At 40.1% G+C, this 144,179-nt stretch overlaps 5 protein-coding genes and 9 non-coding genes across 17 annotated transcripts; 6 read left to right on the forward strand and 8 right to left on the reverse strand.

The window, feature by feature from the left end:
• Positions 1-17,931: 17,931 nt before the first annotated feature.
• On the forward strand, positions 17,932-18,003 carry Trnaq-uug. Its single transcript has one exon. It is a non-coding gene; the product is annotated as a tRNA-Gln (tRNA).
• A 9,619-nt stretch (positions 18,004-27,622) lies between these two features.
• Positions 27,623-27,715, forward strand: Trnay-gua. The gene is made up of 2 exons: positions 27,623-27,659; positions 27,680-27,715. It is a non-coding gene; the product is annotated as a tRNA-Tyr (tRNA).
• Positions 27,716-28,255: 540 nt separating this feature from the next.
• Trnaq-cug lies at positions 28,256-28,327 on the reverse strand. The gene has a single exon. It is a non-coding gene; the product is annotated as a tRNA-Gln (tRNA).
• Positions 28,328-28,419: 92 nt separating this feature from the next.
• On the reverse strand, positions 28,420-28,491 carry Trnaq-uug. Its single transcript has one exon. It is a non-coding gene; the product is annotated as a tRNA-Gln (tRNA).
• An 89-nt stretch (positions 28,492-28,580) lies between these two features.
• Positions 28,581-28,652, reverse strand: Trnaq-uug. Its single transcript has one exon. It is a non-coding gene; the product is annotated as a tRNA-Gln (tRNA).
• Positions 28,653-29,020: 368 nt separating this feature from the next.
• On the reverse strand, positions 29,021-29,092 carry Trnaq-cug. Its single transcript has one exon. It is a non-coding gene; the product is annotated as a tRNA-Gln (tRNA).
• A 78-nt stretch (positions 29,093-29,170) lies between these two features.
• Trnaq-uug lies at positions 29,171-29,242 on the reverse strand. Its single transcript has one exon. It is a non-coding gene; the product is annotated as a tRNA-Gln (tRNA).
• An 83-nt stretch (positions 29,243-29,325) lies between these two features.
• Trnaq-uug lies at positions 29,326-29,397 on the reverse strand. The gene has a single exon. It is a non-coding gene; the product is annotated as a tRNA-Gln (tRNA).
• A 92-nt stretch (positions 29,398-29,489) lies between these two features.
• Trnaq-uug lies at positions 29,490-29,561 on the reverse strand. The gene has a single exon. It is a non-coding gene; the product is annotated as a tRNA-Gln (tRNA).
• Positions 29,562-41,333: 11,772 nt separating this feature from the next.
• Positions 41,334-45,824, forward strand: LOC117234819. Of its 2 annotated transcripts, XM_033496382.1 has the most exons (9): positions 41,334-41,538; positions 41,607-41,696; positions 42,132-42,194; positions 42,263-42,328; positions 42,410-42,451; positions 42,897-42,968; positions 43,054-43,181; positions 44,368-44,558; positions 45,546-45,824. In XM_033496382.1, the coding sequence occupies exons 1-9, from the start codon at positions 41,455-41,457 to the stop codon at positions 45,743-45,745; spliced, it is 936 nt and encodes a 311-aa protein (XP_033352273.1). In that variant the 5' UTR covers positions 41,334-41,454; the 3' UTR covers positions 45,746-45,824. The 2 variants fall into 2 exon arrangements, with proteins under 2 accessions (XP_033352273.1, XP_033352272.1); XM_033496381.1 differs by having other exon boundaries at positions 41,339-41,696; positions 42,897-42,964; positions 43,065-43,181.
• Positions 45,825-47,312: 1,488 nt separating this feature from the next.
• Positions 47,313-60,861, forward strand: LOC117234807. 3 transcript variants are annotated; one of them, XM_033496356.1, is made up of 5 exons: positions 47,313-47,920; positions 49,009-49,220; positions 50,423-50,785; positions 52,102-52,234; positions 60,142-60,313. In XM_033496356.1, exons 3-5 carry the CDS (start codon positions 50,569-50,571, stop codon positions 60,311-60,313), a joined length of 522 nt encoding a protein of 173 aa, XP_033352247.1. In that variant the 5' UTR covers positions 47,313-47,920; positions 49,009-49,220; positions 50,423-50,568. The 3 variants fall into 3 exon arrangements, with proteins under 3 accessions (XP_033352247.1, XP_033352245.1, XP_033352248.1); XM_033496354.1 differs by lacking the exon at positions 49,009-49,220 and having other exon boundaries at positions 47,317-47,920; XM_033496357.1 differs by lacking the exons at positions 47,313-47,920; positions 49,009-49,220 and having other exon boundaries at positions 50,479-50,785; positions 60,142-60,861.
• A 4,863-nt stretch (positions 60,862-65,724) lies between these two features.
• LOC117234808 lies at positions 65,725-74,919 on the forward strand. Its single transcript, XM_033496358.1, has 3 exons — positions 65,725-65,918; positions 68,865-69,066; positions 74,434-74,919. Exons 1-3 carry the CDS (start codon positions 65,732-65,734, stop codon positions 74,573-74,575), a joined length of 531 nt encoding a protein of 176 aa, XP_033352249.1. The 5' UTR covers positions 65,725-65,731; the 3' UTR covers positions 74,576-74,919.
• A 1,076-nt stretch (positions 74,920-75,995) lies between these two features.
• LOC117234790 lies at positions 75,996-81,793 on the forward strand. The gene is made up of 6 exons (XM_033496326.1): positions 75,996-76,162; positions 76,255-76,402; positions 77,371-77,627; positions 77,735-77,976; positions 78,064-78,353; positions 81,629-81,793. Exons 1-6 carry the CDS (start codon positions 75,996-75,998, stop codon positions 81,791-81,793), a joined length of 1,269 nt encoding a protein of 422 aa, XP_033352217.1.
• A 26,903-nt stretch (positions 81,794-108,696) lies between these two features.
• Positions 108,697-136,323, reverse strand: LOC117234805. Its single transcript, XM_033496351.1, has 5 exons — positions 136,247-136,323; positions 136,054-136,161; positions 132,292-132,501; positions 117,976-118,397; positions 108,697-110,681 (listed from the first exon to the last, which is right to left on the reverse strand). Exons 3-5 carry the CDS (start codon positions 132,428-132,430, stop codon positions 110,502-110,504), a joined length of 741 nt encoding a protein of 246 aa, XP_033352242.1. The 5' UTR covers positions 132,431-132,501; positions 136,054-136,161; positions 136,247-136,323; the 3' UTR covers positions 108,697-110,501.
• Positions 136,324-144,179: the final 7,856 nt, after the last annotated feature.

A 144,179-nucleotide genomic window follows, 5' to 3' on the forward strand; every position in this document is an offset into this window, starting at 1 on the left:
ACCGTTAGGTCACGGGTATTGCAAGGAGTAATGAACTCCGAGCAAAACAATGTCGCCGCTACTTTCAACCGTCCAACGCAGTCGAGTTCAAACTTTCCGACTGTCCCCCGACCAGTATAAATAAACAAACGAAATGACGAGCGAGAGAGTTGAGCGATCGCAGCATAAGCATACCGACGCATCATACGTGTATACGGAGTCTCTTGACACGCGCGTATTTATTTCGTAAAACTTATTATACCTGGACTTGTGCTTTCTGTCGAATTAATAACTGTAATAAATTGCTCACAAACATATAGACTGTTATTCGTGATATTCGGTAAGATTAATCCTCTACATTGGTGACCCCGACGTGATCCTCTACAATATTATCATAAATATTAGTTACTTAGATATAGTTTATCTTGTAGATATCTTAGCGATATCTTGAATACGATGGAAAAATATTTCCTATATTCTGAAAGTTGAGATTCGATTACTAATATTCATATCGTGATTTATTTTTACATCGGATCACAAGTATGAATTCTTGTACACGATGCATCGCAGTCTGACGTGATAAAATTCAAGAGTTACTCGTCTGTTTTAGCTATGCAAATGAAAAGTCCTTCTTCCCTTACAACTTGTCACCCTCGCTTCTTGATCGTCTTGAACCTCTCCTTCAGAATAAATTCATTCTCACGTATCTTTGTTTCTACACCATATCCACTTGCAATAAACGATTAACTCCATCGAAAACATTCAGTTATTATATTATAAGAACCAACCTGCGTATCCACTTAAAACTTAACTTCCCTTGTGCTCTGCGCGTGTCTTGCAAACGAACCAAAAGAATAAGAGGACGAGAAGGGTTGAAGACGAAGGTAGGGTGTCACTTTGCAAGAATTATTACTTTCTGCTGTAACGAATGCTCAGAATATACGTGTAAAGGCAGCAGAACGCGACTCGTGGATGGTGAAGCGTCGGGACGCCGATTTCACTACGACGAACGCATCGAGTCGCACACTCGAACGAGCATTAACGCGAGCACGAATAGAGGAAGCGCGAGCGCGAGTGGAGAATCCTCTCTTGTCTTAGTGACGTCGTGGCGTCATTACGTGGCGTTCTCTCCCTTTCTCTCTCTCATCCCGCTCGAAGGACGATGCCGTGGTTTTAATTACGCGGATGAAAGTGCACAAGCTGACGCGCGTCCTTCCTCTGCTTCGCTCGTTCGACTCGCCTTTTAAATGGAGCAACGTGTGACACACGTGTGCTGGAGATGTTTCTTCTTGGCGTGAAAAAAACAGGTTGGAAATGCGTTTATCGAGGCCTGTCTTTCAGTGGAATTAAATGAGACTTTTTATGGAATTTGTGTATTACTGTGCTATGAGTGTTCAGGCACTTATTCTAAGTGGAAATGTGTAAAAATGAACAAGTTAGGGGATAAAGGTTTGTTTTAGTTTTACCTTTTTATCAGAAAAGATATAACGCAATTAACAGTACGATAATTAACTCGGTGGAAAGTCATACTAATCAACTTCATAAATTGAAAAAGAAGAAAGAGTGATGATGTTGCAAGAAATATTATTTTAAAAATTGTATCTTGTACTTTACATCTTGCACTAAAAAAATGATCTTATCTGTAAGAAAAGAAATCTTCATGAATATCCAGTAGTCGTTATTTTTGTAAATTACCTTACTACAATTCAGTTAAAATTTTCGTTTTTATGATATTGAATTAAGCAAAATCAATGAACGTATTTACTCACCTGACAGGCTCCACTTTTCAAATAATCGAATTCAGCTCGTAATAAATTCATTGCCGGTAAATAAAATCCATTGCTATTACGTGTAATTCGACGATGAATAAAACGTGGCTCCATAATTCAAGATTGTTTAATTCGAGACGGGATGCAATGGAATATTAATCCCATCAAATGGAATACTAATGGAATATTAATTAACCGAATTGACTATTCAACCGATTCTCCCGCTCCACGTTCCTCCCCCACAGCAAGGAGGAACATACTCATATACATATATCATACAAGAAACGTGACTTTTCCCAACGATACTTATTCCAACCGAACGCGCCATTATCACAAGTTAGATTGTAAAATCGGAGAACGTTACTCCAAACTGCACCATTCACTCACAAAAACCAGACTGTTCGCTATTAACCTATTAACCCTGTGCACGCTTCTTGCGCAACTGAGCATTCTTCCAACTACGTTTCTTTCCTTCATAACACCATTTCCCTATTACCTCGATAACCATCGTTAAGACCAAACGTGCACTTCGACTAGCCAAGCAACTTGCCATTCCACCCTCCTTCCAACCCTTAAGAACAAGAAAGAACCATGGAATTTCTTTCGACCCAGTTCGATCTAGTCTTCGTCAACAGTCAGCCTTTCGCTCCCTCTCACGAACCACCCTTCTAACCACCCTTCTAACCACCCTTGTGTAAAAGCATCCCAACAAACAGATCCTCCGCTATTTACCGAAGAAGCTTCCAGGCCGAGACTTGGCGCGAAAGTTTCGCGAAACTTTCCGATCCCTCGTCTTTAAAGATAGGACGTTGCCCTGGGTGCTCGCGAAGGGGGGTTTGGTACCACTGGCATAGATGCATAAACGAGCAGCAGGCACGCACACAGGCTCGTACGACGGGCCGCGGGACACACGCGTGCTGTGCGTGTCGACGAACGAGACGAGCGTACCTACATTACATGCAAATAAATATGCCATGCGAGGTGGCGAGGGGTGTATGGCCGCGCGGGATCCGACAGGGTGCAACAATAGGCCCTCACCGGTTGCCATAGTAACACCATCAATCCCTTAGCAACAGCTTGAGATCTTAAAGCCGAGGATTCGCTGCGACTCGCGTGGATCATTTAATGACACGGAGCTCGCTGATGGGATAGGGTTATCGCGGCTGATAGGTTTAGGGCTCGGGTCGTTCGGATGATGGAGGTTTCGGGGATTTTGAGATGAAGATGCTTGGATGAGGTTTGAGAAAGTTTAATGGAGGGACTAGGCAACTTGCGCAGGTCATCTGTTTTAGGTTCCGTGTTTTTGTAATTGGTGAAAGTATGTAGGTGATTTTGGGAAGCTAAATGACTACTTTTATTCAGCTGGAAATATGATTATGTATATTTATTACGTTGATTCGAACCATTTCTGTATGGGATAGTATACAATTGTAGGATCTTAGGAATTGGTAGCCTAAAAAGATTGCAAAATCGGAAATGACGGCGAACTTCTTGTCCTGTCTTATCTCTTTGTCATTTGATTGCACGCGATTAATTTTCCTTTATTGATTTTTTAGTGACAACATTTTCAGAAACTCTTTCCCTTCATTGCAGCTTCTTGTCTCCTTTTTTTAGTTACACATGCGAGGTAATTAATTTTCTAGTGAATTTTTTGTTGATCTTCTAGCGATCGGATTTTCAGATACTCTTTCCCTTCGCCAGATACTCTCGGTCGAAATTGATTGATGTCAACCGTGGAAATTCGATGGAGTGCCTCTGTCGAGTCTCTAAACTTTCAGAGTCCATCAGAGAACTGCAGACGAATCTTTATCCGTTGAAATCTAGGAATGTGATTCGAGTGTTCTGTATAAACCGAGACGCAGAATTAAATCACGTTGGGTCGCGTTATCAAATTTCCATGCTTCCGTTCCCGCCCTCTACGATTCACCGTTTGTTCTTTTTCCGCGGTTATCGCGTCGAGACGTGACGAAATACGTTTCCCACTGCTTTCCAGCTTGCTCGTACGTGACGAAGATAACGATTTATCCCAATCGTCAAAAGAGGAAAAAATATAAAAAATTGGAAAAACTAACATCTCCCGACCCAAGTAACCGCCATGCAATTATCATTCAACGATCTTATGGAATTTTACTGTACGTATTTCCATACAAAGAAAAATCTGTTTCCTTCATCCACGTTCGATATTTTTGTTTGCGAATTAACATTTAACAAAATCTAATCTTTTATTTTCTGTGATTTTAATTGACAGAAACAGTATCTCCACGACTCATTAAAGGATTAACACGATACTGTTGTACTTTTAACAAATTCGTCTCTGCCTTTTCTACTGGTCCGTCCAATTTTACTTCCTCCATCAACCAAACAATAAAATCACCACGATTAGAGTTGAACCTCTCGACCCGTACTTCTTTCTTCAAGAAAAAGAAGGAAGTCTCCGTTCCTCTGACTCCTCCACTTCGTTCTTTTCTCGATTCAAAGCATGCAGGTAGTTCTCTTGAAACGACGTGACTCATTTGTCGGGGTAATTACGTATTTATCGCGCGAAATTTCGGACAACTTCCTCTCGCGACGGATCTGGCGCGCGAAAAGGAGCCAGAGCCTCGCTGCCGACGGCCGACAGCCGGATGCGCTGCTTTTATCAGATTTCAGGTTGGCGGCAGACTCGCCTTCTTCGAGGCCACGAAACCCTCCGGTTAATTAACCGTGTCCGAGGAGAAAGGGAAACGGAACTGGGTTCGCGAACCTGTCCGTCAAACCTCTAACTTTTTTCCTTCTTTTTTTCCTCCTGGCTTTATGTTAATTTAATTAACGTAGCTCCTTAAGTTCCGCGGGTAAAACAGAGGCGCAGGTCGCTTCTAACGTGATTAATTGCAAGCAGAAAGCGCGGATTGTGGGCGAATATTTTGAATAACTGGCACGGAAGATTCGTCCCGGAAAATCTTTCGGTTATTCCGTGTTTGTTGCATGGTTTTAGCAGTTCATTTGATAAAATCAGTATACCGGTCGGTTATTAGAGTATTCCCGTGTCAGAGTTTGCTGTTAGACAGCCGTGACGGGCAGATAGGGAGCCGTAACCAGAAACCCGTAGCCTCTTAGTCAATGGGTCGATACCCTGAATACGACAGTGCATTCGGCGCCTGGCTATGCAACGACGATAGTTGGGAATTCAATTCAGCTAATACCGTCTTACGGTCCTCTACAAATCGACAGACCACCGATGCATTCAATGAATTCGGATCAACGTCACCCTACCTTTACTCGCCAGTCACGGAGAGCAGTCACGCTTTTGTTTCTGCTCAGCGTTTTCGAACATTCATCGCGAAACTCGGTTATAATCGTCATTCCAGTTTGTAGTTCCGAATAGTTCTGTGATCTTCGTCAATGACGCGTTAAGGAACATTTGTGTTATAGTGGAAATTATTAATGTATATTTCTTATTTCAAGAGGATCTACCTATGTGTACAATCTAATTATTTATTTATGCGTACAAAGAATATAATTGAATATAATAACATAGTTTAATACAATATATATAATTTGTTAGAAAGCTTGACTGAAATTGTTATTTTATTTTAGAAGCTTATATTTTTACCACGAAGTTCGTACCACGAAAAACGGCGACAAAAATGAATCACAAAGCCTCGCAAGGTTTCTACCTGCTCATAAATAATAGATACGAATCCTCAAACTTTTCCATACGCTACTCCACTAAATAACACAGTGAAAATGAAACTTAACGTTTAGAATTTTTCACAGAGATTAAGGTAGTTAACGAAATACAACAGGAACTGATGAAAAGACCTTTGCTTCATAAACTGATATCGCTCGACTTTCGCCATCAAGCCCGCTTCCAACAGTGTGAAAACTACCCTCCCAAAACCACCCTAACGATTGCCAAACACCTATGCCTCTCTCTTTCCACTCGCTTCATCCGCACAAAAAAGCTCGTCAGAGTTGAACTTAACCCATCCTCGTGCTGTGGCATGTCTCCTGGACGTCCGGTTTTGTCTCGCGGCGGGTCTACTTGGAAATTGGCAGAACGTTTCGCGGCCCCGTGGATCGGGCATTGATTAATGGCGCGCCTGTTGCAGCCCCGGTTACAATGCAATTTGCTTTGCATCGGGACGCGTACGTGTATATACCGCCGGTATATCCCGCGAGCGTGTGTTTGCATTCTGAGGGAGGCGAGACGGAGGGACGGAGGATGGCGAAACGCGTGGGTCAAACGGGCGCGGTGTAGCATTGGGGCCGTTGGTACAGGAGACGATGAAAACGGGAGGGTGCATCGGCGGTCTGGCGGTATTTGCAGCGAAGTGACAAAGCCGTGACAAGAGTGACACGGTGGCATGGAACGGACGACAACTAATTAATCATCCTGCGGAACTGGCATCGCGTTTGGCGCACGTAGGACCTGGTGCAATGAATGCGCCGGCATGCACCTCGCGTCCTTTCCATTCGGACATGTGTCTAACCGACGCACACGAGCGCGTACCGGCCGCAATTGTGTAGATCGCCGGTGTTCTCCGTCTTCCTTTCACCCATCGCTTCTCCCTCGTGTCTCTGTCTTTTCCTCTATCCACCTTTCTCTTTCCGTTCAATTGTTTCTGCCTGCGATTCTCGTCTTTCGCCGATCGACCGGCGAGTCTGTCTTTGTTTACCGGACACCCTCCGGTACAGATCCTCGCCATTGGATTTGCCTATCGGCACTGTTGCAGCTACATTCCCGCCCTTCGCTCCCCTCGGCTACACCCTTGCTGGCTGATTGTGAGTCGCCGTCACGCTTACTGTCGGTCTACGAACGCGGTTCTATCGGCGAGCGAGCCGATTGTTTCGACAGAAGTCGGCCTCGCGCATCCACGCATTAATTACTATGCATAAGCGATGGGAATTAGTGGGTTGGAATGTAATTCCTCTGCGTGGGCTTAGAATTCTGAGCGAACGGTGGAGATTTTGCGATTTGGAAAGTACGTTCTTATACTAAGTTCTTGGCTATGGTGTCTTTAAGATTGAAGACGTTCTTGGTGCAACAGTCGAGGCTGTTTTAATAAAATAATAAGAGAGACACGCGCATGTCTGCAGTTAATGGTAGAACAAATACAAATGGAAGTAAGCGTGATTCTGTGTGAACGTGCATTTCTATCGAATAATCGTTTGAAGTAAACATAGCGCGGAAAAATGTTATTACCATGAGAATACAAAGAGCAGTTTCTTCGCCTCGCATTTTCTTCTGAAAGAAATCGCATCTTCCATCAAATTTCACCGTTTATCGTCCCCCTCCTCGACTCATAACTCGCGTATCATTTTTCCTTAATGATTTTCATCTCCGCTGTCTGGTAGATCAGTTTACTCACAGCCAGTTTCTCTGAATCGACCTAAGAAACGCTAAGAAACACGGTGAGAAGATGCCAGCTTGAAACAGAGAATCCAATTTCTTTTGGAAGAAGAGGCTCCGGTGTTCGATCGACGAGACGGTCCAGGTCGAATAAATATCGTAGCAGTCCCGGGAATCAGATCGACTCGAGAGAAAGAGAGGCATCCATGTGTCTTCGGCAATTTCGTTAAACTATTGAAGTCAAGTGCCCCCCGGAGTGCAAGCCCTCGGTTACGGTTTTCTCCGGGACGTTCCATCGTTTCTGCTTGCTTCGTGTTCCTCCACGAATGTTTCAACGAGACGATAAGCTTTCCTAGCCAACGTACGCAATACACAACCTTTGTCAATTTTAGGGTAGACAAGCTCGTTCGTTCCTTTCTTTCTTTCTTTCTTTCTCTCTCCTTCCTCTCTCGTTCTCCTTTCTCGTTCATTTTCCTGGGCCATTAGCGACGAAGGAAGACATCAGCTTCCACTCAGTGATTACCGGAGAAGAATTTGCATAACACACGAGTCGCGCTCGTACGACGGCATTTACATTTTATTCGAATCGCGGTAATCGATCGGATCGAGTCTCCCCGGCGCGTTCTGGAATGAAATGAACGCGACGATGGAGGGATCCAGTGAGCCAGAGCATCGCCGCAGCAGAGGGTTTGGCTGCTTTAAATAAAAATAAAGTGGCCATGGATGCGGCCCGGATGGACGCATTAGCGATTGGGGAAAAGCTACGAGTTAGTTTTAACGAGCTCGCTTCGAAACTTCTCTATTATGGACTTTCCTCTTCCGTCCGTCGCCGTTTCCTCCCTTACTTCATTCTGTTTTTCTACCTGCACCGCGAGTGTGTCTTTTCCTTTGCTTGTGCGCCAGCTTTGAAGCGGTAGACGGCTAATTAGGAACTGAGAAATGTTTCCTGGTTTACGTAGCATTTTCTAACATATCTCGAGTAGTTGGTTCGATTAGTGTAGTTTTGGTGAAAGTTTCTGTAACTCTGTCACTGATAACGTGTGCATTGTAACATATCCAGCTCAATTTAAACAAAACCATGCAGTAAGTAAATAAAAAAAAAAGAAAAAGGCGATCAATCGAAGTTTCGTCATAACAGAATCTTCTTCGTTTTCCATAGAATCATCGAACATACAGGGTGGTTGGTAACTGGTGGTACAAGCGAAAAGGGGTTGATTCTACGCGAAAAAAGAAGTCGAAAATATAGAATAAAAAAATTTTTCTTTTTACTTTTTTTAAAAATCTACAGTGAAATCCGTTATAACGTGCACGCGTACCGAGCGGAAATTCAAAGTCGATTTTCTCGAAAACAAAGCCTCGAACGAAAAATTTTTATTCCATATTTTCGACTTCTTTTTTCGCGTAGAATCACCCCCTTTCCGCTTGTACCACCAGCTACCAAGCACCCTGTATATTATATATCTGTTCCAAATAATATACATACGTACGTAAATCCTTTCATTTTATTGACAACTTTGTATTCTTATTATCTGCGAAATATTTAATCATCTGCTCTATTTTGGAAAGGGCAAGGGAAAAGAACGCGCCGAAACGACTAGCAATTTCGAAACGATGTTCCGAGCGGAGCTCATGTATTTTCTGGATAATAATTTCGTCCGGAGTTTCTCTCCCCCTTCTATTACCAACCACAAATTACCGCGCCGCGGCGGCAGTAGTTTTGATATACGACCCGTACTCCTCCGCGATCAAGCGCGATTTATACGGTGCAACAATAACGTTTACCCTCGATACCGGTCCCCCGTGTATTTTACCCGGGGACAGTTTTACCGTCGCGCGAGGCGCAACCAGTGCGAATCCATAACCGCGTTTTATACACTTTATCTGCATTAGCAGTCGTGCCACCGTACTCCGATATATTTATTACGCGATACAATTTTTATTTTATTCTGTTTGCGTGACGATTCTTTACGACCGACTAGATTCAAACTTTATATTGACAGTGCACGGCCGTTTAAGGGGCCATTTAATGATAATAAGAAACGAAGAGGCGTACGGGTTTTCGAAAAATTGTTATTTCAAACGTTTCTTCTGTTTATGTTCTATAAAAGAAAGAATAAGAAGGAAACGCGGAGAGTACGCCTTATCACGGTAGCTGCAGTTGCAGGTATCTTTGCTACAATTTTAATGGGCAAGATTTCCCGTGGAGGAGATACGAATGTAATTTCAATGAAACTTTCAGTGCTTTAGGATATCTAAAAGGCTTACGTATTCTTAATGTCGCTCTTAAAATTTGTCCTTTTAGTTAATGCCGTCATATATCCCCTGCACATATCTTCTCGAACATCTATCAGTAACAGTACGTTTAGCTTAAACTCGATATTAGACTAAATACATTCCAATAATTTACAGTACCACACTATTAGCACTGAAACTATCAAACCGAACAAAATGACCGGTATCAGATTTTTTGTTTTTAAAATTATCCTTTAAAAATGAATATCTGTTAATAATATTGTTTAAGAAACAAATGTATGCTACGACTACGTAAATTTACTTATTTCTTGTTACTTTATTTTTGCATATTAAACGTCAGTACACGCACATAGCGTTAAACCAACGAAGCAAAAATATCTCCTTTTCACGGTACTGGAAACAAGGTGGCCTGAAAGCAAAATCCAATGTCGATTATTTCACAAAAGACTATTTCGCTATACCTTAAACCCGGTGCGTGAGGGAACTGAAAGTTGTCCTGCTGCAGCTCTCAAGTATCGCGGTGTGCACGGTCGCGCATAATTCTGCCGCATTTCGATAATAATCGTAATTGAAGCATTTAATGCCCGGTGGCGTCGATATTCCAATAATTCACCGGCTCCCTGTCACGATGCGCAATGGTGTGAGGTGTAAGGATCCCCCCCGGTTCGATTCCCGTGGGATCCGGTCCTTCTCGGTTCCACGGCAATGCATCACTCTGTCCGCAGTCCCGTAACTCACCGCGCCGCTCGCACACGCGTGCCCGCGCGGACAGCACGCACGTAACGCACACGTAAACACATCGTTGGACACGCATGGTCAATAAACGCTCACATACAACCGATCGAGGATAGGTGTGCGCGCATACGATGCGACATAGCGATGGAAAGACGGGGTCGAACAGATATATGGCCCGAAGTGAACGACGTATCTAATCTAACCCTTCTGGACAAGATACTCCGTGATGCGCGACGGGGGTTGCCTCGACCATGCGTTAACCGTGCTACCCCCAGCCAGGCCAAGTGTAATCTAAAATTACAAGAATCCACTGGCCGGACCTGTGCTGACCGGGGCCATTTGTCAATCTGCTTGGACGATTGCTATCGACACTTTTCGAAAGGATCGGCCATGTGACTTTCGTGAAGTTGAACGATGTTTTCGACGACGCGGTTAACCCTCCGTTCTTTGTATCATTTCACGCAACGATATTCTTCCTAGAACGCAGTCAGGCGTCTGTAAGGGGAGGAAATGTGCAATGGATAATTAGATGAATTTAATATGGAGCGTGGTGGAAGCTTTTGATAATTAAAATGATCTCTTGGCTGCATTTTCGCTGTATTACATAATCCGATACATGTCTAATGAAATACATATACATGTTAATTATTAAGTGTATATTTTCAGGAGTTTTGAAAATATTAAGAATTTTTGTGTTTGTTAAGAGGAGAGTAAAATTGAGAGGAACGTTGAAGATTTGGAACGTATTTTAGCGTTAGCGAGTAAAAATATGATGTACATAATTCTTTGTATTATACGAAATATAAATGGTGTAGAATGAATATCGACGATATTGGAACAATAATAAGAAGTCCATTCGTGTGAATATCGGAATTCGATATTTTCCCATTTCAAGCGAGTATCTCTGTAACCAATTTCAACTATCCTTTCGCAATTCATCGATTATCGTTACACGCGTTACTTGCGAACCAAAAACTTCATTCTCTAAAAACTCTCAACAAACGAACAAACAAACTCGCTATAAATCCAATCGTCGATCAGGATTACCATCTACAATAACTCAGCGCCCGTAGACCTCCCTAAAACTTCAAAACGCGCAACAAAACCCTTTCCACCGAAACGTCACGAGCCACTCCATCGCTTCCATTCATCACGCGGCGCAAACTTCGAGCGTCGAAGAAGCTTATCGCAAAAAGCACGAACGCGTTCGCAGTTGCAGAGCTTCGCAGTGACTCATTGCGTCGCGCGATGTTACAAAGTTGCGATCCTCTCGCGGCTCCCGAGATATTCATCTCCATCAAGGCTCGGCTAATAACTCGGGCGCTCGGTTCACCGAACAGAAAGAAGCAAAACAGAGAGCCCTTTCGACTCCTGCCCTTTGAACTTACTTTCTCGCCATCCCTCCCCTCTGTCTCCGCATTTTCTGCAACACCGTGTACTCGCAGATCCAGACCATTAAGGTCGTCTCAATCGCGCCACGGGTGGTCAACTCGAGGAACACCGAAGAAAGAGGCGGAGGGCCGCGTTTGCGAAAGTAGGGACAGACTATTTCGCATCCGTCATCGTTTAGAGCTCGTAAAAGTGAAACGATCACCGGCAACTAAAGTAACGAGGCCTGAACACAGGCGTGACGATCAGATGCCATCGAGCGATAATGCCCGCATCGTGGCATCTGCTAGTCGCGTTCTCGTCACACTGCGATCCTGATTTCGACCTTGATAAAATTGTGTTACGGCCACCAGGGAACGCGTTCACGCGGGGATAGCGCGTGAAAACACGACATAGAATACCGATCCTACACTGTCGGCAGCTACTTTTCTCCATAGGCTCCCCGTTGATTCGACCTATTTTCCAGGGTTGAGTGATTCTGAACGAGAATCGAGAATGTGCGTAGATTTGGAGGAGGGGTTATTGGTGTCGAAGAAAGTCAATTTATCATCGTCGTTATTATCCTCTTTTATTCTGATCTCTGAAGTACCTGTGAGGATTCTTAATCGTTTGTGTAATTCCTTTCAACCGATCAGAACGACGTTGCGCGTTGTGTTACACGTGTGAACTACCGGGGAAAAAGATGACACCTGTCTCTTATAGAGTGCCGTTTGTGAATTCAGTACGTCGATTAACTTACGTTAGATTTGTCAAAGCTGTTACTTCGAATATCTCATAGTCTTTAATATTCTATGGTTTCTAGCGAGCCCTTCTAATTGGTATAATTACACGAACTCATTGCGAATCGTTTCTACCCACAATTCATATTTAACGAAGAAGAATCCTCACGCTAACCACTCGCAACGAGCGACGCGTTTTGCATTCTCGGTTTAATCCATCATCATCGGTGGAAATCGAAGGGATGGCCAGGCCGCTCCGGGCGATAACGGGGCCGGCAACGAGGAGAGCATCACACCGCCGCGAATAGTTCATTAAAATATCCATGAATACGTAATTGTGAATGCGGTCAGAGGCAACGAAATCAGATAAATGAGCGCGTACCAATCGCGCGAAATGGAACAGTAATTCGTACAGGTTTGCACAATTAAGCCAGCCATCGAACAAAAATATTCTATTTCGCTTCCGGTGACCGCGCCATTAAAATCCTCTGTGATTACTTATCCATTTATTTACGGGAAAGCTGGAGTGACTCCCCCGGGCTCTGAATCGTTTCAATTTTCACCGTTACGGGCTGACCTGGCTGCAAATTGTCTTAATATCCTGCCGTTAATAACGTCGACCACGCATGACACGTGAAACGATCGAGCAATATGGTGGACAATTTTCCATGGCGTCGAGTTCGAAACGAAATCGAGTGAAAGAATAGAAGGTGCGTTAGTCACGGGCCATTTTGCCACCAGCCGTGACCTGTACGCGCGTTGCCTTTATTTTCCAAGCGTTAATTCACTCGAACAGTGTTCGTCCTCTCGTGCAGGAGGAAGTCGAACCCCTCGAACGAACCTTTCTTTTCTCTTTTTTGTCTCTCTCTCTCTTTCTCTTTCTCTTTTTCTCTCTCTTTCTCTATGTAAGTCTCTATCTATCTATCTATCTTTCAGTTGTGAGCGTTTTAAAATCCGGCCTGGTTCTCGGCGGTTCGGTCACGTGCCGTCACAGGGGGTGCATCATAATGCGCTCGTCACCGTGCTGTTTCGCCTCCGCTGCTCGGTTCTTCGTGTATCGAGATGCATACGTAATTAACGGGAAGCATTAACGGGAATTAACAGGCAGCTTAACGGCGCGGAAAAGTAACGTGGGAGCTGCGAGCCCGGAACAGCCGCGAGCCAACCTTTTTGTTGTTTGTTTCGCTTTATTCGGGATTGTCTTTGGTAGCTATTTTTTGTCGAGTGATCGACGTTCGTAAGATTAACAGCCTGTCTTGTCTAGTCGCGCATAAATCTTGTGATTTTGTCAGCAGCTACTGGGAACGCTGCTTGTTCATTGCATGTAATATAACGTAAGATGAAATGGTATTTTCTGCGATAAGAAAAGATACTGAAGAATATTCGAGTACTGACATGTACGCACTTTGTATTACCAAACCTCCGATTAAACAATTGACGTCAGAAATTGTAATTTATACCACGTGTATGGCTCGATATTACGAAACAAGGAATTAATTGACGCGTGAATATTTTGACGAGTCTGTGCATTTAATGATTGAATTATTAACGTCTAACTGGAAAAGGAAGTAAATTGTAGATAAAATTATTAATCCTGCCTTCCTTTCCTTTCTGATATTTATTCCAGTTAGAATAGATATAGTATATTCATAAATTTAAAATGCATGAATATAAATCGATTCCCTTTTGTTAATCGTACTCCTATTATTTATCAAAAATGTGTAAATCAATTTGTAGGAGTATTAAAGTCGGCTTGGTTTCCAAACGCGTCAGAAAAAGTATATCGATGATGATGATGATGCATGTGTACCAGTCACGGGATGGTCAATATGCACACAGATCGCTAATGCAAGCTGCCGTCAGGCTGAAATTACCCAGGTAGAAATGATCGATCCAATTAAGCACACGACGTAACGGAAACGTATAATCGTGTCTAGAGACGGTTAAAGACGGTCGTGCGTATAATTGGTAACGTATAGTTTCGTTCCTTGCTTCTGTTAATATCATACAATGATAAAATCTTTAATAAAGTGCCTGTTACACGGCGATGAATCCTCAGGTAAGTGGCATTCAATTTAAGAACGTAATAACGTCTCGTAATACATCGACGATAAATTTCCTTTGCTTGATCTTCGAATAAATCTACTTCGAATAGTATCGAGACGAAAAACATTGCATCGTATTAAAAGTTGATTTAAAAGTTAGCGAGCTACGGTTACGTGGCACACAAACACCTTACGATCGCTCAGAGATCTCAATGAGACGAAATAGTCGTATAACGAAGGCGTTAATTACACCGTTTGAAACTTTCTCGTGGAGCTATGTGTTTTGCAAGAGATAAACCTTACTATACTTATTGCTATATTTTACTATACTAATTTCTATATTTGTATATATACTATGTATATACGTTGTAAGATGGTCGCGTAACTCTGGAAGAGAACGGTGGTATAATTTTTGTATCGTTTCTATTTCATTTATATGAAATCCGCATCGTTGATAAAAAAATGAAGTACAAAAACAAAATCCAAGTTCGATTATTTTTTTGTGGAATATAATAGTTTTAAACGACCCTTGTTTTCTTTACCTAAAGTAGTTAAAAAAATAGAATATTGTTTAGTATATAAAGATGCGTTTCTTATAGACAAAATATTCTAATATTACTTTACTAATTTATTTAGTTATTACTTTATTAATCACGCTACGAAAATAGTCATACAATTAATCGTAAATAAACGAAATGAATAAGGTATAACCATTCTCAGCTATTCTTTTCTTCGCATCTCATGGACCTTCCCTCTTTATCAACCTGTCCGTAGTGCGTTCCATGCTACTTCAAACATTCTCACTGCTCCATTCTTCAGCAACAATAACATCCTCTAAAAAACCCTCTTTGAAAAAAATTCTTGCAATTGCAGACGATCGTCAGAGCGTAAAAAAGGCGTGGAAACAACGGGTCGTCGGTTCGATTCAAAGGCGTGAACTATCGGTGAAATGATCAAAATAATCGAACGTAGACGAAGGAAGCGAATGGTGGAGACGAGCACATCGTAAAGTGAATCTCATTAGCGATACCCTGATGCATAGCACGGCTACGGGGGGCATCGCTTTGATGTCGAATGAACTGCCGCCCCCTGAGGGTCATAGCACGCGGCATTATTGTTATCACGAGACGAGGCTGTTTCTAATTATCGGAAAGGAACCGGAAGTCGCAGCCTGCGACGCCCTCCTCCACTCACAGAAGAACGTTATTTGTCCTACGTTAAAGGCACGTACTCACCGGCAACCAGTTCACGACTAACGTTAGCGAACGATACTCGATAAAATGATCACAAGCATTTTATATCCAACAAATAGTCTGTTGATGTCACAAAAATATTCGGATCCTATGATGTTCTTAACCATCTTGCTCTAAGTTTCAAGTATATAGAAATAATTAAAAAAATAAGAAAAAATAATTAAAAAATATTTTAGGTTACGATAAGCTGTAATCTCCTGTTAAAATAAACACTTTATTTGTTTATTTACCCTCGATAATTTTTTATATTTAAGTACAAATGGAAGATGTCCACTTTTCGCGTTATAGAAATATTAAAATAAATCGTGTTTTAATAAATACCAACAGTACGCAAACAAATTACGGATTGTTGTCCGTGAACTGTTTGCGAACATCAGTGAGAACGCACCTTAAGGGAAACAAAGGGAAAAAGCAAGGCAAAGGGATCGAGGTCCGCTTTTGGTGGAGCCGTGAGGAAAGACAAAGCAAGGGGTCGATGGCCCACCTGTTCTTTCGGAACCCTTTGACGAATGACCCCTGTAGACGAGTTACACGTATTCCTCGGTCCCCTGCCATTAATCATATCGACGCCGTTGGATGATCAGTGTTAAGTGCGTTGCGTGCCACCAGGTCTCCTCGATCGCGGTTTGTTTGCCTTTCATTAATATTCGATTTCGATGCGACGATGGAGAATGAATTTCTCCCGTGGATTAATTCGAGAACGAGGAAAGTGGAGTTTAAGTCGTTGATGTAGTTTTATGTTAATTTTAAAGTTAGGATTTACGAGGTGCGAGGAAAGATTGACATTTTCTCTTTATTTTGTAATGAGTTTTTCAGGATAGAATGTAGAAGATCGGATTAGTGAGATTTTGGTGTTTTTATAGGAAAACAAACTGCGACATCAGGCCGCAACAAAGTACAATATCAGGCTTAAGGATTAAATAACTATTCTCAATCTTTCACACTAACAGTTTATCTTTGTATTTAATCACGTCAAAGAAAAATACTTCTACATAGCCATCAAATGACATCAAACGCAAACGATCAACAAATCTCAACTCCTCTAAACTCGTCAATTTATCTAACGACAAGATGAAAAATTATATTGTATATACGTTTTTTTTAAAGTACCTTATTGGGTACTAAAAAGGAAGAAATACTGAAAAAACCATAAATCCAAGTTCTCGAAGCAACTAGTGGAACGAAGGACTTTCACCTGCGTCCAAACGACATCACCTAATTTCCTCCAGAAAGTAATCAAATAATAGTACCGTCCAACATCGCCAGCGTAGCAGCAATTTCGGTTTAATCGCTCGTTCCGGAATCACCCCCGGTGACGCTTCGGAAAATAAATTTGTGAAAGTCCGCCACGAGCACATGTCACACTGATTGCACATCCGCTTCCGCCGCCGTTAGGTACGAAGACAGCGCGCCATTATAAAACCGGCCCCACGAAAGAAACATAATATTTATTGCCAGCTTCCGTTCAATTAGGGGTTGACACGGCATCGCGACGAAGGGAGAGGGTTTGCTACATCGAACCCGCTTTCATCCCCCCAAAAATTCTGTGTACCCTGCCCGACCCGCCTTTCTCTGTCGCTTGTCGATGCTTTCGAAATCTATGTTCGCTTTCACCCCCCGCTCGATGGGGTGTTCTGAATTTATATATTGTTCACCCTCTTCCGATTCGGGACGACACTCGCGAAATGGCTCAAGAGGCTTTTTTTCCTTTTCGCCCCGCGTCGAAACGGGGTTGGAAACTCGAGTGTCGAGAATGTGGGAAGGGGTTTGTAAATTACCAGTATCTTCTCTCCTCTTTTTTTTTTTATCAGTGTCCCTTGCCTTATGTTGGATAAATTGAATGAGATGATCGGAGATTTGTTTGCGGATGGCGGTGGAAGGGGCGTGTTATTTTTAATTAATTCGACTATTACAAAGTAAGAATATCTATTACCGTAATAATGACGTTTCTCGATTTAATTATATTTTTAGCTAAATCAAATAATTTTCTCTTACTCGATAGAGATAAAAAACACCTGTTATTACGGTACAAAGTTAAGTGTCTATTTCCGATAAAGACTACCACTGCCACTGTACTTCAGACTAATTCTATTTATAATATCGATTGTGTAACATTTTCAGCACACTGAGTGCACATACTCTTCTGTCCTCGTCTGTTCTACAACTATATAGTATATACGTACATACAATACAGTTTATTGCTGTTTTTCATCAAACACTATACAAACAGCGTTGAACAAAGAGGCGTATTTATTTTTAAACTTAGAAGAGCACCTCTATTACATAACCTATATTTATATTGACATTAACTTCATATACTACGCACGCTATTTAATATTTAATAATAACAATCCACAATATGTATATATATATATCAACAAACAATAAACAATTCCATTATCGATTTATTTTTATCGATCCACTAATAAGGTGTAGTGAAGCATACTCTTCCACAGCGGTCCCATGGTGTAATGGTTAGCACTCTGGACTTTGAATCCAGCGATCCGAGTTCAAATCTCGGTGGGACCTGAAATCAATTTTTTTTTCTTTTTCAACTCGTATTACCTGCTCTTCGCACGTCTACACTTTATACCATTTAACAACATCAATCCATTTTCTTTTTATTTTATATTTCCTATTTAAAAAATCCCGCTTACAATCTACAATCACACCAGCGCGCACAATCTACGCTCACCACTTATCTTCCTACTCGATCGTAACAACGCGAAGCGACAGAGAGATACGTATCTACATGGTGCGCAATATTGTAATGCGTTTTCGCTGTTCGATCATTTTTAATGAAACGCCAGAACGCATCTTACGTGTCGACGTGAACGTCGATCGACATATGACGCGTCTCTATATCCGCGAAATCCCCGTGCCTGACGCTTAATCCCTAATTATATAACACGTAGCCGGCGATAATTCATTTATTATACATGTAATTCGATAATCGGACAGAGGCGTAGACCGCGCGTTATCGTTCGTTTCCACGAAGGTAGCGGTGCATTTTCGCCTCGCGATGTCGGGCTTATCTGGAATCACCGCGTTCCGGCTACCTGGCGTAACTCACGGATCAAAAATGTATCCGGCCGCTAATTATCGGCTAAATTAAGCCCTACTCCGGACGTACGAAACGTTGTAAGTAATTCGCTACCGATGACAGATTACGCGTTCACAACGACGCGCCATTAAAGATTGATTAAAATTGTAGAAATTATAGGCACGCGGTCCCTTCCACGATGTTACCCGCAACGATGTACGTAGCACGATTATTTTCAGTTCTTGTTGTTTTATCTTTCAGGCTGCAACGAAGTGAAAATGTAGCGGTAAATTGCCGTAGAAAATGACACGTGTTTATATGTTCGTTTTTATTGCCGTTGTTAGAGATAAGTGCGTGGTTGGAAGTGGTGAATGGCTTAGCGAATGATTATTAGATCCAGTACGGATAAGGTAAGGGACAAGGTAAAGAAGACGTTCAGTGCATTATATAGACTTTCAAACAGCAACTCGATCTTTGATATCGAATCACGGAATATTTGATCAGCTTCATTTTTCGCGGTTTTGATATCCATCGCGTTTATCCTTTGTTAAAAAGATTTCTAATTCGAAAAGGATATAAAGTTGCTTCTAATATATTTTCTGGTTTTCATTTTATGTTAAAAATTCTCTGCTTTTCCAAACTCGGTATTTATTTTTCCAATGAAACGAGAATATGACGGAACGACGAAAAGAAGGCAAATATTATCTGTATCGAGTTTACATATCGCTAAAGCGATCTATAAGAGAAATAAAATACAAAATAAAAATCCGCATTTCTAATATAATTAAAGCTAGATATTAGATTGTCCCAAAAGTTTCTTTGGTTTCATAAGTGAAATGATAGATGCACAACATTTTTTATTTTATATTAATTCATGGATTCGTGTATGATTCATTCTGTAGTAATAGAATAAAATGGATCAAACGTAATTGAATAAAATAATATAAAACAAAAAATATTGTGCATCTACTACTTCCTGATAAAACGAAGAGAACTTTTACAACAACCTAATATAAAAGCATCAGAGCTTAAAATGCAATTTAATAAGTAAAAACTGTAGCATGTTCAAGTAAAACTGAAACTATCCGTAACCGAAGCCAAAGCAAAAGATGAATATTCTCCATCATTGTAATTATCAACTACGCCAAAATTCAACGATGAAAGGTGCGAACGATTCACGCGCAATTATGTTTGCTATCCACGCAACACACGTGACCAATAATCCGACCATTCGTACGACAAACATATGTATAGCCATAACATATTCGCGTCTAACATGGCGGGTGCTCATCAATCACAATTACAAAACGCCAACGCGAATAGTAAAATCACACAAATTACACGTTCGCCGCTCTCATCGGCCGCTCTGTTGCACGCGAGCGCATTATTACCGAGCGTTTCCCGGTATCAACATTAATCAACCAGCTGCCTATTCTATATTTCCGTCGAGGTTGTCGCATTGATTTCGATCCCCTTAAATCAGTCGTGGAAAAACGAATTTCCCGGCGCGACACGGTGTTTCGCGATTCGAACGACGCGTGAAACATTGGATTGCGAGTTCATCGTAATTTATCGACAGCGCGTGTTTTATGGGTTTTCGTTCACGCGGCGCTTGCACAGTGCGTAAACAGCGGTTTCAAGTTTCTACAGAGGCAGCTTCTTGCTAGGAAAGCAGATTTTTTCAATGCTATTCATACGCCTCTGTAAGTAACTGTTTTTGTGGCTTGCGATTCAATTTCGTCTTTTCGTTTCTCGAAATTCTTCGGGCAAAGTTGCACTCGATATCGTTCTACTTTCTTACGATCTCTGAATTTTTATACACAAATTTCACACTCGTTTCAATGTATACAAATTTGTAGAAAGATCGTCGTATAAAATTAGGAAAGGAAAAATTACGTGTATCAAGGGAAATCGTCAAAGAACGTATCAGGGTTAGTGTAATTTTGGACAGAACTGTGCGTGAAGAATTTTGGAAAAGAAGTTTATTACGAAATAAAAGTTGTTTCCATCTCTACATGCTAACAACATATTCGAGGATAAATATTAAATGAAGTTAACAGTCCATGAAAAGCATTTATTCGTTAAATCTAAATAAACGTACATCTTTTTCTATGTACATCGTTGATTCCGAAGCTTTCTTTCTTCTTTGATAGTTGCTCAAAAATTATTTTTTCGTTATTTTTTGAAAACTTTCAAGCTGCTCCCCCATGCAAGAACAAATAGTTTGTCAACTTGTTCTAATTGCACCGATCCAAATCCACAGGTGTCGAACAAATTTTAGATTCCAGTACAAACAGTGAACGACGATCCGTTATGATAATTACAGTCTGCGATGAGCAATCGAGGATAAATGGACCGAATAAGCGATCACCGTTCGTTAATCCCTGGAAAATGGCCGATTTCGCGAATCAGATTTCCTGGGACGACGAAGGATAAGGAAAACGGGGGGCCCAGACTACGACGTTCCCGTACGATCGTTACAGCAAGTTCATCAAGATGTGACAACGCCACCGTGAAACTGTCGCACGCTCGTAAAATACTTTCTCAATTTAAATTTCACCGAGACGATCCCTTGGAAGTTTCCGGTTAACGAGCGGAACCGCCCTAACTCAGTTGGACGATAAAATACCGGCCTCGTAATGACGGAACGTGTAATCGAGAATCACACGAGCCATCGTCCGTAACACTTTGCCCGCGGAATTGCACCTCGTCCGCGGATAGACTATCCAGACAGGGCAGACGGTATCAAGAATCTTGCCACACCGTCGTCAACCGATCCTAGAGATCGTTTTGTACCAAGATCTTTCGAATCTTGTAGTGTAATTTTATTTCTGAACCTGCTGATAGTGATTTCTTGATGGCGATGGTCTTACCTAAGTTTATAAGATTCAACTACTTCTCTGCATTAATGTAATCGTACTTTATTTTCATTGTATTTCGGTTTCATTGAATGCAGATTTGTTTAAGTTTTAATATACTTTTCTATATTTTTCTGAATATATGGGTGAATTTTTCATACGAGATTTGTTAGGAAGATATATAACCCAGTATAAGTCTGCAGCTATAAAATTGTTGATTTATCGTTAGTTAGATTTTGAACAAAATCGTGAAAGATGTTTCATTTTTATTATATTCCACTGCCATTGAATCGCTACATCAAGCTTTAAAATTCTAATAGAATATGGAAAGAATTTGGAACAGGAATTCGTGAAGCTTTCACCAGATTAAAACACCGGCGAACTGCTTCTATTGTCGTCTTTGAAATAAACTGTTCTCATACTGTTATAGAAAATAGAAAAGATTCCACCAACTATTCGAGAAGCCACGTTGATCGATGTGAGCGTAAAAGATGAAATAAAACAGTTATTAATTCCACGCTAGTATTGCTATCGTATTTAGTTACACATTCCGATACGTTATCGTTTATCGCGTGTAAAATTTCGACGTACCAATCCCGCTAAAAAAATAACCAAAACTTATCGATACATCCATCCATTATGAAAGAAATTAAACGATTCCTGTCGCCATACCATTTTCTAATTGAACGTCCAACACGCCCGTGTCGCTTTTATTCCAAAAGTAAGTAAGTACTCGATAAATCCCTCGCATTCAAAATGTTTTCCAGCCAACTGAAAAAGCCCTGTCGTATATAAGCCACGGCGAAGTTACTTTATGCTCCGATTTAAGGAATACGCGGCGTGCTCATAAACCATAAAAGATTCCAGTCATAACTCGAACGGTATCGCATTTTATTTAATTGCCCCGCGGCTCTTACACGGCCCTAAAGGAAAACAGGCAGCGGAGAACTTGCGTGCATAATATTATTTATTACCAAAGAAGCTGTTAAAGTTTAACGCCTGCCGCGCGAAATTAAACGCGATAAAATGTTTGTTATCCAATCGTATCGCGCCTCTAACGTCTCCTCAATGTCACGCTTGTTCCGTCTCGCTATCTCTCGCGGATAAGACGCGACTTTACAACCGCGAAGACGCTTTCGGCGTTCGCCCTACCGAGCGCACGACGATCAGTCGAAGACGCTTCGATCAGTTAAAGCGACTGCTCGTGACTGATAAAGCCGACACGACGAGAGTAGAGCCTTCTTAATGCACGTTCGATTTAGTTTTATTCGTTAAAACGTACTATAGTGTATTTTTGATATAGATACGACTGGTACAGTCTACGAGCGTTTACAATTGAAGACCATAAGAGACGAACATGATATATACTAAGTTTCTATGCATTTATGGGATATTTAAAGATGCAAGAATCTACGTAACATGCGCAAGTGTAAAAAATATTTCAAGCGAGGTAGTCGTTGGAATGGTTAATGGATGGGATAAATTTGTATTTAGAGAATAAAAGAGAAGATGTGATTTATCGCATTCTTTGTCCGTAATCTTCGGTTACGACCCATTCGGCACTTCAACTGCAACAAATTGATACGAAGTGAGAAAAATTGATACATCTCTTAGTTTCCAATTTTCGTGATCTTCATTCGTGTTTCTTATTTAATTAGGAATATATTAAGATACATATACATACGTTTTAATGCATTTTTAAATCCTTTTGATACATATCGGAAGTGAAATTTTGAAGAAATGACTTGGTCAAAACGTCGATTAAATTAAAAGATCAATGCAACGCATTAAGTCGTTCAACGAGATTTATAACTCCAGCTCAACGCTCGAATAAAACCCCTGTCACCGAAAAAAACGCAAGAAGACATCGACGTCTTGGGTTAAGAAAACTTTGCATATTTTTAATAGTCGCAGGCATCTCGAGCCAATTTCCCGTTTCACCATAAAACCCCAAACGCTCGAGATTTATGGCCACCGCGTCAATTATAATCCGTTTCATTCGGAAACCTTCTTCGTTTCGACAAACCTAACCCTTCGCGACTCTGCTGCACACCCTCGAACTTATATCGTAAAAAAAGAACGATATTAGACGTTCTCCCTCGTCTTCCCTCTCTCGAACCTACCCGCTTGCCAAGCTGAGATGGAGCCTGGCTTTGGGGAACGTTTAAATAAGACGCGAAATTTTTTATACGGGTAAAAAGCGCGTGGCACGACGAGGAAGGCACAGCGAGCTGGTTCGTAAAACGTATCCCGCCGAATGGGCCAGAAATGGCCCCTCTACCGTATCGAATGATTACCACCGAGGAACGTACAACGTCGCGATTTAACTGCCCCTTAAAAATTGTTTGTCTACGCGGCGTTTTAACAACGCGATCCCCGTATACGATCTCTCGTTTCGTTCGTCCCTCGTCGATGTTCTCCGTTTCGCGACGTTTAAGGTAGATTTTAATGTATGCGCGGGAAACGACGCCGGTGGATGCCTTTGATGAGCGAGCGTTTAAAACGCGAATATTTGAAAGTAGGGTAAAAAGGGAGGAGAAGATATAGTGTTAGGAAATTGAGTCGTAAATGGTACGGTTTTGCAAATGGTTGCTTGGAAGTGAGAGGGTTCGATGAATGGGGTGGCTTGTTGGTAGTAATTGTTAATAGTTTTGGAAAGAGTGGAGTCTTCTTTTAGAAGAAATTGGATCTAGGGAATGGTGATGTTTTAATTAATATCGGTAAGCAAAGATTATTGTTGGGGATGAAGCGTGATAATCGTATCGCGGGTATTTATACAATTTTCTATTTTTATGAATATAATTGAGGGAGCGTAGTTTAAATAAAGATTCGTTTCGCTTATTTGGTTCGCTCATTAAAAATATCATAACGAGTAGTTTATTCTGGACAATTTACAGATTTATCGCTATTACGTGAATTTTTTGTATTTGTACATCTTTAACTTTCCCAAAGGTGTTTACGGATTATTTATTTAGAAAATGAGATAAAATACAATAGTAGTTTGGTTGTTTCGTCTGTGAAAATTATCACTAGAAATTTTGATTGTATAGGGTAATTTAATAATTATTGATTTACTTTTTTCTATAAGAAATAGTATTTTCCAAGCAATCCCATCGACGGCGTTAGTTTAGGACTTAAAGTGTATGTCAACGAGTTACATTTCATCGTGGGATTAAAATAAAACAAGATTGATAAAGTTTCAGTAATTAATTCTGGAGTGATAGAGAGTCTCCTAATCTGCTTATAACAATATAGTCGTTATCAAACAAGGCATCTGGAAAATATTATTTCCAAAAAACAATCCAACAAGTAATACATTATATCATACATTTTAAATTTAATATAACTATTTTATCTACAAAATAGTTTCTCTAAAATCTTTCGTTCTGTTTCTCAGAGCATATTATTCCTTATTCTCATGTTTCTGTATTCTCGTATGTGCTTCTTTCTATTTATTTAACGAAAGTCTTGGACTTTTCACAAAACCCATCTCAAAACTGGGTTAAGAATCTTTCTCCTTAGTAACAGAGGAGAACACGAAAATAGAGTATGAAATATATGGAAATGCTATCAGTTAGATAAGCGATTTTATTAAAAAAAAAGAAGCATCGCTTACGTTCGTTTCTCGATTGCGTATCGTAAATTCGATAAGCTCGGTCCCAATCTCTTTGGTTTTCGTCACTGCGCATAAAAATTCGCTACGTCAGCAGTACTATCGTCTAAATAGCCGAATTCGTTGCTTCTAGGTCAATGTGGACATTCCTGACCGAAATGCAGAAACAAAAAATCAACGAATCGAATGAAGCGTCGCACGAGAAGCGTCTGATTCTACGTGTCTGACCATGACCTGGAAAAATCTACTTGCTTCAGTTCCGCAAGGAAATGGGATTGCGATGGAATTGGAAGTTTTAGGGGAAATGGGACCTAGATTTTTGATACGTCGGAAAAATTGTACTGGTTCATTTTCTTTCAAATGTTAACCTTAATTCAAAAGCTATTGCTGTTTCTCAAATTACTTTTTGTATTTTTCCTTTTCGCTCTTCTTCGATATCAAGTGACCTAAAATCTAAGTACGAGGTTGTAGATTTTACATTTCATTTTATTTGTATGCTATATTATTTTCTTTTATTACTATTTCATTGTACTACGTCCCAATAATTTATTTATAGCCGCATTTTACCTTAATTAAATATTTTCAGAGTAGGTTGCGCGTTATCTAAACATCTAATTTTTAAATTACTCTGAGTGCATCTAAGTAATTAAATAACTAAAGTTATTACTTGACTCATTTTAGATTAGTTTCTAACTAACAGATAAGTATTCAATTAATTTATATAACATCCTTCAGACTAATTCTTCAATTTTCTATCCAAGTCAAAAATTGTAAATTGTTTCTCTGTCAAACGGTCAGAATTCCGCCGGTAGATTTCGCGATTCATTAAAACATACTTAGAAATAATAAAGAAGAAGAACGAGCCTGGAATTTGTCATATCCAAAAGCCTTCGTTTTCTCTCTAAACTCCCAGCTAATTCAATAAATTGTCGCGAAAGAAAAAAAAAAAAAAAAAGAAAGGAAATACGTTCGCAACGTACAACAAGCTTCTTTACACCGTGAAAACTGTCTCTGCAAATACGTGGCCCACGGGAGGTCCCTCATTAAACATTCGTCTCTCGTTAAAGCAGAACGCGATCTAGCTCCTTAATTCGGCGATGAGGAGTAATTAAGCGACGCGACGAACAGCGCAGCTGTGAACACGAGATGAAGAACACAGAGAGACGTCGAGGTACTTTGTTTCGCAGTAAACCGGGTTTAATGACTTCATGTAAAAATACCCCATCGACTTTACGATATAGCTTCTCCTCTGCGTCTCTTCCCTACCTTTCCATCGTGTTCCTCTTCCGATGCTTTCGTTCCATGTTCCTCGTGATCTTCTATACTTCTCCTCGCAGGGTGAGTTTTCGGCTACGACCATAATTTTATAGTTTTATGTAAACTGTATCGAGCCATGAAACACGCGGCGCTCTACGATGGCTTGATGGTGATTGGCGTGCAGCACGAGATAGAGAGAGGATTTCTACGGGGTATAAAATTTTCACGACGTTCAGTCTCGGCCGCCTTTGACACGCAATTCTTTTTCGTCCGCTGCCTCGAGACGTCGTAAATAAGTGATAACTGGATCGCGGCACGGCGGAACGCGTCGTCAGCGATCGTCGGCCTCAGTTTCGACGTTGTCCTGCTTTGGATATCGGAATTTCGGTGGTGGCTCTTCGACGATATTGTTGATAGACGAAGTTAGTAGTCTATGTTGGCGAATAAAGGCTCGAAAACGAAACTTTCTGCGAGGAATATGAGTACAATCGTTTCTGTCTTGGCCGAATGATCTTCCTAGAAGGCAATTAATTGAATAGATTCATTTGGAAGAAGTATAGGGTAATATCGATTTATATTGGAAGAAGAAGACACAAGAATTAAATTCCTTACGTTCAGAACAGATGAAATTACGTCTATTTCAGTTGAATAAAGTTATTGGGAGATGACTGAGCAATTTATTCAGTTTCACGTTCCCTGATAATTAACAGTTTGAGGGTGGAGCAGGAAAGTGGAAATATAGAGTAACATTGGTTCATATTGGAAAAGAAAGGGTACAAAGTGAAGCTCTTTCTTGGTTGAATAAAGTTATTGGAAGGTAATGGAGCGATTTATGTAGCTTTACACCCCGTAATAGTTGAGAATTTGAGAATGGAGCGCGAAAGTGGATCTATAGAGTAATATTAATTTCTTCTGGCAAAAAGAAAATCCAAGAGAAAGATTCCTGATAGCCAGAATAGTTATAGCGGTGTATTTCATAATCTATGGATATTTAGTCGAATAAAGTTAGTATGGAGTAATTGAACGATTTATCCAATTCCATGTTCCTTAGTAATTGCTAATTAGGAGCAGAATATAAGGGTGAAGTACGCTCTGATGTTCAAATTACGCACGAAGGCTTGGCATGACGCAACACTTCGTTCGTGACGTAGGTCAGGTAGTTCTACATATAGATCTTCCTTTGACCTAATTCTACTTTCGCTTTACGTGATGGATAAAATGTCAGAATTTATGAAAAATATTGATTTCTTATAAGTGAAAATGTATAACTAGGTAAACATTATTGTTATTGTTTAATAAATAATTAATTTATTAAAGATTAATAATTCCAGGATAATATCTTAGGTTATATATGAAAAATTAGAAGTGGACCTCAAGCCTTCGATAGCTCAGTTGGTAGAGCGGTGGACTGTAGTTGGAAAGTAAAAGATGGACATCCATAGGTCGCTGGTTCGAATCCGGCTCGAAGGAATTTTTTTATTTCGTGAATTATAATTTTGCATTAAATATTTGCATACAGATATCCATTTGTTATCTTTTATATACATTTGTTAATATTATTAATAAACTGTTAAAGGTATTATACAATTTTGCGTAAAAACTTATCTGGTCATAAATACAGTTATGAAATAAGAAATCAATAAGAAGAAAAATTTACTGTGAAAACTTAATTGAATAAAATATATAGATTAAATTATAAGTTAATTCGAAACGATTCGCTATATAAACAGAATTGAATCAGATCTAAAGAAATTTGATTTATCGTAAAGCTTCCTATTTTCAACTAGATTATTTTTAGTAATATGTGTTTATATATATAATATGTGTTCCTCTTGCTGAATGTCACTTCTATAAATATTTGAATGAAAAGAAACATTAGTTTGTCACACAATCACATGTTTTGTTGTTAGAATCATTGAAAAAATTATGAGAAATATTTGTGGAACATTGATCAATTAAATAATTATGATTTTTCTATTAATACCAAAAAAAAAGCGATTGCAAAAAAGCAGGTCCCACCGAGATTTGAACTCGGATCGCTGGATTCAGAGTCCAGAGTGATAACCATTACACCATGAGACCGCTTGGAAGGGGTAGTTTTTCTCACCCCTATCGAGGTTTTGAAAAATATTCCGCTATTACAGTAAAAATGATTTAGAAAAAAGATTTTTCTCAGGTTCCACCGAGATTTGAACTCGGATCGCTGGATTCAAAGTCCAGAGTGCTAACCATTACACCATGGAACCGGTTGGTTAACGATTTATATATATATGTATTCTATCTACAGAAACATATCCTATATAAATATATCGGCATAATCAAAAGAAAACAACTTAGGTTCCACCGAGATTTGAACTCGGATCGCTGGATTCAAAGTCCAGAGTGCTAACCATTACACCATGGAACCTTACATGCGATCGATTTTTTAATATTACATCGTATTGAACTTTTATTTATTTCAAATGTTAATATTTTTATAAAATTTAAGTTTACATATTTCGTACTAAAATTTGAAATAATAAGTTAAATGTTGTTTCTATCTCAATATTGTATTGGTTACTTATTTTATAAAGATTTTCTCACCGTTATGTAGTTTGTTAAGAAAATTTAATAACTTATATAAAACTTCATTTTATACGGTCATAGTCTAACAATAGGAGCTTCAAAAACTATAACTTTCCTGTGAAACCTGTTGCACCAGCAAAATATAAAAAATCTTAGACTTTAAAATTAATAACTTATTGTTTAAAATTTTCAAGATGTAAAAAATATTGAAGGTCCCACCGAGATTTGAACTCGGATCGCTGGATTCAGAGTCCAGAGTGCTGACCATTACACCATGGAACCCTCTGTTTAAACAATTTTCAGTCTACTTTCTTATTTTACTAACATTTTTCAAAATTGCAATAAATGATGCAAAAACGTAGGTTCCACCGAGACTTGAACTCGGATCGCTGGATTCAAAGTCCAGAGTGCTTACCATTACACCATGGAACCAGTTGTTGAATCAGTATTTATTTAAATTTTTTAATTAATAAATTATTTATCAATATTTAAATGATTTTTTGAACCAAAAGCAAAGGTTCCACCGAGACTTGAACTCGGATCGCTGGATTCAAAGTCCAGAGTGCTTACCATTACACCATGGAACCTGTTATTTAATTAACTTTTTACGCCTCCTATTGTTGTTGAAACATTTGTTTAACTTTATAATAAATTATTGCAACGGTAAATGCAAAAGTATAGGTTCCACCGAGACTTGAACTCGGATCGCTGGATTCAAAGTCCAGAGTGCTCACCATTACACCATGGAACCTCTTGTTAATAATATTCTTGCCAATACATGACAATTATCAAAATCGCATTCGATATTGCCAGCTGTTACGTAGGTCACGATTACCAAGAAATCCGCGTGTCTTATCGGGGCTTTAATTCTTCTGCTATGCGCATTTTACTTATCTACCATAATCCTCCACTTCCTTTTTCAGTTATTATCAGCATTTTTTCTCAACAAACCAAACTCACACACACGTTCACAATGAAAATCACAGAAATAAAACGCGTCTACCTAAAACATAAAAATCATCAAATTACCAGCCTTTAAATCGTTCTTCAACTTGCTCCAATCCTCCACCCTCACCAATGTACCAATCAATTCCACAATGACATTCAACAATCTCGATCGACGAACAAGCCAGCAATCCTCCCTACTTTTCGAGTCGTTCGTCTCAGTCCGGAAACCACTCGAATTAATTTCCAGTCAAAGCATATTCTCTGTTCGGACGGCGCGACGCGTTCTCCTGCTTGACGTCCAATCAGGTCGAGCAACCCCATAGCCGCGGATACCCAGGCTCTGTTTGACCCTCGATCGGCCCGCGACAGCTCCGATTCCATTTCTCTGTTATACTTTCGTTCACAATGGCTCTTCTTACGGTTCGCTGATCCTTGACTGACAGCATCCCAGGCAGGCGGCACGTTCGTTCTAGGTGCGGTCCTGTCAACCTCGGATGACAGCCGACAGAGCAAGTGTTATTGTTCAGTCGGATTTTCGGGCCACGGGGATGATTCAGCCACCGTTCACGCGGACACGCTCGATGCATTTAATTAATTTGATAATTGGGCGCCGCGCTTAAGCACGCGGCGCCTGGAACAGAGAGGAATGTAAATCTATGGGGCGATTTATCACGCTGCGCTTGCAAAAGATTTTTTTTATTTCATTGCCATAGTTAGACTGCGAATGTTTATGCATTTTCATACTTTTAGGGATGCATCTCGAGAGACGTAGCTTTAAGGGAGATTTGTTCCATCGACTAAATATCGTAGTAAACGCTTTATCTTGTGTATTTCGTATACTTTTGCGTGATAAGATGCATTTTATACTTTACGTTTTTGAAATAATAAGCGGATAAACATTCGCACAGTCTAGCGATGGTATTAGCGGAGAAAGAAAGGAAAGAGAGTTTAAACACGAGGCGCTTGGAACCGGGACGTCTGGCTTATGGGACAATTTATAAGAGAAAGATCGTGCCAGATTTTCGTTACTTCTTTGTGATGGTATTTTTGAAAACAAAGACAAAAGGGAATTTTAAACGTACAATATTATACTACAACTTGCCAGGAGCAAGGCTCACAACATGGTAAAATTGTATTATGAAAAACGATCTATATTCTGATTTATCGTCGAATGGAAATTAAGCAGCTTTACAAAGATAACCCCTGTTGTAGTCCCGCAATTCCATGATCTAGTTAAAAATGCACTTGCAGAATTTTATAATATAACGAATACTTTGTTAAAGACTTAAAAAGTATTGAACAGTAATTAGATTTCGTTAGAGTATTCTCTGGGTTTTCTGAACAGAAGCAAACATAGAGAAGAGTCTCTTTTGGTATGAACCATTCGATAATAAAATAAAACCGCTAGGAAAATTGCAAAGAAGGGAAATTGGGAACTTCATTTTTCTGTCGAAAACGCGGATTTGCAATATCGAAATTTTAGGATGATAATCAAAAGTTGAAAGGATTCGTAGAATTCTCATATTTGCAGCGTAACACGAGTTCTAAATTACGCGTCGCGGAGGGCCCTTTTGCTAGGGGGAATTTCGCAAGAATTTCTTTGCCTCTTATCGAGTAAGCAAGCTGCTTTCCTTCGGAGACCCGATGTTCCACCGAGCATGAAATAAGTGTACACACGCGGAGGAAAGGGACGATAAAGCGAATTTCGAAGGGAACAAGACACGAAGGAAGCGGTCGTTCTCGAAAACGCGGATCCTCCCCGTCCAATCGAATCCGCAGATAAAAAGAATCTGTCCCCGTTGTAAAACCATAAAGGTGTAATCGTGATCGTACAAGGGAAAGGAAGTAAAGAAAACAGCGCGATATATGTTCGCCATTTGTGCAGACAGGATTTACAACTTTGCGCAACAGTGCAAACAGAATGACGTTTAACGCTCGTTATTTAAACAGGATGGATATCTTTGATGTTCGTCGCAGGATATTGACACGAAAATTTACCGAGAAATTACGCTTCGATATCGATTACGAGATTAAGTATCGATTCGTTTTTTTGGTTATTACATTATCAGTATCGTATACTGTCAAGAAAACGTTTTAAAGTTATTACTTATTACTGAAGACTACACGGGGAAAATATGAGTTCATCTTTGATTCTACGACTTTTTATCGGTTGTTGGGAAAAGAAGCATTTCAATATGAAATAATTGAGAAGACCTATAACTTGATAAATTAGAGAATATAAAGCTTGTAAAAGTAGATGACATATCTATGTGTACTGTTTTCTAAGGAACGAATGATATTTGTTTAGTTGCTATGTTAGTGTAATTTAATTAACAATAGTCCATATTAATATTACTAATGTATTTTTTAAGTGTACCGAAAGACAAATATCTACATTTATGCAAACACATATTTAATTCCACAACGAAGTGCAAATATAATTTTGTTATGAAAGTGGTTGACAATAAATCGAATTTTAAAATTATTCTATAGAATACGAAAAATGTGACTTGTCATATTTTTCATCCTTGTGTTCTTCGTTTATTTTGTAAGAATCTAAGTTCCATTTCTCTAATCATATTCATACAAATCTGAATTCCTGGCAATATCAATAATTACCAATACATCCCCCGTTCTATTTCTCTGAATTTAAAAAACTTAAAGTCGTAGTTTTCCTAGACTTCAACAAAATTCACTCACTTTTCCAATTTCACCACGAAATATGTTACTTCTCTTGACTTTCCCAATTTCACGAAGAAGTGAAATTTCCAGCCACTTTCCACCGTATCATCAAAAAAGTGACATTTCTGCTCGCCTTTCCCAATTTCATCACGAGACGTGTATCACTGGGTCATCAGTTTCCGCGGAACCATTCACCAAAAACCTGACGACAAACGTGCACCAAAGTACACTCGCTTTGCGGCTTCTTTTCTAATTAATGCGCGACTAGCGTCAATCATTGACCTCTGTGCCTCGCACCGAATAAAATATTCGACCACGCGTCGTCCCGAGGCACAATGCAGGAAGTGCTCGGTAGCGTGGCGTATCCCGTTGCACAAAAGCCGCGTGCAACCGGTGCAGTTGCTCTCCCTTTTACCCTCTTCTTGTCGTATCCTTGTCCCTCTTCGAAAGCCAAACAGAGAGATGCCCCGGCGGCGCGTTTCTCCCGCTAATGAATTCCTCTTTATGCCAGCGAGTAATTGGTACCTCGCATTATTCTCAATCAGCGAGGCTGTCCTCGCGACGTAGTAAGGATCGCGAGCTAGGGAGCGACTGGATCGAAAGAATCACCGTTTCGTGGCAGAGAATGAGAGAGTCGAAGAGGAGACACCGCGAATGATAGGGACAAAGGAAAGTAGAAATGCAGTGAAAAAAAAGGGAAACGTGGAAAGATGCTGTGAAAGTTAAGGAAAGAGGGAGGAAAGGAGAAAACTCTGCACGGGAGTTAAGGGAAAAGGGAGGAGAGGAAACGATGTGAAGGGGTCGAGAGTGAAAAAGGAAGAGAAAAAATATACGGGGTGATCCATGTAACTGTTTCAAAGCGTAACTTTATTCTTAATGTGGTCTGAGACGTAATACGCTACTCTTGTGCTTATGCTGGTTAACGAAAGTATTCAGAATACTTACAGTGCATAAAAAAGTTTAAAACCGATACTTGCGTGGAATTGTACAAGTGGAATTTGTGTTAGACATTGTTTTCTGTACCAAACCCATACGTCTATTATAGGACATACATAATCATATTATACATTCATTTCTCTCGTCAATTTTAATCCAAGTTTTTTAAAATTATAGCGTCTTTTTTCGTTTTATTCTTTAAATTTCCTTCTGCTGTCACTGTACTGTAGAAAGATTTTATGAAGACATTATGTATGTTATACGAAACCTTTGGAAATTTTATTATCGCTATAATAAGCTAAACATATCATCATTATGTTAGTAAAATTTGAAATCAATCCGTAAATATATATATAAAATAGTATTATTTATTGAATGGCGAGAGGGTTCGATCTACATAAAAAAATATTCATTTTAGCATTTAAGAAGTAATACGATTATTGTTGTAAAGAATCTATAATCCTACAAATGTTGCAGTCTTTCAGACGTTCGTCTTCTTCCTTTGAAATTTTTCTTTAAGTGCGTTAATAACGGAGTTACGTCTGAAACAATTCTGTAGACCGCCCTGTAGAGAGGAGTGAAAGAGGGAGAGCGAATGGAGGAGAAGGAACGCGGGAAAACCACACAGAAAAGTGCATCAGCGGAGGAAGAGATTCGCTGATTTACGAGCGGCAGTTGCTGGGAGGGCATTAATATTCGTGACGGAATATTAAACCGCGAGCGTCAATGGGCAGAGCTTCAAAGAGATTTTCCGGCCGCACAGGGAAAAGTCGAGAGATAGAAGGCGGGTGGCAGATCAACGTTCCTGCAAGATTATGAGATTCTCGTTAAGTGCCACGTGTAAAGAGTTCTTTCATACGCAGCCTCGACCCTGCCTGCATCGTCGTTCTCTCCTCGTCGTTATCCACGATAACGTTCGAGTTCGTAAAAAATAAATCGTCGCATAAAACGACACACAGAGATATATCGATTTATCGTTGGTTTTATTTTTCACGTCGGAATTTTTTGGACGGTCAGAGACACGTGAAGGTATGGGTTTTTCACGCGATGTATTTTATATCTTGCCGGAGATATCGCGGATATTTATTCCATAATTCGGTTGGTCCAACATTTCCCTGGGAATTCGGTTGGATCGGGGGGTCAAAATTAATTCGAGCATTTTTCGACGCTGTCCCTCTTGATAACGTTTTATTACGTGTCACGCGATATTGGCGCTTTTTATTATTGTTTCCTTTCCGCGGGCTGATGAATAGAAAGCACGACGGAAAATAATTTTGCTTGCTGAGTGGAAAATTCGATTCGATGACGAGACTAATTGCGCGTGAAATGGAAAATGAATGCATTACGATCCATTCGATTTGCAATATTATGTGCCGATATCGAACTATAACAGCCAAATCGATCCTCTTTTATCAAATATACTTAATTATAGACGAATGTCCAAGCAGGCCATAGAAAAAGCAACTCGACCATCTATAATCTACAGAGAAATTCTGTAACATATTGATTATACAGTAATGAACTAGTTGCTATCTATACAAAATCTTATAGCGTACAGTTTATACTCATTTCATAATTTTTCTGTCTGATCCTAATTCGGTAACCATTACCTGTATTCATTAATTAACTAGCATTGTTAAATCATGGGGCGATTTCAACAGGAGAAAAACTCTTCGCTAAACATCAATTACTTATCGCAGAAGCAAGAATTCCATCGTGAAACGTCGAAATCTCGCCTGGAGCGTTGCAACGTCCCGGATTCGAACAAGGACATTAATGAGATAAGGCCGTCAGAGAGGGTAGTCCTGGTAATAATGAGGAACATTTTTATAACGAGGATCACCATCGCGAAATCATCTCCTGGGAAAAAAGGGAGAAAACGGAAGGAGGCTGCAGCACGACATTTCTCTATCCAACATCATCCTCCATTCTCCGTCGTCGTCGTCGTCGTCGTCGACGTCGTCGTTGTCGCGGGGAGACTTAATTATCTAATTAATTAACCTCAATCAGAACGATGAGTAATTTCTCGGTTCGCTGGCGCCTTTGCCAACGTCGAGACTTTCTTGTCACGCCGACTGTGGCCCCGAATTACGGATGAGTTCACGGCAAATCGATTATGTCCCGATGCTATTGCCCGCCTCTATTTAGGCGCAGCATCCACAGGATCCACAATCCTCCGGCGTTATCCTGTTTTCCCTGGCCGACCAATTTGCTCCTGCCAAGCCAGCCCTCGTCCCACCGATCCGTTCTCTATATCTGTTCGCCTTTATCTTCGCCTCTTACACGCCGATCGCGCGATAACTCGCTCGTGAAACGACCAGACGACGCGAGTTTGTTTTACCGGGGGTTCTCTCGCCTGAAAATTGCGTTTGCTCCCCGTGCAACGTTCTCGACATGCTCTGTTCCAAAGGAAGGCAACCCGCTGGAACGAATCTTTGCCAGAGTTTGGCAAAGTTAAGGTATTATAAATTTTGAGGGGATTTTTATTCGAGGAAATAATAGATCGTAGTTTGGATGTAAAATTAATATCTATGAATGGAGTCGGGGGAGGAAATTGAAAGTTGCGAAATAGGAAAAGGGAATTTTATAACAGTTCATAAATTAAACTCTATAAATTGAAAAGAAGAGAAGAGTGATTACGTTACCAACGTCATATTTTTTAATGTGTTTTAGAATAAAGCATAAGTCGTATGATATACCGTGAGCATAGATTGCAATAAGTAAAAAGGAGGTCATTTATTTTTTAAGAAATTCAACACTGACTTAGGAGAAAGAAGAAGGATATGATAAATCACTTCAACTTCGAAGATCGAAACAGACAAGTGTTATACGAAACTTGTTCGTTAATATATAGCCTTGTGAACAATAAAAATGCAATCTGTAGTTTAAAGAATCAACTTCCAGGAGGTAGAAAGGCGCCATGAAGATCTCTGAAAATTTTTCCCACAAATATTAATTTCATCAACTGCCTACCATTTTCATAATCGAAAAGCACAGTCGCTAATAAGAGCAGCTAGATGCAATCCCCGATTCCAAATCGTTCAACCCAATCAGCCACCCTCTTGGAAATAACAACACCGCCCCGAAGATGCTCGAATTCCTACTGGCAAGCATAGTCCAGGATCCGGTGCCGACAAAAGCGATCCACCCCCTTGGTATCAGTGTAACTGACGTTTTTGACGCGTCAAGTGGATCCAGCCACGGCTAGAGTTTCGTTTAACACACACAGGCACGCCAAACCGAGATACTCGTCGATCCATATCGGCTACTGTTTTACATAAACATCGACTCGTCAGCGACAGGGGCGGAAATCGCAAGCGGAAGGGTGGCAAAAGGGGAACGGTGATTCGTCTAAGTGATCTCAAGTGTTTTCGCAGTTGACTCGCGGCGTGTTTGCACGGCGAACGAAGCTTTTTAAGGTTGGTTTAACCCTGGCCCCGGGCCCCATTTTCGGAGCTAACTTCGTATTTAGTTAGTCAACCCCGAGGCCGCGAGGCGCGATGGGAAACGACAAGTGGCGTCTTCCCTCTTCGAACGGTGGACGATTGTCGTGCCATCGCCACCGTCTTTCATGTGCTAATTCCTGTTTATTTAATCGAATGCTGACGTCGATCGCCCCGGGATTAATTTCTAATATGCTTTAACGTGACCCGACCAGATTGTTTGGACAAACGCGTTTGTCTAGCGTTTAGGTGGACGAGAGATTTGTTGGCGTTATGGATGATCTCTTTCCAAGGATGGAGAAGCGTGGAGATCGTACGAAAGTGGGAAATACGGGAAAAAGGACAAAGCCATTTTTGTTAATTTGCTGACTTTTATGTCACTCGATGACTAGTTTAAATATTACGGTCGAAGAAGCAAATAGTATGACAGATTCGAAGATATATATGTCGGAGAAGAGTCAGGAATAGGGTTGTGGGCGTTTGATAAATCTTCATTGGAATTGGCCATCGTTGTGGTATAACAAAGGTACAGTCTGCTAACACGAGTATGGATACTACCGACTCGACAATCAACCGCGGCGGTTGAGCACTCGCGACACTAGTGATAATGGTCTTAGGTTCGATAACGAATCCGCGGTCAACGGAATGATAGATATACTTGCTCACAAAATCTAACTCAAACGTGTAATACTCACAGATCGTAAGGTGTTACTCTCTTCGTCGATAAGATCGCAAGAAAGAATGATTTTTCGTCCCAATGATGCCACAGAGGAAAACTATGATGGGGTGTGTCTAAGGTGACAACGAATTCAGGTTCGATAACGAATCCACGATCCACGGGAGGACAAGTATCAACGTAATACTCGATTCGGATAACTTCTCGATAACTCAATCAGCAATTCGTCCAACGACTAACTAACAAACTAACTGACCCGTGATCCAACAGAAACTGCCCTTATATACTGCTGTCCCCACTTCTCTGGTCAATCTTTGTTTTTAAGGAGAGCCATATAATCATTTCATACCTCTGTCAGGTACACGTCCCTCCCGTGACCGTGGCTACGTCTAGTGACCCGCTATGTCACTTCGAGCCCGAACCCATCGTCATAAAGTCAGATTGGAACGTTAAAGCTATTTCTTATTTTTATTACTTAAGTGCAGCTATAGTAAAAGTCTGGACTAGGGTATTAGGGTTTTTCCTAACATTTCCTAACATTTCCTAACAAAGGCAAATCCCGATGTTCTTTCTTCTCCGACATATATAATAATAATAAGTCTCGCAGGGAGAGATGATAAATCCACGATGTTTTGCGTTAGGTATTAATTCTTACGTTAAGTAAATTGATATTAGACTGCATAATTAACGTTATTACTCACAATTTCTTTTATTCTATATTTTTCCTTCGTTTCTTTTAGTACCATTCTAGCGTTTTTTCTTTTTTTTTCGAACACGGATACTGGTGGATTGGTCGACGAAGAATCGATATCGTAGCGACGCTTCTTGTTTGCGAAACGATGCGAGACAAATCGCGCGAGCGAATTGTCGCGGCGTACTGAATTTTTTACCACGCTTTGTTCGATGTCGCGTTCCCTGCTAAATTATAGTTTTGTTTGGGCTGTTTCGTTCGCGCGAAACGGTGATCCTTGACCGAGACGATTCACAGGGCGACGTTTGAATGAGGATTCGCGACACAAATCGAAATTCGTTAGCCACGTTCGCACAACAGGTTCGCACGTCCGTATGCCATGTTCGCACGTTTGCAGGCAACGTTCTCGTGTTCCACAGTGTATTATCTGAATGAGATTTCAGGACAAAGGTAAACAAATTCATACAATGTGGATTTTTCCTGAAACTCGATACCTTCTCGATATCATCTCCGTATGATGTATAATGAACGAGTGAGCTAATTTTGAAGTGATTAGATCGTGATGCAGAAACGATTTCTACTAATCCTCCACCGATTTTTGGGATTAGGTTATTTAAATAATTATAATTACGTATATGAAATTATAATTGACATTTATATTATTTACAGACTGACGATATCATCGAATAATAAGATCAAAATCGAACAATGATTATTCCGATTTTTGTTCACTTCATGTCACGCTGTGCGATTGTGCGATTTAATTGCGCGCGTTAATTCCGTGCACGCTGTCTTTTCAATCCGATTGATGGACCTCGTTTAAATTTCAGTATTTGATTAAAGTTATTCGAAAGCATTAAATAACAAATAAGATTATTTGAAATATTTCGAAACATTCAATTAGCTCAATTCTTATGATTTCTTTGGAAGAATTTTAGCTAAACATTAGGTGATACCGTTACTTTGCAATGTCGTATCATATAATATTGAAATATTATACATAATATTTATTTAAAACTCCTCTACAAATCTACAAAACTGAAATTTAAATTTCACACAACCTTCGTTGGTTTAAATATCGAATCTATGATCGATACCGCGAATACAACTTCTTCGTTGAAAGTCAAGGGATTAAAATGAAATTTCTGCCATATAGCAACATAGATAATCACTCTTCTTCCATTCTTCGCTTTGTACCGTTATAGTATTAATTAGCTTCGAAGCAAGCATTTTAATTGTTTCCGTTTAAACATCTTCATCATAGTGCTTTACATTACAAGCAGATATCGTGTTCTACATTAAACAAACGTTAAACCAATTAAAACGCAAGCCCACACGTTATAAATCAATAAACGTGTTCATAATTTTCATTCACCGTGCTTGCGCTCTTCATTATCGATATTACACTCACACGTTCTTGCAAAACGCGTTTCGATTCTTCTTTCACCCCTCAACCACCCCGTATCACGATACAGACGTTGTAAAATTAGCGATATTAAGCGGATCGTTCGAATAAATTCTCGTTGCTGACGCATTAAAATTATCGTATTTCGGCGATTCTTTCATCGGACGGTGGAAAATTACACGCAAACACGGGAAAAGCATTTGTATTATTAACGCAGAATTCGACGATAATTTCGAGGCCGCGGTTTCGAGATCGAACCTCGTGAAATTGCGAAGGCTGACTCGCTAAAAGCACTTGGACGCCACGAACCAATTAGCATCTTCGTAAATTACTGGCGAATTACTTTACGAGCTGATTGTGATAAAATCGCTGGAATACGTCTCATTTCGAGTCGACTCGCTTAACGAATGATAACAAGGAATTACGCGACCAAGCTTAACTATCTCTATTAAACATGTACATGTACGTTCTCAAATCGAATATCTAATTATTTACTAATTAGGAAATAAGATCATGTACACGCGAAAGTCTTGCACTTCCTTTCCTCTTTCTATTTTTTTTTTTCTATTTCTTTTTATTTCTTCCTGCTCTCTGTTTTCCCCTCATTAATTTCCTTCGACAGCTGCCGCTGTCGCAGCTTATTATCGGCGGCATTGTCAACATGGCTGGTGCATCATTATATCACGAATCGACCAAGCGATAACGCGACGATTGCGAAATTAAGTCAGCCATTGAAGCTGCCGTGAACAGGGTTTAATAATACGCGATTATCGGTGGATCACTCCTTTGGCCAACGGATACAAGTAAATTATGTCCCCTGTTAATTAATGACACCCCCAATAATGTGTTATTAGTTTCTTTATGGAATCTGGTTTAATCGACACCTTAATTGAAATTTAGTCCGTTATGACGTTCGTTGGGTGTAAAATTTCACTTTAATTATACATTTAATGCTTTTGCTCGAGCGTATGTTTGTTGAGATTTTCTTTTCGAATTTAATATTACGTTGTTGTCTGGACGATGGTAATTATCGTAAACGATCGATACCGTTCTCTGTGGCTAAATCTAATTGAATTTGAATCTTGATAGCGATATAAAAATTATAAAAAAATAGCGTGACTCACCGGTGGTTCACGTTATCGCATAAAATGAAGCTGTTGCGAACCACCAGTGAGTCACGCCACACGTTGGTCGCGCTAGTTTATGCTGTGAAATGAGCGTTAAGACAGAATAACTCGTTTTGAAATAACATACGTCGCACGTGCGAATTAATTAACATTATTATTCTAATGCTTTGTTCTTGAATTAATAGGTAAGCTGGTAATCACGAGATTTAGACAGAGCGTAATTCTGTTCCTTTAAAAACAGCAGGTGAATGCCTTTTCGATTTCAAGCAATCTATCAAACGTTATTTTCCAATTTTAATAAAGAGAACGTAATTCTTTGAAAACGAATAAGAATATAAAATACCATACAATATCTTTTCATTCTTTGAACGTTTGCTTTCGAAACTATATCAGAATTTATTTTTAGATGCCATAAATCAAACACTCAAAAGATATAAAGCAACAGGAGAAGATACAACAAGATAGAACACTTACGAATATAAAATACTTTCTTTGCTTTTTAAACTTTGCTTTATTATTTTCAAATGTCATAAATATTCGATTAATCGACAGTCGATTATTCAATCGTTACTCGATTCAGAACGTACGTGATGTAACATCTGGCAGATTTTCGTCTCTCGTTTATCGAAGAGACGCTTCTCGTGTCGAGTATTTCTCTATCGACGATATTTTCCAACCTTCGTGAGGAATTTTCGAAATCCTTGGCAATCCCGTCTAATGGATTACATTCGCGGGGATGTTCTTACAGAAGCAGAGCTACTTCTCCCGGCTGGCAAAGTCCTACCCGATTCTAAAGCTCGTTGATGTATACGATCGTCAAGTAAAGACCGTGAAAATCACGAGACATCGCGTGATTTCTACTGACTTCCGTTTCTTATTGCGCCACAGTCGTTCATACGGGTGTACGTGTTGGACAACGTCTACGTTTGCATTCTGGTGCACATACTTTTTTACGTTGCTCTGTGGTACGCCACTACGGTAAGTACAACTGTAAATTTTGCTCAGAAAATTTGGGACAAATTTTTTCAACATTTCGAGGTAATCCAAAATTACCATACAATAAATTTTCCGCTGTCGCTCTTGTAATTTCTCTTCCATAAAGCTTGAACAATTCTAAAACGAACATTATAATTGTTACAATTTATCACTCGAAACCAATCTTCTTCGAAAACTGTAATAATCTATCGATAATTTTAATCGAATCGCCAATAATCTAAAACAATTTATTACAGTGATTGATGCGACTGCGATGATTTTTTTAACGCTTCTATTATCTTCGAAAAGATTTGTGTCCACGTTCCTAGATTTCTTATTTAGTAATTTAGTATCATGCTAATTATAGAAATCTAAAATTTCAATTACATTATTAATTAATTAATTAATTAGGAGGATTAATTTGTTTCTTAACCGCAGGTGATAAGAAAAATGGAGAAGGCGAATAAGGAGATGCTAAAAATTATGGAGGAGAACAGAACGGTGCGTCGACTGATCGATAATAATAGAAATTCAATCGTATCGATTTCTCGTTTAAACGATTGTTACAGAGACTGGAAGACGTAGTGGCGTTGAAAGATAAGAAAACGGAATACGACGAGGCGGTGGTTAAAGTGGTTAGTGTCTAGAAGAAACTTTCAGTTCTTTCAAAAATCACAATAAACAATGAATAAGCGAATCTCATTAAACACTTTCAGAAAGAAACGCAGAGATTAACATCGCAGGAACTGGAAGACGAGGTAACTGAAAGTTCAACCGTCTCGTTAATCTTATAAATATGGCTAAAGACTACTTTATTTATAATTTCACCTATAACAACTTAATTCTATAATTAGTAAAAACATAGGTGCATGTGAACGAAATATTTTCAGTTACAAAGAAAGGGGTAGCTTCCACTGTGATTTTCAGGAAAAGTGACTTACAACCTTCGAATTTTTATCCTTCGATCTCGTTCTCGTTTCGATACACAAAAATCTGACGATTTTAAAAAGAATTACAACGTAACATAATCTTCCATACTATCTTAAAGCCCAACTCAAACTTTTTAACTACAAAAAAAAAAAAATGAAATTAATTGCAAAATAATCTCAAAGACGAAGCAACGATAAAATTAAGTTTGCAAAACACCTAGCCCCATAAGATTCATTTACTTTATCAAATCTCAACAAAATTATTATAATTCAGATGCAACGTCTAAGCACGGAGCTGATCAACGCAGAGGACAAGCTACTGGAACTAGAGAAAGTGGTGAAGAAAGTATCGAAAAAATATCTCTTCTATACGAAACATAACATTGAAATTGCTTCTATAGCGAAATTCTTCGATTGTCATTAATTCGTAGTTGATTTCCAGTACATATCCAGTGGAGAATCGTGCAAGAGTTCTGCGGGCGACGTCGCTGACCGAGAAAACGAACGCGCGGGACCGTGTTTTGGCGAAGGACGAACGGTCTCGCTCGAGAATCTCAAGGTACGTTTCAATTAAACTGTGTGCACCGATTTTCCCTACGTGACGGTGTTCTGTAATTGTCAAGAAAATGAAGACGGGGAGGGCGGTTTACCTCTTACTACCGGTTGCGTCAGTCGTTGTAACAGCTTGGGCCAGCGTTCCGAAACCGCCAGCAAAACGGAGAGGAACAGATTGTTCAGGAATTCTGTTAGGGAACTCGCGACCACCGGGACGCGACGTGTAAAGTTATTTCGGTGTCTGGCGAACGAAATTGGGGAAAACCATAGGACTCTCGGTTAGTTAAGACGCATTCAACGGAATAGTCGAGGCTTTCGAACCCCGTGTAAGAGTTAATGCTGACGCCGATAGGATTGTCGTCGTATTATTGTTAGGATTATTGTGTGTCTTGATTACGTAATGTATCGATAGATAGCTTGGATAATGGACTGCGGTAATCCTTTATTGATAATAATTAGTCTGTGGATGTTTATACAAATATGCGGTACTAGGGATACGATCGAAGAGATTGAACGTAAATAGATGTTTGCTTCATCCCTTAAATGTTATGAGTATTCTGCTTTGTATGTTTTGCATACCTTTGCTAATTTTCATAATGGAAGCATAGTGTTTACTCTGACATTATCTTGTTATAAAAAGTACTTTTCGTTCCTCTTCCATTATTTTATTATTCTATTTATATTACTTCGATAGATTAGATTAGATATAATAAGAACTAGAGAAATTAGCGTCATCGATTGAAGAAAAGTATTGAGTATAGATTGTTGTTGTACTGTTGTATTGAGTATAGATATTTTACAATTGCAAATAGTTGGAGGCCATTCGAAACCGACAGGCGAGAATTAAATAAATATACACAAAAATACTAATTAGAAATAGTATTTGTTAGAATTTTGAACAACTTGGTAAAATTATTTGCATGTTTTTTACTTTAAAGAAATTTCGTTGTATTCTATGTAAATTAATTTTCTTCTTTAATAATCGTCTCTAAGTTCTATAAAAAGAGTATGCTCTCCAGAGAGAATATCAGAAAAGAAACCTCTATATCTATTTTTACATTTCTCGTAAATGGATGAACACCTGTAATCCATTTGGTAATAATTATAGCATCTAAGACATTCGTTATCGATCGAATATCGAATTAACGTTAATGAAAATTAATAGAAATATGTTTCACATTGTGTTGAAGATACTCGAACCGTCATTTCCACCGCCGCAGCCACCGGAACCTCCACCTAGGAAGTATGGGATCTTTGTCTCTCGACCTCCTGGCCAACGTCGTCCACCTCCCGCGGCTTCAGCTGCGACTGCACCCCCAAAAATCGGACACAAGTAACTACGGATCCGTGGAAGCTTCCGAGGAATCCGGGATTTATCACCGTAAGCGCTATTTTATCCATTCTGTAACCTTTTTTTTTTATATAGAATTTTGTTGAGATATGTATAATTTTCTGTGCTGGACTAGGTTAAATGCGTAGTAGAGATACTTGTATGCGAGTGTCGGTGTGTGGAAGTATATGTGTCCGCAACGTCTCGAAAACAAAGGAATGTAAACTCTTCAGTCGGTCAAGAGTCAGTTAACAGTCGGGTATAGAAGAAAGTGCTGAGACGCGTGCAAGTGTGTATCGATGAATATATAAGGAATCGTTCATGAAATAAATATTTCATTATTTTAATATTAATCCTCGGTATAAATTTAGTGTTCCTATAACATTATTTCGGCTTCAAAGGTCCACAATTCTCAACAAATTTATATTTCTCGTTAAATAGAAACGTTTCTAAATATTGCAATTAACGTTACAAAGGAAACTTAAGAGAACTTAGTCTTAAGTTATGTCCGTGGTAATATTTGATTTTTATATTACGTCCACGAAATATTAGGTTGTCCCAAAAGTTTCTTCCGTTTCATAAGTGGAATAATAGATGCACAACATTTTTTATTTTATGTTATTTTATGGATTTATGTACGATCGATTTTGTAGTAGTAGAATAAAATGGATCAAACGTAATTCGATAAAATAATATAAAACAAAAAATGTTGTGCATCTACCACTTCCTTATAAAACGAAAGGAACTTTTGGGACAACCTAATATTTCGTAATTTGTCGTCAAATTAGATAATTATTGTCATAAACGACAGCTAATTTACCCGAGTTACTAATTTCAATAAAAAGGAGAGAATAAAATATCACCGATTTCTCTTTTCTATTTTATAAGTTACCGACAGAAATTATGAATTTGTGTACACGAACGTGAATCATAGAAATTTGCATACATGCTTAGCAAGTTGCATACGTTGTTTTAGACACGACTTTTCGAACATCTTTTCACGTCGAATGTGATTTTTATGATACTTGATGATTTCAGAGCCTGATAAATTCATGTGGAGTGCTGGAGATCGTCGACGAGACGATAGACGAAGAAAGCGATCAGGAAAATTCGCTAGTAGTGGCATTTCGACGCGTTTTAGTGCGAAAAAATTGCACGACGAGTCTCTGAAGAACGTGACACCTTTTACCAGATCGTTGTTGGGTCTCGTTACGATTTTCACGCAGCAAAAATTTTAAATATACTGCATACAAATAGACTATGTAATATATTTCTCAAATATATCAATTACAAGTGTTTGCAATAAATCGAATAATATATAGGAAATATTACACACTTTCTACTTTATATTTATCTCCTTTATACGTAATTATATTACATGTATAAAATATTGCTTGCCCTTTTCTAGGGAAATTGACTTGTTGGGATTAAGCATCTCTGATATCATGAACATTAACTCCGGATACAGAAAAACTGCGTATCCGAATAACGAGACTTTCTCATTTATGACACTTACCGCTAACAACAAACCGAACGAATATAAATACGTAATATATTCGCGAGCATTAGCTAACATAAACTTCTTACCGCGACAACAGCTCAATGCTTATTCAACGAAATTGCAGATTTCTGCCAAGTCATTCAGCTATTCATCAGCATGCATTGGATATTTACTTCGTGCATATCGTTAATCGTAATTGGCAAAATTAATTAGCACGTTTACGTCGAATACTGGTGTCGAGGAAAGACAATATTCGTATTACACGATCATGCATTTTAGATTATCAGACTTTTTCTCACGCGACTATAGCAATTACGAAATACGCTGACGTCTTTACAGACGTGTGTCAGAGTGCAACGCGTATACGACGACTCTGTGGGAAAGTGAAATTAAAAATAGAATCAAGTTTCAACGCACACAGCGTAGAAAAGTGCGTATTAAAGCAAAATCAATTAACCGAACTTAAACGAATTTATGAAAATTTATTGTCATGGAAATATACGAAGTAAAGCAAACGTATCTATATGGACTTTGAAGATAGTACGTGACTGATCTTTTGTCTGATCTGGACGCGCACGTATCATTGCCCTTGGGCAAACTGGTTTACTCGAAGAAAAATTCTTTTTGTTCTACGTACACAGGATATATCGTGGAACTGGAAAATACATTTATTCAGGATTGTGAGAGCAAACATCGTGTGTAGAGCTGTTGTTGAAAAATAATTTCTCTATATAAATGTTTATTTCGTTGTGTATCGAGATATTGAAGAATGAGAAGAACATTTTGATGCTGTTAATGTTGACAAAACAATAACATGTTTGGTACTTGTATTTAACAAAATGTTATTTGTTACTAACGAAGAAAACTGAAATTATTAAGCGATATAAATAAAACTGTTTCAAAGAAAAGTCCATGTTCTACTTTTCCAGTAGCTTATATCGTAGAAAGAAATTAGAGTGAGTAGTTTTTGATGTAAAAAGAATACTGTTTCTAACAATTTCCATACTTAACGTTTCCATTAAAAATGTAATACTCTATATTTTAACAATTAAAACTGGAGATTACTAGAAATACCGCATCTAGAGGAAAAGAAATAATACGGAATTAATAAATTAATTAATAAATTCATACTAAGTGGAAAGTCGATTAAATACGAATCTGTACTTGTTTTATCCGATAAGATATAGAACTCGTGCGCTATCAGAACAAAGTGAAAAATGGTTGTTAGGTGTTCGCACCGGTTCTCGCCAGACAAACTGGCGAATAAACGAATCACGGCACGAGATCGGCCGATCCGATCGCTGCGAGTTGCGGCCGAGTGTCCAACTTTCACTGACAACTCGTTAGGTCCGTAGGCCGTGGTTTCGAATCATTCACAGTCATTCCGCGACGTCGGTAGACCGCGGCAGCGTCGCTGAATTCCTCCAATCGGAACGCATTCGTCATCGAATACACACATAACTTTTTGTACTTGACCTATCAAATTCTATTATTTAATCAAGACACTATAATTTCCCGTAAGTTTGTGCCCGTGTCGAGTATAGCATTAATTAGAGTTTAGAAAGCTTTGTTACCGCTCGTGTTCGTGCCAGTGATTTCACTTTTAACGGAGCAGTGTTAGAGTGCATTCCGCGGACTACAAACCAGTTTTGCAGCGATTCAATTTTAAACAAAGAAAAAAAAAAAAAGAATTCGGAAGAATCCGATTCGGAGGGATATTGGAAAAATTTGACTTGTGTGGTTCAGTTTTAAGTATAGTGTTCCATCGTTCGGGATTGCGTTGGCATTGCGACACACCGGATCGAAGAAAGTGGAAGTGAACAGAGAGCGAAAGTTCTGCTATAACATCTTCCACGTTGAAAGTTGACGATCCGTGACCACAGGCTTAGCACATCGTCCATGCTTCTCACGAGTATGTATTGTTTCGCTATATGTGTATTTACATGCTCTCAAAAATCGGGTTAAGGCGTTGTAACATGACTATTGCATAACTTGAACGCTCTCCTTTCAAATTCTTACGGAGACCTTAATACGTCTAATTTTGTCGACAAGTAATTATTAAATATTGATCAACATTGTTTAAGATTTTTCTGTTTAATTATTACTAGAGATACAAATTATTTCAGGCAATAATTGTACAAGAATTTCTTTCACCTACTGGAATAACCTTATGTTCATAAGAAAAACACTAAAACGAAGTGGGCTATACTAACAGACTAATACCGATTCCAATCGATATTAAATATTTTCTAACAATGCTGATACTATCCTATTTAATTATTATTAAAGGATATATAAAAATATCCAAAGTAACAACTGTACAGAAATTCCTATTATCAACTCAGAATTGTAACTGATTATAGTGTTCAATTGAACTCGTATGTTCTAAGAATTATCGATCAATAATCGCCAAAAATAAATTCTTAACTACCATTGCATTACTACATTACAGTGCGATAAACACGTTCGTAAAGAAGCTGTAAAAAATTGAAAGCTGCAGATATACGAGCACTATGTAACTTGCACACCAGGCGGCATTACGAAAGATTACGGTAGCTACAAAAAGTATTTGCACATACCCTTATTTCCCAATAAAACGTTTTTCCATAAAGACCCCTAGCCCCTATACACGTTGAAACATGTTGCGATGCATGATACATGTTACAATATATGCGTATCAGAAGCAACTTGTATCGATGTAGGAATCAGAATCACGTTTTAACTGGACCGATCGGGACACAGGTTTTTTCTACCTGTAACGAGTATCATCGGTTAGTTTACAGTAGGCTCCCATCGTTGTATTTTGTTTCCTAGTCCTTGAAGGACCTGTTTTCATGTGGTATCGAAAAACAAAGTTGTCAATAGGCAAATAATTTCTGTAATCGCTCGGTTCGTTAATGTTTACTTCTCTAAATAACGTGAAATTAGAAAACCTGTTTCTCTTCATTAACCATCACTTTGTTCGTTTCTGTTTAATCTTTAATTCTTTATCTTTTGCAGTCAATATTGCCCTCTGTTATTGACAATTAATATTTGGAGAATAATCAGACATTGTAACACGCATATTTCGACATTGGTATCGCACCAGAAACTAAGGAGAATCGGTAATCTGGTAGACTGGAACTGGTGCAGATTTCATGAAAAGCAGCTGTCGACGCATGCATAGCAACGTGTTTCAACGTGTACAGCAGGTTTTACATTTCATTCTCAAGGTATCAAATGTTTATCGCGATATGAAAGTATCGCTAAACGATGCGAAACTTAATATACTTGGACCTAATTAAGTAATTGCTACAATAAATAACGATCGTTTCCAACGATACCAACGATAAATCGTCGAGACAATAATTGTTGCTGCCTTAGCAATCGGAGTGTCTCTGTCTAGCGCCGAGTGTTTGCATCACAACGTTCGAAGCCATTGCGTCTGTTTTTATATTATCCTCGAGCAGTCGACTATTGTTCTTCGAATTTCGAAGATTCTACAATAGCAGCGCTATCTTCGGCAACGTTCGGCGGCTCGACGGCTTAGCAACAGCTCACCGAACTGTCAAGGCTGTCAACGACCACCGATAACTGTTCTCCGTTTCATCGTCGTCGTTGACATATGTCACGTTTCATTGTCGAAAATGCTGTTTGATCGCGGTTTCGGTCGCTGCTTGCACAAAAATCTAAAATTCCCCAATGAAACGAAGAGCACGTATGCGGCATAAATCGGCGAGTTGCGTTCGGTCTACGCACTTACGCGTTCTCGCTTTGTAATTTACAGATCTACCATCACGTGTGATATTCACCGTGCTCGACGTTAATCCGTTCTAATTTCTCTCTAATTGTTCGCGCCCGTACAAAGTTTAGAAGTACAGCCTCGATTTATTTACTCCGTTGCCTACATTAAATATTAAGATTGTTTCGTCAACCTAGTATTGAGTTATAGTAAACTCTTATAACTTGATATAATTTTTCTAGTCGTACGAAAATATTATTAAATCATACGAGCTTTTAGTATATTTAGACCCGATTAATTAGTACTTAAATGCTACGATAAATACGCTTGTTTCCAACCGCTCCAACGTTAAGTTCGAAGCAATAATTGTTTTTGCCCTAATAATCCCCTGATAGTTGTAATGAACTCTTGTTTGGATAATCTGCTCGTTTCGCGTCCGTGATTACTTATTATCGGCTTGATCTTTCGTTCTAATTTATTCCGACGCAGCGTAGACGCTTCCGACGTTACGTTCCAAACAACAATGGTGCGCAATAATATTTTTTGTAGCCACTGTAATTCCAAGACGATGTCAATTTATTGTCGACTCTTGTCCTCGCCATAATTCTAATACGAAGATTAGTATCGGTAATATAACCCTCTTTGCCTTTTAATCCTTCTAAGACCTTGCGTCTTAATCGACGGCTATATTAGGTGTAGCAGAGCGAGGACTAAAGTTCAAACAGCAAATCCAGTGGCGCGGCGTGTTCTTCCGATCCGGTCCTTGAATCGGTAGAGGCCGCAGTGAATCGAGGATCGTCGATCGGTGCGGACGTGACGTTACAAGGACGCCAGTCGGCATGGCTATGGACACCAGCACTGTGCGTCTCGTGATATTCCTCGGGATGTTCCTCATGTTCGCCGGTGACTACAGCTACGTGATCTTCACGATTTTCGGTCGATCGTCTCGGCAAAATATCACTGAACCGGTTAAAAGTCTGGAGGATCCTGCAAGCAAGGTTCCTGCAGACAAGGTAGCCTTGACGACGGTGAAGAAGGATAACGAGAAAGAAAACGGTAAGGAATAATTTACATGCGCACGAGGAACTAAGAAATCTCGACTATCGACGCGCTAACGAACGTTCGTAATGTAATTGTAATTTCCGGAAATGTTATGCTAATGTACTTGTGCATCGTAACGAATCATCGGATTTTTTATCGTAGTACCGTGTGCGGTTTCGTTCCGGGATGTTAAAGGAAATGTTAATTCCGTTTGATTTATTCTTATGGAAGCTATTGATTTAGTTTGAGCTCCATTGAGTTCCATGTGGATGGAGAGCTTCGATTTGTAACGAGTTGAGCTATAGATAATTAGAAGTAAAGTATTATTCTCCCTTCTCAATGAAAGTTAGTATTTGTTTTGTTAGAGGCATTTGCATAGTCTTAGTAATTACAGAAACAATAAATTTGATACAAATTTGATATGATTCGTTATTCAAGGTGGGGACAACAATGACTCACGTTGTACGTTCATTAAATTCGTTGAATAAATTGTGTTCCATAATAGTCATCAAATTGGAGAAATTCTTCCTGTGAGCGAGACAGCATAATGTACAAAATATTGGACTCCTTTATCCATCAAATTGGATTTCAAACAATTTGAGAGAGAAATTCATCGTATTAATGTAAGAGAAAGTCCTTAATCCTCATTCCAGAAATTTAGTACATTTTTTACCTGAAGTTTTACCTCAAGCGATTATCTTTTTATGTTCTGATCGTTAATTGTTTGGCGTTATTTGCGTAGGTTTAATCGATAATATGCAGCATGCAGAATGTATTATATTTTTCGTTAGTCGTGTACAAGTCAACTATCCGAATTTCTTAAAAATCTTTATTGATCGCCACAAATTTACAAAATACAATTTGCAGGCTTTTACGATATTGTTGTCAAGCATTATCCACTTAGTATATTTTCACCAGCTTTCTTACGCAATCTTTGAATAAAATAGGATCAATTGTCGCAACCAATTGACGATCGACCATCGAAACATTCCACGGCCCAGCTGTCCGATTTAATTAATATTTCTCGCTTTAACGACCCGATAGTTCGTATTAATCACAAGACTATACAACTTGAAGCAAGGAAACGATAAACGTCGAAATAAACGTTGAAGATAAACAGGTTGGAGAGCGAAAGAGTAAGAATTGTTTACTTAGATTATCTACCTAAAAGGTAAAAACATTCGTAGCTTGATTTCCAAGCCGAGATACATTCAACATACTATTCTGCAGTATAAACTAATTTGCATAAACATTAAATGTTCATTAGTTCATTAATGGGGGGGGGGATATTTAGAAAAGTTTATGCATCTTATATGTAAATTACTTTACAGCGATCTCGCGACGCGCGAAGATGATGACGACGATCAAGACGGCTTGCTTGCCCAAGCTTATATGCGAACTGACCTCGTCCGTCCATCAGGATCAGCTGAGTGAGATGGAACGGTCACTGCTAAACTTAATCAGGTAAACGACGAGTTGTTTGTTCCTCTTAAGTAGATAAGTCCAGGGACACAAAAAAAATTAATACGTAGCTCGATTTAAATTTCCTTATAAATTAACGATCGAATTATTTAACAATTTTGGTCATTGATTTTACCCAAATATGTGTTCAATGTTAAAAATTCTTTCGTCGAATTTTTAGCACTAGAACTAGCGACGATTAAAATATAAAATTGGGCCAACAGCTTTCTCTATAAATTTCTATATGACGCTATCAATCGGTCATTTTTACTATTTTCATAGTCCTGCTGTTACGACCGTTCGCGGAGAGACGCGGTGGCGAGGAAAACGCGTCAGCGAGAGGCGTAAATTCTTGCTACGATTCGGTTAATCGATGCCCCGAAGTAGTCGTTCCCCTGTTTCGGTTAAGATAACAGAGGTGGTTGAATGAATATGACACAGTATAGTAAGTTATATTTCACCGTTTATTCCAACAACTTATAACGAAGGCAGTTACGCCGGTGCGTATGTACGAGATGAGTGAGTGATTGATCTACGGGTGTGTATACCCGGTCGAAGGATGTAAAATCAGTGAGATTCGGAGACGATGCTGTGGCGGAGGAAAGCTAAGGATGGATGTGTGTAGCGCACGGGACCATCGGATTTGTTGGTGACGATTTTAGTTGAGAGAGTGAGGGAAATAGGCTTCGTTGTTAATTGGTTAAACGAAGGGTCTTAACCTACTGCGCTGAACCGCCTAGAAACATTAAGAAACCGAGCAGTAACTTTTCTTTTCAATTAGAAATTCATCCGCGTTGCGGTTCATCGATATTCCAAGTCCTCCGTGGAATTACATTTTCGATGGCCTCTATGTAAGAAGTAGTCCGAAACGTTCCGCTTTTAGGCGGGTGAAAGAAACGAAATAGATCATGACGAAGAAACAGCGATTACACACTAAGAACGTTTACGAACCGTTCGACAGAGTTGATTGACGTTCGAAACCTCCGGGATGATGGGGCAGTTTCGCGCTGAAACTTTTACGACACCTCATAGGACGCTCGTAGCTCGTCCACTTTCATCATCGACTCGTTCCAGTTCACCACTTTCACTTTCCACTTTCGATCACCATCGACGGTAATGCGAATTCATTCGTTCATGGATCATGAGATTCTCGATAGGTCAGCAACCATAACAAGAGCCACCAATGTCACGTTGTGAAATTTATATTACATCCTGGACTCAGTTGGACTATTGTCCTCGTTCTGTTTACGAGCTATCAATGTCTCGATATCGTTCAATGGTATCTCGTAGCTCGAGCTAATTGCTTCCTAATTTCGTATAGATAAATCGTATTCTATCGTGGATTGCGTGTAGAAACGTTGGTCTTGTTCTTTTTACTGACTGTAAATGTCTCTCGATATTTGTTTTATGGTATGTTCAACATCAAGCTGAGATATTGGATGACGAAGTTTCTCAATTTTTATAGAAAGATCGTATTCTATCGTAACTTGCGTCGAAACATTGTTCTTACGAGTTATCGATATCCCGATAGTATCTTCTAAATCAAGCCACGTATTCGATAACGTCGATTTTTATACAAAAATTCGTAAAACGCTGGATCAAGAAAAACGATTGCTTCGTTACAAAATCGTTAGAACAATTTACGCACGTTACGAATCATTGATTCAACAACCTGACTACGCAATAGCGAACTGTTAATTGAACAATAAACATAGCCATACACGCTCGCACAATGTTACAATCTCGCGCCACCTAGAAACCTTATTAAATCAGCCATACTTTATACGTAAATCGAGCACAGCGTTCATAAACAACAATATGCAGCCTCTGGACTCCACTCTCCCTGTCGGAGAATTAAACGTCAGCTCGTCGGATTACCTTCCAATCTGCAGATTACACCGATGGAGCAGTGTACGCGCCGAATGCTCTCTTCGATCGTGGGAATATCGATCAGCGCGGTCGAAGCTTGATCCTGGTGCGCGAAACAACAAGCCGAGCGCACAGGCCAAACAAACGTCAGTTCGATATCTCGCTAAACAGATGCAGTCGGACAGTCAGGCTCGATATCGTTGCTCGCGAGGATGCAGCGTGTCATCGAAAATTGGATGGCGAGCTGAGCGGGCCGCGCGTTGCGCAATTTTCAATGAACGAGCGTTCGACGTTGAACGATCGCGCACGGAGGTTACGAAGCACGTCGCGACGCTGGTTCGCCGCGTTGAAATTGGATGACGGCCGCGGTATCTCGCAATATTCGTTTACGATCGAGAAGCGAAACGCAGCCACGCGCCGCCGCCATCAGGGGTCATTTTGCTCGCTGATTAAAAGCAAAGTTATGTTAAACCGGCCAAATATCGACCGCGACGATGCGCGGTCGGCTCGCGTTGTTTCGATCCCGCTGCAAATCTCCGCCTTTCGACGCGATTTGGGGCGGATTTCACGTTTTTGTTTTCTCCTTTTCTCTTCTTTCGTAGATGTGTTTTTGCGAGATGTAGGTATTGATTGAAAGAGAAATTGTCATGCGGGATTTTTCCGACTGGAAACTGCGAATGAGCAGGAATTTTTTGTTCCACTGCGGGACACGTGGAATTCGAAATCAAGAGAGAAATATCTAGTTTTCCCTTCCATAGATTCCTGCCATGTAGATACGCGTTTTAAACTCGAGTAATTTGTAGCTTTAATTGAATTTTATGAGCTGGCAATCCGAACTGACGGAGTAGAAATTTTATTTCATAATACGACGCGACGGTGCAATTTTCAATCATGCGAGCAATTTCTATACTCTTTGTCACCACCTCTCAACCAGGTGGAGATCAATTAAATCGAAAACTCGGCAAATCTTCAACGATATGAACCCTCAAGGTGGAGGTAGATTAAGGAGTTCTAATTCGTTTGTGATTTTTGTATGTTTATTTGAAGAGATTTGTAGTGTGTGTTGAAGTATGTTGTATGAACGTAAGAGCCTACTTTTCTCTAAGTATGAAATCTGTGTCGTGAGGCACGTAACTGTTCATGTAAGTGATGAACGAGCGAGTGATGAACGTAAGTGACGAATGATGAAAGAGTTATGAACGTAAGAAGCACGTGTTGCTTACATTCCAAGTGTCTGTCTAGGGACTACGTTTTCGTCAACGTTTTCTACGACGTAGAAATCTATATCTTTGCAATCATGCGACTATCAAACTGTCGTGGTCGCCTTGCAAGTGGTGCGTCCACTGCGTACCAGGTTGAGAGTACGTAGCACAACGTCCCGTTAGCGACATCATCCGGTGACCTATTGTCGAGTTCTAATCCGGGATCGAAGTTTATCACACGTCATCTGTTGTTGCGCGGACCTGACGAGCGCTTAAAAATGCTAACCGTGTCGTGGACGTGATTCGAATTGTAAAGTTTATAATATGCAATGTAGGAAATTCCAACTTCTCGGAAATAGCAGATGTACTGTCCGTATCGTAAAGTTGGGATAATCTCGTATCCTCGATATTCCTTTTCCAAATTTCATACCAAATTTATCGTTCGTAAATAGAAGTGTAGTAAAGCGAATGATAAATGTGAAAAATAAAATTTCGCTCGAATATTTACACAAGATAGAATGAAGATGCAGCGAAAGAGAACAGGGAAGAATGTACGGAGATCTGGTATTTAGCTGCAAGACGTTACTATAATACTTCCGGTCATTAAAGAGCCAGCGGTTTTTCTGCGAGCAAGAGGTCGAAGTACAACGTGAAAGTTCCTCTGCTCTTATGTAAGCCGCCTCGAAAAGAGAACGACCATGTGCTTCTACGTTGACGGAGGCTATAGCGATCCGTCACTTTCCTTTTCACGGGTTATTCAATCTTCCGACTTTCTACGACGCCTGAAGCGTGTTTCATTCGAACATCGCTTGTCCCTGAATCTTATTTCGTATCATTTAGTCCCTACAAGCGACGGTAATCGGTGGAATCGATATGATATCATTTCGTAATTGATTGCAGAAACGTCTCTGTTTTTTCGTTTTCTTGTTCTTGTTTTCCGGAGATTGAAAACAGAGAAATAGAATGGTAGCTCGGCTTTAAAGGTTAATTCGCGGTCGTTGCTCGGCTACGATGCTTCCGTTCATCTCGCGAAATTACATACAGCTCTTTACTTCTCCACGCGGAAATTAAATTTCGTTTCGACCGTGTCGAGCTTAATTGACAGAAATTAAGCTCCGAACCTTCCGTGCTCTTTCTTCCGTTAGAGTAATTAATTAAATAATTAAATAATTGATATCAAGTAAGAATAGCTTTTGGTAATGAATTGATAAAATTCTGTCAGATTTACCTGACAGATATTATTGAAACATCGACGTACATGTTTCTCATAATTCATATATTTTTTAATACTCTAATTTAATCATGAAAATCCGTGTAAATAAAATTGAAATAATTGAGAAACGTAACTTTGTATAATTTAATATTCGTTTCAACCAGATTCATAGCTGCCACTGAGTAGTTTTGGTTTCCAAAACTACGCCAGAAAATCACCAAAGAATATACGAAATGTGTAAAGAATACAATGCTTAATCTGATATCCCAGCTTCGATACGGTCGAAAAGAGATTTGTGCACTAAAATCGACGATCTACAAAATCCAAGTTATGATCACAAATGTGAACGCACAAATGTAAATGCAGAGGCTGATTTTCGATCATTGCCCCCGAATTTTCCACTCGTTCCCAACGAAGCATCAAATTAAAATACACGCAAACGAACAGGAAAAGGAAATAAAAAGAAGGCGGGAAAAGTCGAAAGTTAAAGAACCAACAAGGAATGATGTCACGGTGGATCGTGATGGTTAACGTCCCGGAAGGATTCGTGCTTTATATTTACTTTTATGCGTGCGTAAACGCCGTTCCCATAGCGAGGCCGATTTTTATGGAACCGCTCCGGGTTAAACCGATCAAGATGGAAAAGCTAAGAAGCCGTTTTGCGTTTGCTCGTTATGCTCGCCTCGAGGCTGCGATCGTAAACGGGCAAACAGGGAGATTTCCCTTTTGCGGCCGCGAGACATCTTCCTCAGGGGCCATGCGTGACGAAACTGTTTCTTACGACGATCAGCCCTCTTCTTCCGACTTCCCGGAGGATGGAACGTGAGTTCCCATATTTTCGTTGACAAGATATGGCGGACGCCTTTCTTCATCGGCAGTTGCGGTCGCGGATATTATGGATCGTTGTGTCTTCTTTGGGTTTCATATATTTGATATGGAAGAAGGTTGACGTGTAAAAATGACTCTTCGCGATAAACGCGTTTAAAGCTCTACAAATTGTCTATTTTCATCGTTAATACAGTGGCCATAAGTGGTATTTGCGCACTATTGTATTTATTATAGCGTCTATGTACTGGTTGATCAAGTCCGAGTATATTGAGATTTCCATATCGTTTGATAGTACTTTCGTATGACTACGAGATTTGACTAGGAAAATGGAACTCAATGAAACAAATGCTTCATTGAAAAATGAGAATATGTACTTGTAAACACTTGGTAGTTATTGTGCATGATTCTGATTGTGAGTTGTGAAGCGAATAATTATTCTACGAGATTGGGGTTGCTCTCATTGCAAAGAGACTTTTGTCTATAAAAATCACGAAGAAGTCGAAATCGAGTTTTTGCATCTGAACTTCCTTTTACCAGAACATGTCGCGTATCAACGAGTGATGCATTATATTTGTGAGCTATATAGGAATGTTTAAAGTCGAGAACGATTGGGAGATGTTGGAATCATCTAATAAATTTTCCCACGTATTTCCATTTAATTTGTTAGTTAGAGATCCATTTGTGAGCTATTTTGTAATTTTTAAAACCTAGCAATGATTGGATAATGCGTTGATCATGTAATGATTCTACGCGTTTTAATAGAAGTTCCTTCGCGTGTGCTCTTTATTTAAATCTCTTTCTGATATACGTTTTAATTGTGTCGTAATTAAGAAAATTATCGCGATAATTCATTTTGTAAATTTATTTATTTTTATGAATTAATTCATTTTATGAAACGCGATGGGTTTCAGCGAGGGTTTTAAGCAAAGTGAGAGATAAACGGAGATGTTTCTGTTTCTACAAATAAGATACCAACGAGGATTAGAAACCATGGAAACGTTTCTTTCACAACCTTTATTTACAGATTCTATGCTGATATGCGTGTTAATTATAATTCTCTTGGATCACGCAATTAGATAGTAAAAGTTTCAGAAAAGATACACGAATAAAATACGTTTTTATAAAGAATCAGGAATATCTGCGTTGAAATCTTTGAATATTAAAAAGGATTCGTCGAAATTCTAATAATAACGGTGTAATTAATATTACATGAGATTGCATTATTGATTTTTTTATATTGATTATATTATACGAGAAAAGAATCTAAATGAAGCATCCTTATAAAGAAACGAGGAGGAAAGTATCGAATTTTTTGAACACTAAAGCAGAATTACCACAAAAATTCCAATAATAACGACACGGTTAACGTTACGAGATATCAGAAAATAATCCGAATAAATAATATACGCACAGAAAATTATATTAAATAGTAAAATCTACTGGAATCGAAAGTTGGAAACGGAAGTACCTCGCGTGGCGAGCGTCGACCGGAGGTCCCCAATTTTCCCACATTTCTTCTGAGTTGGTGCACAGGACGGAACCAGAGAAAGGCTGGTTCGTGCAATTTGCAGTCGGTTTCATCGAGCGTAACGATTCTGGTGCACGTATTTACAGACAGCAGTCGATATCGAAAGTAAAAGGCAACTCGCCTTGTGCCTGTTCTTATGCGGCTTGTTCTCAACCAGTTTATCATGGTCAAACGTTGCGAAAGTGGAGTCGATTTCGTGCGTGCCAGTGCCGTCGACGCCCGTCGATTATTCTTTCGATCGTTTCGAAACGAGTTTCCGCGACATAATCCTTGCGAAACGTGTTCGTAAATATGACACCTGCTTCGTCTTATTCGCGTCGATCTATTCGCTTTCACAAGGAGGAAAAGTAAGAGATTTTTACCAACCGTCGAATATTGCTAAATTAATTTCTTGTAACGACGTTATGTATTTCATATTTGCAGAGATGAGAATTCAAGATAATTTGCTATAAATATATATAAAAATAATGTTAGTACTTGTTATAAAAAATAAATATAGCGCAGAGCTATTAGCTTTTAAATAACAGTTGAGTTTGTCAAACTTATCTAAATAACAAGTGTTAGTTTGCTTCTTTTTGTAACTATTATGAATAGCTGGCAATTCTTGGCAAAATAGATGTTTTCTTTTATTGAGATCAAAATATGTTTACGTATGCTTTAGTTTATTTGCACCATGTCACCTTAATTGTTAATTTGCAATCAAGTTAAGGCAGCTATATTCGCTTAGAAACTGGAAAATGTTGAATAATCGTCGAGTGGCATTCTATATGATAAAGAAACCAGCTAGTGCATAAATTAACGTTTGGTATTAGCAAGTTCATTGAAAACTATTAAACTACTAGAAACTATCAATCTATCGACAAATAATGTCCAACAATTTACTAAAGCTATAAGCTGTCCTAAGACTTTGAGTAAAAATTTGTGTATAGTACATTTATCATATGATTTAAAAAATTTGTAATTCTAAAGCTAGGATCATTTTAATAAGATACGTTTGGAAACCATGCGTTTACATAGGAACAGCTACTGCAAGTTATCAAAGTTTCAACGTTACCGCAGTTTTCCGGAACTCGTTGAGCAGCGGACGCTTTGCTAAGGGACTTTAATTTGCAAGAATTAAAGTTCACTTTTCAACTATGGAACAGCGATAAATATTTAGCTAAATATTTACATTAATTAACGTTACGTTAGCGGGGCAACATTTTGATACTTGCGCCGCCCTGGCGAAAGAGGAAGTACAAACGATGAATATTTCATGGAAACTTTTCAGGGACACGAGCTTGAACACGATGGCGGAAGTGCCCTCGAGGTACCACTTCGCGGCGCATATGGGTCAACTGATATCCGGCGTGGAAGGTCAAGGATGTCATAATTTCTACCCTACCTGCCCCCTGCCTGGCTCCAGCGTTCTCAACATGATGAAGAAGATTCGACTGCGTTGACGCTATGAAATCACGCGGACAAGCAATGAAAAAATATGACAACGCAATTTGCGATATCGCAGATGATGTTTCTCGTAACGTCGTTACGAACAGAATTTCGATTTTTTTAAAATTGTGGATAATTTCTGTTTCACTCCAAATGATGTTTCTTACGAGTAAGATATTATCGTAAAAAGACAGAAAGAAGGAAAACCTTTTTGGTGTACTTCTTAATACAAGTTAAAATTAGATAGTAACTACGGAGATAGTTAAGAAACTTATGTCTAGATTAAGTGTACTTAAGGAATAATTTCTATTATGATCATACTCGACTCTAATGAGTAGTCATTAGATTAGAAAAATAGAGTTTAATCGATGTAAGATTACTATAAAGTACGTTTAAGTGTATCGAATAGTATTTCATCCCAGAAATCTCGTATATGTACGAGAGAAAAATGCGCGATAATTATTTATTTTTCGTCGTCGAGCGATCTTTGATTGCACGTCTCTACGTAAAATGTATTACGAAACCACTTGTTTTATAGTATCGAAAATAAAAAACTCTTTTGAACGTACGAAAATCATTCGCAAACCCCTTACGCTTCTTGAAAACTCTACGTCTCAAACATTTCTATCTTTCTATTTATTTCTTATTTTTGTATTCTAATCAAAGTACCAAACTTCCGAAATTGAAAAATTCCAAAAAACGAGATATATAAGATTACAGAATGTCCATATGCAAAAACATACAAAATATCACAAAGTAAAACATTCACTATAGTATTTGTGAGTGAAATATTGGAAGATGAAGCAAACCTGGATTTAGATTTTATTTCTTCATTCTCTTCGTAAAGATATTTTCCATGAACGTCTTACAAATTATCCAAAATCCGCTCTATTTTCCTGTCCTTCGACTTAAATGTTTCGTTCTTTCGCATGATTCTTCTTCGCAGTCGCGTTGCATAGTATTTCGAGCGCGCCTTTGTTAGGTTGCCGGCAATTACGGGACATTTTCGGTGTTTTGGACCGTAATAGCAGTTTCCACGGCGAATCATCGTCGCTCGAACTGATTTGAACGAGCGCCTGGTCCTTATTTACCATCGGTGTACGTATAATATTCAGTGAGCGTATAAAACGTTCACAAAGACGTTCAGGCCAGGTAATGTCTCTTTCACTGGAACTCGCTCCTTGTAATTATTTCTCGTGCGCGCCGCTATGACAGAAAAGCTGGCTCTAATTTGTGGTATAGCGATTTATCTTTCCCGTTGCTCGTTATCGTTTCGCGTTTAACCCGCCTGTGATGCTTTTCCACGAAATTAAATGAAATCGACACCTGAGCATTCGATTGTCGTTGCTTGCAGCGATTATTCACGTGATGCTCTTTTATACATTTTTTCTTTTTCTGTAATAATTAACAATTGTTCTTTTTATTACTGCGCCATTGATCTCGGTTTGTGTTTAATATGTCTTTATATTTTCATATTGTATATTTTATAGACGACAAAAACGGTATTTTATTGGTAAAACTTTCGAATTTCGTGGATCTTACCGAAAAATTTTATATATTTACATACGTAACTCGGAAACTTCTTTGAACCCGTTGAATCCGAGCGAGAGTTGTGATCTACCACATAATTCGACGTTTGAGCAAAATTCGTTAAATTTGGTGAAATTTGGTCCGAGAGTTTGATTTTTTTTCTGTTTGATAAACGAAATATAAATTTGACGCGTGATTGGTATGTCTCCGTTTGGGAAATTTCATTGCCAACATTAATAAAAAATTTTTACCGAAAAACTGATCGAACTTTATCATACAATAGTGGATTTAAACGTGATATCGTTTTTATTATGGGCAGTGACGAGGTCCCTATTCCCAACAGCACCCTTAATCCGCTGAAATTAAATTTATATCCAATTACTGCCTATATTAATCGCGACCAATTTAAAACGAACGTGATTAGTCTTTAATTATTTATTCCAATTAATCGTCGTTTAAACGCAAAATGCATTCACTTTTGCAAACAGTATGTTAATAAATCGACAACTAAAAGATACAAAAATAATCTGAATTTTTAATTATAAATATTTTATGCTATATTTTCTATTATTTTGATATTCTGTGCTACATTTTCCCAAAAGACCTAACATTCTTCTATCATGAAATTATTTCTCCTTATACTTGCTACCATTCCCTTAAGGACGCCTTCCGCTTCCCTTAAAAAAGGGAAAGCAAATCTTACGGCGGTGATCTCGCGTGAAAACAATCCGTACAATTTACAGCGGCGTCTGTAGCGGCGAAAAGTTATTGTAATAATCTCCGGCGCCTTTATCGGCTTAAGCACTATGCCAAGCGTGCTTTCTCTGCAACGATAGCGAAGAGGATCGTGCCAAAAACGATGTCGTGCAGTTACGATCCGCGGTATTCTCGCAAAAATGATCGCAGGCGTTTCGTTTATCGCGCCAACTTGCAAGAAAACAGGAGGGATATCTGGAAAAAGAAGGACCCCCCATTGTTTCGTTCGAAACAGCGTCGCCGCGTTACCAGACGTCTCGTCACGTTCGGATGAAAATGAGATTGAAAGTCGTCGTTGATATCACGAAGTTTCGCCGAACAATCGAAAGAACTTTCAAGTGTAGAATAAAATTTGTTTGGTAGAAAAATTGGCACTTTTTTGGTAATTGGCACTTTTTAAGATAAATTTAACGTTCGTAATAAATGAAACGTATACGACAATGAATTAGGATTTCGAAGACATTCAACAACGGCGAATATGAACTGGCATGTTTATGGCACGGTTGTTTGTTAATGTTAATTAAGTTTCCAAGCTGGACAATGAGAGTCCTGCTGTTCTGTAAAATTGGAGGCTTAAGGCAGTTGCGGATTCTGAGTTTTGCGACCTTACGAGCTCGAGTCTGTTAAAACACGTGGCTGCCAAACGTAGGAAAATCGGTGGATGTCCAACTGCGCAGGAGGACATTTCGCGTTAAGAAATTTGGAAGCTTCTTAGATAAATGGAATTATCTATCTTTCTCCGTACATTGCATCGAATTAATATATACATGAAAATTTTTAAATTACTCCGAACTGAAATAAAAATGAAATAAATAAGAAAGTTAATGGCTAGAATTAAAATTCATATTTAAAAACGAATAACCTTAATTGTCATTTTCTATCGTTAGTTTGAAAATGCAGATATCACCGATATTACAAAGGAGAAAATTAATTTGCAGGTAGGAAATCGACCGTAAGAGATCGCTGGTTTCTATGTAGCAAGGTAAAAGTGCATCACACACATTCGGATCGACGTGAACGGGAGTACGTAAGAAAACCTCGTTCATTGAGCAACGATTCGAATAGATTCGCGCGTAATCGTTCTCCGTGCCACGCAAGAAATCGATTATATTCTTACGGAGTAGTTGCTGCGTGATCGCACTTAAGTAGTTGCTGACACCATTTCTATGTACTATTACGAGATATCGCTTAAAAAAACACCACTATCTAGTAAACACTTTCTCAATCGCTAAATTTATTCTATCTGGAATGTTCAACCTCTCGAAAATGTCCAATAGAAGTTGCATATTAACACTTTACAGGAAACTTCTCTTTTTTTCTCAATCCAAAGAACATTGTTCGCGTCATGTAACTTCCAACTATTTTATATTATTCGATAAAACTTCAACGTCGTACAAATGCCTCGAATCTAAAGAAACTTTACTCACAGAACCTCCCTTGAATCCAGAGAACATTTTCTATCTACATTTCACGTGTCGTGCAATTTCCACGAGCAACTTCGATTTTCACGATTCCATCCTCTTTCAATTCGAAGAAACTCTACAGATTTTACAGAAATCTGCCTGGAAATTTAAAGACCGGCCTTCACGCACATGTCACATCTTACGCGAGTTGCACGATTAATAAAACTTCGATGTTTACACTTCAAAAGATCTTTGCGCGTTTTACAAATCCGACTGAACTCCGCGAACACATTTCACAAACTGTTCGTTCGTTCAAAAGTCAGTGCTCGATTTCTACGTTTTCTGCTCGGTCCATTGACCACCCTCGGAACTGGATGTCCGCCGCAAACGTTAACCCCATCGCGACCAAACTTTCGATTTACTTGGACATTCGACGTTCGAAAGGAACTTTCTACGCGGAAAGCACTACCAAACGTTGGTGCTGAAGCATACAGGGCTACGAAACCGTGACGATGACCTTGCGGAGGACGCGACTCGACACGGAAGAAATTAGGACGACGCCACGCACCGGTCTTGGTGGAGCACTAAATGTCGCAATCGGTCGGACGCCGTTCGTTTGAACGCAACGACGAGGAAGGGGCCGAACACTTTCTCTCGACGATCGACTGGAACCAGCGGCAGCAGGCCTACGGTCGCCCGGAGGAACACTCGACCACGAGTTTTTACCAAAGGAACAGCTAGTCTAACGTCACGTTTTCTACCGGTGATCCTGTACATCGCAACTGTCACGTAGAACAGGTCGGCGGAAACAATCGATATCGGTTCGGTGTTATCTTCCAACGAAACACGTGAATAATCGTACAAGGAATAAGAACCAAGTGGATGCGATCGAATGCGATGGATTTGTGAATGAAGTTTGAGACTGTTGGTGGAATGTGTTGCGATTGATAGAGGTTTTGGGTGTTTCTGAAGTTTCGGCTTTCCAAGTGGAACGTATTCGGATTGATTGAGATTTCGAACGTTTTCTCTGGTGGTTGCAGAGTGAATAATCGTAGGAAGAACAAGTTCCACTAGAACGGATTTGTAAATAGAGAGTATTGGTAAAGAGAGCTGCAGTTGGTCGTGGTTTTCAATGGTTGCAAATGTTTTATATAATTGTTAAAAAGCGTTGACTTGCGTGAAAGTTGCTTGAGCGGGGAATTGGTCGAAGAATTTGTAGCCTTGCAGTTGACATGCTTGAAACTGTTTGAATGAAATGGATTTGCAACTGAAAATTATACATAACTATAAGTAGAATCGGGCTTGACCGAGTTTTGATCGAATTCTCTATGGTCGTTGAAAAACGTTGAATAATTTAGAATTTGTTTGAATGGGCAATTTATAAAATTTACGACTCTGATAGATTCGGGTGGAATGGAGTTGTGAATGGGAATTATTAACGAAGTATATCGAGGTTTGAAGTTTTTAATGTTCTCCGCGGTCTACGAAGACCGCTGAATCGTTTGGAAACCAATTAAATGGGGAATTGTTCGGAGAATTTCAGAAATTTGAAATTAGAACGTGGTTGAAGTTGTGTATGGTGGTGGGATTAATATATCAGCTTCTTGCGAGGCATTCGATTTAATTTAAAGTTAATACAATGTACAAACGTTCGTGTGGAAACGATAACGATAACAGAAATAATATATGGAATAACAATAAATATGGAAACAATGCGATTAATTTGTTGGATAGCGTTCTAAGATGCAAATGACAAATGCGCGTTTGATCCTGGGATGTTGCTTCCTTGCGGTGACGTTGGTGAACGCGGCACCGGGTCCAGAGGAACCTGCCTTCAACCTTCCGGTGCAGTTGATCGGCTTCCCCGTGATTACAGCCGCTGTGAGGATCACTAATTTCGTGAAGAAACTTGCGTACTCGTTGAATCCAGGTGATTTTCATTTAAAATTCATTTAATAAAAAGGAACTACTTATGTAGAGTCATAAAAACAATTAAAAAATACTTCGACTCGGTGACTTAGGATTTTGCAGATATTTTTTATCTACAAAATAAATAAGTATAAAATAAACAAGTAAAGAATAGTAAGAATCCAGCAGGATATCATCACGTTTTTAAACGAATCACAGGAACAGAAATCTGTCGCACGAGCAAGTTCAATGTTCTTCCACTTCGATCGCCGGTTAGTTAAGTACATTCAACGCAAAAAGAGGTTGAACTTCAGTGTATAGGTGATTCGTCTAGCCTGTAGTTTCGGGCGTGAATCGAATGGACGAGCAGCGAAAGCGAAAGTGTTCCACTTGTTGCAACTTCTCTCTCGGAATACCATGTAACGTCCGCGTAACACTCCGTTGTTTCCTGGACAAACATGTTGTCGTTAATCACTGTTTGCTCTTGGTAATTAGCGCGGATTCTAGGTAATTACTGATTATTATTAGGGTAAATTGAAGGATTTATTTTGGAATATTTGGTGAATGTAATGTGGGAGATCTTTAATAGATTTAATATTAATAATTTTCAATTGGGACAAATATTATAAATTTCTAATTTAATAAACCTAATGTTATTAATATCGTTGATATTAGAGATGGGTGCGGTATTACAAATATTCAATTCAGTATATTCGTTCATAATATTATAGAAGGTCGACTAACTTGTGGGTAATTTCTATTTAAATCTAAATGATGTTTCTTAGGAGAAAAATATTATTCTCGTAAAAAGAGAGGAAGAAGCAGAAGCTTCTTGATGTATTTTTTTAATACAAATTAAAAGTAGACAGTAACATTTTAAACATATTTAGGAGACCTATGTCTAGATTAAGTGTACTTAAGGGATGATTTCTATTGCGATTATACTTGACTCAAATGAGTAGTCATTTAATTGCACATCTCTACGTGAAATATAGGTTTACCAATTCTGTAGTACAACATAAATCATTCGTTTTACAGTATCGAAAATAAAACTCTTCTGAACGTACTAAAATCGTTCGCAAACCCCTTACGCTTCTTGAAAACTCTACGCCTCAAACATTTCTATCTTTCTATTTATTTCTTATTTTTGTATTCTAATCAAAGTACCAAACTTCCAAAATTGAAAAATTCCAGAAACGGGATATATAAGATTACAAAATATCACAAAGTAAAACATTCACTATAGTATTTGTGAGTGAAATATTGGAAGATGAAGCAAACCTGGATTTAGATTTTATTTCTTCATTCTCTTCGTAAAGATATTTTCCATGAACGTCTTACAAATTATCCAAAATCCGCTTTATTTTCCTATCCTTCGGCTTAAATGTTTCGTTCTTTCGCATGATTCTTCTTCGCAGTCGCGTTGCATAGTATTTCGAGCGCTCCTTTGTCAGGTTGCCGACAATTACCGGACATTTTCGGCGTTTTCGACCATAATAGCAGTTTCCACGGCGAATCATCGTCGCTCGAACTGATTTGAACGAGCGCCTGGTCCTTATTTACCATCGGTGTACGCATAATATTCAGTGAGCGTATAAAACGTTCACAAAGACGGTCAGGCCAGTTGATGGTTCTTTCGCCAGAACCCGCTCTTGCTAATTATTTGTCCCGCGTACCGCTATGACAGAAAAGCTGGCTCTAATTTGTGGTATAACGATTTATCTTTCACGTTGCTCGTTATCGTCTTGCGTTTAAGGCACCTGTGATGTTTTTCCATGATATTAAATGAAATCGACACCTAAGCATTCTATTGTCACTGCTTGCAACGATAATTTATGTAATGCTTTTTTTAAATATATTTTTCCTTTTTCTATGGTAATTAACAATTGTTCTTGTTATTATTGTGTAATCGATTTTAGTTTGCGTTTAATATCTGTTTTTATATATTTTTACATTTTATATTTTATAGACACCGAAAACGATATTTTATTGGTATAACTTTTGAATTTCGTGGATTTTACCGAGAAACTTCATACATTTAACACGAATATTATAAATTGATACACACAATACTGGGTCAGTGTTACAAAATTTTTAATTTAGTAGACCGAGTATTGTTGACGTTCAATGTAATAAATCCAGTACTAGTAATTTCTACTTAAAGAGGATTTGTTAATACTAATTTATAATTCTATACGCGTAATGAATTGAGAATCCATTGGTTTCCGAGTTTAGTAATATTCCGTAATTATCCGTAATAATAAAAAGTTCCATAAATTATAATCAATAACCATCAATTCCAATATTTTTCAAAACTTTCTCTTCCATGTTCCCTTTTATTTGCTATAGATATTAATAAATCTAAAAAATAATCCAATTTAAACTTCTCTTATATATCACTGCGCGTTTCATACGTATTATGAAATAACTGAGAGAGGAATTTTTAGCACCAAGGATTGATTAATAAATCGGTTTCAATATCGATAATTCGATAGAGTGTGAAATTTAGATGTGTGAAATTTGACGAGCAGTCAGCAATGACAGGCGAACACGCGACCGCGAATGGAATGCTATCGAGATATGTCAATTTTCGTTAAAGTGAACGTTGAAGGAGTCACGCCGTTAATTGGTCATTAGCTAGGGATAGTTATTTGACGGTTCTGAATGATGGAAACGTGGATTGTCACTTGGATTGATGACAGTAACCTGTCTAGGTATATGACAGCCTGTATTGGTATTCGTATAGTGCATTAGCTCGTCTGACAACGATGGTTCATTGAATATTAAGAACGAAATTTATCGATTTGGAAATTGTTAAATTGAATTGGAGATCTCGACGAAGCTACCGGGAATGTTAAAGATATCGTTGAGGAACAGTGTGAGAATTTTCGACAGCCATTCCATGAAGTCGTTTCGCTAATTGCGAAACGATTCTGACATTTAGCACAGTTTTACCTCTCGTTTTTAGAGACTTACGTCAACCGAGTAAGACGAGATCTGCCTTTGGTACACGACGAAGAAATTCTAGATGTTAGCCAAGTGGAGAAGAAGTTGATATCGGAGTTGGGCAGTAACGTTTGCGTTTACGAGAGAATCTGCGCCAAGTATGCGGCCGAAACTCTGCAGAAACGAAGTCGGCAACGAGCTTTGGACTGGGACGTCGTTTTCAGGTACGTTTTATTGATATTTCGATATTCGCTTGAAGTTTCAAGAACTACGTAGCGCTGAATTCGATCTAATCGTTATAAAAAAATTAAGTAACTGATTTGTAATAAATTATTAACTCGAAAATATGTACACATCTAAATATCAGATTTAATTTAATTTTTATCTCAATCTTCTACTTTGATTCTGTTATCTTAGTCTCTTGATTCAATCTTCTTGTTACAACTTATTTTCACTGCAATTTTTTTATTTTGGAGAGTGGTCTTTTCAAAAGAAATCACATTCAAGAATTTAGATCTATTGTACGTGTACATTAAGATAGTCATTAAATGTTGATTATCAACAGATCTATCGATAGGCATTACAACACACTATTACTATTATTATCACGCTATACAATTTTCCTAGCACATTGCACGTAACACTCTATTTCTCAAACCTGTCTCCGAGATATGCAACTATTTCTCATATCTTGTCGTACGAGTATTTTTTCCTTCTTATTAATTCTCGTTTTACTTCAATTTTCCTTCTTACTCTTCAAGAACTCACGATACAATTTGACCTACTTTCCTAGAAGAAACCATACAACTTGACACTATACAGTTTTTTTTCGTTCACTCCAACTTCTATTCTAATTAACCTGCTTCTCCGTAGAATATCCAAGGAAAGAAAATAATTTAATCTGAATACGTTGCCATTCTGCTAAACAACTGGTTTCTTTTTTTTTTTCTTTTTTTTTTTTTTGCCCGTTTCAATCGCTCGCTTTTAATTCACCTCTAACCTTCGTTATACAATTTCAGAGATAAATACAATTCACTAATTTACTGTTCCATCGCAGCAACGCTACACACGTTTGTTTTCCTCGCAATCCTATTTTTTCTTCTCATTTACTTTAATTTCCACTCATCCTCGTTTCAATTGCTACTGTAACTTATGCAAATTTAATAGCACACTAGCCTTCCCCGATTCTTTCTTCATTTATTTTAATTTCCACTCGCCTTCACTTCGACTTATACTGTAACCTATGCAAATTTAACTTGCGCATTCGTTCTGCAATCTAAAAGAAAGATAAAAATACTTCAACGTTGACACGTTACCATACTTTCCAATAACACCGTATCATATTTACATAAACTTGTCATGTTCCTGGAGAAGCTCATACACTTTGCATTAATGCGTCATCATCCTCTATTAACAATCCTAATCTCGTTCATTTACATCATATTTGTTACTCAAACCGTTATACGTATACGTTTACCTTAATCGTCACATTTTCACCTTTCATCGTCTGATGCGACGAAGTTCGTGTTTCTCTCTTCTTCTCACGGAGGTCCTCGAGAGCGATCGACCGTTCCCACTGTTGTATAATTAGTCTTGGTGGATCGATTGCGAGGCAGCATCAGTAAAACAAAAGCGGTCGCGATCGATAACGCGGTTTTGCAAGTGCATCTCGATTCCATGTAGTCACTTAAGTAACCACGTCCCTGAAGTTCACGACTCAGGGTATTGACGACTGGCAAAGATTAGTTCTCAACCTTCGTTGCTCTCCATGGCCTTGTGAAACTTGGTGAATACGAAGTTTAATAACGAGCTCGTTAGTGCATCGTAGGAAAATTACTGATCCATTTGGTCGGCCAGCCGTGAAACGGCTCTTCTGTCGCCCGATCGTCTTCTTCTTGTCTTCTTTTTTCTACCTTGCGCCGTACCGATGATGTCAATCCTGACACGGCGTACGACTTTTTCCTCTGGCACCGAGGAAACGATTTCTCTGAATCAGAGATACAGCTCGGACGGTTCTTGAGACAGAAATTCCTAGAATTGCGTGAAATTATGAGAATTTGTTGACATTCCGAGAGAGAAAGAGGCGACGAAAGGTATTTGCGTGTTTTAGCGCTAGTTACGTAGTTAAGGTTGATTGGAAATTGAATCACGAATTTTGTAGTTGCTCTTTTACGCGTTCTTCGCGTCTATCGTATGTTAGGAAGGTAGAAATTGAAGAAATTTGTAGAAATTCAAATGAAAGTGAGTTACGATGTTTCTGATATTTTTCAAGGATTTCATCGAAGACTAGTAAAATATTTGACAGATATGTCTGTTTCTAAGTTTTAATTATTCTCCACTGAACTCCTCTTCTCATTTATAAAAATACTTAAATTCTCATGTCGATTTCGATGAAGTCTACAAGAAGTTTCGATAATTCCGTGAAACATTAACGAAACTGCATGAATCCTTGGGCTCTTAAACCGTCAAACTGTTCTACCTACCAAAATATCAGAATGCGAACAATGTCTAAAACAGCAATTCCAATTCAGCATCTCGTCACATGCTCGTTCAAAATTCATGCGTAACGATCCTTCGCGATCTCCAATGCATTGATTCCTCGAGTCATAACTTCCGCGTACAGAAACCTCCACCTGCTCGTAAAAGTCGAAATGTGAAACGAAGGAGATGCAACGGAAGAGATTGCTTCTCTCTTCAACCGCCTTTCCTGCATAAATTCCATGCATTCTTGGATAATTCGTCGAGAATGATCGGTCAAATAAATCATGCGGAGATGCAACGAATGTGATCTGGTCTGAAGTGAAGACAGTCAAACAGTTTAGATGGATTTAGAGGTTTTAGGAATTTTTTACGATGAAGTTCTATTGTAACTTGATTGTTAATATTCATACTTTATTATTATTCAAATTTTCCATCACGATGAACTGTTCATCAATTTATAAAGACGGGAAGAAAGAATTTAAGAGATCGACTAGAGGCACTTAGAAAGATCTGCACCATACAATAAATACAACGCTCATGAATGAATAATAAATTGAAAAAAGCTTGTAAATGAAGCTTCAGTGTCATTTATGTTATATCTTCTATCGCCATAGAACCTTCATCGATTTATCAAAAATTAAAGGTCGCTTCTCTTTCCACTTCTCTCCTCTCGCTGAATAAATTCCAGGGATTTTCAGGTAATTCGTGGAGAACGATTGGTCAGATAAGTCCCCTGAAGATGCAACGAAGGTGGCCTGGCTTCTAAATGACCCGACGCTTCTATCCAACTAGTAGAAGTGGAAGCTAATAGAAATCCGTGCTACCGGTTGTTCGTAGCTAGCCGGCCACGGGCTCGCACTAAATTCAGTTGTAAGTAATGCCAGCGGCAGATAGCCCTTAATGGCGGTCTCCACGAGCGACCTAATGCATCCTGATAACTCTCTTCGTTCCACCCTCCACCCGTTCCTTCGTTCTCCGCCGTTTTACGAGCGTCTCGAGCTACCCACCTTCGAATTCGAACGGCTTATCTGCGATTTCACGGTGCCGAGATGGCCAGCGTGTGTCCTCGAAGACGAAACGCGTCGGTTAATCGCTTCTGTCACCTGTAGGGGCAAGATGGAGGTAAAGCAGAGAAGATTCAAGGGAAATGAGAGGATGTATCGAAGGTTGGAGCTGGCAGAGACACGTTTGGAGAGGTTTAACGGAGCATGCATGAGAGACTGGCATCCTCGAGTCCCTCGCAGAAGCTATTCAAGTCGAAGGATGGAAGGTTAGGAGGTTTTCGGATGGTCAGCGTGAGCTGAGGTCTTTTCAAATTCCTTTTATTTTAGGGGTAGTTGGATCTTAGTCACGAAGAGGCGAATTAGGTTTGTTGGTCGTATTTATGTACATTTGTGGGCCATATTTGTTGATGATGTACGTGTAATACTTAGGAGCAACAAGCTTCTAGTTTTCGCGGACGATTGAAAAATCTTTGAAGCGATAAATACGATTTTCGATGCCTTTGATCTTCGAGGAAACATCATCGGACTCGATCCGGTGAAAATCTCATGGATCTCGACTCAGCCAAGTACTCGATCAAATTCGCTCGTAGTAGAAACTCTATGTACTCTTCTATGTACTCTATCAAACTCTTCGATTCTAATATTTCCGTGGTTATTAGGGTGGGAGAGATCTTCGTACAATTATCGACTCCAACCTCACATTTATAGACCACTCAGCACGCGTCACCGCTACTTCTTCTAGAATGCCGGGTTTCATTAAGCGTAGCTGTGGTCATTTCAGCAACCCTTGTACCTTAATTAGACTTTACTCTTCCCTTGTACTCCCTCACCTTGACTATACCTCGGTCATCTGGCAATTCCGTATAGCCAGACAAAATGACCGGCTTGAGAGGATCCAGAACTTCCTTCTCAGGTTCCTTGCTTGTAAATCCGCCTGTCCAATAAACGTTCGTGATCGTGACTCCTATCACGGAGAAATAGAAATTCTTTCCACTTGCAACTAGGCGATTGTCTGCCGAGACTATTTTCCTATTTAAAATCTTAAATGGATTTATCGAACTGTTCACAGCTCTTAGCCTTATCAACTTTCACATATCTTCCTACTTCTCCGGGTCTCCCTGCTCATTCTATCGACAATCCTTCTCCTCCAGAGTTAGTCACACGAACACTATTGTCCGTGTATGCGAGTTAGGAAATTCAATACTTTTATACAATAAGATCAGCTTGTTTTTTTACCTGAATCGGCAATCTCATGAAAAAGGTCCACGAAGCCTTAGCTAACCCGTGCGATCCGATTATCTCACAGCGACTGTATCACGCTGTCGCTTATCTTCCTTTTATTGTGTAGCATATATTTGCAAAATGAATCTTCCTCCGTTTAATAAATGAAAATTAAAATTAAAATTAAATGAAAATCTTTTCATTCTGTTTCGAGTATGTACGAGTCTAGTTCGCGTAGAAGGGGTTATTTGCAAGGGTGGGAGAACAAATTATTATGTTAGGGATTTTTTAACTGAAAAGTTATCGTTAAAGTTCCAGTATTACTCATTTCAAATCTTCCAGTATCATGATAAATTTATTTACCAATCTACGAAAGAACGAACGTAGAACTTAAGCGTGGAAAGAATTCTAAATTGGTAAACTCACAGATGAAGCTTCATTGTCGTTTATTTCGTATCTTCCACCGCCATGGAACCATCATCGATTTACGAACAAAAAGCTCGAGAATTTGAACGATTTAGGCAAAGACACTTTCAAAAGATTGCAATGTTAAACGCGTAGAAAATTCTCACGAAACAATTCCACGCGAATCGCGAACGCTCGATATGAAATAAAGAAAAGATACTCGACGTAGGTAAGAAAAATCAGATTTAAACGCTCTCTTACCGCCTATAACTTCCTCTCTAATCTCTCCATAAGCACCCTGCAATGATCCACGTTATTCTTCTTACCATACTAAAAAAAAAACAGACACGATCCAGTTACTTTACAACGTACACGCACCACGCATAGCGATTTATGTTTCTCGACTATCGCACGAACGCTCGTAACGCTTTCACAATCAAGTTCATTAGATGGTAACGTATGGGAATGATGGTTTTACAGCGAGTACAAATCATCGCCGAACCCGATGAAGGAGAATTATTTATTGAGCGTGTTCCTGGGCGACATCATAGGAAGCCCGCGACTCTGTCATCAGCTGGCGAAACGAGGGAGAGGCTGCGACGAGGCCACGCTCTCGGATTAACTGTAAACCGTACCCATTTACGGAGCCGCGTACAGATTGTAAATATCGCGAAGCGTGTTGCCGGTTTGCATCGTGCAAAGGATCGTCTATCCTTGCTACATAATAATCGTAGTTGCGTAAAACGCAACGAGGATAAAATTGTATAGGAGAACTAATGACTTTAGGACCCGTAATTAATTGTTATCGCTTTGTTACCTGAAGTTCGTTGCTTATAGGATTTACCGATTAATCGTACTTTATTGTCGGTGGACTCTGAATGGAACGATTCGTCGATGATAGAAAACTGTTAGAATGAAAAGATCCGACGAAGAGAGGGCATATTAGTTTCCCTTTTGAAAACTAACGTTCCTTGCTGTTATCGCTCGGAGAGTCTTTTAACGAAGAAACGATCTGTTGTTAATCGTTGAAAACGAATACAGTTGCTTGCGATCATTTTCATATTTTGTAGCTATATCGAGTGTTTTGTTAACTCTCTTGTTAATTTGAAATCTATGTTATAGATACGCATCGATAGCGGTTTCCTTTATTTCGATAGATTTTTCATGGAAAATTTGTCTGAAGTAACGCAATTGTTAAGCTGATACTTTTTTAAATCCTTGAATTCTGCGAAACGAATAGCGACTCTCAAGTTTCGATCGATTTGTATATTGCAAACAATGTGCGCGATATTATACGAATTAATTGCACGAGAAGTTTAACACTGGCTCTATTTTAATTCGTGATTTTTTTTACGGTATAGAAATGGTACAAATGTTTGACAGTATTTAGCAATCGACAACTGTAGTGTTAAATATTCGTATTATTATGAATTACATAGGAAGAGAATTTCGAACATTTCAATTTCAAGAGCACCAAAAAGATCGGAAATGTCCATCGAATTCTTGCCACAGCAACAAAGTATCATTGATTAATTTTCTGTTGGTTAATGAATAAAATCATTAAAAGAAACGCAAAAACAAGCGTACTTTGTCTTCTTTAATTCCGGTGAGGCGTAGAATACGAGTATGTTCGAACGTGTACGCGGCACACGAGCGAAAAACGGTCACACGAAGTGAGAGTAGACCACGATGACGTTTCTTCCTACCTACGCTTCTTCGGCCGAGCTTGTGTACGAAGAACGCTTTCGAAGAAAGTTCCAGTTGCCGTGGAACTGTGACACGATCATCCGCGAAGCGAAACACTCGCCGTATTCCAGCAGCGATCGCAACAAAGTGCCACTGCGAAAGGAATTACCGTCATCGACCGTTTTATTCTTTCGTCGGTAAAATTCATAACCCGGTCGACGTGAAAGTTTAAAAATTCTGAACTAAATACCTTTCGACAAATGTTTCCCGTGATGGGAAATTCTAAAAAGAGTTGGCAGAGAAATTTTTCAAAAATTTGGTAAACGCTAGATATTAAACAAGGAGATAAAGAAAAAATGAAGAATTATAGTACGACGTTTAGGTTGATGCTCGTTTGCCTTTTTCTTTGCTCTGAAATTCGCGCACAGGATCAATTTCGAAGGATTCGTCGTAAAATCGACGAGGATCGTTTTTGTAATTTTGACGAAGCTCGAAGCAATTACAATGCCACGGATTTATTAAGGTAAGCAGCAATTATATTGCAAATTTATCGTTGTCGTTACTTTTCAATAAAAGTTTGAGATATTCAAGTGGGAAACATGATTCGTCGCGTAGGTGTATCGATGAATTGGCTGTCGATCTCATCGATCGAGAAAGTGGCGTGCTAAAAGTCTCCAATGGAAAAGGTCAATTGAATGGATTCACGGGCAGGAAGATCTCTTTTATGGATGTTTTCTCGAGTGTTTTCAATAACGCTGCGACGGTATGTTGGAAATTGAATTTGTCATTCATTATGCGAATTTTATTCAGATTCGACTGGTATTTTTAAAGTTTTCGAAACTTTAAACGAAAAGAAAAGAGTTAAAATTATAGGAATAATAAGATTGTCATTATCGAGTTCTTTATTATCCACGAATTATTTCATTACGAGGTTGGAAGATACGTAATGAACTATCGAGCGAGAACATCGTAAATGGCATTATACGAGTTTATTAGTTGGAACGTCCTTAAATTAATAATAAATTACATCGTGAAATTTAATACCGAGTATATGTTGCCGCACTAAAAACTCCAGCAATCGCTCGTCGTAAAGAATTTAATGTACTGCCGATTATCGGTTATTACGAAAGCACATGAAATACTATTAAATACTGTAGGTTAATTTTCTTTAAAGTCACTGATAAACATTCCCTTGTATACAACATCGAAAGAAGACAAAAGAGACCAGACGAAACAAACGAAGTTCGACTTTCTAATTCTAATTTCTAGCTAAGTTTTACTACCCCTAAAAAAAAAAACAATATTCACTCGTGAAAGTAAGAGCCTTTCATTATAAGAACTTCTCACAGTAGGTGAGCTGTTCTGAATATATAATTAGCATTAAATTTCTTGAAAAGTAAATGACACATCTTCGCAAGATTTTTTATCGCGAAAGGTGAGAATAAAAACTGAAAAACAAATGTATGTTTTCATTAAAAAGTCTCATAAAATCGTAATCATGGAAATAGAAATTATCCTAGTGTTGTTTGTGCTCCTTCGAATAGCGTAACCTTATTCTAAATAATATTTTTATAAGAACAAAAATAACAGAAATATTTAGATATTTTTATATAAATGTCTGCATAAAGTTCCATTCTTTTCGACATATTCGACACGCAAAAAAAGTAAGTAACCAATGGTCTCCATGTTCCTGCATCTACGCAGAAAATTGCACAGCTTTTCTACTTACAGTCGCATCAGAGCAGCTCCCTTCCGGTGTACCCGATTTCCGACTATCAGCAATCGAATAATCCGAGTGAAACCGTCGGTCTTTCTCCTGGATTTCAACTGAATCTGCTCGATACGCTGTCCACGATATCCAGCCACGATGACTACAAGTGTGTGCCCAGGATACTCTGCGAGGTGGCCAGCGGAAAACTTCCTGGAAGATCGTTAGGCAAACAGAGCTCCGGCTTCTTCGAGTTGCTCGGTCGAAATGTTTTCACGGAGTACGTTTCGTGCCACGAAAATCAATACAGTGATAGTTGCCGAAGTAGATATTTCTTCTTCGACGAACATCGAGAGCCTCTCGATCGATTTCTTTTTGTGTTTTCAGCTGGCTAACGAAAATCGATGTCGCTGGAATGTCTCCATTGCTGAACTTTGGTAGAGCGATGATTCTTGGGTATAGCAATCGAGGAAATTCTGTAGCCTGCTACGAGGCGTTTCCAAAATGTCCACGAGACACGAATGGATTGATTTACTATCTGAATAACTATAATGGAGGGTTTTTCAATCTTTTCAACAGGATTCGAGGTGGAAAATACAGGACGTCTAACGGAGATCCTGGTCAGCCAGGTAAGGAAATTATAGATTCGAAGGTTGGGAATCTTTTGTCGATAATTGGACGATCGGATAAATTGTCTAATTTCTTGTTTCGTTTAGTTAATGATTATTCGAAGATCGAAGTGAGGGAAAGAATAGTCGCTGGGAGCTCGACGGAACCCATTCGGAATGAACCAGTGCTAAATACGGTTCAATTTCCATCTATAGAATATCAAAAATATTATGCAAACGGAGAGTATCCAAGATTTGATACGATAAGAAATTACAATGCGATTACTTTTCCTGATCAAAGAGAATTAAGCATCGAACCAACGAATAGTTTACAGGATGACGTTCCAAAATCGGAACCGTACGTTTGGCAAAGAGACAACGTTGCATTCTTTCCCAAAGTAAATTGCATAAAGTACACCAAGTACGAATCGAAATTCCCTCTGTATTAATTACATGTACGTTATTTCAGGAAAACCAAGACAGAAGAATCTCTCGATTTCGATTCCCCTCGAGGTTTACAATCGCACCGTCGTAATCCGAAATTGTAACATCGAAATACGTAACCAAATACCTCAGTGAATCCAATGCATCTAATTAAATAAAGGTTTCCATAAAACGCATAAAACCATAGAATATTCTAAACTCCTTAACTCGTCTTCGGGGGATCACGACCGCGATAAAATATCGAATTTCAATTTTGCATCGCATAAACCAGGCGCCTTCCGTCGCGCGTTGCGAATTTGCGGATTATCAGCGGCGAGAGAACCGCTGCAAAGACGCGATACAGGTTTCCGCGAGGCAACGTCGTTTATTTCGTCAGCGTTGCTCCCATCGGCAATTTTCTATCCACCTGTACGCGATGCGCTCATAACAGGAAGTCCCGAGTCGCCGGTGAACGCGATGTTACTGGCGCGGACGCCATTTGTGGAAACAGCATGGGGCGCCGTTAGAGTACCGACAACTTGTCCAATGAATCTGCGCCCGAGTATGAGCCGCTTTATGTCTCAGTTACGCGGCACGATAAATTGTATTTTATCTCGATTCGATTTCCTGCTTGCTACCGGTGCATTTGTATGCGTGCACGCAGGTGTGAGACTTTTTCAGGAGCAACGAAGGACGATGAAAGAAATCACGGTGAATCTAGAGTAACATATAAGTAATATAAACGGAAGATGAGTTAATAGAATTATATATATAGTTAGAAGGAAGATGCTACAGTAATATTTGATTACTTGTGGAGTAAATTATTAATTGGACGTGACGTTGGAATTTATTAAACTCGTTTGTTCAAGATAGTATAATAATTATAATTTGAAGAAAAGCGGATGCATGAGAATTTGATTATAGTAATGTTGACAATAGTAATTAATTGTAGCAAATTGAGTTAGGATAATTTGACGCGGTTATGGAGTCGGAATATCGAGTAATAAATGAATTACCATTGATTACAATTTTACGTGGTAAATGATATTATATTATCGATAACTGCCACAGGCACTGCTGTTTCTAAAAACATACCTTTAAAGTAATTAATTATTACTCTTACCTAAAAAAAAAAAATGTTAAATATTCACTTCGAGTTAAGTATATTTCACTTGAAATATTTTTAAATGGATTCGTTTTTGTTGTTTTCGTTTTATATGAGAAATGTCAACTTTCTAAGTAATAATAAACACGAACGAGCCTATTATCATGATGTTTCGAGGGAGGAGCTGCGAACGATGGCGAATATGTTTACAGACACGCGAATGGTCCCTCTATAGTCTACTAACCATTCCAGTTAAATCCATGTTTTCGAGAAGTCATACTTTCACGCGTATCTTTCATTGCGATTATTTCGCGAGAGAAGCGATAATTTTCACGGTGTAGATAGGAGACAGGTAACAATCAATAGCGACGGTACGTATTTATCGTAGCTTACGCGCGAGTAAGAATTAAATTATGCAAAACCTCATAATAATGCGTTATAGTCAACCCTTTGCTTCGCTAACCAACATAAGGGGTTACTAGCGTTATCGTACGCTCGTTAAAATCGCACATCTCTCGCTAAAAACTATCCTTCATCCATCTAAATGGCACTTTCGCGTTTACCGTAATTATATCTCTCTGTTCTCTTACCTATGTCCACCATCGTTTCTATCGTACATTATATGTAGAAGTTCTGATAAATTGTTCAACGAAACCGCTCTCTCTCTCCCTCTCTGTATAGCTTCAAATAAATTCTAGTAATTTATCACTTTCGAATTTTTACATCTCAATACATTCCTTTCGTTTCAACGCACAAAAAGACTTTCGGCATATGAAGGAAAACGTTAGCGGTATATATAAGTGATATGTATAAAACCGAGTAATCATATGTATTAACAGAGTGATTCTTTTAGATTTCTCTCAAGCTCAAGAAACTTTCTCGACTAATATCAATAATATTATCAACGAAACTTTACAAATCACAAATTACATCTTACTTTCGCGCAATATTGGCAAGTTTAGTAATAACATTTTACAGGTAATTCTGCACATCCTAATTATTAATTATCTCGCTCGAGGAAAAATTATAAAATCGTAAAAAATACGTTGTAATTTATCAATTGGCTGATGATTATTGGTTGGTGAATTGCTGTGCACGAGAGCTTACGACTAGAAACCAACTATACGTTTCCTGTTGGACTTAGTCTGAACCTGACTGCATCTGACAATTCTACGAACCGATCTGAAACTTTCAAATCCCGAGTCTTGTACAAACCACGATCAATCCTAAAACCGACCACACAAACGAATGTATAAAGGAAATTCCTTTCTCCGTATAGCACCCATTTCTCTCGCGAAATTCGCTACGTCCCCAGCACGTGTTCCCCCAAACTTTTTTTCACCAGATTCACGCGTATAGCTTGGCCTGTCTCGTTCGGGAAAGAAAGAAACGAAAGGTACGGCGGTGGAAAAAAAAAGTAGAAGAAAAGGGGGACGACGTGTAATTATTTTATCCTTTCCAGCGTGTAATTCGAGGCGTGCTCGCGCCCAAATGTCGACCAATGATCGTCGTAGCCCGAAGGGCCGTGTGCTTCGGACAAGGCCAAATAGGGTGCAACTGACAGCGAAAAACAATTAGCCTTCTGATACATCCGATGTCGCCTGGTTCGAAACGCGGAGGCGCGTTGCGGCCGTACGCAACACTTTAGGGTGTGCTTGATTGTTCCTGGCAACCGAGCGAGTCCTTCGACACGGTTTCTCAGCCGTCTCGTAATTGAAACGGTGATTTTTGTATCGCCGGTTCGATGGGGGGTAATTTTCGACCTGCTTTGTGGTCGACGTTGGCATTTAATTTGAGAAATTGGCGATGAGAGATGGGTTGTTCCCGCAGTGGTTTGCTTAAGATGTTATAGAATTAAAGGATGTTTGATGAAATTATGGTTGAAACATGGACACATGCGAGAATATGCAGAATACGTATAATATGCAAAATTATACACGATATCTGAACTAAAGTATTTGTTATGATATTTAAGAGAAGATCGAGAATGAAGAATGAAAGAAGTTCTTGTAGTAGTTTACTTAGTACACGTAACAGAATTAGCAAAGGAAGTTTAGTACAGTTGTATTTAGAATATTTGTGCATTCGTACACATTTATTATAAAATTTGTTCGTAATAATATAAATTTATACAAATATTCGTAGTTTAGTTATACTTCGTTGGAACTTTGGAAAGGTCTAGAGGATTTTGCATTTATTAACAACAGTCTACGAAATTTGATGGATTGGAACAGTCCTACATTTTGTGCTTCTGATATCCAAACTATATACAGGACAAGACTAACTAAATATTTACCTTGTTTCTACTAATGTTGAAATGTTGTGGATTGCAAAGGGGAAATAGGGGGAATATTTCGCTTCAATCTTATTTCGTATTATTCCAAAAAGTCACTGATATATTTATTCCATTTCCTACATTATGGACATCTATATCTTCTGATTGTCCCGTAGTCTTAAAATTTCCGCCCCACAGCAAAAGTTTCGTCACTTCGCGAAACTTGCAACCCCTAAAACCTAATCGTATCCCTCTTACTGGTCGAAATTGAACACACAAATCAGGGGTAAACGGTTACCATTCCGTGGCGATGGTCGTTGCGGAGGAGCGTCGCGACGCGCATGACTCCCTTCGTCGTCGTCGTCGTCGTTGTCGTCGTCGTTGACGTCGTTGCCCATAATCTCACTCTATTAGGGCGGTATTATTTTCCGTGGTAGACATCAAAGAGGATTTCCCGCGGGCTCATTGTATCGCAGCGATAATTCCTCGTTATTAGGAGCGGCGCCGGCAGCGTTGGTCTCATGTCGGCTTACCACACCCCAAGTGCCGAAACAAATCCTCGCCAAATTGGAGCCGATGCAAAGGAGCAAAGACGCCACCCGGCGATGACAAAAGGGGGGACGCGGATCGTCGCGACTAATCCCCGTGAAAAATGCGACTCAGGTGAACCAGGTGAGAAGCTGACGAGAGAGGGAAAATCGAATTTTCAGCGAGCGGATCCGATCGAGTGTTCCTGATCGGATAGAAATAATTAGATACGTTTAAGGGTGGATGCATGTGAGGATCTCGCGGTAATTCGGTGTTCGGGCTGTGGAAGAGCATTTTTCTTGACGATGGATGAAGAGCTTTGGGCCGGTGGCTTAGAAAAATTGGCGTGAAAATAATTGTAGGTTGTTCGTGGGGATTTGATGTTTGGGACGAGAAATGATTTTTTTTTTTAGAGAGGGAACACGACTTGAGATTGATTTTCTATTTATTGTGAAAGACGATAAGAAGCACGGAATGATATAAAATACGTTTTGCTTGATGTTTGAAAGAATTGATCATTTCTTGGCAAGTATAGCTTGAGATTAGTTTCGTATTTATTGTGAAATATTCACATGGTTTATTCGAAGTTGGAAGAATGTTTTTTCTTTATGAAAGAATTACGACTGGCTTCTTCTTGTGAATTTTTAGTATTCTTATAATTTTTGTGGTTACCTGAGTGAGAATCAGTCAGAGAATCTTTGTATGGGAACTTATATTCAGTTTCTCAAGCTTTTTAAATAAATCAATAGTATTTAGAGTACTTCGTACTTGAAAATGTCTTAACATCAAGAACAATCGCATATATCTCCGGTTTATTAATCGAGAAATTAAGGTTATCCCTGTACGTTGGAAGCTGGAGCAAATTAAAAAGATCCCAGGGTCCGAGTTAATCAAGGATCAATAACACGGTAGACCGAGTTCGGTCCACGGAATAAGACATAAATTTCCTCACATTCCTGCTCTCCGTTTAACCATAAAACACCGCGTCCACTGTTCTATTTAGCCATATATTTTTCTCCACGAGCGTTCCACAATGGTCCAATATCGTCCTTCCGTAATACTCCCTACGGCTCTGTAATGAAGCGAACGAAAAAAGAGAAAGATCGAAGAACGAGGAAGAAGAATCGCAGTCGAATTCTGTGCAGAGTCTCTCACATTCTTAACACGAAACCGCTTCGTTCGTTACTTTGTTTGATTCTGAAAAATCCAATCAAGTTCCAAGCGAAGTTGAGCTTCTTTCTTTCAACAGTTTGTCGAATTCGAAGTAAACAGCATTCGTATTATTATTTCAAGTTTAATAGTTCAAGTAATATTATTTCAAGTTTTCCACTTTTTATGCTCAATTACACGTCATGTATCTCGTATTATATACACAACTATATTTACATTTATGTACAGAGTATGACAATGAACACATATGCAATTATAATAATAATTATAGTTACAATCGCATTATTCCTTAACATTTTCCATTACTGTATTTCTCACAACGTTATATAATTTCCTTTAACGCTTTTTATATGCACTTGAAATAAGATGCAAGACGCTCGAGTTCAAGCAACTTAGCTAATCCCAACGAGGCTTTAGACGCGAGGACAGCGAAGGTCAGGTCAAGAGGATACATTTGTACAGACAGGCCGGTTGAACGAGAACTTTTGAGAATACTGTGTCTGTGGTGGATCTCTTTCTGGTGGCGATTGCACGAGGGCGGTCACAACCCAACCAGAACTGTCCTCCCGTTTCACGGATGGATTTTTCAATTTAGAGGCATCTTTGTTACGGGGGGATGGCAATTCGAGCGGACAAAAGAAGCCGGACGGCCGTAGATCTCGCTGAAAACTGGCCCTCTCTCTATCGGTTCCCCTCGATGGACGGAATAATTCGAAGCGAGGATGAGAATTTCGCGACCCACTCGCTCCTTAGGATCGCGCCACGGGATCTCGTGGCCGCTACGGATAAGTGGATATCACGGGGATGGAAAATATCCCTGCGCCGACCTTTCATTGTCGTGGCCACCGAGATTTCCCCTCCCTTTTAAAGCGTTCAATCGAGACAGGCCCTTTGTGGACCGAGCGTCGAACCGTGGATGTGATCGATTGTCCCTTTATTCGCTGCTCTAAACGCTGCTTTAAATGCTCTTAATTCTTCTGTTCCGCCTTTATGATTTATGACTTTGTGGAATATTGTAAAAGCTTTCCTCGTGTTTGTCGAATGATGTCCTATAGTTGAGAGTGTTTAAGGGTTTATAGAATTGCGTGTCGAATTTCTGAAACTCGGAGGCACAGGTAGCAGGAGAATTAATAATTCTGACACTAATAGACTCTACATAATACTTGTGAAGATTGAAAAATTCATTCGATAGTAATAACAAGGAAATTAATAACTTTGACACTAATAAACCGTGTATAATACTTTACGAATGTTGAAAAATTCCAGAAAATTAATGATTCTGACACGAATGAACTCGACGTGAATGCCCACGAAGCTTGAAAAATTTATTCAACGGTAAGAAGAAAATTAATAATTCTGACGCTAATAAAACTCTACGCCTGTGCGATATTTAGTCGATTTAATTTTACATCAAAGCAACGGTGTCCCGTTTATAAATTCCCCTGCAAGCGCGGCATTCAGCTCGATTTCGCAATTTCGACGCCGAATAAACACCTCCCTATCTGTTTATCAGCGAGACCGAGGCGACATTGCCGGGTATCCCCGTGCTCATTAAAAAAGGAATCACCGATGCCCTTTATCGGATCGTCAAACAGCGATCCTCCCTTTAAAACGGCCACGGACCATCCAGATCCAGCGGATAGGCTTTCAAATCGTTCATAAATAAAGCATCGAGCTGCGGGTCTCGTCTCGTGCAACGTCAGTCAGCCACGTTGATTGCAGCATTGAGGGCACGTGTCGCGGATCAATCCTCGGCCGCGTGTCAGTATTTTCGTATCATCGCCCAAGGGTGCCACCGACTTTGCTCCCCGTTTCCCTTTCTAACTCTCGCGCCTCCTAGTCGCGTGTTTTATCCCTTGCAAACCGCACTTTTGTGGCTGTTTTCATTTTCTGGCAACGTCTTTCTCATTTTCGAAGCTTTAGCCCGCGTCGAAAGAACAGAGAAACGAGAATATAACTTTCTTCCTCTTTCCTTTCTCTTGCCAGTCATGTCCACGTCGCTATGTTTATAGTCTTTCTTTTTTTATCTTTCTAATTTTTCTCTTTCTTTTTTAAAAGACTAGACGACGCTTTAATGCGACAGGATTATGCGGCCGGTCGAAAGCTTCAGATTTTCCTCGAGATTGTCGCGGATAAAGAACTCGAGCAAACAGGGGGTAAAGGACACTCGCCGATTATCGACACCTCCTTTGCTCCTCGCTCGGTGGCTGGATTTTTAATTAAAGTATTAACCGAACGGGGCTGCTGGCTTCCTCGCTTGGCTGTTTTCTGTCATTCGATTGGTAAAACGTGAAGAGGAGTCTGAGTGTATTTGTGGAGATTGGGGTGGAAAAGGATTTAGAGATCGGGGATCAAGAATTCATATAAAGGAGTAATCTTGTTGTTCGAACTGATTAACACGTGTACCAAAATCCTTCTGGAAGATAAGTTATTATTGAAACAAGAAAAATTATCATTTAGAAACGATCACTGGCTTGATTGAATAAAGTGACTAGTACTTTTAGAACTTTTGCCACCTCTACCAATATTAACTCCCTGAGAGATGCTGACACGTAGATACACGTATCATACTTCTTGTTCAATCGAAGCATCATTTTGAAACATGCAAATATAAAATGTAACATATATGTGTAATTAGTTTTCTCAAACATTTACTTCAATTTTCTCTTAGGACAATTTTTTTTTAATACTCTTTTTTTCAGTTACCATTCAATATTTAGAAATATTGCTAGAATATTGTTGAAATATTGTAGTATTGTTTGAAATATAAGTACATAAATATAATATGATAAATCATACACATATATTGAATCAATTTGACCAATCACACACAGACACACTATTGAACTGTCCAGTTTTCAAAAGTTGAAATCATCCCACTCTCAGGAGCCTTCTTAAGCGTTAATGTTGTTAAACGTAATCGCTGTAAATAATAATTTTTTCACTTCTTCTCTTAATTGATTCTCGTTTCATAATAATTGTAATTGTTTAACTTAAAAAATACGAGCTGCAAACTGCAAACTTTCTCCTCTAATAACCTCTAATGGTCCAAACAATAAACTCGATCCAGAATCGGAACACAGAATCCCGAAGCACAGGCGCCATGGTGTTCTTAGAAGAACAGTCTACTCGGAAGCGTTTTATGTCCACAAGCAAAGAAAGAAGTGACGCGTTTTACCTAGGCAGCGTCTGTACTCTGTGGGCTACCCGTTCCAGCCTCCTGGAGGATCAGAAGCGTTCGTTCCGCACCGGCGAGGGCTAATTCGTGCTGGAGGACGCGAGTACAGCTACTTTCGTCGCTTTTCTTGCGACGCATCACGCGGTACGAGATGCTCGTTTCTGTTCGCCGCGGTTGCGGTGCTCCGCGAGCAAAAAGCGGAAGCGCGGCGATCGCCGCGCGCGGAAAACTGCTCGTTCCTTGGTTTTGCAGCGACCCGTGAAACGCGCCGTGCCTCTTTGGGAATTACGCAATTATGTAAAGCGGAAGGGGTTAGCAGACGTTTTATACGGACGCTACCATGCCATCTTCTTGCGCGCCGTGATCTGCGCGATTGAGTTGTAAAGAGAAGCCGCGTTCTTTTAGATGCGATTATTTCATTTAAAGTTGTGTATTTTTTTTTTTTTTTTTAATGGGAAAGGCAAGGAGTTGTGTTTCTTTGGTAGTTATAGCGGAGTTTCAAGTGTTTTGCGTGTGTGGTTTGGTTGGATATTTTTGGTCTGCAAGTCTTGTGACTATTAAGGAGTTTCTGGAAGTGGAAGATGGAGTGAGATTGAAGAATGAATAAAGACAAACTCTTGTGTCTGTACATTGAATAAAAAAAAAAAAGTAAAACAATTATCCAAGGATAGGTCGTAAGTCATGGAGTAGAAAAAACTAATTTTTCTTTTATGTGTTTGTTTCTCATAGCGTAAAAACTACTGGACGTTTTGATGGGATTTTCTCTGTTTCATAACTTAGCTTAATAAAATCTACGAAGATAAGTTTTTAGATGGGCACAAAATTGAGAAGGAAACCAAATTAACCGACTAAAAAAGCGAATAAAAAAGCAGAGCTGTTACAAACATAATTTTTACAGACAGATGTCACACATCATAGAATTTGAAGCGTACACGGTCGTCGAAATCGTGCAACGTTTATCCGGAACATTGCCCATGCACTTGAACCAACCCCATCCCCTTCCAAGACGTCAAACTTCCTGTCGACACGAACGTCCATCGCCAATGACATCCTGAAAACCTATAATTAACGAATTTACGGATGCGCTGGTCGATGGAATACCGCGATGTTTGCCCCGGTTTCCCAGTATTTGATATTCGTAACGCGTATGAATCATGGCCAGAAGGTGTGACGGGATGTGATTATACGGTGTCAGTGGCGTGTACGCGCAAGGAGTCCCGCACTTTGCGCGTTTGCCGTATTATTAAGCCGACAATACGACCGGTTGGGGTGGTTCTGCGGCTTTGCCCGTCGGGGGTCGAAATTCAGCTCCCGTGCATCGTAATAAAGAGACGCGCGTGCGGGCCCGGGAGCTTTTAAAAAGTGCCATAATTACACGGTCAGCGCCACCGCTGTCAATGGTCACGACGACGAACATCAGCCTCCTCGTTTGCCTTTCGTGCATCGACCATCGTGTTTTCCTCGTTTATTTTTTCTTTTTTCCTTGCTGTCTCGTTCTACCGGTAGATGTAATTGCAACGTTCGAACAGTGACACCTGGGTCTGCGACCAGGCTATTGACTTTACGAGCCAGGACGTTTGAACGCTCGTTTCCGCGGCTCAAAAGGAGGAAGTGGCGTGTCTCTGTGATATTACACCGCTGCTGGTGGTTCCAGGTGAACCAAGTGTGAAGTAGGTTGGAATTGCGGTAGACGAATTGGGAAACTTTGATGGGAATTTCACGGTTTGATTTGTATATAACATTGTTCATATGTAATATTTAATAAATGTAATATAATATGTGTAACAATATAAAATAATAATATGAAAGAAATATGTGTATAAATAGCGAATATTGGGCAATTTAGATAGTTCTGTAATCTTCGATTACTGGAATTTATAATTTGTGGAGCTTAGAGCTTCGTTATTTGCTATTAATCAGAGCTCGAAGTTCTAACGCTATTGTCATAACTTGGACAATTTTTCGTACTTTCGTCGACTGGAATTCATAATTTCTTGGCCTTGGAATTTATAGTAATATTTACTAGTAATAATCGGTAACTGCTAAAAGTTTCGAACTCTGACCCGTACATTTTTCACTATATTAATAATCTCTAATTCACGAAAATCGCTTAACCATTGATCCGAATGCTTTAATATTTTTAAGACATTTTCAAGTAATTCTTGAAATATTCCAACAGACGTATTCGCGTTTATATCTTAAACGTTATAAAACAAGAAGCAAGAACAAACGCATCGTTGTTATCCCTCTAAAAATCACAATATTACGATCGCTCATGGAGAAGCACGATTACTCGCGTGTCACTCAGCGGCAGTTCATAGCGGTTACTAATTAAGCGTCTCTATCATCGAATAATGCGTATAACACAAAGTGAAAAGGGACGAAGAAAGTTGAAAGACGGCTGCAACGAGCGCAACGAGCCACGAAGGATAATCGGCTTATTTGCTCGAGTCGAACGCGACTCGCGAGTTTGTCATTCGTGCCACGTGCTGTCGTGCTTTTAGAATCGTGCTTTTATTTGGCGAGCACGATTAAGCGGTCTGTGCTTGATTCGATCGTGGCCCTTCGTCTCGAGATCATGGCCTCCATCGACGTTCTCGTGATTAGCGAATGATGAAAATCACGAAACTATGAATAAACCTATATCAAACCTTCTTTTAAATTTCAATCGTGTCCTATAAGAATATTAAAAAAAAAGAAACGTTTAATTAATAGACTGTGGATCCTGACGCGAATTTACATTTTTACGAACCTAACTAAAATGAGATCTACACAGCGATTCGTTTCACCTACCAAATATCACAATGAGTAGCACACTTTCAATGTTTTATACAGGGTGGTTGGTAACTGGTGGTACAAGCAGAAAGGGGGTGATTCTACGCGAAAAAAGAAGTCGAAAATATGGAATAAAATTTTTTTTTCTTTTAAATTTTTTCATCGAGACAACGATGTACAGTGAGATCCGTTATAACGTACCGCACGCGTACCGAGCGAAAATTCAAAGTCGATTTTCTCGAAAACAAAGCCTCAAACGAAAAATTTTTATTCTATATTTTCGACTTCTTTTTTCGCGTAGAATCACCCCCTTTCCGCTTGTACCACCAGTTACCAACCACCCTGTATAAAACATTGAAAGTGTGCTACTCATTGTGATATTTGGTAGGTGAAACGAATCGCTGTGTAGATCTCATTTTAGTTAGGTTCGTAAAAATGTAAATTCGCGTCAGGATCCACAGTCTATTAATTAAACGTTTCTTTTTTTTTAATATTCTTAGGTTGATCCATACGAAACGTCCTTTCTCTGGAATTTCAAATTGACGAACTAAACTCGAGAAACGCTTAAAGATGGATAAAGCGTGGTAAAAATCGAGAAAAAAACAAGGTTATATACTAAGTCGCAGCGAAGCGACTCGTCTCGCCGACGTGAGTTATGGCCGAAAGGGTTGAATTATGTACGAAATTATTCGAGCGTCGAATTTATGTGCCGTGGCCGCGACTTGGCCGGGATATCAAGTGATATTAATTGCCGTGATAAAAAGCGAAGCCGGTCGAGGGTCTCGCTAGCTATAGTTGGTCCCGTTGCCTCGAGCAATTATGCGTGACGCTCGTGTGCATTAGACGCTTCACGAATTTTGTTTCGAATGGAATTGTCAGGAGCATAGTCCGTTCTTAACGTTAGAGGGTGAATCGAATATCAACCCTTTATGAGTTGATACATCAAGGAATCTGTAACTAAACCAAGCTTTAACCTTAATACTCTGTAACTTCTCTTCAAATATCGAAATAAAAATTCGATTAGCTAAATTATGTTTTTTATAATTGAGGAGAGCGAAACATTTAATTCCAAACGAAACATCTTTCTCTGAATTTCTGTATCTTTATAATAACTCTGTAAATCTACTATGTAAACGAGGTGAAAATTAAAATACGACTTAAGTTACAATCAGACAACAGTATCGTTTATTACGAGACATATTAATTAATTTAATATATTTCTACGTTCTCTATGTCTAATTTAATATCTCCGATAATTTGAAGTAAACAAGTAAAAGCAGTACATGAGGCATCCAACTTTCGTAATTTTTATCATCAGATTTTATCGTCGTTGTTTGATAATGAATATCCCAGATCGGAAGATTCATCAAATTTTCTATGACACATTTCCTTTTAATCTTCGTGAATCTTTATCTTCGCTAACGACATCGGAATATCTATAAAACGAATTGCAAACGATCAACGATTTTTCTACCCGCCACGCCGCGCCGGAAGATCGCTCGGCAGCCTTGACCAACGATGAGCAAACAGAGTGCAGCGGGTTATTCATGCCTGCCGGTCTTTCGCAGCTGTGCCAATGTTCGTTGATAGACCGTGAAGAGTTATATTACTGTGTTATGCAACGATCATTGCGTGACACGATTATCATACCTCGTTCCTTTTTCTCCTTTTTTCTCGTTTCTCGATCGAACGCATCCAACAACAATTTTTTACCTCCAACGTTTCCATTTTCATCTACCAATTGCTTCAGGTCAGAGCTCTTCAGGCGAAATAACAATCGGACGCGTTCACGCGAAAGTATGCTGTCAACGATTTATGGAGTGTTGTGGCAATAATGAAAACAACTGTAAAGCTGTTTTTGCCAGGGAAACACGCTCGAAGCGATCCGATCTTTTATTTATTCGCAAGGTAACGCGTTTGAATGACGCAACGAACAGAGAAAATGGTTTTGTCGCTAATGGTGACATGTACATACTTAAGACGCAACGAAATGCCACTTCTTTGAAATACGTCGAGGATTTAATACGAATGTTAATAATAGTAGTATCCAAGGAATGGCCAAGATTGATGGTAAACGGTGGGTAATGTCTGGCTAGTAGCGAGATAAACCAAGGAGCGTGGATGCTCGATATCTCGCGTACTTATGGCCATCGTTTCATAACGCTCTATGAATCACTACAGATTGACGGTCGGCTTTTGATAAGAGCGAGCCGTATCGCGACTCTTTATTACACTTTTTCCTTTCTTTCACCTGAAAGAGATACGTTATAAAATCTCGTATAAACCATCAAGGCTTTAAAAGCTTTTAACTTCAAAATATAATTTACAATATAGGTATAAAATCTCTCTGGAATATAATCGATCAAACTATGTACCAACTTTCTATACGATTCTTCGAAACAACAATTTTTTCCTACGCTCGTATTACTTCCCCTATTTACACAGAAAGAAACCCTCCGTGCTAACCTTCATTTCACGATACCAATACATCTGGTTGATTGTTTCTGATCGATTGAAATTTCTTTTCCTTCAAAAAGCACACGATTCTTCGCAAAGAAAAGTCCTTTACCAATTTTGGCGTCATCTTCCCTATTTGCACAAACCGAATGGAATGCCCATTAGAATTTTCTTCTTGATAAATCAATATATTAAATCAATTATTCCCAACTGTACATGATACACGAAAAGCAAACATCCTTTACTACCCTCTCGTCATTTCCCTCGAAATAACCAAATACCGTATCAACGTTTCAAAAAATTCAATACATTAAATCGATTAAAATTGTTTTCCCTCTAAAAAGTATACAATTCTGTAGACAATTTCTTAATAGAAAAATAACTCCCCCTGCGTTATCGCCCCTATGTGGCCTCAAAATATTCGATCGTCGATTCAAACCATCTTTTCAATGACTAATACATTAGATCGATTAGAAACAATCGAAAGCCAAAGAAACAGCACTTTAGAGAAGCAAATTCTACCCCATGAATCAACACCACCCACATGTTTCTCGACAGCCCTCTCGGCTCGCTCCAGCCGTTATAAATCATCCCCCGGTGCCGTGGTCGGTCTCGTGACGCGATATTCGGGCCATTTGGTCGTCGATCGACGGGGAAACGGCCTCGAGAGAAGTCGAGACTCCGATACGCGTTTCGAGAGCACCGGCGCGGCGCGGCGCGGTGCACAGGTGTGACTCGCGCTGGCACGCGCGTGTCTCTCTGTTTACGCTCGCTCCGTATCGCGCTAGACTGCCTGTCGCCACGGCTTTATCGCCTTTTTCTCCGGCCCCTGCTGCCTCGCGACGACTATCGTCGCGGCACTCGCCCGATAATGTGATTCATTCCGCTTTGCTCGCTGTAAATCAACTAGTTACGTCGCCGCGAAAAAGTTCAGCGACCAGAGTTTCGATGCGGAACCGCTTCTTATTTCGTGATAGCGATTCGTGAATTTTTTATTAGCGTAGCTGGATTTTCTGGGTCTCTCGAGGGGTTGTTTTTGTAGAAAAACAAGCGGAAAGTTTTCAACGAGTTTTTGGCAATGGCGCGAAGTAGATAGGAAATTGATCAGAGCGATGGATTGGTTTGAAATAGCGTGAAATACAACGACGACTCGATGGATGGATTGCAAAGGGGAAAATAGTTATTTCTTTAGATTTGTATTCAAAATTATATGGTTTTTATAGTTTCTGGTTTGGGAAGCATTCTTCGTTTATCAATTGCCAAGACACAATGCACTGCATGAAAGTAGAGAAAACGGTCGTTACAAAGAACAGATACATTTATCGTTTACTTAATCATTAACTCGTTAAGAATCGGAAATATGAAAGCGTTAAGAGCAAACTGTAATCTATTCTTATTTTTCCTATTGCAAAATCGAGCAAGTGATACATATATTATGACTCTACATAATTTTTCCCTCGAACATAAAAATATCTTATCTGAAGAGATTGAATTACCATGTTCAAACGATGTTCAGATGTTCAAATCTGGTAATTGATGGGATCGTTCGACGATTCTGTGAAATTTGTTAACGTGCAAAGTGAATCACAAATACCCTTCGCGGAAATTTGTCTGAGAACCTTCTGCGACGAGAGAAAATCGATATTTTATCAAAAGCTCGATAACTATCCACCGCGTACATATTTTCTACTCCATTTACCATACTCAAAGACACGTAGATACTTGCGCGCGTCTAAAATTCATATGACTCACGAAACGATGTTATCTCGTTGCGTATTTCATACATTCTTTCCCCATGATTCGATTATTCTTATCGATCCCTTTTTAATAAACGCATCTATACAAAATTTGATTTTTCTAGAATTTGTTGACCTTTGTTACCGTACGCGTATGTCTGGAAATTGTAGCGGGTTATGAGTAATGAGCGCAATAGTAGCAAATAGACGCGCAATTGAGTAAAGATCAAAGTTAATCCCACGATCCCGAGGTGTCTTTATCGACCGACTTACTCACGTCGTTATATTTTAACGTTACGGCACGTTCACCACCTTGAATCACTGCTCGTGCGTGACCGAGTTTTCCGCTTCGTGATTGAAACCGTCTCCACCTGACGTCTGCAGAAACCAGACAATGAGACGCGCTTTATGTAAACAGTTTAGATAAAACGTGGCTTTATTGTTTGCTCGAGGAAGCGTACAACGTTTATCCGGGATAAGAAATGGCAAAAGTGAACAAGACGTCACGTTTATTTACGCGTTACAGCGTGTATCTTATTTGTTTGAAATAAATATAGAACACGCATAACATTTGAGACGAGGAAGCTACAGATAAATATAAACTCTAATAGAAAAATCTGTTTGCTTGCAAACATTAGAACGCGTTATTATACGCGTGTATAAAAGCGTGTAAATTTATACAGCGTGGTTGGTAACTGGTGGTACAAACGGAAAGGGGTGATTCTACGCGAAAAAAGAAGTCGAAAATATAGAATAAAATTTTTTTTATTTTTTTTTTAATTTTTTTAAAAGCTACAGTGAGATCCGTTATAACGAGGCGTGATAAAGTGCACGCGTATCGAGCGAAAATTCAAAGTCGATTTTCTCGAAAACAGAGCCTCGAACGAAAAATTTTTATTCTATATCTTCGACTTCTTTTTTCGCGTAGAATCAACCCCCTTTCCGCTTGTACCACCAGTTACCAACCACCCTGTATATCAAAATCTTTCTTATATTCTCCGTAATTGTTGTAATTAATTACTTTTGAAAAAAAATCACGAATATGAAATATGATATTTTATTTTAAACTTGATTTCTTGTTAACGCAGGAACGTCTGAAACTTCTAATGATTTATACGATAAAACGATAATATTCTCTAACATCATCTTTATAATGAATCTTTTATTTTATTTCTCAATTTTATGTCCCAAGTTTATAGCAAAAGAAATTATTGAAAAGTTTCCAGGGAACATGCTGGCATTAATTATCTGGAATACGAGAAATCGAGGATGAACACGTTTCTTCAGTTCGTTAGCTCGGAAAACTCTGGTCGCGAGAGAAACAAAACAGAAAAATAATGTTTTAACATACGCGAACTTCTCTCGCAACTTTGCAAACAGTGTCCTACCACGTCGGAGAAATAGAGCCACGTACGGGAAAGCGCTAAACCTTAATAATTATCGCTCGACTAACTACTCCTTTAAACAGTACGCAACCGAACAGTACGATATCGCACCTTAATTCACGCAGAGTTTAAGACCGTTTCAACCCTCCAGTACCAGTCTTCATACCCGTTCATCACTTTCTTCAACGTTCCCACGAACAAGGAACAAGAACGAAACAGAACAACGTATTTTTACTTCACAGTTGATACCTGAATTTACCTTTCACCTGATTATATTTAGCGGCGGAAATTATTTTACGATTTCAAAACGAAAACTCATCGATCAGTCCGTCTCTTCTTATGCATACGATCATAAAAAATAGGGTACGGATTTTAATCAATTTTTGATTACTCAGGATGAAACGTTGAAAAGATCAAATATTGGGTTGACAATTAAGTGATTGTGGATTTTTTCATTATCATCTAATGATAAAAGTAAGAGAGAGAGAGAGAGAGATATTTGAATCAACTAACTAACTGACATCTAAGCATTTTTAACCTTGACTCGATGTGACTCAAATAATTCTACCATATAGGGGAATACCAATGAATATACAGATCGAATAAGAGTATTGCAGTATTAGGGAAAAACCCTGGAGAAAATCTCGATGCACTATAGGTACTATAGGTAAAGAACAACAAAAGTGGCGACAGGCCAGGGAAAGATGGAGAATCTCGGTGGGCCTATAGCCGTGGCCCTCTATGACACGGGATAATTAAAAAGATGTACTTGACCATGTGTCATCCACATCTGTGTGCGTGCTAGGAATATCAATACCGTGGTACAAAAGGTAACTATAAGTCAGTTGCGAGTAGAGTTGTGAGAGTTATTAGAGAGGAAGCAGAATTGCGGAATTTGCGTCACGTTAAATAACCATAGTTTCCTGTTTATATCAATAATAAATAACTTTGTAGAGATGATTAACCGGAGAGTGGAATTTCTACGATATTACCAAGTGATCGAGACCAAATCGCCGGCTGTCGCGTACGAACTCTGACCACCTGAATTTCCTTCAACATTGTTGAAGTGGGTTTCACTTCAAGGAAAACTCCACATCTTCTCTAGTGTTTAGTTTTCTTAGTCCTCGAAGCCACTGAGTATTGTTTAGCACTAAATCAATTTGAAGAGCCTCTCAGCCTCGTAGCCTTTTCTAGGAACATGCCTTGCACAGATGGTGCAGCGGGGTACAGACAGGCCAGTTTTTCGTAATTATATAAATACCCATAGGCCCGTGGCTTCAGAGCTGTTTCGTAAAGTAACGCTACCAGCGTACGGATCTGGTCTAGCATACACATTGTACTTATACTTAAACTTATTTAAATATTATACGTTTCTATTATACATTCATCCACGCATTTTCTCTCTCTATTCCGAGATAGATAAACCTAAACAAACATTTCCACCAAGCAGAAGAAGATACAAAAAAATGAAAGAGAAATAAAAGGAATCTCGACTGTATCCATCAATCCCACTCGTCATTCTCCTTGACATTTCCAGAGAAGAGAAAAGATTAAAGAAGAAAGAAATGTAAAAGAGATAGAGAAACTTAATGATATCACAAGGGAAGGCCAATAGAACACAGGTGTAAAAAAGGGAAGTTTCTCCCACGCGAGTCAACGAGGCGGGCGACGTTCAGGTTGCGCGAGGAGCGGAACAATTAACGCGACGCGGGTCCCATTCTTAAATTCCAAGCCGTCGAACCGAGCAGGCCTCATTTTCCACTTGGCTCGTCACCGCAATTCGCGACCAGTCCGCTTAATATCCGCGACGCGCTCGTCCACGGACAATACCATGCATGTACCATTGCGCGCGTCCATAATTCACGGGCCAGAGGGTCGCCGATAAAGGGCTAACCGAGGCCGCTAACGCCTGACACGCGTCCCCTTTTGTACGTTGTACGACCATTGTTTCTTCCGTGTGCCCGTGGCGGGCAAAGAAACCGCGAACAGACCGGATCCGCTTCATTTCGCCCGCGAATTTCCGCGACGCGAACGAGGGTTAAAGAGAGGGTGAGAACTGTAGCGATAGACACGGCCGCGTGCGCTCAATGGGCCCTCGATTTAATTTCTGCCCGCCGATGATTATTCTGTGGACGGATTACGCGTTATTGCGTGTTCCATTTACACCGACTATTATATCGTGGGTTTTAAAATACCGTGGTTCGCGTTGTTGTTAATAACGATCATCGGTGATCATCGAGACACTTGGGGTTGGTGGTTGAACGATACTAATCTATGTTGCGCGTGTAATGTCGAGTCTGTGTAACGTGCTTCTTTTTCTGGGCGATTGAAATGTGACGATTTAGGTTTTTATTTGTTGTAGTGGAGAAAGGTGCCGGTGGATTGGGGAGATTTTTAGAGGAAATTTAATGAGCTTTCTTTATGCGAGTAATATTACAGGAGAGGATAGTCCAAATAATAATAGAAACAAAGAGAGATACATGTTTTGGTTTAAAGAGAATTGAGTATATATAGTAACTGTGTATATAAATGAGTTATTATATTTGTAAGAAACATGTAACTTTTAAAAGAATATAATCCTTGAAAGGTACTCTGCTTCGAGTCCCTTCATCCCGTTCTACAATCATTTTTTAAATTATAAGCAGAAAACTGTGGCTATCGTCAGCGTTGCATAATTTATCCTATGTACAGTTAAACTTTTTACAGAAAAGAAAAAACATGTTTTACTTACCCTCGTTTTTACTCGTAACTTTCGTGAAAATACAAAAATATCGATCACTCGAACAGCATAACTCTCACCGTATCAAAATCATAGCTTTGATACCCTTTCATCTCTCTCTGCACGAATCGTTATCCAGCAATTAGAAACCACTTCGTCTCCCCTATATTTCGAGACAATCCTGGTTTTTACACGATGCAGGACAAGGCAATCGCGATGCTGTCATCCGACGATCGTGTTTGTTCCTCGCGCGGAAACACCAAGCGGAAATCGTCGCCCCCGCGATATGGGAGGTGGCAGACGGCAAAAAAAAAAAAAAGGAAAAAAACACACACACACAGATCCATGGGATAAATATGAAGGGAGATTCGCGCGGGATCAAACTGGTCCGCGAATGTATGCAAATAGAAATGTAATCTGGTGTCAGCGGCGCGACCAATAATGTCAATCAAACGCACTGGTGGCCGAAAGCCAACAATGGGGAATTGGCGAGCGAGTATATGGCCCAGAGCGAATATGCAGTATGTAAATGTTGTCATATCAATGGGGATCTGCATATGGATGCATGCCAGATATACCGTGGCTAGCCGGTGACACGCGCGCTTTGGCGACATGTGCACTTGGTTTAACCCGTCCTCGGACCCTTCCCATTTCTGCTCGTCATCCTTCGCGTCCTCCTACTGCCACCCACTCCGTCACCCTGCGTATCTTCCATCCCACTTTTACTTTTCACGCGAATTATGCTCGCTAACACCGGTTATCCCGCAATTTTGACGATCGAAGGGGTTGTTGCATTAATAAGAAAATGCCCATTTGCCAATAATGCAAACCAATAAAAATCAATTGAAAATCAAATCGCTTTTTCGCGCTTAAATAAATTCATAGTTCCAACTAATTTCCATCTGGAATTACTGTATTATTAAATAAATAGAGGAATAAGAGAAGAATCGGAGGATTTCACGAAGATAAGGGAAAAGCAAAGAAAAGGAAAGGAATAAGAAAGACGGGTACAATGAACGGTAAGGCACAGTTTCAGTCGATTAATCCCAAAGTGACAGTTATATTATTATTTTCCGCTGTCCATCATTCGTCAGCCGCACAGTCGGCCATCGCAAATCTTCCAATAGAAGTATCTTACCTGTTCCCATCAGTTCTGATCTACGTCGACGGTTTGATAGGACCAATTTGTTCTTATTAACGCGACTCGATGCATTATACGTAGCTCTCACTGGCAGCTTCTAATCTACGAGCACGCGACAACGTCTTACGACCACCACGAGACCCGGACAGAACGTCGGGGGTTGATTGGTTTGCGGTCACATCCGTTAGTAATGAGGTTCGCAGATGGCACGTCTCAGGAAACCCATTAGGCCGATTCTAAACACCGGAACTGGTTGCCATGCTGATCGATACGGATTAAACGGACTGGCTACCCTCTGGGGGCGGTCAAAGATTATCGAAATAAATTATTGATAGACCGCCGATCTTCGTAATCGAATGTCACGGCGATCTTAGTCGACCTTAGAACGATTAACATCGTTCTTCGGGTCGTTGTCCGTTTCTGGTTCGCGTTTGGAGAATGCCATTCGTGCGAACGATGGCCGATCGATCTATGAGTAACGTTCGTTAATCGAACAAGCGTAAATTTTTATTAGAAACAGAAGTTTCGATGTCAATGTTTGCTTTGAAAATTATCGAGTGATTCATTTTATCGAAGCTTGACAGTTTTTAGATCGTCAGTACACGATAACGATCCTCTTAGCGATAGAACTACTATATTCGATTAGGAGTTACGTTTGATTACGATTCGATTGGAATTAGATCGGTGATAATCGCGCAAGCTTCCTTACTGTTAAGTAATTACGTGTAATAGGTAGGTTTATCGATTTTCATCTATATTGGATATAATCTCTGATAATTTCTAAGTAGAGAATTCCATGTTAAGATACGAAGGTGCGGTTTAAATTTCGCACAGACCGATACGTTATCTGTCGTAATCCTTTTTGAAGATCTCTAGTATTTCGTGTCTATCTCTAGTACAGTACCTCTAGTATTTCGTGTCTATCTCTAGTACAGTACCTCTAGTATTTCGTGTCTATCTCTAGTACAGTATCTCTAGTACTTCGAGAGATTTGCGCTTAACCCGATGCTTTTCTTCTATGTCTTACGATTTACTTATCTTCTACGTAATATGCTGAAAGAAGAACGAAAAGAAGGGAACGGTGTGGGAAGGGAAAAAGAGAAATCGAACTGCGCTCGAAGAATCACCCGAACGTCTCCATATACATTCGGTGTTCACATTTATTCAATAAAATAAAAAAAATATCAAGTACAGTAATAATACGGCGACACATAATGACACCGCCGCAATCGACATTTCATAACATTATGATATATCAATAACTATAAAAGTGAAAAAATCTGTACAATGAAAGACACGCGGGTAGCGAAGAGATGCCCCCGTCCCTTTGCGAACTCCCAATGGTCGACGCTACACCACACGAAGAGCGTCGATCTGTGTGCGTGCGTGCGTGTTCCTGTGTGTATCCACGTACACATATCTTGCAATACCGGAGAAAAAAAACGAAGAGAAGACAAAATAAAAAAGAAAGAAAGGACGAAAGAGGAGCAAACGCGAGAGAAAGAAGGGAGCGAGAAGCGTCGCGACGTCTTCGGGGCGATGCGTCGACCGGCGATCGGGCAGCGGACGCGAGAACAATTGTAAAAGTAACGACCATGGGGAGTGAATAATTACACAATGTTAAGATTATAGAATAATAATAATAATAATATTAATAATATTAATAATAATATTCAGATAATAATTCAATCATGTATAATAGGTAATAATAATACATTCTTGTAGCACTTAAAATCCTACTCAAATAAAATTAATAACATAAAAAAATTGTCATAAACTAAAATCAAAAGTAATCAATAACGTAGTTATGTAGTGACTTAAATAACACAGCATCGTATGATCGGGCTTCGGCTTGCTCATTCCTCGTTGATTTCTTGATATTGGTGCTTGGTTTGAATTTTTCTCAATAAAAAGCGATATAGAAGATATCGTTTCTCTATTTTAGTCGAGGAAAAGATCCAAGTGGTCAACGATGAATGGGCAAACTCGTGGCCGTACTTTCGTGTAAAAGAGAAAAGAATCTCGACGGAAACGAAGGAAGGAAAGTGAAGAGCGAGAGAAGCGCGACAAAAAGAAGAAACAGAGATCGAGAACGCAAGAATAGAGAAGTGAAATGTCGCGGCGTTTGTTTACGCGCTCTCCAAAGGGATGCGTAAGATTCGTAGAATACGGCGCATTCCTTTCCTTTTTCTTTCTTGTTCTCTTTTCTTTATCGAGAAATCGACGAAACGATCGGACCGTATGATCTTTCGATTTCTCGTTTCGCTCGAATAATCATTTAAGAGAAGACCAAAGAAGAAACAAGTTAAAAAAAAATGAGTGAGAAGAGGGTATGGAAACGAAAATAGGATGAAAGAAACGTAATGAGAGGCAGAAGTGAAGTAGAAAAGTAAAAAGAACAGAGAGAAAAGGAAAAAAAAAGAATTGGAAGAAAACAAAAAATAAATTAACGGTAGGTACCGCGCTTTTCTCACTTACGCGTGATATAAGGGGGGCCTGTTACATAATACGATATTTTACGCTTGTAAATAACATATCACGTTGACCGCCGTACGTCTTCCGTCCAATCACTCGCATCGGGACAGTCGTTAAGCGAAAACACAAAAACTCCTAAAAAGGAAAGAGAGAAAGAAGTTCTCCTCTTACACACACGTTTACGGAGTTACAAGTTATACAGAGTACAGAGTAGAAAAATTTGTGTTTGTTTGTTTCTTTCATATTCTTTTGTCTCTCTTCTTTTCCTGCCTTTCTTTATCTTTATTCTCATTTTTTATTCGTTTTTTTTTTCTTTTGTTTGTTTTGTTCTAAGCACCTCAAGCGTTATGCAACGGCTCGCATCGTTATCCCTCTCCTTCATTTATTTGGTCGCTTCTTTGGATTGGTCAGCTGGACGAAATTTCGTTTCAAAATATATATATATATATTTCTTTCCCGCGTTTCGCAATGAAACGTTTTCGCGCGCAAAACACTTCTACTATACGCATCTAAGCATATACAATATATATATTATATATATTATATATATATATTTCTCTCTGTTGTCTTTCGTTCGCTGTTTCGCTGCTTTCGTTTCTTTCTCCCCGCGTTCCCTTTCTCATTCTTTCTTTGGCGCGTGCACGCGAAAGAAAATCGTCTTCGTTCGTCCGAGCCAAGCGAAAGAACCCAGGAACGATCGAGGAACGACCGTTTTTCCTCTTCACGTTTCTCGCTTCTTCGCCTATCTCGAGCAGTGGGGGGAAAAAGAAGGAAAGTAGCAAAGGTGAACACGTTTTCTCCGAGTCCAGACTCTATCACAAGGTTGCTGCGAGCTTTACAAACGGCTTGAGAGTCGCCACGCCTCTTTTTATTCCTCTCTTCGTCCTCTTTATTCTCTTCTCGTACGTTTTTCTCGGCTCTCGTTTCGTTTCGTTTTCGCGGATTTTTCTCGACGTAGAAAGGCATCGCGAAACGCTTCGTTTCGCTCGCCTCGTTGTCTCTCTAACTTTCACGCAACTCTCATACGCACTCGCGAACGAGGGACCAGGGGAGAAAGATCGGTCCCTCCGCGTCTCGATCACACGTTTTCTAGCCCTTTCTCTCTCGCATATAGTGTTACGAACAGATCGCGGCGGTCTATATGGTCCACGGGACATTTGGCTACAGGTAACGTTATTACTCTTTTTTTTTTCGTAATTTTTTTTTTTACTTTTGTTTGTTTTAGGTTTAATTAGGCGTTTAAGGGGTACGAACAATCATCGTCTTACGTTTAAGTGGGGCACATTCAATTACGATTACACACGGTCGGATATTACAGGCTAAGTATTATTATGTCTCTTAGACGTGACTCCATTGAAATCGAACGTTAGTTTTGTAGAATGAAAATCGTGTTGGAATTTTCATAATTAGACGAGAAGAACTTTGTTTCTTTTTCTTCTCTGTCGTTTATTTCCGTTGCATTTTCTGCATACCATACACAGAATAAATAGAAACTGATTTCTTGGCGGTACGAATAAAATGAAAATAACTGACAGGCGGTTTTGTGAGTCACTTCTAGAGGGGGAGAGAGAGAGAGAGAGAGAGAAAGAGAGACAGACAGACAGACAGACACAGACAGACAGACAGACAGACAGATAGATAGATACCATTGATGAAGCGGAATCGCGAAATGGGCGAATATCGACACGACAAAATGGCAACGTGCTTCGCTTTTTAGGAGTTACAAAGAAATTCGCGGTGGCTAATTTGCCATGGTTGGCACCTGAAAAATACGCAACACGCATTATAAAAACGTTATTCTACGAGACTCGCGAGCTTTCGACCGCAAAAGATCGCCAAGTTTCGCAAAATCTTGAGTTCTCTTTCTTTCTCTTTTTCTTTTTATGGCAAACTTAAGGACAGTCTGAGCAAATGAAACATCTCCAATTCTCTCTTCCTTTCTTTTTTTCTTTTTTCCTTCTTTCACTTTCGCTCGATCACACGCGCGATTATGCAACACTTATGTCATTGTCTTTGTATACTCGTGTATGTGTATGTACGTGTATAGCTGTATACATGTAAGTATCCCCTAATTCCATTCATTATTTGCAATTCTCTCTTTTATTATTCTCTTCGTTAAATACAAGTACGCTTCGCGATCTCTCTCCTGTTTTCTTTGCAATTGAATCGGGGTATGCTCGATAGCGATTCTCGGATTTTAGATAAAAATCGTTGGAAACATCGTAGGGCACACGAGCAACTCAAGAAAACCCCGGCTTAAATACTGGCGGGAGATTCAAGTTTTATATATCGTTCATGGTGCGCTACGTCGATAAGTAAGAAGAATCGGATGAAATCGAGCATTGTCTTGTTCGAGATTGAAGATCCTCGTCAAATAACGATATGTTCGATCTCGATCGACAAACATCGACGAAATTGAAAATTATCGCACGAACGAACGAAACGGAACCGGAATACCTTCGAAGAAAAGAAAAAAACGACAACACACACGCGAGTCAAAGTACAAAAGATACAAATAAACAGCGAATACAGAGGAAGAACAACAGATCTCCGTATCTTAGTTCGTTTTGTTAAGAAAAAAAGAAAAAAAAAAGAAGAGAAAAGGACGAAATAAAACAAGAAATAGAAAAATCTCAATGACTGGTCCGAAAAAAGACTAGTCTATCATCTATTAAACACCGTGTTGTAACCTCGAAAGCTTACAGTTATCACGATGCGACTGGCGGTGGTTTGATACGCGCGATTAATTAACCATAATGAATGATCGATACAAGGATAAGCTCGCGGGCGTTTAATGGAGCGCGGAACGTACAGCGAAATAATCAATTTCCGTTGTGGTAAACCCAGCTTAGGATCATCGGGCGAGATCATTCGCCGATTTACCCCGCAACGTACACTGTTTTTGATGATTTTCCACGCTTTCGTTTTTGCCCTCTTCGAGCGTCCCTTTGCTCGCCCGCTTCGTTCGTAGTAAAAAGTTCGGTGGCGCGATCAGGAAAGGGGAAGAGGAAGAAAAAACGAGGTGTCGATATCGTTTGATCCTGACGACGAAGATAAAAAGTAGAAAGAAGAGAGTCGATAAAGACGATAGAGAATAAAGCGAATAAAATTGCGAAGAAAATTAGAACGCGCCGGCCGTTCGTAGACCAGTTTGCTCATCTTCGAGCGCGCCACCGGGAGATCATTAGAAAGTTTCGTTTTACGATTAATGATTACGATTACGAGCTAACACGTACAAGAGGGAATTAATCTTTCGATTCACCAATTCATTTGGTTGAAACGAATTTAAAAAAAAAAAAAGAGAAAAAGGAAAAAGCAGAGAGTAATAAAGAAGGATAGAATGTAGATGGAAATAGGAAAGAGAGCGAGACGAAAACGAAACGAAACGACGAAAAAAACAAAATACGAGAGGTATTATAGTATGCTCTCGATCCCGATACGAGAATCGAACACGTTTTCTCCGCCCTTAAACGGGGTCATTCTCTCTCTTACTCCTGCGGAGGGTTAGGGGAATAATTGGGAAGGGGTGAAGGGAACGGGTACATTATAATATTCATACGATTATTCGTTACAATAATCAGATATTTCATTAATAATTACGAGATCACAGTGACGCTTTGACGCGCGGGGATCTCGGATAGGCGGGCTGCTTTTGTTCGACTTTAGCTATTTGGTTGGCCAGTTACTCGTTAGACTAACCTTTCTTTTTATCTTCGATCTGATCGAGCTGATTGATTTCTGTTTGAACTCTTTGGACTGTTTTCTTTCTTTTTTCTTTTTTGTGATTTTCTTCGATGATCCAGAAAATTATTGACTCGACTTATGAAGGGTTTATTTCTTTGTTTCTTCTGTCGACTAAAACATGGCTCTCGGCTAACATCAATCGAAGAAATCGGCCAGTGGTCCTCGAGTAAAATTTGTAACAACGAGGTCGAAAAGGAAGAAATTCGTAACACAGCCTGCCCCCCACGATCCACATAGTCACAGTTATAGCTTATATCTCAGCCTCGGCTGTCGTTCTCGGATTTTTGTCAATCTCAAAGCAAAAAATCATCTCCTTCAAACGAGAAACACCTCCACATTTCTTTCTTCTTTCCGATTTTTTTTCCCCCTCAAAAATCCTTTCTTTTGTTTCTCAATCGTTCATTCTCTCTCCGGGCTCACCCTTTTGAGATACATCATTACCACTATATTCTTTTATACCGCACAATATGCCTCGAAATAGCATTTCGATAATAATATATATATCCAAATATACCATTTAAAATATATATATATATATATTTATATATATAAGTGTTTTCCATTATAATATATATACTTTTATTCATGTTTATTTATATAATTAATACGTTCTCAATATGGCTGACTACTACGCTACGTAAAAATGCTTCTATTAAGGGGAGGAGGATTGTTGGCTTTTTTTACTGCTTTTCTAAAGCGTGGTGAAGTTGAAACCAAAACATGAAAAGGAAAGTAATACGAAATGAACAGACGGCGGGTGGAAAGGATACCGTAAAGAAAACGAAAAAAAAAGAAAAAAAAAGTAGAGAACTAAAAAAAAAAAGGTTCAGGGGACAATAGCAAATCGTAGACAGTTATGGTACTTTACGGCCCCACGAACAAGCGGCTATGTACATGCGTTTTTTTCTTATTTCCTGTGGTCGCGTTTAATCTTAATCCCATGTGCTTGATTGGCTTATCGTTTGCTCGACTGGTAGTAATAGCTTCTATTTCGTTTTACTAATCGCGTTTTCCTCGGTTTCTATTTTATCTCTTTAATTGTTTTCTTTTATTCTGACTCTTAAACCTACAACGGGGCTATGCTTTGCACAGGGCAAAAATTTGTTCGTGTTTTTCGGTGCTCTATTTCATTTTTCCCCCCTTTGCGCGTTACGTTGGCTAACGTACGCGCAAAGAGGACATGGGCAAAAATAAAAAAATGAAAGAACGCAAACGGAAAGAGAGAGATTTCATTAAGTATAACCGCGGCGGTCTCAAAGGCCATCTCTGGGCGCTGATTTCACCGCGATAATGCAGGGAACGAACAGGAAGGGAAAAAAATATCTAATAAAAACGAAAAAATATTTTGCGTTTAACTACGTGCACACGACGTTCACGTTCAAACTCTACTTCCTTTTCCTTTGGTCGGAATGCTAATATAGAAAGGTTTCGCGAGCGCGATGAGAGCCCTGTTCGCCGGCTCCCTTCTCACGACGCCAATGGCAATTACTATCTTATTACATCACAATTGTACGACGATCCTGCTCACTCTCGTGTTTACCCCCTCCTCGGGTAAATAGAGAGGAGAGAAGAAAACTCGATCGACAAAGAACTTAAACAGATTCTAGAAAACAAAGTGAACGACGAGAAAACCGGAGACAAGTTTCTGCTGAACCTCTAACAGAGTTTAACTACCATCGAACGAGGAGACGATTGGGGCAACACCGTGAAAAATCACGTCGAACAAAATGTCGTTCGAACTTCAAGCGATAATTATTCATCGATCTAACGGAACACGATTAAAGACTTAACCACCTGTCAAACATACTATCGCCAATTAATTCAACCAAAAGGAAGAACAAAAACGAACACACGTCGGACGAAATCGCAGGGTGGAACGAAAGAAATGGTCGGCTCAGCACAGAACTTGTGCTCCCCAGAAACATGTTCGATGATTTCTGGCGACGAGTAGTCAGTGAAAAATACGTTATATTAAATTACTATTTTTACGACGAGAACATCAAAAGACTCTAAGTAATCCGTCCGTCGAACTATTTCGAATTGGCCGGACGATGAACAGCAACGTTTTCCGTGAATACGTACTCGCGTTCACTTGGCTCACTTGTACACGACCAATCGAAATTCTTCCTCGGAGAATCAATCAAACAATCATTCTTCCTTTCTGCACGCTTTCTTTCTAAAGGGTGTTCCCTCTCTATGCAGTGGCGTGTCTTTACTTTTCTCGTTTAGAGGGAAAAAATATACACGCTACCTCGAAGAAGCATTCAGGCAGAGCTGATGGCTTCTGTTACATCTCTGTGCACTCGTTCATTCATTCGATAAACGACACACACCTCTCACGCGCGTTTCATCATTAGGACGAATGGCAGTATTAATTATCTCGCGAGAAATACGATCAACGCGAATACTCATACAATCTTACTTAGACTTATATGAATACGTTTTTATCTATAAATAAATACTACTATATCCTCTACACACTGGAATACTTTGACAGAGAACGTCACGAAACCTTATCTGTTATCTAAAGTGGAAGAAAAAATGGACAAACAAACAATAATAAAAAATAATATTAATAATAATAATAATATAATAATAATAATTGTAATAAAAATATTAATAATTATATGTATATTATACATAATTATATATATGTATAATACATACATATGTATAATATGTATATAATTAAAAAAATCGATATATAAAAAAGGAAAAGTCTTTACTCGGGAGATAGAGACAAAGAGACAGATAGAACGGTCCACGGGAATACACTATCGTATCGACAGCCTTATGATGATTTTGGTTTCATCCCGTTCGAGACTCTCAGCACGAGGCCCGAAACAGGGATACTCTAACTATCCTTTAATTATAAATTCCACTTTTAGTTTCCTACGAACGTTCGCGCCAATTTTGGCGGGACGCGGCATGGAATCGCGAATATACGAGACAACCAAGACCTAAATACACGCTAATTAACGAGATCAAACAAAAAATGGTCGTTCAAAGAACACAGAATCGTAAAAATCTATGAATAACAAGATAGAAGAGGAAAATTAGAGCAGAAGAAAGGATAAGTGAAATAGAGCGAAGAGAATGAGATTGTTTAAAAAAATGGAAATGACGAGACGCGAGCGTCGATCGTCAAGAGAAAAGCGTAAACGTTACGGCGAAAGACACTGTGAGCAGAAGAAGAAGACGAAGAAGAAAATGGAGAAAAATATGTGGAATATGAAACGAAAGATAGTAGAGAAAGATAGAAAAAAATGACACACACAGGAGCAAAGGGTGAGAAATCCTTTGTCACGAGTGTCATGAAGGGCGTCCTTCGTGGAGGAGGGCGCCACTAAGAGCTAAGCTACCGGAGATCATTCGAAAACTGTCCACGGGACACGCAGCTAGCCAATTAAGATGCTGCGATCCTCGATCTATCGATTATCTACTTTAATTATTAAATGTCGACTTATTTACTGAATTTTAATTATTTTAGTTAAATCCTCTATACAATTAGAATACGTTGCTCCCCTCTTCACGTTACATGTCCTCGCCCGTTTCCCTACCAGCTCAATCGCGCATCTTATCTTTTCTTCTTCTCTTTATTCTCTTTGAGTTTTTCTTCTCATAGTATTATTTTTTTTTGTTCTTTTACTTTTGGAATATACTGAGAGAGAGAGTTAGAGAGAAAGAGAGAGAGAAGCTCCCCTTAAAAATCTTTCTATGTACAGATGATTCGACCATCGCCATGAACGTCCAGCGATATCGATCTTAATCCACGGCCGTTCTTCTTCAAAAATCGTAATTAATCGACCCTTGAATCGATCAATTCCGAATACTTTAAATCATCTGAATCAAATTGTCGACAAATGTGTCTTGGCAGACTTCTCTATCTTTTTGCCATCTTTTTTTCCTCGAGGATCATCGATCGCCCGCGGAACGACATGGCGCGGTATCATGATATCTCAGATAGAGTTCTGCCTTGCCTGTATCGGCTAGGTAACCGCGTTATCTACAAGCCACGTCAAAATACTTCCTACCGACGGGAACGGAACAGAGAAATGTCTTATGAGTAACGAGAAATTAAGCAAATGCATAATAAGAAAAAGAAAAAAAAAACACAGACGGAGAAGAGCAAAGTGAGATTGTACGGAGAAACGAAAATGTCCATGTCTACCCTGTTCCGTTCCCGTGATCACACTACTTTATTTAATTTTTTTTATTTTATATCCGTAATGAGATCAGCATTTGATTATTGGGTTAAGTCCTCTTTGGATCTCGTACTTAGCTCCCCGTCACCCTCACCAAGACCAGTGTCACAATGCGATCGTCACCTTCGCTATTCGTTCTATTCGAATATTATTTGTAAATTCACCCGGGAGAAATATATATATATAATATATATATATATAATAATCAATATATATATATGATAATATATATATAATAATCAATATATATATATGTATATATCTATATTATCTTCTTAACTTTCTACCATGCAATATAATCTGAAGGCGAACGATCGGCATGATCGAACGAACAGTCAGTGTTCGATAATACACGTCGATCGCTGCCGCGGGCGAGAATGCACCTGGGAGTCGATGTTGTATCCCGAGTCCATCGCGCGACGATCACGCGGAAGATGAACTCTCTCGAGCAAGATGATACTAACTATAGCTCTAAGTAATCGTGAACTTGACCGATGTCGATGCGGAACATTAAAAAAAGAAAGAAAAAGACAAATCAAAAAGAACACAGACTCCGGGTGCGAGTCTTTGATCGTCGTCGAGGCAGAGTTACTCGAACGTACGCGACATCGGTCTCCTTTTTACATCGAATCATCGTCAAACAACAAACATCAGAGAAGTATGAAATGGTACTTGGCTTCAGATAACTCTGACTCCTTGACAAGTAACGAGTTGACAAGCTCCATCCTCGTCGTCCTCGTCATCCTCGTCGTCAATACCGCTATCTATACCTCCGTACTCGTCGAATTCTTCGACTTCCTCGTCCTCGTCCTCCTCATCCTCCGAGTATTCATCCTCGCTCGAAACATCACCATCGATAGGACGAGGGCGACATAGCATTAGTGCATTCTCGTCCGCGGAAGGCGATAGACACGCATACATAGAAAATAAATCGTACAAGATATCGCGTTGGATATTTCGGTAGGACGTCCAGCGGGAATCGTCCAAGCAGAGCCCTTCCTGTTGGTTACCTATCGGTCTTTCGACCTTCGAATGATCGATACCGGACGATGGTATCCGGACGCACGTGGTGCGTGTAACGGGCCAGGAAGGAACAGTTGCTGGTTTACCAAGTAGCGACACGTCGTACTGGCTGTCCCTGATGTGGCTGCAAGCTTGGGTAATCGTTCTTCGAGTTCTCGAAGCATCGTAGTCGTTTGTCGTGACGACGAAACGACAATTCTGTTGCGCCTATCGAAGGCGAGAGACCAACCTCCATCCGAGATACAGGGCCACCGTCGTCCACAAGGTCTCGCGGAGAGGAGCTGGGATAAGCAACGACAGGAAGCTGTCGGTGGATTCGCTCGAGTTGTTCGTGTTTGCGAAGGTTGGGTTCATCGCGCTCAGTCGAGACTTCTCGATCTCGGCGGCCTGTAACACAACAGAGAAACGATCTGAGTATTCCATCAGATTTAGTTTTATCGCTGTATAGTTTGGTACAAGTACTATGTTGGTAGTGCTATATGTAACTTTCCCCTGTAAGATCCTAAAGTTATATAGATACAGTTTCGAAAACTGGTAGAAAGACGGAATAATAGTTAGCAATAAGCGAAAGGAAAAAAAAATCGCTGCAATTAAGCCGACGCTTAGTACTACTGCATAGTAGTACTACTGCATAGTAGTACAGATTACAGAATTTGAGGAAGGAAGTAAGTTTAAGAAAGACACAACGTTCTCCGTAGAACCTCGATAAGAGGAACTCGACGAGCTGTCGTGTTTCTGTTGGAGCAAGAATCACAGGAAAATGGGGTGGGTCAAAGAAAGACGGGGTTCAGGCTAAGGCTCCTCTAATTGGGAGTGTCCTAATTGGACGGAATTACCGTCGATTCGACACTCCTTGCGGCTAAGCCTCCGGCGTAGAGAAAGCACCGCGCTCTTTTTATCGAGTTCTCTCTGCCTGATCCCTTCGAATTTACACGAGAAGACGAGAGACGCTCGGGGGGAACACGACGCCGCCGATTAAGGTCCACCGAGCTCCCTCGGGAATAGCGGCGCCACTTGCGCGAAACACAAATCGCGGCCAGGAGCGCATTAATACCGGTTAATTGTCAATTAATTTCCGCTTTGAAGAATTTCCACTGAGGAACAATTGGCCTGCGAAACTTTCCTCGCTTAAGAAATCCGTGTCTCCCATTCCCCTAGACCCTTCTCGAACACAAAGGTCTTCGTTATAACTTGCACGGAACGCTTCATTATGCAATTAGTCATTAGGGGGTGAAATCAGCACGACAAAGGTTATCGATATTCTTCTAGCAATTCAATTCACTCTTTCTCCTTACGATCAATTGTTTCATCCAACGGAAATTTCGTTTTATTGAGATATTAATCACCTCGAGAGATCAGAGATTCGCGTCAAACTCTCTGGGTCTGATAAGCACCACGATAATATATCCCGCCAGCGATAATTCCGCTTTCTCCTGTATCTGCTGGGCGAATATTTGCCGGCCAGTGTATCTTCCCCATTCCAAGAGAGTGGAGGGTGAAAGGGAGATTTCCTCTCTGTTTCCTCGATCACACCCGCAGTCCGTAGAGTGCGCGCGCGCGACTTCCGATCCTCGTTTCGTCTTAATCCACTCGTGGTGGCCGGACGTGCAATAATAAACGGCGAGAAACAGGGGGTGAGCTCAATCTCCGTGAGCAGAGGCTTTTATGGGGGGATGGCTCCATAATATCTGGTCATCGTGGGCTTCGATCCGCCCCAATACAACTCTCTTTCGTCCCTCTACGTGAACCGGAGGATAGAAAAACACTCGGGCCGAGTGTTGCCTCGTCGCGAGGAAAGAGATTACGCGGCGAATGAAGAGGGTGCGAGCGAGAGAAATAGAAAGGCGTCGCATTAAGAAAGAATTATGGTCTATGGACTCTTCTCGTGGGAGTCCTCCTCGTCAATTAATAGTATCCCTCCCCTTCCCATTACTCGTTCAAACGTCTTCCCCTCTTTCTATCGCGATCTTTTCTCGAGCTCTGTCAGCTGAATTTCCTTTTACTTCGAATCGTCTTAGGGAAGTGCAAAGCCGAACGAACGTTTCACGCGTCTTGTCCGTTATCATCGAGCCAGCTGCGACTCGAAACTTTCTCTCCCAACGACTATACAGGCGTATGGAAAGATGGCGAGCAGGTTTTATTGCTTCGGGCCCGGAAGAGAACGCCCTGAACCGCTTGAGCAACGCGCGCGGTTTCGCTCGAGCTTCGTTCACCGTTTAAACGCGGAATTTATGCGCGACCTGGTCGCCAGGATTACGTTGTCGGTGTTTATCGTTGCCGGGACGGTAAATTTTAATTGTTCGTGGCAGCCGGTTGCGTAACTGGCTAAATATCGTTGCTGCAACCTCCTCTTTTCTCCGCTTTTCCGTTCGTTCGGGAACGCGTTACACCGCGCGGTTGATTTAATGCGAGGATTAGAGAAGGCTGGCAACTTTAATTCAAGTAGTGCGATGATTAATAATTCAGCGAACAGGAAACGCACGGACCAACCATTTTCTGTGGATTTAATACGCAAGACGATACCGTCCATTCTGAAGGAACGTGATACAGATTTAATTAAACTTCCTGCTTTGTTGCGTCGCACATCTTCTTCGAGGAAGCTCTACAGCTTTGGAAGAATGGTCTTAACAAACGGAAGAAACTTTCTGTCTCGCTACAGAAAAGAAAAGTCGCTTTACTAAGTAGCCGATCCACGAGTTAATCTAAATATGTATATTCTATCGGATAATAAGTTACAATAAATAAATACAAATGGAAAAAAAGAAAATTCCTTTACTGCTATAACTTCACGATTAACAATTCAAACTTGAATTACATCTACCTTTCGCCAAAAAATTCATCAAAATTAGATTAAACCCTGACATCCGTGCCAACGATACAATAATAAACCTTTCAATGGAAAACGAACAGCAACGCCATCAACTATCGGAGATCGGGATATTGAGCGACGTAATTGCGCAGCTCACCATGAAAATAGCCATTCGGACGGACGTTTCGGTAAGCCGCGTAAGAAAACGTTCACAGGCAACTGAGATTCGCGGACTGAACGTCGAGGCAACCTGAGTAGCAAATGCGCAACGCACGGTGGGCGACGAAACCCTCGCTACGATTCGGTCTTGGCGAATACTTTGAAAGATGGTGGAAATACGACGTGAATCGTAAGACGAAGCGGTCGATCGCGTGCTTCGGAAGGAACTCATCGATTATGTAGCCAAGAGCAACGGCAAGAAGAGTGGACAGAATGTTCTTGCTAGATCGACCAAGGGATCCGTTATGCCACCGAGTGTCTAATGTATCAATTTGCGCGTCTATCGTTTGAATAACTGATAAATACCGACGGGACGTTCCATTAACTGCGCCATGGTTAAATCAGACTTCGAGGAAATCTAAGCTAAGCTAAAAGCGGGAGGAATATTTTATCGTGTCGATGAAGCAATTTTCTTGGTGCTACCGCGAATGGCTTCGACAGGCTTTCTAGGAACGAAAGATTGCGGAATACTTGGATGTCTGGCCCGTGTGATTAACCCTTGGAATAAAATTGCCCCATATTTGTATCTGTCTTTCTTTTGTAATTTTTTAAACTTCCAATATCCGGATTCGTTAGGTTTACCAATGAGAATTTCGAAATTTTTCCTTCTTCAAGGAGTAATAATTGATATTTTTCGCATTTCTCTGAACTCGTATTAAGAATTCATATTTTTATGCGCCAATTCATAGAATAAAGAAATAGTTTCCATGAATAATAAATCACGAAGAGGTTGGCGAGTAATGCGAAGAAGAGATCGAGAGATCGCGAGCAAAGGAGAAGAGAGCAAAGGGGGCTCACGATTGCACGAGATAATTGAAGATAATTTTCTCGGCCCGTGGCCACGGCTCGTGCTGCCATGCCCACTTAACTTTCACGTAAGGGGATGTGACCACTTAGCCGTTACATGCTCGCTTACTCTCCATGCATATGTAAAACGTTGCCTTCGCATGACGAACGGGGAACGAACGGGGATCGTGTTTGTAAGTTACATTCGACCACGCGTTTCTCCGATCGACTCAGCTTCCTTCTGCATCAAGAAACCCGCGAAAGGTCGCAGGGACGCGATGACATCCGGTAAAAGCAATTTTCAGGGGTCGATAAGTCAATGCCTATCAAGTCGCGGATAAAAACGTAGGTACACGCATGTCGTGATCGAAGTTACACCGAGCTCAATTATGTTATAATCACTTTTAAATCTTCAATCTTGTTTCGTATCGATAAAATGACTTAAGATTTGCGATAAATGAATTATCGAAGAGCAATGTATAGATAACGGAACAACCGGCCTTAGGCTTAGAACCAGTCGTTTAAAACTAGTCCATAAACATTTAACGAAGAAAACATGGTGTAACCTTTGCAGCTACGATCCATATCTATGTCAACGCCATCGTATAAAATATGAGACATCATAAAGCTACGGAAGAGACGTCAATCTCCACGAGCAAATTGAATTACTTCAACGTAAAAGAAAAGCACGACAGTTTCATCACGGAGGGAGCAAAATCAGTAATTAAAGTCAAGAGGAAACAAAATAACATTTACTCTTTAATTTCATATATCGAAAACGCGAGGCTTCGTCGCGTCGTAGAGAATATCGTTGAATCCAACCAAGCAAGAGTAAACGAAAAAAAGAGAGCCAGGTCTATAAGACACAAATAAGACACGAATCTACCCTGTGCACATAGAACAGAGGAGATACAGGTCTCATCTCTGCCCCATCGACAGATTAATCTGACACTTCGATTCCCCAAGAGGGAGGAACGCAAACACCATGCCGGGGATTCCGTAGAGACAATTCCCCCGGCGGAGAATTCGCCACGATTCGTATTATCAACAAGCCTCGGGTCCTCGAGTTACCGAGCCGATCGGTATCCGATCCTCGAACGCGACGCGCAAGATTTCTTCAATTTCACGGATCCGTTCGCCCCCTTCAATTACCACCACTTAACCAGCAATAATTAGACGTTGTGGGATTGGGTATCACGCTGACGCGGACCTTTAAAGCGAATAAAGTCGAGACGAGGGATAAAAGAAGGGAACGCCCTTCCGGCTTGTTCATCTTTTTCTCCGTCTCTCTGCTTTTTAGATGGATCGTTCTTTACCGCCCTTGGCTCCTTCCTCTCGATCGGCCGCGGCAAATCACGGGGAATCTCGTAAAATCGTGAAAGGCCTGTGCCTTTCCTCCGAGCTTCGGCGACGTGCGTAAGTGAAAAGAACGACCGACCGTAATAATCGTTGCCGCAGAAACCATTCTCTTCCTCTCGCGAAAGACGATTCGATGATTACTAGGGTTCAGATCTGTTTTTATGTTCGTTTATGCTTGTCTATTAGGTCCAATTCTCTATGCTTCTTGTCCAGACTATGAGGAAGATTGAGTGCAGTAAAACTCCGCTAATGCAAAGTTCATTTATTCCAACGAAATTCCAGTTAGCGCGTGATTAAACGAATTCCTAGATGAATCCACTTATTTAAAAGGAAAATAATAAGATTGGTAAACTTTTATTCTATGAACTCTAATTGTATGTAAACTATTTGTCCACTGAAAGTTCATATAGGTGGAGTCTCTGTGATCTAAGTAATGTAGTCTAGAGAGAGAAAGAGATGACCAGCACTCGTAAATATACTAAAACGATAAAATATACTAAAACTATAAAATGCTTTTTTTTATAAGAGCATTCCTTCGACAGGAGAGAAAACTACACTCAGAAAATATTTGACGCGGATTACATGGGACGCGCATCGATCGTGAAATTCAATCCAATTCTAATAAATCTTCGATGGACTTTCGCATCGATAGGCGATCTTCCGTAATTCGTTTGCGAGTGTCCGCGAGCAATTTCATCTGGGCTGGGTGTAAAAATGGAATTCTGCCATAAAACCGTCCGATGTCCTATTTCTCTCACCTGTCTGTCCGGGACAAACAACCGGGAACCACTCGTAAAATCAGTGGGACATCGTTCCGAGGCCGTCGATACATATTAGATCGAGTGATCAAAAGAGACAGGAAATGGAGAAGGTAAAGCGGGTGAGACGGTGATGAAGTGGCGGCTACGCGCAGGGTCGTACACACTGGGAGCAATACTAGACGTCTTAACGGTAGCGGGCAGATATTTATTGCGCCCATGGGACGCCGTCGGTGGCACCGATATAACTAAATTCGCGTTTATGACCCTGGCTTGACCCACTCCAGCCGCCAATTTCTCTCTTTTCTTCCGCAAACCAGCGAGAAAGAGAGAGAAAGAAACCGCGACGAAATGAGAGACACTGAATCATTCGTGGGACCATTAAATCGTGGATATCGCGACCATGGCACGGGGGATTCTTTCATCGGTCAGATCGATTCTCGGCAATTGCCGATTCCACGTAAGTAGAAATGTATCGAATTTTATATGAGAAGAAAATTATATGAGTTCCGCAGCAAGTAAATCGATCAACTACTTTTTATTAATTTCTTAATTTCATAAAAATATTTGAATTAACTCTGCTGTCCTCCTCGTTATTTTTTGCACGTTTGCATCTCTTCAGGGATCCTCCCTTTTTGGACTATTTCACACAAAAGGTACAAACATTGCATCGAACAATGAAACTAAATATTTAAAAATTATGTATCTAAAATTTGCTAATATTCATTGAAATATAACGTCCATTTCCGGTTATGTAGAACCGAGGGCAGTGGAGTTAAAAAACAATTCTGCTACGAAGGATGGTCTCTGAAGAAGCAAACCGATCAACTCTACTTTTTATTAATTTTTTAATGACATTGAAGTTTCTGATTAAAAAATAACCCCGTCAACCGGTTGAAGAATTTAGCATTGCGTTGAGATATGGTTAAATTGAAACGTTAGATATATAATACCCTGAGAATGTGAATATAATAGTAAAAAAATGTTGGAGTTATGTACGGTAAGCTACGAGAGGGTGAATAGGATAAAATTAATTTAGGAATTGGGGGCGTAAAAATGCCGAGGGGGTAGGCGAATTTTATTTTAAGGCTTCCCTTTTTGGCATCTGCGTATTCCGGCGGTTTTATAACAGACACGCTACAAGGGTGACTTTATGACGAGTGAAAAAGTATCGCGCGGGGGTGGATAGGATTGTGACAGGGATCGCGCAACGCAATTATTTTTACGCCGCGCACTTCGCACCTGTACTCTTCGCGTCGTAAACACTTGGCGTTATGCTCGCGTTGACGACAAGCGCGGTATTCAACCGCGAAAACTTGAAAACAATAGAGCCATCCTGAGCTTTCCCATTTTTTAGCGTCAAAAATTCAATATTGCATTTCGAGCTTCTTGATAAATATCTTTCTTCTGTATTTTCAGATCTTTACGAGATGTAATTTTACAGTACTACGATTGTCTTAAAAATGACTTAAACATATAGAAAGAATAAGAAACAAACATCTTTTATAGATAGAAACTCAACTGCGTAACTCCATCTTTTCACAAACTTGTTGATTTTAATGTCAGAGCGTGTATCGTACTGAACTTCTGAGAAATCAAACGATTTATCTAGACGAAGTTGATCGGTTTAACTGCAACGTTACAACAATGTGACTCTTACGTAACAACTATGACACGAAGATAAGTTTTACGAAAAGATTAAGTTACAGAGCCTCCTGAACTATCACCCCGATTCGGCTAATTCACTGACCTTGGTCTTTGATGCGTGGAAATCGTCGGCGATGTTCCTGAGGTTGGCGCCTACGGTCGCCCAGTAACTTCCGTTGAAGGCCTGTCCAATGTGGCCGCAGCAGCACTTGCAAATTGACTTTACAGCGGATGTCTTCTTCACGGCCGCGGAGCTACCACCCTCTGAAGCAAGTCTGCGTCTTCGCGGTCGTGGCCTTGGGTTTGGCACCGGTGCCACATCGTTCACATCATTGCTGGCTTCCGGAAACTGGAATGTCGCGTCCCTGGTTGGGCTGCTGGGCGCAGATACGGTCACCTGGGGTGCAGCGGGCGGAAGTTGCTCCACGGCAGATAACACCAAATCCGGCAGCGGCATACGAGCCAAATCCGAGTCCACCAGAACCATTGGATGCCGATCGTCGCCCATTCGTCGTGGCAACCGATCTGAAGAACACAAGAAATTCGTTTAATTTCATTCCAATTTTCTGGGTCCAAAATGTGTCAAGTATCGTTTTGAAAAGAATTTATTCGTGAGAAAAATTGTGTTGCTTTCTTCAAAGATTCGGTTAACTCTGATCTGGAGAGTACAGGAAATTCGTGTCACTTAATCGAAGGTTTGCTAGCCCACAAAATGTTCAAGAGTTAAAGTGAATTCGCCAATAAAGAAGATCGTTTCTTCTGCCTAGAAATCTATATTAAGCCTGATTTAATAGAGAAGGAAAATTCAATTTCAACAGGGGAAATTTAAGTGAAAGTTTATTATAAGCTATTTTATTTTTCAGACGACCGAAGAAGATTTATCGGCGAAGAATGGATCGTTTCTTTTCTCAGGGTTGATATTAACCGCTTCATTCGGATCGATGCTAAATGTCTGTGAATATTACTATGACCTTTACAAATAACTACAGGATGACTTCGACTTTTTTGCTTCGTTGAAGATAAACGTACGATCGAGGATTAGACTTACTAAATCGTGCTTATCTCACGATCTACAAACGTATTTCTAAAATCCAACAATTCGAATGAAATGCCAACTTCAGCTAAATTTCGAGATATCGTGGCAACTGTCTAATCAACTTCGACCGCAATTTGTCAACTTTGCGAACCACATGCGCGCGTCGGGTTTCGTCGGCGTGTCCCATAAATCTCGCGCAAAATTCAGCCGGATAACCGAGCGCCGTACGAGATCGCCTTACGTGCGAGCGTAAAGTTCAAACTTTCCTCGATCATCCGATAAGTACAAGCTCGACGATTCATCATCGCCGTTTCGATCGCTCCGAGCGATCTTTCCGACTGCCTACTGAAAACAGATGGCCGCCGCGATATCGTAATCGACGAAATACGCGGTCCAGCCGATTTGTATTCAGCGTATCTGGATTTACCATCGATAATTAATCGTGGCACAAAGGCAAACGTTGCGTCATACAATGGAAATGCTACGATCTACGCACGCATGACGGCCGCGCGCCTTGCTTATAAGGTTTAATGCCACGCTCTGGCTAGACAACGGCAAAGGCGACCACCGGGTTGCCCTGTAATGGTAACTAACGACATTGTTGGCTAATGATTGTCTGAAAATTTACAACGTTCCGTACGATAGCCTTCGTTCCGTGATTTCGACATATCTAACCTACACACATATAGATGTACACGATATATACATAGAAAGTGCAAGGATATTGTCAACACAGATTATACACTGTACGTGATGGAGCGTTTCTTTGAAAAAACGGCAGAATTCAAAGGAAGAGAAGAAGTGGAAAAACGAAATAATCGAGGCTGAGTATGGTATCTGGCGGTCAGGAAACGCTTGATATCGGACTGCCGCGCGGTGCGTCGGGGTACGCGCGTGTTTTATCGTCGCCAGTAAGCCCGAAGAAGCGTTTTCCGATTGATAAGTGGCCACGCGCGTTTTACGTCTCTCGCGTCGACGCCAGATAAACGCAGTGTAATTCCGGCTGAGAGAACCGGTAAACAGAAATGTACTTGGTCGGTCGCTTGACTCGCTTTTACGACGCCTCCGATAATTAAGAGCGGGACACCGAGGAGGGGTCAGGCCCCGTGGTAATTAGTTTTAACGAAGCCTTTTCGCTGGCTCGGCGGTTTCGTCGCGAGAGAGGGCCTAACGGTTTACTGTTTGCGCCAACTCCGAGACGCAGTAACGCGTTTTACGAACCGCGAAATGGTACTCGTAAACCGAGTGCAACTGGTTTTGGAATTTTCGGAGCGAGAACGTTATCTACCGCCACGGATGCCGAAGACGTAGTTAAATACCTTCGAGAAACAACGAGCTACTTCGCATCACGGAATCAGGTAAGACGCTTCGATCGCACCGTATCATGCGAACGCGTCAATAATCACGTTCGTATCAGTGACATATTGTTACGTTCTGTCTGGCTCGTTTTGTTTGCGTTGCCGTTAATTTTTGAATTTAGATTAAATTATGGTATTGTCTGTTATTTAATGCGATTGGAAATTAAACTCCACGTCTCGGCTAACCTGTCTCTGTTGGTTAAACGTGTCTCTGTTCGTGGATCTTCCTTTGATAGATTTTGAATTGGAGAAATCAGAATGTAAAACACGAAAGCAACGATTAAAAGATAATTCATAGAACACAACGTTAGCCCTTCTTCTTCGATCTTTCTCTCCCTAGAATAAACAAAAAACCTATAATATTTTCAGGAAACCAAAGCAAGAATCTTTTACGTATCTTCTTCGAGCTTCGAACACTATCGAATAATAGACAATACGACCGAACAGAAACACGATTCAAAGGTTATAACAGGGTTACAGTGTATCAAGAATCCGATGGCATTTCAAGCTAACAAAAGGAAAGACCAGCAACCAAAGGCTAGGTACGTAATCTCAACTTTCAACAGAGCAAAAATTTGCGAAAAAATCCATCTTTTCACGTCGATAACCGATACAATCATCCACCGACAAACTATGAAATCCATCTTTTCATAAACGAAGAACAGTTCGCGCCTTTGGGCTGCCAGAAACATTTAAGCGCGCGGGTTTTTCGCGCGATGTGCGCCGCGTGCGCGTAAATCGAAGCCATGCGTGACAAAATAACAATTCCTCCGCGCCTCCGGCCGCCATTGTCTCAGGGACCGGTCGCAGTGGCGCGCGCGCGTGCGCCCTCGTGCGCTCGCGCGGTTGCATCCTTGACATTTCGAGTAAACGTCCGCGCTAGCATTCGCACGCGCGCCACTATACTCAGGCCACACTCTCCTGAGGCTCTCTTTCGCTTGTGCAACCCGTACGCGCGCGCATCGGCCACACATCGTCGCCTACTCGCATCGAACTGCTCGATCGCGAAATCTCTAGCAAACGACAGGCTTTTCACCGCTTGCAAAACAACCGCCGCGCTTATCCGAACGTACCGACGGTCTCGCTTCGCTTTCTACCTCGCGATTTTCCTCGTAAAATGTCACTACACACACATGCCAATATGTATATTGGATGGAACACGAACCTGGTGTGAACGCCAGCCTATTCCAAAACCGATTTATGTAACGATCTGTTGTAATTATCAATGCACGCGAACGATTATTAGCACGGATTCTGTCAGCTCGCGATTTACGACCGCCTTCAGCATGACAAACGGCCAGCCTAATTCTAATTTATGCGCCGGGGAAGTTCGACTATATTCGACCTTTTACAGCCGCGCAATTTTCGCGCGCTTTCCTGTGAGATTCAAGGCGACCCGCTTTTACTCGCGTTACGATTTCATTCGCTTTTCTTCTGGTTCCACGGTACATAATATAATAGCAAGATATTAAAAGTTTGTCGGTAACTTGAGTTCTCGATAAGCCAGTTCTTCGCGATGCGGTCGAAAGAACTCGTCTTCGTGAGCGGAGCAACTAAAGGGGGAACGAGAAGAGCACGGCTCGCGCGTCCCATAAAAGCGTTCGGGGCAAAAAGTGCAGCGCGCACGTGGCCAACACCCGCATGCACGCTGCGTTCGCGGTCTCGCGCGCGGACATTGGATCCGCGTGCATCAGAGAGGACGTGCACACGCGGTTCGAGGGCGGGGACGTCGGGTTGGAACCGACGAAAAAGACTCGAGAGGAGAATGGTCGTACACAGAGGGGACGTGAAACGAGTATATAAAGAACAAGAAGGTTGGGACAAGGAGGAGGAGGATCGTGAGCCAACGAAGAGGGGGGAGAGGCGTTTAGACAAAAAAACGGGGTTGACGAGACGAAGCAAGGAATGTACGGCTAGAAAAAAAAAGAGAAGTTCCACGAAGAGATAGAGCGGTGGAGATAACACGCGGTGGAAAAAAAGGGAACTCGAGAAAGCAAAAACAGGAACAAGAAGGGAAAAAAGAGAAAAGTGGCGGAACGAGGGGGAAATTTCGAGTGTACACGGACCAGCGGGAACACGCGAGAGACAATGTACATTATGTACACGCGTTATGTCAAAGAGGCAGAAAGAGAGACGAAAAAAGGGCGAAGAGTGGGAGCAGATTGAACGCTGGCAGCATATGCGAGCACGTGACTCACATGGAGCGCCCTTTGTACGCGTAAGTGCAACGCAACTTGTTACAGTATACGTGTAACGTCAACCCTAGCAGCGCGAGCGCGATCTCCCGCACCTATGTGTGCGTAGGTGCGAGTGTACGTGTGCCTGACAGCATACGTGAGCAGTGGTGAACGCTCAACTGCACAAAGAACCCCTCTCAAGGCCGCTGCAGCCGCGATACACACCAATGAGACGCGTGCGCGCGCGACGACGACTCGCGCGTGGAAACACTCGCGAATCGCGAGCGGTGTCGAGCGTATACGGGCGAACGCGCGCTCAGTTTTTATCGTGTCACGCTTTTGCGGCTTTTCAGAGACAATGAGACGGAACAGTCGAACTACGTCGTTGCAATGATCGGTTGCTCGTTTCGTCAGAACCTCCTGCTGAGGCTGTAATGGAAATTAATTTTTACGCGATTTGGTAGTCGGTCTTGGAGTTTCCATGGAGTCACTGTTAAGTACGTTCGGTTGATGCATACATATGGGGCGCAGGTGGAAATACGAGATCGGTCTATTTATGTCGATCTTCTGAGTTTAAACGTCACTCAGGGATTAAAAGGGTGAATTTTGAGGCCCTTTTGCTAGACTTTCACCGTACAAAAATATTTTCAGGAAATGACAGACAAGATTCTTCAATCGATTTTTGTAATTACTTCTGCAATACGTCTAAAGAACCAAGTCATTCTCAATGCTTATACGTTATAATGTAATTATTTGATGTAGTTGCTCTGTTTTCAAAATGTAAATATAACATAGCTAAAGTCGTTAATACAAAATTAATTAACGGCATACATTGAATTTTAACGTCGTTTCCTCGTTAAAGGTAGGAAATATGAATTACATTTCTCCATATGATCTTCATTTATAAAGGAAGTCGATGAAGTTCCAAGATATACATATGTATACGCCAGGCACATATTAAATGTTATTGTTAGTTTAACACAATAAAACGTAAAACCACAAATGAGTCACCACGAAGAAAAGTCGAACCATCCAACCAAACTTACACGTGCACGACATTTCTCGTTCTGTAATAGAAAATATCGCCGGGCCTATTCGAGAGAACTGAAGTCGTAAATACGCGATGATTTCTCCAGGATGTGGACGATCGTTCAAGTAACGTTCCTTAAATCGCGCCACGGTGAACGTACCGTACAAAAGCAGCGGATTCTGCGTCTTACTTGAAACTTTACTTCGCTTGACTTTCGAACGCTTCGCGGAAATCTCGTAAAACCTCCAACTCCGATATAAATGTTCCCCACCACGCTACACTAGCAGTGGACAATCGATTCGCGGCGTGCTCCATTTTTTTCACCCGAGAATCGAACGATCTTTCGCCGTTTCGAGTAATTCCCTTCGACGAGGCAAGATCTCGTGCTCGCGTTGTACCAACGCGATTGCCCGGCATGGAAACGGCTACGGTAGATACGTTATCGCGATACGGGCAACGAGAAAATTGTAAAAATGAGGGAACAAGGTTGCGCCACGACGCGGCCGGCCATCGATTTCCTACGACTATCTGATTACCCAATAAATTCTGTCCACCGGTTCGCGAGCACGAAGCCCGATCGGATTCTGCGGTGCAGAAGTCGTATCGAGGAAACGTTCCGGGGCTCGCTCGACCGATTGATTACACTCTTATTGACTACGTGACTCGCGATTTCGTTGTCGGCGGAATTAATCGAGGTTCATAGTTGATTGCTTGCAATGTCTCTGCGCTCGACCTACAATGTATGGATGATGAGGAAATTCTGGTGAAACAGAGAGTAGAAAAATCGTGAATCTATTTTAAGTTTCCAGCATTTCGGTTAATTCGAATGTTTTGATTTGCCGCATGCGAAAGTGAATATGTTGGAGGAAGAAATATTTTTAAAAAAGTCCCTGCGCAAAGATACGTGCCTCTGGTAGATGCGAATGTATTTGCACACCATTTACATGTCGTAATAATTAAGTATAGTACATTTCATATTATTTAGTAGTACTTTTATACAAGCTATATTTTATATAACAAAAAAGGAATATTATGAAGATGAAGCATAGAACTGATCAAAGAACATTTCATCGAAAAGTACGTGGAAATATTCTTTGCGGCACTGTAGATCTGCAACTGGAAGTTATACGCTCGATCCAATAGCTCTACTTGTATCGGGCAACGACAAAGCGATGCATAGCTTCCGTTTGCGGTATAATCACTAAGAAGCTGCACATTGCTGATTATATCGTTAACTGGCGAATCACTACAGCAAGTTGGTCACGTGTTGCCCCGTTATTCGATGATTATAATTACGAGCGAATCAGGCCTCTCTCTCTTTGTTTCTTTCTTCCTGTTGCATCGCGGCCAATAATCGACCGAGAATCAAGCGGAAACCGATACCACTAAGCTGATGGAACTCGAGATTCCACGAACATGGAATAGTCTTAAGCTCCGGAATTATGCATACGATAAAATATATTCTCTGATTAGAAAATATTCAATTCAATAGAATATTCTATCGCTGTAATGTACTTAAAAAATTCTCTGCTTCGCTTAATACGTCGGTTTCCAATATATTTTATGCGCCTCTACAATGTTGGAGGTATTATCGATAAGTTTTCTAAGTGAACAGTCGCAACTTCCATCGAGAGAAACAAAGAACTGGTTTTGCGAGCTTTAGCTGTCTGCGTGGAACGCATATTCACAGTTCGGTTCAGTTGATTTCAGTATATACTTCGCTTCTTTCGACGCAGCCATATAAACAGTATTGATATTATCATTTGAATATTTCCCATGAATATTCATATCGTGATAATGAAAGCAATATTCATCAACCGAGATGAAACTTTAGAAAATTTTCTCCCTCTTTTAAGCAAAAGAAGAAAACCTTCGACAAACGATCATAACGATTCGAAAGCGATCGAATAATGGAAATCACTCGAAAAAAATTAGAAGTACACTTTGTTTAGAGATCGCTATAATCAGGATGTATTTTGGAGGAGCTCGTGAGGAAAAACAGCGGTAGATCTTCACGCTCGATAAAATCACGATGGCGAGCCGCGATAAGCGAAACCGTACCACGAAGGGTTGAGGTAATCGAAGGAAAAGGGTTGCCGGGCAGATAAAATCAGCCGAATTTCATGTACGGCTGGAGACGCGTGCTCGAGCCGCCTACGAAGAATACGCTCAGGGGAGCATAAAAATGTATAACAGTAAAAGAGCGGGGAGAAGACAGGAGTACGCTCACCGCTTCGTCTCAATGAATATTAATGATTCCACGGGGCCAGCTCGCGCGAACGACCTCCGAAATCCGTGAAAAGCACGCGGCGAGCGGTACAATTAGAGTTTTAATTAAAAACGACGCGACGCGACGCCGCGGATAAGGATCGACCTGGCAAGAAGAACGTTAATTGGCCGGAACCACGGGCAACTAGCTTGTTAAGTCGAAAACAATCCGTCATACGAAAAACATCGTTTCGATGTTTGTTTTGGAGAAAAACATCGTGACAGATATTGCTGTACACTTGCATCGATTAGAAGTTCATTTAAATCTCGATAACGACTGACCGAGTACATTTTAGTGGTTTTATAAAAATAAAAGAAGTAGAAGTTTTACTAAAGTATACGTGGAATTAGGATTTTCGGTAATTCGTAGGAAGTTCTATTTATGATTACTCTGTGAATTTTTAAATTTAGATATTCGAGAATTTTTGTACAGGTTTAAAATTGCGTTGCATATACAATTCTGTGGAACCCTAAACTATGACTCCGAAAAATGTTGTAATACTTGGAATCCAATTTCTTAGAAATCTTCTAAGGATTCTACGACGGTTGCAATTGTATATGATAAAGATTTTGAAAGATATTAGGAAATGAATTATCCGCTATCTACTACGATTCATATTGTGCAAGTTAACTTCCGGAAGTAACGGAATTTCCCTTATGCATTAATAGACATGTTTTCACGAGCATTGCGTAAAGCAGAACGGGAACATTGCCAGGAATTATACTTACACGGTGTTGATCTGATTCATCTAGAGCTAACCGTCTTTCGTGGACTGGGACGTCAACCAGAATCTCGTGAATGTTTCGCTTCTATCGAAGCGAAAAAGGCCAGAGATAAGTGAGAAAATTCAATAAACCTGGTTCTGACGGATAGATAAGGAAGATACGGCATTGTTCTGCTGACGTGAAGATAAAACGCGACTCACCGGTGACGGTAACGAACTATCAACGAGACGACCACGGAAAAAGAAGGAAAAAAAAAGAGAAAAAGAGAAGGAAGGTACTGGTACGATGAATATTTTAAGGGCTCCGCCAATAACGCCAGGCTCGTTGGATGAATGGAAGGAGACGGCCATCGAGGACCGGACGATCGTCAATGACGAATTTCTTTCAATATTTCATCAAGTCTATAGACTACGGTCGGTGCTTTCGTTCTTCGTGTTCCGGATCGATCGTCTTCGGGATTTCCGCTGGGAAAGCCGTGATGAAGTAAATTCAGAATGCAACGATCGATAGGAATTACAATCAGAATTCCACTCGCATAACTTTTTCGAGTAACATCTAATCGAAAAATTCTTTTAAAGGAAGCATAGAAAAAGATAAAGGAATTTTGTATCCATGTAGATAATATAATGGTCGAAATTTTGGCACATCAATTTCTCAGAATTCTTCCATGCAATTTAGCACATTAAAACATTAATTGCTAACATATGGACTATATCTGTTTATGGCTGAAATAAGACCAGGCAAGCTTGACGCATACGCTGCCACGGACGTACAATTATACGCAGAATTCACTGTACTGGTACCAACAGGTTTTTGCGTATATCTCGGAAACTAAAGCCGAGTGGCGGTTGTATGTATAGGAAAAAGTTGCTCAGAATCATGTCTCCGACAACATATTCAAAAAATTAGCGAAATCGGCGATGTGGATAAAATATCGATAATTACCGGTAATTGTCAGTTGTCTCTAAGAGAAGCAGAACGTCTTACATCAATTTCAATGATCAATTATTACGTATTCAAAATCGAACATTTCAAATTCTAGTCCCTAGAACTATTACATAATTGTATAAAATTACCCATCATAAATATGTTAATATACAAAGTTAAAAAAAAAGAGCAAGTTAGCAGTTTGAAAAAGAAAAGGCGAATTCTACTGGTCTTCCGGGAGGACGGCGAGTTCACTGTGAAATTCAGTGCACCGATACGAGCGCAGGCTTTACGACAATGTAACATAATACGAAGTTCAGTGTCGAAGGGTTATCGTTTTACGGACGATATCCGATCTTTCTCTTACCGAGAAATTAAACGCCTCCGATTAGAGCGGAATCGCGGGGCATGGACAGTTCGATTCTCTTATCGGTTCGCGCGATGGGAAAGGGGCGCGGGCGTCATGGTTCGCAGCGAAAACATTAGCGAAGGGGTTATCCGTAACGTTGAAACGTAACGTCGACAACAATAAGACAAGCAAAACGAATCGCCGAGAACGAGAGTGAAAACGGATAGGCGGAAGAAAAAAGAAGCGAGCGTGATCGGGTAACGCGGCGTAATCGTTATTACCGTGGTCGCGTTTACGCGAGCACGATGACGAGGTGGAAGTTTTCTGCAAATGTCACGGGAGAAGACTCGGAACGGGGCTGGCCACAGCTGTTTCTATAAATAACCAACCCCGACTCGATGCAACGGCGCGCTCGCGGTCCGCCAGATTCTGCATCTTCTCTCGAAACCACGCTGGCAAACTATGGTTATTGACCCTCGCACATACACCGTACGCCATCTATTTTCGTTTGAAAAATAATGAACAGACGCGTAATTCAATTTTTCTAACAAGGATTCTTCTCAATTTTCATCTAATTTTCTCTTGGCTTTTGGTAGTATAGAACGTCTTTATCGAGTCCGAGAGGGTTGATATTACATATAATATTATATCTTTGGGAGATCGATAAAAGAAAAAAAAATGTCTCAAATCAGTGGGGAGGATTCGTGATCACTGGAAAAATACATACGTAAATTGTTTTGAGGAGCGTGATATTTTCAAGGAATGTTGCGTCACTCCAAAACAATAGTAACACACTTGCAACGGCCGGATGCAATTTGTGGTTTCTTTCGGGACACTTCCATGCGCTGCTCGGCGAGATCAAAGGCTCGTTAGCGACGTATTGCCGTGAAACTGCGGCAAAATGGATTCAGAATGCTATCTGACGACGTTTCCTCGCGGTTAATCGCGCATTTCGAGCGAGCAGGGTGCATTGACCCTCGATCATAAGCATTTTATAGGTGGTTTATAAAATTACGGTCGCTACGCAAGTAATTCTGAACTAATTTAAAACTAAAGTCTGTCTCAACTAATTGGCAGTCTGACGTCGTTTTTTTTCGCTCTCTGAATAAAACTACATTTATAGCTATTAACGCTACTTCAAAACGAGCAATCGATAAATAATCCGCAAAACATCTACTGTAGTATTAAAACAAAAAGAAAAAGGAAGAAAGAAAAACAAACTTCATAAGACTACTTAATCGTAAATAACTTTCAAGGTTCAACAAATTTACATTAAATTACTCAAAAAGTCACCTCAAAATTTATCGTAAAAATTATTTCATGGTTGATGAACTTCTTCAGAATTGACCATACACCATATACATACGTACTATTTGAAAGCGTGTAAGATACGATATCGAGGCACTCGTCGAGCAATCGTCGCGGCACGGTTCACGGTTCGATACTGCAATCTCTGGTGGACGATCGACATCCGAGATTCGGGGAACGAGCCGTTGCATCGCGTTTTATGGCGCGTTTTACTCCGGTGTGTGCCTGACCATCGGTCTTTTCTCCTCGCTCCTCCTCTCTGTCTCTTTCCTCCTACTCTCCTGTCGATCCGAGCGACCGCGCCGTCTCTTTCGCCGTAAAGGAGGCTCGAGCAGCGGTGCAGGGTCATGGCCGGACATCGTCTGCCATACTCTCGCCTCTACACCCACGCTACATCTGTTATACTCGCCCCCTTTCGCTCGCTGCACCCTCGTAAAGCCGCGTTTCATTATGCGCCGAATATAAGTTACCGCAATTTACGCCTCTGGCTCGCTCCTCTCCTTCTCTCTCTTCTTATCTTCTGTTTTCTCTCTGCGCCAGTCTTTTGCGTGGTATGTTCCAGCAAAATTTCCTTGGTTATTGTTACAATGAAGAAGGATTGCATCGAGAAGAGACAGTTGAGAAACTAATGGACAAAGTTGAAAGCAAGTGCACATGATGGTGAGTACGAGAATTGTGATTAGACGGATTGCAGTTTGAAAGTTTCCTTCCACAAGTTTAACCCTTTTTACAACATTGATGTTACAGCCAATGATATTGAGGCAATCTTTATTTGATTTTATTTTCATCGATGAAACGACAGAGAAGGGAAGTTTTCTTCCCGAAACTAAACTTCTGCTTTCAAAAAGTTTCGCTGCAAAATGTATACTAAAATTTATTGATCGATCATATAATAAAAATTATCGAATTGCAAAGAGTCGATCGCGATACACGCAACTAAAAATCATGAGGGAACAAGGATGACATTTTTTAGTTACCTTTATCATTCTAATCATTCCACTGGAACAAATAAAAATCATGAATCTACGATCGTCTTACTGAATAGCGTCATTGCTAAGCTTTCGTTAGTTGTAATTAGTTTCAAGCAAAGGAAACACTACTGAACAATGTTATTTAAAGCGAGCGCGAATGTAACAGAAAATATAAATTACTAAAAATTCTGGGAAAAAGCTTCAGAGCATCAAGGATCAAGGACCTAAGAAGACATTGAAACTGAAATCAAATTAATCACGCGAAAGGACGGGCAAATGTAAATCACGCGATGACACGCGCGTTTCACAACCTACGTGTCCTTTTTCTCTCGAACGTCCGCGAAATCACGGCAAAAGGTGTCGGGATATCTCGCAACCATCACGATGGACCGAAATTTTTCGACGCTGACTCATGGGACAACGACCGCTGTCAAATGTATCAGAATTTTCGACAAATCGTGCAACAGCCGACATGAGTCAACGACCTGGACGAAACGACGATCGCTCCGGGACTTTACGAACGTTCGCGTGCGTCGTGAGTCCTACTAAATAATACAAAGCGAACTTCCCTATATCCTACGCCTTAATTTTGACGAATTTGTTGCACCTTCAATAGCGATTAATCGTTTTTTTACATCTGGAAATTGATTAAGAAGTAATTCTTTGTTGGCAGAGAATTTATATATCGAACCTGTGAAACCATAATTTATATATTTGACGTTTAATTTTTAATAAGAGCAAACTATCATAGCATAATGTGCACGGAAAATATATTCGATTTTTACTGTTATTAATGCTATGCATATTGAAACAGACTACTTAATTCTATGTCTTTTTGCTGTCAACGACGAAACAGAACGAGAATTGAAGATTGATCAGTACATGTTTTAGGGAACATGCGATACTTAAAATAACGAACAAAGATATATATCACTGAAAAAGTTGACATTTTGTAATTTTTTGTCGCAACTCGAGTATATCTTGTTGCAATCAGATGTTACAACCACCGAAATATTTTACTAAACGCCCACATAACTCACTTTCTCTCTTTTCCCTGAGGATCGATAAAAAAGCTAACATTGAAATTCGGTGACATACTCATGCTCCTACTTATGTATAAAATATCGAAGAAAAGCATTTCGGATAACTTCGTGTGTGAAATGAATATGAAGCGAGAATTTTTGAATGATCTATGATTCTTTTGTAGGAACTCGATGAAAAACATGATTCTAAAAGTATCTTTCAGGTTTGAAAAGGAAATTGGCTGCAGAGTCGCGTTGTTCCACTCGAAAGTTATCCGCGTTGTACCGCGCGACAACCACGTGTTGCATTTCTAGTGGATATGCAGCGTGCTGTCCTACTCTCGAGTGTATATACCCGCGGCTGCAGCGTGTGAGAAGTGGAAATTAATTGCGTCGCACGTATTATAAATCTCAACGTATTCAGAGTTTATTAAAAAGTAACAATTTTCAATCGGTGTTTACAAAATCATCAATAATGCAAGGAAAAGGGAACATACATTCTTCAATAAATAAATAAATAAATAAATAAGGTAAAAAAGATAGCTTCAAAGAAAATAACAAAGATCAATTACACAATGTCAGATAAAGATCATTTGTGTCATATATGTTATATATAGGTATAAAAAATTCACAGCATCTGTTCAAAAAACAACAATGACTGAATTTATAAATCCTTCGCGTCGCAGCAATAGCTGCGATATTGCGAATAACTTTTAGAATTGATCTACATAACAAGAATTACGTTAAGCATTTTAATATTTTTTTTTTTTTTGCATTCTGCTTAACTTTTTTCGAGTGTCTACAATTCTTTTTATATTCTCTCGACTAGATCCACCAGTCCCCGTAGAAAACGTCTCGTGGACGGTATTGTCATTTTCTCATGCAATTGCCTCTATTTGGTCGCCCTTCGAATTGGTCTTCGAATGCATCTTTCTGAAAAGCCGTCGGAAGGATATCGTGGTAAGACTGGATCTATCCAATGGATAAATGGATACATCCTAGCCATGAGACCGGGACCAAGTGGAAAGAACAAGAAAGACGCGGCCGTAGCACGTGTCAACGAGCCACATGACCACGTAAAGTACGGTAGTCGATTGTTCGTCCCTTTCTATCAAAAGATAAACTAAAGTTGATGCAATAAACGCAACATGTTGTTCATTGCGCTGGATAGTTTGACATTTGTACAAGAACGCGTAGGAAAATCTCGAGAAAGATGCAAATCAATTTTAATAAATCGTTCAACTCACGATTTCGTGACGGATGCTGGTCGTTCCTGTTTCGGAGGACCTGTTGCAGAGCGGCGTACAGAGCGAGCATCAGTTGCTCCAGGTCCTGTCCCTGGACCTCCGCTTCGTCGTCGGACGGCAATATGAATGGGATGGCCATTTCTTGATCGCGGCAGGTGCACTACGATTTTCAGATCTTGAATACTCTGCTGCTCTCTTCTCGTCTCGGCACTGCAATCGAACCAATGTCAGTGGATCAGGCACTACCACTTTTTGAAATTTCTCTCTCGATTCTGTTTTACGCTACTCTCTTTTTCCCGCAGGCACAGAATCGCCGTTAAATCGAAAAAATATCGACGGTTCAAGAGTCAAAGGGGATCGCGAGCACGAATTTTTCCGAGCTCGACACAAAAGGTATTTTCGTGGTGACACACGTGCCTTCGGGCTTCAACGGCGCACGCTCAATGTTCGTCGCCGCGGTTACGAAGGTCTCTATCGTCGTCACTGATTGTCCGTAGAGAAAACGCACGTGGCCAGAGAAGAACGCAACGCGCCAACCAGTTGACGAAAATCGTGATCCGCGGATTTACGGCGATCGAGCAAATAAATAAGTACACGATCGACTGTGCGTGCGATTAGTTTGATTTCTTTCTCTATCCGACGCGCGTGTCTTAATCACGTCGCCTGCAACGCCTATAAGGTGGATCCTCGAATGGATCACTTTCCATGAGTGAGATCTGTCCGCCGTTGAACTCAATCGATTATCGAACTCCGTTTCACGGACGGTCGAGATTCACTGGAATATCGAAGTTTGAGATAGATGGGGGCGCGCTCGCACGTCCGACGATCTCCACAGAGAGGCACGGATGGATGACAGTTCGAAAACGTTTCGTGGGACGATGGCACAAAGTTCAATGTCCTCCGGTCAAATGTACGACACACGATGCACTAACTGAGTCTATTGGCAAAAGCGTCAATTTGCTTTTCTCTTACACCGAGCACAAGCGAAATATCCGCGCGAGAGGGAATAGAACAGGGAAAATTGACTTCTTTCGTCCGTTTCTTCGATTCCCACACACGCACACGGTCGATGCTATATAACACGTTGCGTCTCGCGACTGTCCTCTTTGACGCGACTATCACACGTGTGTACGTAGCAAAAGTGCAAGAGAGAAAGTAATGCGACACGAGAACTCTCGACTGAGCTTAGGTAACGAGAAACACGTCTACACTCCTCGAGATCTAGCGTGGTAATGATTCTGTGCTTTCGTTTCAGCCACTCGGCCCGCACGTTCTGCCTCGCGGCGGCAACCGATTTACCCCACTCCGCCAGCCTCGCGCGGCCGGTTGCTCCAGCAGTGGGGGAACGATGCGCGCGCATCCGGACTCGAACGATGCGAGGAAAGGGAGAAAAGAACAGTCGCTAGTGGGGCTGTGTGTGTGTGAACGTTGCGTATGTGTGATCGTGTGGTTGCGCGTGGTCCGTAGCGTTGTAAATTTACCGGTTAGGGTCAAGTAGGGTAAAAAAGATGGAAGGAAAATCAAAACTTTCGAAACCGAGCGTGGCATGATGTCCCGTGTTTTACGCGTCGACGAAACATCGATACGATGCACTGACTCGAAAGAGTCAACGAATGCAGCGCGGCCAGAAGATTTTGCGCGCCATTTCTCCAGGTTTGTAACCTCTTCTAACGTTGTCGTTTTTCTTTTGTTCTCTTTATTCCGGTTTTGTATATTAGTCGTATCGTAAAAACGATAGTTCTCTCAAGGATAAAAGATTTTCCTTTCGAGCATCCGACGCGAAACGCTGGCGAAGGCATAGCAAAGCAAAGCAAAGCGTGTAGCACGTAGCAATGCGATCTCGACAGGAGAGAGTGAGAGGGAACCCATACAAACGAGCGGCACGGTTGTATGCACTTCGGAACGGTTCGTAGAGGCGCGTATGACACGACGGAGCGACACTCGAGCGTAACTGCGTAGTTTCTACGAGCAACTTCACGGGGGTAGTTGATGAAGTTTTACCAATACATTCACGTTTTCGGGAAATGGAATTATAGACAGTGAAAAGTTATCGAGAACGACTCGCATTATCGCGATAGAGTAGCTCGAGTAACATCGTTGTATAATTTAACTTATGAAATACGTTCATGCTTCCACTCTTCTCCTAATAATTACTCAGTTTTTCCATCGAAACTAAGACACGAGATAAAACGGACGTGAAAATACCGACTTTGAACGATGAATAAATCAAAGTCGCCACGGTGTCTTAATTTCGCGATAATTTGCGGAGATGCGACAGATATCTCTGGGACCGTGATGCTTGGCTAAGCGACAATTTTTTATGCGACCAATGAATGGGTAAACAGGAGGAGAAACAAGAATACAATGTGCTCCTACTGTGAGCGCTGATTCACAATGCATACGATACACCCAGCGCACTGTACAATGAAACCACATAAATAAGTATCGGCATATTACTCTGCACGGGGACAATGGGATCAAACAAGAAGAAAAAAAAAAAGAAAAAATGCAGAATCGGAAATTGACATTACTAAATGCTTTATATAAACAATCTTATATTATCACTTACAACCTGTAACATTTTATTTCTGCGGTACTGACCTATACAATGCTAATACTATGTAATATAGAATAGTTAATGATTATGTCTCTTAATCTAAGACGGGCTTATAAAAAACTGAAACAAAAACAAAGATCAAGATTCAAAACAAAAGTCAAATTTAGAACTAAGTACTACATTCATTAGGAAGATATTATCGTAAAGAATCGATTAATACGTTAAATCAAGATACTCTTTATCCGTACAAGTTTCCAGAATTACGCATAGTAGTCACACAATAGCTTGTTGGCACCGAATAATCATTTTTCGCGATCCGACTTGCAAATCCGTTCTCGCGAGACAAAGAGTCCAACGAAACCGTCGAACGGGCAAAGTATACGTACACGCATTATCCTAAGTACGATGCACCGATTCCAACATGATCGAGCAAGCGAGTCACTCGAATCGACGAACGATCGTGGATTATCTGCATTCACCGGGGCAGGTTGACGACAAGGCACAAGAGGAGAATAGATTAATGGCGGGAACGGCGCCGAGAGACATTGTCATTGGATATCAGATGAGAGAGATCAAGAGAGAGAACACGAACGAGAGAGAGGCAGTTAAAGGCTAGGTGAGTCCTTCGTGTATCGGGGATGGCGTTACAGAGAGATGACATTACTGCCACGGACCATAGAAACTGGAGTCGACGAGAAGAGAAGCGGGTCTATCCTGATGGAGAATGCCACATCGATATTGACAGATCGATCCTTAATCCCAGCTACAGTTTATAGGCAACAATTTCACGCGAGCCACAATCTAAGTCTAGGCAGATGCACGGGTTCTACCGTTAATCAAATTTTCCTGCGCGGATGCAGAAAAATATTAATTGACTGGATTAGCGAAACGTCGATCGAGAACGCGTGCACGAACTACTTTTGCACGTCGCGAACCCTTTCATTCGTTTGTCTGTCCGTACGGTGATTTATGACTGGCGCGTAGATTAGATTTTATTGGGATCTTAATTAGCTGGTAATCTCGAGATGCGGCTACCGAGTTACCTTCGTAACGTGATTGCCATCATTTCTTTGATCCTTTTGCGTTCGAGCGAGGATGGGAACGATTACATCGCTGGAAAACTTGATTTCTCGGCGAAACGGCAAGGTGAAACATTATCGAGAGCGAAGATAATGATAGATACATGAAGCAATAGTGCTACTAACGTTTTGTTTCGGACGATCTTTCTTCCACTTTCCTTTTCTTCATAGGTTTTTTTTCTGAATACCAGCCAAATACCGCCCGACAGTCCAAGTTTGTTAGTTAAATGTGAACTGAATGTAAAAGTAATTCTTTCATTTTCATGTAGCATCTAATACGATAAAGAAACGAGTTAAAAGATTGATTTTGCTAACTTACATGAAAGCGATAAGATTCACTGTTTTATCAAATTGTACTCTAGTAACTTCGATCACTACTAACTGCCTCCTCTCCTTTCCTCGCGTTTATAAGGAAGTATAAGCTTATCTTATCTTCATCGATAAGTAAAACAGTATCACTAAGTAACGAAGTATTGAAGGAAACTACTATATGCAGAGCTGGAACGAAAACCATACTTGTATATGATATGTACACGAGATAGCACTTATCGATTGACCACAAACCTCCTAATCTATTTTGACCAATTGGAACTGCATTATTTTCAGTTCTGCGTAATACTTAGCTAATTTATCTATGAAGTTACATTTTTTCAGAAATGAGAGGTCATAACTTTAAATTACCTATCTTTGTCTATATCTTAGTAAGTAGAGTTATCAAATTATCAAAGTCCGAAATCTCAAATAATCCTCATATCTCTGTCTTGTTTATTGCACATTCTTATTTAAATTCTGACATAACATATACTTTAAAACATCAAATTCTTCCTTAATTTTATCAAATACATTTTTTTAATAATATTTCACTCAGACCATCTTGAATTCTTCTAAACGCCTGCAAGATCATTTCTACTCCGTTTCTTTTTCAATTATTGTCAAACTATTCTAATTAGCTGTCTGTTTAACAGAAATCTCAATTTAAATAGATAGTTTATTTTTCAAAGGTATCGTCCCTTTAGTTCCATAATTAAATATGTCGCAACTTAGTGTCACGATACATTTTCATCGCTTGAAAGCCTTTAATTAACTCTTTATAATAATAAACGCAGAACATTATTTTATGAAAATACACAGTGGCCTTACACCACTGTGATTTTCAACCTGCAATAGTCTATCGAATCGTATGATATTTAGCTCAGCGATTCTAGTCGTCTGACTATCCTTATAGCGATCAACGTTAACGATCCACGAGTTTAGCGGTTCGGAAGTGGCTCTCTGTCGTCGGTGTGGCCCGGGTCTTTCGTTTTATTTCCACGGAAAGCATTGAATCGGTTCCTGGCCGGTAGCGGGCGAGATTTAAAACCGGTAGCACCGTATGCTCCGACTGGATTGTATATTTTTAGAACGACCGGCATCCTCGCGTGGGCGGACACGCTGGTCACCGGTCCAGGAACCTGCACCACGTTGTTTCCAGCGCGCACGATGATCCCCTTTTGTCGGCGGATCACGCTCGTCGCAGATTTCTCAGCGTTCGTTCTTCTGGCAACACGCCGTGAAGCAAGGATAATTCTTTGGGATTTAGGGGCACGCCACCGGTGTTCATTTTTCAAAGAGAAATCTTCGATCGATATAAGGGTGTTAAGAGATCGGCCAGCCGTTATTTCTGTTGTGTTTCTTCGATTTTGATTTTAAAAAGAAGTTTGACGTCCGAATAATTTGAAAGTAGGACATTCGTTTATTGCAAGATTCGTCACATTTTCCGTGAACTTCGGAACTTTAACGGCGATATTATGATATAGTAGGATGTAGTTATTTGGGTCAGCAGTGTTTTGTCATTTTAAAATTCGACCTTGAATTTCCCTTGAATTTTTTGTATAAAATAATCAAACTAGTATGTTGTGAGACATTGCTAGTTTGGATAATTTGAATGCAGAAAGTTTCTCGAAATAATAACAAAAGAATGAGAAAACGCGAAATCCATGGAAATTCGCTGAACCTCATCAAATCACAATCGAAAATTTATTTTACTTCATAGTAACTCTTCACTTTCAAGCATTTGCACTCGAAAAATTGTCGATGACTCTCCAACGGTACTCCCACGAGTAAATTCCTTCTGAAGATTACACACACGAGTGTCATAATCAGTCGATACGTAACAGAAACCAAATAACAGAGATAAAGGAACTGGCGTACGTATTCTGCGTGATTACGGTAACTCAACGATAAAGCTCTACGTCATGCTCCAAAAATGATATTTTGGCGACGCCAACGAAAACACGTTTTTCGTCCTTTCTACCATTATACACACGCTGCTGTCGTTTACGAGGTTAATAGTAAGAGCAACGTTAGTAAGCGTCTTTCATACTGGCTGCCAGGCAAAAACTCGCCAGTTGGACGAGTAATTGGCCACGATGCAAGGATACGAATGAAAGTTCTCAGCGAGGTCATTGAAGGCGGACAGGGTCAGGAAAAATCGTGGACGAGAGTTACTTTAATCGTATTTCAACGTTTCTCAAACGAATCGTTAAACATGCTATTAAATGTATTCTCCTCTTAATTATTGTTATATTTTACGTCAGAGTAACATTAAACTCTCGTGCAGTATTTCTATTTGCCTAGAATGCCGTACTGAAATTGTCGTAACATGTTACAAGATTGACGAAAAAGTGAGTCAGAATTTTATTCGATTAAATATACTTAAGAAAAGCGACGGTGAAGCTTTATAAATAATCGTAGAAAATGCGAACTAGGCTTTTTACAAGATTTCTGATATTGCAGTTGTCTTTAATGAAAACAATTACATGTGCAATTTCTTTTGTAATGATTCCTATATGCAATGTAGATTTAATCTACATCCGTTGTCCGGTAACTTAATTTCGCGTAAAACTTGAAGCAACGAAATTAACGTACAAAAAAGCAGCACGATTGAGAATCACATCCGAAAGGTGACTCAGCTTATCACGTAGATGGTACGAATTGCATTTCTTATCATTTTTTATCGGATTATCGGGTGCATTCACCCTATCCCGCCGGTTCATCGAACTAGATTTATTGCTTGTTTTGTGCAAATGTCGACTCGCCGGACCGGAAAGAAATTATTAAAACGGCGTAATGACCTTACGGCGACGTACCACAATAAAAAAGTCAGTAACCAAGCGCAGTAACTAAAAAAATATAAAATGAATCGAATGACAATAGCCGGAAAACTGCGGCCGTGCATTATTTGTAATTCACGAGCGAATCTCGTGTCTCAAGCTTACCATAACGATTTCATTCCATCGTCAATGTCATCACGTTCCAAAGTCGCAAGAATTATCGTTCGTTCCATCGAATTTACAAATTGAGTGTTTTATAATATGTCGTGTAAACAGGACGAAAAGATGAGATCGATTCGTGTGAAAATCTTAACCAAACAGCAATAAAAACGATTTTATCTTTCGGTGTTGAAACAGGGTCGTTTGATAAGCATCAGAAAAAAAACCCACTTACATCTATAGTCATCGCTGCTTAAAAGTTACAAAAGATTCCAGTGAGTGATAATCGAATGATCGGCGAAAACGTAAGAACCGATATCCAATTACGTGTCCCTTCGGGGTTTCCTCCTTCTTCGTCTACAACGAGCAACGTATTTGCAAATCGCGTCAGAAATACACGTTTTCACTTTTATCAGTGAAAAGTGTGATAGAACGACGAGAGAAACACGTGGAAAATTGTTGGATTTCGTAGAGAAATGGAGCGCATGGAGATGGATTTATAGAGTGCGCAGGTGCGAAGACGCGACTAATATCGGCAATTTTGTAATTCTGAAAGCGTCCATTCGGTAAACGCGTACCGAGCAGTCGAAGTGAAAGAACTCTGCGTTCCGAGAAGTGCACAAACGTCAGTCACGAAAGCACAGAGACACGTGCACGCGGGCACACGTAACGCGATGGGATTTCTCGATAAGTGAACACCTCAATGTCAGAGGAAATTATTTCCCTCGGATTTTTAAGATTTCAGAACGATTTTTTCGATACGTTCAAACGATCTGAGACGATGGATTATGATCGTGATAACGTTATATACCGTTGCTGTTGGTTGCTCTTTGTTCGAGACCAACTGTATTATTTAGCATGTTGGGAAGAGAACGAAATACTATTTATGATTGTTCGTTGGTGATTTTTCTGTGTTATCGATTCACTTCCTGTGATTTTATAAAGTACGTTTAGTTCGTCGAGCTAATTGTCACGCTAATTGTTCATTGGGTTTCACTAAAATTGCCAAGGCGTCAAGCCTTCTACAAAGTCTGTCTGTCAGACCACCTTTATCAATTTCCTTATCGCATTCCAATGTATCTTAATGTACATTTATTTTTAGCTTCTTGCTCATTATCGAATCGATATTCGTTGCAACATTAGAATCATATGAAATTAAAATATTCACTAAGTATGTTAAATATATTTTCTCCGATCTTCATAATTTAGCTTAAAACCTCGCCAGGAAGTGTCAGAAGTTTCAAAATCACCTACCTCACAAAATTAATAGCCATTTCTATCTGCTTATTACACCATACTCGCTCCGATTAGTGTCTTTTATTTTATAATCTCTATGAATCTCAATATTTTCTTTTTTACTAATTTTTTTTTTACTAATAATTAAGTAACTACCTTATTTAAAACTGAATTTTTGATACAAAATTTTATTCTTACACCTTCCAAATTCCCAAGATTTTGCTTTATGAATTGTTTTCACCTCTTTAGCATTAACGATTGTCAAATATTCTTTCGGCTATCTCTCAGATAAATTTCATTAGAATTAACACATATAAATTCGAAATATTTCCTTCTGGGTCAATCTATTTTCCCATAAATGTTTCAAATCGTCATGGACAAGCATAGAACAAAGTTTGGCTCGACGTAGTCGATTATATAAGTTGGTAGCAGATATTTGATAGCAGATCGTTCTTTTTCACGATAAGCAATTATATCAATCATGTCTGTGAAGGACGTGACTATTCTGCGCGAGATTCGTAAATCGAACAGCGGAAATGGAGAATTCGCGAGGGTGTTTGCGGATGCGATAACGAGGGGCCGCAAAGTCAGATTGTCTGTCGCCTTCTGTGTGCTAGTAGCAACAAAACATCGAACCACTTTGTCGTCATCGTTGTCATAATTGTGAAACGAGCGAAATTTCCTCGCAAAGGCTATTTTGATCGCGAACCGATTCACCAGGATACCGGTTCTTTTCGCCACGCGCCGCGGAACCAATCGACATCTTCGTAAACACAGCGTGACTCGCTTAAAATTGTTGCGGGTCAGTAGCACGATCGCGTGCCACGCTATCGATACTGACTTTCCTTAAACTTTCAGATAACCGACGTTGATTAACGTTACACTGATACTGGTAAAAAAAAAGTGTAATCAGTAGCTGGTAATATTTCTGTTTTATTGCGACGAAAGCTACGTACGAGAAGTGAAAATGATTCAGAAGTGCGCAGAAAATAGAAATTTTGGCATGTGATAGAATTATATGGCGGATAAACGAAGAAACAGATGTTACATACCCAAATATCTCGTCGATGACATTTTCCATAGAATCAATTAATCTAACCGAAGAAACAAGTAATTGCTAATTGAATTGATCGAGCGAGTTATCAGAAGATACATCAACATCTGGAAGATCAGTTTACGTATCACTTTACTTCAACCTACAAGCTTCTCAGAAACTTCGACTGGCAACAGAAACGTTCCTAAAAATGCCGGACGTGGTGCGGTCATCGTGATTGGAATCCAGGTCGTATTCGTCGAATTACGCTACTGTAAACCGCAGCGTCGACATGGCTCAAGGTCGTACGCAACTTTCCAACATTGGAAGCTTTCGATTTCCTTCTTCCGCAAACTTCAACCACGATACGAAATGTTTAGAATTATATGAAAAATTGCGTAAAAAGAGAAAGAACGTTTGAACTTCTCCGCGTATATAAAAAATGGAAAAGGAGATACGAAGAATAAGAAGATGAGAAGCAAAAATTGGCTACAATAGAAGAAAGGCGGAGAAGAATCGGATGAGAGCAAACGAATGCTCGCGCAGTGAGTAAGCCTGGTGCGCTTGCAGGTGCATGGACGTGCATTCCCAGCTGTGAGGGCGTAATATGCAGGTAGACGCGCGGAAATCGTAGATAACCAGTGAACGTGAGGTATCATCAAGGTCCGATAGATAGGAATATAGTTCGTTTAGGCAGGACAAAAAGAGTATCATCAGACGAGCTAATCGTGGGACACGCCGGCCTCTAACGATAACCTCGGCAGCCCAGAACCTGCCCTTGCAGGCTAATAAAACGGTATCTGTTTCAGATAAAGCCATGTATACCGAAGTTGCATGCACGATTCGCGTAATGTTGCAACGACGGCGATAATCGTGCGCCTTCCCCAAAGAATGTTCAGCCACGCGTCAGATAACAATTTCCTCGTCCTTGTCTAAAACACCGATATAAACGTTTAGTGTCGCGTGTTTTTCGATCTAACGGTCTATGACGCAGTTTCGTCATAGATATTTATTTGGTGCATTCGACGGAATTTCGCTAGCTGTCCTTGAATCGTGACAACGGTCTAACCACTAATACGAAACTTTCCTACGATGACTACGTGTTACACGTGTCCATTGTTTTACCGCGATAATGTGTTTTTACTCGACCTTCGATTCAACGATGACGAACAAATATTCAAGATCTGTTCAATAACAACAGGGAACATTTCCTTCGTATAATTTTCTAAGTTCTGTATTTTACAATGTTTACTCTATCGAACGGTATTGTAGTATTTTTTTTTCCCACTATTTCGAAACGCACTATCTTAGAATGTTTTTGGTAATCGAATGTAGACGTGATTTTCGAGACCCGTTGAATAAAGCGGTTATTATTTATACGAATGCAAACTGCGTGTCACATACGTTGAACGAGGAAAGGTAAACTTTATCATGCACGATCGATAAAAGAGAAATGGCAACTTCGATACATTTACTCACCGAAATGGAAGATTCACGAAATGGAGCAGTCGGATTATTTTCAAAAGACGCTGAACTGTTTCGATTATCAACAGGTTGTGATGTCTAGAGGAAATCTCGAGTAGACGATGATTTAACGAAAGCACGCTCTCGAAGACTAATTTTGAAAATGTTGGTCGCGTCGGTGGCTAGCTTAATCTCGACGAGATTTATGGGCTGTGACGGAGGGGTTCGGGACACGTGGCTCCGCTTGTTTTCCACCAATCACAGCACGCTGCTTCGGGTCTCGCTACGTTTTACTTGGCCAATCCTGGTGTAACCTGCTCGCCGCCTCCGTCACCATTGGCAGATACCAGGCTGATGACTCCTGCGATTTTCACCAAGAAACCAAACAGAATCCCTGATCGCTAGCGGCGCGCGCCGCCTGTTATCAAACCAGTAAAAATTCGCTATCAGGGGATGATACCATCATCAAGGAATTCCTCTATATTTAATTAGTCGATGTGAGTATTTTTTCCGCTTACGTGATCTTCTACGCACTTTAACTGGCTCGTACGAGTTTTAAGCTACATACACACATACGCATATTGTCATCGAGAATTCCTTTTGCACAACGAATTGCAGTTACAATGTGTACGAAGTGTTTGCTCTTTACCGAAAATGGGGCCATACGTGTTGACTTTGTTTAAAGAGATTTATTAGGTTGTTGGGAATGATTAATGACGCTTGTTGATCTAGACAATTTCTCCTTCCATTTGCTTTATGCGCTTCTCGTTGATATTGCAAACTGATCGAAGAGAAGGCAATCACAGAATAAAGCTTTGACTTGCTTACGTAACGCAGTCCTCGAAGAATACACTTAGTCTGTTTCCAATTCGTTTATCGTTTCCATTCGTTATCGCGGATCAAACACAGGTGACGATCTATCTAAATACTATGAACACACCGTGGCTATCGACCACGAGTACAGGTAGTCCCACCAGGTCGCATTGTTTGTATGTACACACAACGGGCCGGTGTTTGCGACCATTGACTCATCAAGGCGAAAGGCATCGAAGGGATTCAGCGAAATATCAGGCAGGTTAGTCAGAACCGAGATGAATCACGTGATTTTTCGAAAGAACAGGTTCGTGCCTAGCAACCGTCCAATCCCGGGCGGTTCTTTTAAGGCCCAGAAACACAGGTTCTAACCCGAGGGACCCTTCTTCCGCCCTCCGAACCCTCCCGCGTCGCACGATCCCGTCAGGTTAACTCGAACGCGCTATGACGGACCT

The sequence above is a fragment of the Bombus vosnesenskii genome, unplaced genomic scaffold, assembly GCF_011952255.1.
Source record: "Bombus vosnesenskii isolate JDL3184/JDL3185 unplaced genomic scaffold, Bvos_JDL3184-5_v1.1 scf7180000013309, whole genome shotgun sequence".
Taxonomy (NCBI): Eukaryota; Metazoa; Arthropoda; class Insecta; order Hymenoptera; family Apidae; genus Bombus; species Bombus vosnesenskii.

Coding starts and splice junctions, on each gene's coding strand:
- LOC117234805 (XM_033496351.1), bottom strand. CDS start 132,430: ATGGCCATCCCATTCATATTGCCGTCCGACGACGAAGCGGAGGTCCAG. Junction 118,398..132,291: donor CCAGCATCCGTCACGAAATC/GTGAGTTGAACG, acceptor TGTGTTCTTCAG/ATCGGTTGCCACGACGAATG. Junction 110,682..117,975: donor TCCACGCATCAAAGACCAAG/GTCAGTGAATTA, acceptor GTTGTGTTACAG/GCCGCCGAGATCGAGAAGTC.
- LOC117234808 (XM_033496358.1), top strand. CDS start 65,732: ATGCAAATGACAAATGCGCGTTTGATCCTGGGATGTTGCTTCCTTGCG. Junction 65,919..68,864: donor TGCGTACTCGTTGAATCCAG/GTGATTTTCATT, acceptor TCTCGTTTTTAG/AGACTTACGTCAACCGAGTA. Junction 69,067..74,433: donor GACTGGGACGTCGTTTTCAG/GTACGTTTTATT, acceptor ATGGTTTTACAG/CGAGTACAAATCATCGCCGA.
- LOC117234790 (XM_033496326.1), top strand. CDS start 75,996: ATGAAGAATTATAGTACGACGTTTAGGTTGATGCTCGTTTGCCTTTTT. Junction 76,163..76,254: donor AATGCCACGGATTTATTAAG/GTAAGCAGCAAT, acceptor TTCGTCGCGTAG/GTGTATCGATGAATTGGCTG. Junction 78,354..81,628: donor ACGTTGCATTCTTTCCCAAA/GTAAATTGCATA, acceptor AAATATTCGTAG/TTTAGTTATACTTCGTTGGA.
- LOC117234807 (XM_033496356.1), top strand. CDS start 50,569: ATGGCTATGGACACCAGCACTGTGCGTCTCGTGATATTCCTCGGGATG. Junction 50,786..52,101: donor GGATAACGAGAAAGAAAACG/GTAAGGAATAAT, acceptor ATTACTTTACAG/CGATCTCGCGACGCGCGAAG. Junction 52,235..60,141: donor TCACTGCTAAACTTAATCAG/GTAAACGACGAG, acceptor GAAACTTTTCAG/GGACACGAGCTTGAACACGA.
- LOC117234819 (XM_033496382.1), top strand. CDS start 41,455: ATGTTCTTACAGAAGCAGAGCTACTTCTCCCGGCTGGCAAAGTCCTAC. Junction 41,539..41,606: donor TTGATGTATACGATCGTCAA/GTAAAGACCGTG, acceptor ATTGCGCCACAG/TCGTTCATACGGGTGTACGT. Junction 42,969..43,053: donor TAGAGAAAGTGGTGAAGAAA/GTATCGAAAAAA, acceptor ATTAATTCGTAG/TTGATTTCCAGTACATATCC.